Source organism: Archocentrus centrarchus, chromosome 21 (genome assembly GCF_007364275.1).
Source record: "Archocentrus centrarchus isolate MPI-CPG fArcCen1 chromosome 21, fArcCen1, whole genome shotgun sequence".
In the NCBI taxonomy this organism is placed as follows: domain Eukaryota; kingdom Metazoa; phylum Chordata; class Actinopteri; order Cichliformes; family Cichlidae; genus Archocentrus; species Archocentrus centrarchus.
Window position 1 is genome coordinate 20,193,620 of NC_044366.1, and position 144,179 is coordinate 20,337,798.

The following is a 144,179-nucleotide window of genomic DNA, read 5'->3' on the forward strand; positions in this document are numbered from 1 at the left end:
GAAGCACGAGAGAGGCAGAAGATTTACCAGTTCTGAAAGAAGAAGTGGAACATGCAGTACATGGTCTGAAACAGGGGAAGTCACCAGGGCCAGATAATATTCCAGCTGAACTTCTAAAGTATGGTGGAGAGGAGAGAGTCAGGATCCTCACTACAATATGTCAGAGGATTTGGGAGTCCAAAGAATGGTCAGAAAAATGGACCCAGCCCCTCATCATTCCACTGCCAAAGAAAGGTAATCTTCATCAATGCCAGAACTACAGGACAATAAGCCTCATTAGCCATCCAAGCAAGGTCATGCTCAGGGTAATCCTGCAGAGACGTATGAGTCACGCTGTGGGCATCCTGGCCGAAGAACAAGCTGGCTTTCGAGCTGGATGCAGTACAGTGGAACAGGTCTTCAACTGCAGACTGCTCATTGAAAAACACCTTGACCATCAAAAGGACCACAACTACCACAACTTCAGAGATTTCAAGAAAGCTTTTGATTGAGTCTGGCACAAAGACCTGTGAAAAGTCCTCCATGAATTCTCAATTGAGGAAGAGCTAGTCCAGGTGATCCAGATGCTATACCACAATGAAAACAGTGCTGTTCTACTCAATAGCCAAGTAGGAGAATTCTTCAAGACCACAGTAGGTGTCAGACAAGGCTTGCTATCTCCAGTGCTCTTCAATCTATACCTTGAGAACATCATGAGAGAGGCACTTGAGGGGGGCACCACACATCCATCTCCATCGTCCACTTTGCAACCTCCGCTTTGCAGATGACATTGACTTGATGGGAGGCAGCATCCAAGAACACCAGATGCTAACAGACAAACTGGTAGACAAAGCAGAAGCATGTGGAATGGAGATAAGCTCAGACAAAATCAAAGTAATGGTGAACAGCAACAACAACAGCAGTTACAGTGTTACAATGAATGGAAAACAGCTAGAAGAAGTTGAGGGATTCAAGTACCTCAGTTCCACTCTAACCAGAGATGGCAGTTGTGCTGCAGAGATAAAAATCAGGATCACAATCGCCACATCAGTCATGTCAGGCCTCGGGAAAATATGGCAAGGTAAAGAACTAAGCTTCAAGGCCAAACTCAAGCTCTATAAGTCTCTAGTCTTGTCCATCTTCCTGTATGGGTGTGAAAGCTGGACTCTGATAGTCAAGCTGGAGATGTGTATACAAGCATTCGAAATGAAGAGCTACCGCAGGCTCCTTGGCATCTTATTGATGGCCCATAAGACCAATGAGACTATCAAGGATAAGGATGAGGACAAGTCACCGCCTTAGCGGGACCCCCAAAACACCTGCTCTCAATGGTGAAAAGACGGAAGCTTCAGTGGTTTGCAAGACACATTGCAAGACTTGACTCCTTGTCCAAAACAATCCTCCAGGGAACAGTCGAAGAAGGAAGACAATGAGACTGATCACAAAATCGCTGGGCAATGATAAGGCTTGGACTGGTCTGGGTATGAACAGCCTGCTGTGTGAAGTCAGGGACAGGCCAAAGTGGAGAAAGACAGTAATGACAGCATCTGTCGTGACATAGACAGCTATATCAGCAACTCCATGCCTCCCTACACCAGCAATGTGGTTACGGGAATGAACAAAAGAACCTACATGCATACGAGCACATTTCATAAGACAGTTGTGCTGACTGTCTAATTTCCAACACTAGTAGCACAGTGCCAGAATTAATGTTATTTTCACTTGTGCTTTTCTTGATCCTGTGACCTCTCCTTTATGTCTATCATCAGGTCAAGAATCCAGAGTTCAAAACTTTAAACCTGCAAGAAAACACATCCCCATTAGTGCTAAATACAAATAACAGCTAATTCACTAAGAGTTAGACAGTGAACATGTTAAACATTTTATCTGCTAAAACAACAGCATGCAGGCACTGATGGCAGTTTAGTTTAGATTTCCTCACCTGAACCAGGCTCCCAGTAGTCGTGTATGACGTGGTGTCTGTGTGAATTCATTTGTGTCCTGTCAAATACACACCAAGACACACACATGCACGCACGCACGCACACACACACACACACACACACACACACACACACTGTAAACAGCACAAATGATCAAAGTTAGCCCTGAAACACCCTCCTGAATGAGAGGATAATGTGTCCTGGCAGAGGTAGGGATATAACATGGGGAGGAGAGAGAGACACTCAAAATGCCATCTGCACGAATTACGTAACGCCTCTCCTAGAATCTGAAAGTCTTCTCTGAAGCACTGCCTCCTTTCACCTCATCTCAGTGAATCTCTTTGCTTATACCCTCAACTCCACTCTACTCCCTCATGACTCCTGTCTTGCCTTTGATATTCCCTTTTCTCACAAGAAGAGGACACAGCCTGACAGAGTTGCCTTCTGTTCCCAGTCTGAACCAAAAGCTTTCTCCCTCTCCCTTTCTCCCCCCCCCCCCCCCCCCCCCCCCCCCCCCCCAACCACCACCCCGCCACACTCTCTCACAGTCTTGTTTGTCAGCACCAGAGGGAGCTATTGTCACCCAAAATGACAGAGACCCACAGCAGTCATCCCGTTACCCGTTACCATAGAAGTGAAGTGCTGCCCAGCTTGTCATTGTAACACCAATCTGAAAATCCAAGACTTTGAAACTGTCAAGTACTTTCTCTCCTTTCACTTGTTGATTTGAGATCTCTTGGTGCTAAGAGCTTTATGTGCAAGTTTTTTGTCTGTATATATGAGAGAACGGAGGAAAAATGTCTACAAAGTTGGAAGACATGAAGGCAGAGGCTTATAGTCTCTCGAGCTGTTTTCACACATGCACTGCAGTGCTGAACTTTTCTACCCAATGGATGTGTGTGAGAGAATGCCAGAGATTCTGTTGGAAAGGACATTAAAGGTATTTAACCTGTCAGCTCCCCACTCCATTGTGAGCATAGTGAAGGTAATAGTTCTGTGTATTTACGCTGAGTTATTTTTCTATGTCATGCCTCCAGCACACACCACCCAGTCAGCACCCTCACCTAAACCAAACTGGTGGACTTCCAATGGTGAGAATGTATCTGAAGCTGAGTATCTCATGTTGTGTGCTACATAAGAAACAGGGTTAGGAATTTGGAAAATGACCTCTTTCACCCCCAGCATAGTCTGATGTTCACGTGTGAAAATGGCTTATGGGTCTGAGGGTGTGATGTCACTTCAGGCTGTACATTTGTCTTCTAAAACAGCATTTAGGAAAGTACTAGCAAACTGAGCATGAGTGACAGGTCTCTTCACGCAAGCACACGGAGTATTACCTCATTTATCCAGCCCCACCACAACACACTGATATGTGGGCACACAAACTATATACAACTCTCTAAACTGTTAAGAGCTGTCTGCTTTTTCTTGTTGAGGCCTGATTATTATCCCTGGAGACTGTGCCGGCTGGTAGAAGGAGCTGGAGAGTCCAAAATAAAAACAGCTTAAATGGTGCAATATGAAGTAATAGCCTGTTCTGCTCCCTGTCAAGGGAGCTCTCAACAAACCCAGAACTCACTTTTTTCCCTTTCATAGCTGTACTCTTGCATACTGGAACTGCATGAATGAATATCCCAAAACTGCTTTATCTGCGTGCCGCCTGTTATTACAGTGTAACTTACCAGCATGTGTCTGTCATGTTTGTAGGCGTGCCTGTTTACATGTATGTGCATGTGCTGTCAGTGAAACCTCTAATTATGCTAGAAATAGCTGAGCCTCCCCTGACAGTAGATATAACAATATAAAAAAAAAATGAATAAAAAAGAAATAGATCCAGCAAATTCTAATGTAATTATAACTGCAGCACGAAGCATTGATTTATGTGTCAAAATGAACTCAAGTTTGCTTCTTCTTTTTCTTGGCTTATTTTTTTAATATTTATTTATTTTTGTTGTTGCTTCTTTTCTTGTGCCATTGGTGCATGAATAAAACAAGGAATCTTAACTGACTCTTGATAGAGCATTTTTGTTCTTTATCACTCCATCTCGCCTACTCTCTATAGACCACTTCACTAAATCAGACATTTCCATCCCACTGACAAACAAGAAATAGATTTGCTTTTATGTGTAACCTACTCTCCAGCGCTGATAAAATGGTAACACTTGCCCTGTCGTTGCATCTTTATAGGACTGGAGGTTTTTTTTTTTTCCTCTGGTGCAAGCCTTGCAGTCACTCATGGTTGTTATTGTGACTATCAGCTTTCATGCTACAAAATACACTCCTCAAAAATGGAAAAAAAATGTTAACAGACGCGCGATCATCACAGTAGTTACATTTCAGAGCTATCAGTCTCACCAGTTAGGAAGCATAAACCACTGTGAATCAATTTCACCTGCTTTGATGCAAATGAAAGTGGCACTAGAGAAGCAGCAACAACAAGACACCCACCAAAAAGCAAATGGTTTTGCAGGTGGTAACCACAGACTGTTGTTCTCTTCTTACCCTTCCTGGATGATTTTTCTCTTGTTCTGCTTTTTGTTTCATTTTTTTTTTTTTTTTTTCACTACTGATAGCATGAGACAGTAACTGCAGTTCATTCAGGTTCCACAGGTGGAGCAGGATGGCACATCCAAACCTGCCGTCACAAGACAGTTCGCTGTGTCTCCCGGCACAGTCTTACGAGTGTGGAGGGCATCCCAGGATATGTGCCATTACACAAGGAGAGCGGAGCAAGGTTGCGGAAGGATGTCAGGCCAGCAGCGGGACTGGTATCTGCTGCTTTATGTGAGGAAGAACAGGAGGAGCACTGCCAGATCCAAAAAAATGACCTCCAGCGGGTTGCTCGTGTAGAGATACCATGGCATCTCCAGATTTTTTTCCTCATCTATCACATGTGTTCAGTGTGAACCTGCTCTCACCTGTGAAGAGAATAAGGTGCCAATGGCAGGCCTGCCAGTTCCAGTGGTCTCCGGCAACTGCCAGTCGAGCTGGACAGTGCTGGACTGTGAGCACAGAAAGGACGTTTGGACATCATGCCACCGTCATGCAATCTGTTTGTGACAGCTTGGTCAGGCACATGCACCAAAAGCAGGAGAAATGGATTCATGGTTCTTATGCTGCCTAACTGGATAGAGTGATACCCCTGAAGGCTTTTGTTAGAAAGACGTAACAGAGACTATTCAAGTCGAAATAAGTTATGACTTGAGGTGTCATCTACAGAAAAACATTTTAATTTAAGGTAAGGTTATAGATAGCAAAAAAACAAAAAAAAAACAAATGCATCACCTGTGTTAAATTTGTTTCACCTGTCATCAATTATCTAATCACTCACCATATACCGTATATAGTCTCAGTATACATGCATGGTCCCTCATTTCTCCTTGTCACCTGCCAGCTCATTAGTCCGATGAATAAAGATTTTTAGCCAGTTTCCCACTTTTTTTTTCATAGTTCTGATTTTCCTTGTGTCTTTTCATTTCCTTGTCTTCCTAGAGTAGTTCTCCTGGTGTCTGACCTTTTTGGACATTGCATTTTGCCTGCTTCTTGCTGGAACAGTTTGGCTTACTGACTGCCTGATTTGGATTTAGGATTTTACTCTGCTTCCTGATGTCCTATATTTGGGTCTTCTTCTCTATGGATTGTGACATCTTCAGAACATAGAAAACAATATAAAGCACCTTTAGATGACATAAATAAAATTGAACTGAGTAGAAAAGTATGTAAGAAGATCAGTGAAATACAAAGAGGCAGTTAAACTCTTAGCAAAACCCAAATATTTAGCAAAAGCCAAAATAATGACACACAGTTGGATTCTGACTGAAGCGACTGAATGAGAACTCCTCAGTGAGAAAATGGGAAAGCAGCTAAGCTGGTTCAACACTGTCTGTTTGCAGTTTATCTGATTTCAATACTGACAACAGTGTTACAGAGAAAAGGGCTCTTAGCTATAAGGGATGAGAGCAGAGAAAAATGTCAGCTGCTTCCAAAACATTCGTTTACTGGTATCTCAGAGCAGGGCAACGAATACAGCTATCAGGGAAACCTATCAGCAGCGGCCTTCCAAGCTGCTAATCAGCCAATACATCACCCTGTGGCACTCAGGCTTTGCTCATGGCCGGTGTCCAACAGGGTCTCACATCCAAAATGTTTCCCTGAAAGGTAGCAAGGGGAGAAATGTCATGGTCAGTTTGACTTCAACTACATGCTCTTGCTACAAATTTTGTTAGAGGAATGAGAATGAGATTGACACCTGTTTTGCTGTTAGTTGCTAAGAAAATCTGGCTGAGGACCCTGTAGCGTTTGTCACCTTCCACCAAACGTTATATGTGAGGCCTGTCTGGTTTTTGTTTGTTTGTTTGTTTGCTTATTTCTATTTTACCTAATAATTTTTTTTTATTTCCCCCTTATTTTTCATCCCAAACCCTGTTTTCTCCCTCTTAAGGCATGTATAATTATTTTTTTCTTTTACCATTATGTACACCTACATCAAGCTGAAACTCACACCTAAGAGATGCAGGCACTGTAAAAGATAAGCATGAGAGCCACCTGAAACTTAAAAAAAAAAAAAAAAAAGAAAGAAAGAAACTTTCAGTTGCCTTTGCTGCTTAGAACCCACTCTATTCCAGCCTTGGTGGATTATTGTATTTACTTGTGTATCCAAATTATGCAGCGAAGACTGAGATGACACAAATCAGCTCAAAGCTCAAATCACGGAGATCCATCAAGTAAACAGGGCCAATCTGATTGTATTTACTTTTTTCTTTACTTTAGTTTCGAACATTTGAGTAGCTGTGCATTGCCATCAGGACATCAACACCCCTGCTGGAGTGGGACAACTGTGTGCTCAGAGGCGCAATTTTTTTTTTTTTTTTTTTTGTCCTCTTCACTGGCATGTTGAACATCTGACGATTCTCCTGCACTGTCTCGCAATTTATTTACGCCATAATGGCAGTTTTGACGGCTGCCTTGCCTGTGACTAAGATGGCCGTGCCAGTAAGCTGATGTCTTCATTAGCAGTGGTTTAGATGCATTACCCCCCCCCCCCCCCTCCTCCCAAGTCACCAGAAATGATGCTCCGCTGCGCCCATCAGCTCCCATCAGCCTTTCTCTCCATGTGAGGCACTCCCCCAACTGCTGTAGCACTAACTCATGTTGCTAATTAGCTGACAAACAGTGTGCAGTTCCATGGAGGGGCTGGCATCTTACCACACATATTTGTATACATCAGCAACCACATGCGAATATTCAAAATGGGCACTTACTTCTAAAACACACTCTATGCAGAGTCACTTTTGCATTGCCATAATAGGTAACATACATTTACATAAATGCAAATATTTTTACTTATATGTTTGTTTGTGTACCCCTGCTGCAGTGATTAAAGGTTATTCCTCAAAAACTATATATGCTGTAGCATATTGTTCTTTGATATTCAGTGTGTGCACTTGATCATCTCTTCTGAGATGGAGAATCTCATTACCATCCCCCATTTTAAATCACCCTGTGGCTACTATGGTAACCCACTCCTTGAGAATATTAAGAGTAAATGTGAAAAAAAAAAATCTAAAAGTAAATTAACCAGATATGAGTGACATTCATCTCTATATTATCTAATCTACAATTCCTGTGACATTTGTTTATACCTTGGCCTGCTGGTCAAATAAATGGAGAAAAAAAAAACCCTGATATCTTTTAATGTTTCTCCAACCGTCTCTTTCGCTTGCACTCACGTTCTGAGCTGCAGGTTGATGTGACAATGAGGCAGGCAGGCCTGTCAAACATCATAAAGGTCTAAAAGAGCAGCACAGTAGGGCTTCAGGGCAGAGAGATGATCTGGTCCAAGTCCACATGTAGGTATATCATATTTCCCCAGTTTATAGCACAGGGAGATTCAAAGTCATAATGGAGCTAACAAAAGGTCCCATGATACTTGTACTACTTGTATGCAATATACTCATTTATTATGAGCTAGTTTCTGGCTAATTATGTGCTATCTTAATTTGGAAAGCAACTCAAAATGAGTTTGTGTGGCGGTGTTTATGTATTGACTTACCATGCTTAATAGGAGGTGAGAATGAGCTGTCATACTTTGTCATGAGTACATTTGTAGGTCTATATTTTCTCTCTTTATCGTGATCACAATCCATGCTGATTCACACCGGGCTGGAGGCTGGCAGTACAGGGAAAGTTTGCATCAGTTTGCATTTCTAGCCAAACTGCAATTAGGAATGTAAATGCAACTGATTTTCTTTTTCACTGCTAATTGAAAACATTTCTGTTTGGGATATGGCCAAGAGTGTAGCAGCTTGACAGTTTAGCCCATAGAGAGCATTTCAGCAGCAGTTGCTACTCTGTCTCATTTAGTGCACGTTTCTAAACCAAGTTTTATTCTTTAGAGATCAATATCACCAAGGACACCTGTCCTGAACAAGCTACACAACAATAAATGTTGTCATCCTTTAGTCTTTCTTTTCTCCTAATTAGAATTCGATATGTGAATATGCTGACTATTTAGGTATTTACAGCTTACATAAGAGGGTTTTTTATTTTACTCCAAATCCTCAGAGGAATAAAAGGAATTTTAGAAAAATACAAAGGAATGAATATAAGCAATTTCAACAAAAAGCTGGACCCTTAAAGGGATAAAATACACTGAATGCTGCTCAGAAATGCTGCTAACAAAACAACTTCAAACTTGAAGTGAACAAACCAAGCTAGCAAAATCTTACATGTTGGTGGATCACATCATCACACAGCAATGAAGTAAACAACAAGGCTGTAGGTACGCTGCTGTATTTTAAGACTCCATTTTCAGGCAATCCTTTTGCCAAACCTGAAAGAAGTGGGGCAGCAGATACTCAAAGACACTGACAAATATGTTAATGCAAGTTACCTGAATTACTGACAAAATAAAATGTCACCTGACATTTTATTAGGCACACCTTGGTAGTACTGAGCTCGACCCCCTTTTACCTTCAGAACTCCCTTCGTTCTTTGTGGCATTGATTCAACAAAGCGCTGGAAACATTCCTCACAGATTTTGGTCCATATTGACACAATAGCATTATGCAATTGCAACACATTTGTGGGCTGCACATCCATGATGCAAACCTCCCATTTCACCACATCCCAAAGGTGCTCTATTGGATTGAGATCTGGTTGCTGTGGAGGTCATTTGAGGACAAATGTCATGTTCAAGAAACCAGTTTGAGATGATTGGAGCTTTGTGGCATGGTACATCATGTGGGTACACTGTGGTCATAAAGGGATGGACATGGTCAGTAACAATCCTCAGGTAGGCTGTGGCATTTAAATGATGTTCAGTTGGTACTAAGGGACCCAATGTGTGCCAAGAAAACATCCCCCACACCATTACACCACCAGCAGCAGCCTGATACGAGGCAGGATGGAGCCGTGCCTTCATGCTTTCATGTTCTTTACACCAGTTTCTGACCCTATCATCTGAATGTTGCAGCAGAATTTGAGACTCATCGGACGAGGCAATGTCTTTCCAATCTTCTATTGTCCAGTGTTGGTGAGCCTGTGTGAACAATAGCTTCAGTTTCCAGTTCCAGGAGTGGGACCTGGTGTGGTCTACTGCTGCTGAAGCCCATTTGCTTCAAGGTTGGACAGGTTTTGCATTCAGAGAAGCTCTTCTGCATGCCTTGGTTTTAATGAGTTGTTATTTAAGCCACTGGTGCCTTCCCATTAACTCAAAGCAGTATGTACATCCTCTTCCATCAACAAGGTATATTTGTCCAGAGAACCATTCTCTGTAAACCCTACACATGGTTTTGTGGGAAAATCCCTGTAGATCAGCACTTTCTGAAATAGTCTGAGCAGCCCATCTCGCACCAATCATATGTTCCATTTGAACATCAGCAGGTCGTCTTGACCACGTCTACTGCAAAGAAAATCACCCTAAATATGAGAATCATGTGGGATAAACACACACCTGAAGTTTTGTGTTGTTGACTTTAGTGAGAGTGTATGAATATAATCACATTTTTATTTTACTTTGCCGCTGTGGCTATCGTTGATAACCTGTGTACAGTGGAAATAGCCAGATCTTCCACAGACACAGCTAACATAAACAGCTTACGCCTGGCAAATCTCAAACAGGAGATACGGCCCCATAGCGCGTTTGTCACGCTTAGCCTCGCTTTTCTGGGTGGAAGTATTAAACCGACAAAGCTCATCTGAGTTTAAATCCTTGTTTAACACCAAATGCTGTGGTTTAAATGAAGCATCTGCAGTACATTAGGGTTGTATTTGTGCTGAACAAAGTGCCACACAATGATTATGATATACAGTATCATAACCTAGTGTGAACATTAGATTCTTCAAAACCATAATGCCAATAGTCTTTAAACAACACGCTGAGGGCTGAAATACAGGTTTTACCGTAAGAGAACTTAGAAGCCTTTCATCCTGAGCATCTCTCTGCCACAGCAGGCCCATTAGGCGTCATGATGCAGTGTGCAGTAATTGGTATTTCTGTTGGTAAGCAGCTTCCTTATCCCAGAGCTGTGCCTCATGCTGTGCTGGAGACAGCCTGATATCAGAGCTGCAGAGAACAGATGATTGAACCTTTACAGTGAGCAACATATCACTCTGATAAACACCTTCCAGGTTTTTTTTTTTTTTTTTTTTGTTAAAGAGAGACTCCAATACTTTACTAACAAAATTCAATCATTTTATTGGTTTGTTTTCTCTCCACATCCTGCAATGGGATCCTCCTCAAAAGATAACGGCTGTTGGATATTATGAGCACGGTTAATAAAATGACCCTAACAAAGCTAAAGGGAAGTTTATAAATTCATTTTTTTAATGCTCCATGTTATCAAAATTGGCCGCTCAGGTTAGACAAATGGCACAAGGGTGGTTGCCCCTTTGATGTGGTAATATGCTGTTTTGATTTCTGTGTGTCAAGCATGTTTTAAATGGCGAGAGGCATTCCCAACAGCTACTACTTCAAAATCAATTAAAACCCTTTTGCTAACAGCCCTGCCTGGTTCAAAAGGAGGGGAAACTAATTCTCTCACTCTTCTCTCTCTCTCTGCCTCTTTCTCACAAACACACTCGGTCATTTGAAAAATGTAGACCAAGAAGAGAAGAGATGTGGAGTCCCCAGGGTCCCCTCGGCGGCAACATCACTTTTCCTTCATGTGTGTAGTTTGCTTACAGTAAAGCATGCATGTATGAGACATGAGCTGATATATAGCCCTACTCCTTATTTGTATTTATTTATTTATTTTTTATTTTTTTGCAGTTTTCACCAATGTTAAGAGCCTTTTTCTAAGTTTGTTGTTGCCACAGGGATCAAAGTCAATTTACGGTCATTAGCTCAGACAAAAGCTGAAAGGGTAAGGGGATTTTAGGCTTAATCCACCGTTGATTGTTACAGCTAATGCTGATCACTTGTGCAATCCAAGCCAAATCTTTTCAATGACAATCTGATTAATTACTCCTCTGAACTTCCTCTACCATTTACAAGTCCTTGAACTAATATCCCCTGGAACATTTAATATGCTTATACTATTATCATGCTTTCCTTCTGCTGATTTAAAATCATATTTGCTAATAAAATCCTTACCTATAATTACCTTTAACTAAGATAAACTGTCATTATCTTCTTTGAGATCAAACATTCAGTGCAAAAGGCTAACAAATCGAGTTGCAAACAGAAAATGTCAAGGCGTGCAAAATGTTTTATGTTTATGCTTCATCGGATTAAGGGTCCCTGTTACACAAGTGCTTACAGTAAGAAGGCTCTGAATATTTAGGTGTGTTTGGACAAGATCAGATTTTGAGCACAGTCAACACATACTTGTATGAGCCTGTATGTAGCCATGCATGACTGTTTGTAGGTCTGCACATGACGGTTCCAAGTTCATATTTTACACCCTTTCTCTCCCTGGAGAACAGTATTTCACCGGGAGCAAAAATACAACACTGTGTGAATCTGTTTATGGTTGTGGAGGGACATGAAAAGCACATATGAACGTGACTAATCGATGCTGGAACGATGAAAAAGGAGAGCAGGCTGATAGCATGAGATAATGCTTGTTTTTCATAGCTGATGTACGCGTATCCCTAAAACGTCTATGCACCATGAGTTTCTTTGTCACTGTCCACGCAGATAAATATGCAAGTGTGTTTGTTTAAGAGAATGAAGTGCATGACTCAGCCTGAGGTAGGCAGGCAGCTCATGTTTCTTCTGCTTGGCAGGCAGCACAGATAAGATCGAACTGACCTGACCATTTAAGAAGCCCTGGGCTTTACCTCTGCTAAACAACAAACACAACAGACTCAGAAATCCTTATCTTAAAATGCTTAACTCCCATGTGACTGGTTTGATTAAGTATCGGTTCACAGATTCCATTGAACTCAACCAGATAGATAGATAGATGTTTCAAGGAGTGAGACAGTGGCACTGTCATCAGTGTACCAACTTGGGTTTCACCATTGGTGATGATGTCACAATGCTTTCTGGCTAACACAACCATCCCTGTTCATGATCCTGCAATTTTTTGTTTTAAGTTCAAGGAAACTCAGACAGAAACTGGGCCTGAATCCATTACTGGAAGCTGGTTTCCCCTGAAAAACCAACTTGGTTAATGCTGCCTATCTGAGCCCAGGGAACTCTTTCAAGAGAGTTTTTGAATCTACAAGAGCTTCACTTACAAGTTAAAGAATGGCTAATAAACTAAAAGCTGTTTGAATTTTTAACCTTCTACATGCACTTTATTGTTTGTAGTTTGTACAGAACATTTTTTTTAAATAAATAGTTCCTCTTTTGTTTGCTTGTTTGTTTGTTTGTTTGTTTGTATAAATATTATAATGACTGAATATTATTTGGCTTATCTGGATGATACAAGAATGACATAGACATGCTGCTCAAATCAAGTTTGAACCTGCTGGCTGGAGGCTGGGTGGCGTATATAGAGACGTCAATTGGTGACTCAAAATTGCCTGTAGGTGCTGGAGGTTGTGTGTTTGTATGTGTCAGCTCTGTTACAGCTGACACATAACCTCTGCAGTTTGTATTCTGTGTCTTTGTCTCTTACCTTTTGTCCGCTGAGTTGATGTGTGGATAATTGATGCAACTTTAGTAGCTCAGTGATAAACACGCTGTCACCTTAATAGCTTGACAATTTAAGGCAGTATTTGATGCTGCTGTCATCTTTGCATGCTAAACATCAAGCTACAGGCAACAGGCAGTTTGCTTTGCTTAATATATCAACCACAAGCAGGGAGAAACAGCTCAGCAAAAGTTCACTAATTAGCTAGCGCATTATGGCTTGTTTGCTTTAAGGACTAAATCATGTGTTACTTAGTCTGCTCAGCATGCTATTAGGATGATTTTTTTTTTTTTTTACCTTTCAGACAGAGTCAGGCTTTTTTTTTTTTTTTAACTTATTCAGTGTTTATGCCAAGTTAAGCTAACTCCCTGCAGGCATTAGTCTTCTTGATTTCAGAAGACATGTTTGCTCAAGAGGAACCTGCAGGGCTGCCAAAAAGAGCCAAAGCTAAAGTACCAGAAAGCTGCAATTCCTCAATTGTGCACTTGAGGCTGACAACAATCCCTATCCAATGTCATTTTACTGTAAAACACAAACTTTACAGCAGAAGTAAACATGACTTTTCTGTGGTGTTGGAGCATTTTAATACAATCATTGAACACTGAAATAACAGCCCACCTAAAAAGTCTACTTTAGTTTTGGGAAGTATTTATACTAAGCACTAATTAGCAGGTATCTGTGTCTGAGCCATGCTCCTCTCTAAAAAGCTTGCTATTGTTGGTTTTTATAAATTGAGCCACCTCAGGCTTAAAACATTCATTGTTGACAAGGTTTATAGCTAGGGCTGGATTAGGTGGCCTTGAACCACCCTTTAATTATGCTGCTATAGGCCCAGGTTGATGGGGGACCTCCCATGAAGCACTAAACACTTCTCTTCCTCTTTTCCACTCCCCAGTCATTATATGCTACCATTGCATGCTATTCAATTTTGCCTTCTATCTCTCACACAGTTTGTGTTTTGATGCGTTCATTGTCAGTTGCATTAGGCTACAGTCACACAAGGGAAAACAATAGTTGGAGAGTGCAGTGCAACTCCGTATGTGATCACCTTGCCACCAAAAGTGGTCGCCCAGAGGTTGAGGGTGCTGCATGCTCAACCTTTGGGTGACCAACTACTTGCGATCAGTCCCAGACAACAAAAAATTAAATGCAATCGCTCTCCAACCACCAGGTTTTTCCTGATCACACTGAAGTTTCTGGTCTATTTTTGCTTTAGTGTGACTGAGGCCTTTAATGGCTGTTTCTCTCTGGGCACGGTTATGCCAGGGAAGTTCTTCCTCCACACCATGTTCCCAGTTTGATTGGGGTTCCCTCTTTAGTATTGCCTTTAATTTACAACATGCACTCACACTATATAAATCAAAAATAAAACTGAAAATTAGTTGAACTGAAATTAATTCAGTTGAATTAAACTGAATCACTGCTAATCAAAACACGGTCACTTAAGGCACCTAAAAAAAAAAAAGCATGGCAGTGGGCAAAATGTTAAAACTGATGCTTCAGAACAGAATTTCACAAAACAATGGGTTCTCTTCCCAGTGGCTATAAGCATCTTTTAAATGCAGGGTGTTTGATTGCCAGCCTCTTTTAGTACTTTGATGGACTGACAATTTGACTGGAAATCCAACACACAGGAAAAAGAAGAGATCACAATGAATGCTAGGATTGATTGCATTTCCCTTATGATACAGACAAGTATTAAACAGGTGGTTAAATAAGGATACTGACCTGAAAGCATGCTGTTTGAGACAGAAGTAATCGCCATTTCACACTCACCAATTATGTGCCAGCTTGCTATGACATAATTAGCACTTAATGTCCCTGCTGTCAAATTAACCCCTCTTTTCTTACTCTAAACCACCTTCATGCGCAGGCCATTTATTTGACACAGGATTATTTGAAACCATTTTGACCAATTTACCAATGAAACTGCTGCCAAAGGTTGGCGACATTAGTCTAATGCCTAACATTGTTCCATACAGATAATCACACAGAATTCCCATACCTATACCAAAGTGTTCCGCCAATTAATCCTGATTGCTGCAATTTTCTTGTGATATTTTTAAGAATTATTTTCTCCTGTTCATCTGTTTAAATATGCACTCTAAAAACCTGTCAAAACAGTCAACAGGACAGCAAAAATAGTGGTTTAGAGGGCCAGCAGTACACTACCCTGAAGGTAGAAGCACTTCTCTGATAAACATGTAGTACTCCTATAATTATTGCTGGAACATGTGTTTGCACCCAAAAGTAAAACTGTGTCAAATGTGCTCAGCACTTAGTAGGTTATGTGGTTGAGTTGTGTCAGGCAAAAATTGGAGTGAGACACATTCAGATATTCTTAGAAATCAAGAATCTGACTTCATAAATTCAACTGCTACTTCCCTAACAACTCAGAAGAATAACCTGCAGTGTATATGCTAAAAACATATTGCTCAGTTTGTATTGAAATTAGGTAGTAAAACACACAATGAACAGTGAAGGTAAAGGATACAAGTGAATAGAACTCTCGGGATGATGCACGTTGTCTATAAAAATTAATAGCATTTTACATGGAGTGCTGCTCCTTTGTTACCAGCTTGGATAATGATGTGATTCAGTAATCTGGTGCTGTATTAACTCTGCCTCCAAAAGCCTTTATTGCCCACATACTTTCTCTTCCAGCCATGAGTCATGTCAGTTTCACATGGGTGTGCGGTGTGAATGAGTTACCTTGCTCTGCAAAGCAAATGCTCCAGTAAATGTGACCATGACGAGCAAATAATGTTTTGTAGCCTGGAGTTGATAGATAGCATCTGCTTTGTTGCTGTTTTCCAACAGCAAAGAGGACACGTCTGTACCTGCGAGGGATGATGATGATGATGAAACGCGTGTGTTGTTGTGTAATGTCGTTGGTGTTTTGGGGCATAAAGTCGAATGATTTTCCCGAGCTCACCTTGATGCTCCTGCCTCCGTGAGCTATTCCCCGAGAATATCTCGCCTGTGTGTGTGTGTGTGTGTGTGTGTGTGTGTGTGTGTGTGTGTGTGTGTGTGTGTGTGTGTGTGTGAGAGACGGGCATGAACCCATGAATAATGCATGACATTCATCTGTGTTTGCATGTTGGGCAACACCCACATAATCAAGAAGAGAAAGAAAGACAAAGACAGACAGACGGAGAGAAGAGGAGAGATGAATGCAACACAAATGCATGGAGCCTACTAAAATTACTTTTAATGAAGATCCGGGAAAATGAGTTCTGCTGCCTGCATTGAAGAATGAGTGTACACAGCTGTCCTTCATTGAGACGCAGGAGAATTTTTTATTTATTTATTTATTTTTTTTATATATCCACACTGCTGCCAGAAACTACCATAATTGTATTTGACTTGTTCTGCTGCTGACAATGTGTGTATGTGAACACCTGGTGTAACACTGTGTAATTTTACCTACAGTAAGTCTAGCCAGGCTGGGAGAAAGCATCTACTGTTGCTTCGGTGTCCAAGGATTTGTTTGCTTCGTTCAAAAGCAAGAATCAAGATTTAATCATTTGCAATTAACTATATATATATAGGATATGTTTTGTACCCACCTGTCAGTTAATGGTAATGGAAATTACATGTGGTTTTTGCTGCAGTGCCAGCTATGCAATAATTTGAAAACAAAGGGGATTTAAAGAAACATATACTTGTGTAGTTAGAACCACCTGCAAAGGTAAAGAGTGGATGGTTTCACTTTATTATAGTAATTACTACAAAACCCGCGTGCCTCTGTGAACCTGTGTTCACCCAAGCATGCATGTACCAAAATGAACACGCATTCAGACACACATATAAGCACCAGTATATATAATTATTGAGCAATCATGGCAATCAAATCAAGTGTAAAGAAGTAAAGACATAAAGTGCCACAACTAGATTGCAGCAAGGGAGAGAAATCAACCAAGACAGCTGAGGGATGGAGAAGGAGACACACACAGAAGACCAAAAAAATTGGAAGCTTGACAGTCATTTCATATTAATACTCTACATTAAGAGACCTTATGATGAATAATTCAGCTGCTGGAAAATGTAGTGATTTGTGCTCCTGGCAGGCTAATGCAATGTAAAATGAAGCCCTGTGAATGAGTCTATAAATGCATACAGAATAAGTTTGATGAGTATGGTGTATGAGACAGTATGTTTACAGACCTTAGCTTGATATATATGAAAAAACAAAGATGTGCATTACATTTGGTTTACAATGCAAAGGTAAAATTACATATTTAACCGCACCAGTCACTGTGCAGTATAATAACAGGTTATCTGACAAAGCAGTATGTAATCTTTCAAGCTGATGTGAAGTGTGGCATGAGAAATTGGGTATTACTTTGACTGCGCAGTGACTCAGCTCACATTAAATCCCACATGGAAGAGTGGCACTTGAATATAACTGTTTGGACCAAGCTAGAGAGTTTAACCTCCTTTACTCTCTTGAACCTGGGAGCCAGATATTACAAAATATGTTTGTTTATTTTTTTTTTTTTTGTTTCTTTTTGCCAATGAAATGTTAGCGAACACTCTGTTTATCTTTCCCTCCATCTGAACCCATCTGGATTATTTCCCCATTCCCCTTCTGCCTTGCTCGTTGTCTCTGCCTCACTCCTCTCAGGGAAGCCTCTCAAAATAATTATGAGTAGAAGTAGCTTCTAAAGTTTTCTGCACATGCTTTCTGACTCCATCAGCACTTTTTCTACTCCTTCCCATTTGTGTCAAAGTTCATTTAAGTAACCGTACTCTGTGTATCCTCTGCGTACCCCATATTACAGTCAGGATTCATCAGCCAGTTGGTGGGTGCACATCTAGTCTGGGACTCTTCTTTTAAAATGTAAGTTTATTATCTCAAAAAGCAGCTTTCTCCTCTAATTTAAAGCGACACCAGCATCTGCATTCATGCATTTCCGTTAAAAGCATCTAAATGTTTGTCCGCATGTGTGTGAGTGAACTGCCTCTATATGCTATCCTCTGTGTAACACTGACGCATTCTTATGATGCAGTGGGAAAATGCACAGAGAAACTTAATAAATCATTCATATACTTTTGAGACGTAGTATGAAAATGTGAGTATGATGAAATAAGCGTACAGAAATCTTTGTCCACACTGTGCCTCTCAGTTATCCAACGTAACCTTGCTGACACCAGCTCAATGGATAGCGCCACAGGGTACAGAAATATTAAGTCTATAAAAATAATAATAAGTGGGCCTGTACAAGTGTCAAATGGTCCACAACAACTGAAGGGTACTAACAGAAAAGCTGTTTCTATCAAGGCATCTATATGGACACATAATGCAGACTTTTCTGTTTCCATGGAGACCTATTGTGATCCCTAGCACACACTATACTCAATATGCCCCCAAAGCTTTTTTTCCTTCTCTAAGCATGTGGGGATAGTTGTGAAAATGGGTGTAATTGGGTCAAAGGTGAGTTCATCTTTGGTGCTAACTTAATGCAGGGCTGAAACAATGTTATTCTGGCTTTTAGCTGCCTGCCTCTGCACAATGTGGCCTCACTTGGCCGTGCAGTAAGGGCTCTGCGGAGAACTGAGCTAATTTTAAGTGTGGAGCAAAATGTAGACCAGGAGTAACACACATGCCCTACCTAACCAGTTCTGTTTGCATGTGCATTAAGTCAGCAGCACTGGACCTGGATAGACCTTTGGAAAAGCTGAAGCTGTAGCCCACAAGCTTCGTAGCAGAGTCTAATCCCATTCGCACTTACATTTTCTTGGCAGGAGTGTCTGCTAAAGCCTTTGTTTGCTCTATAAGCATTCTAAAAGATGTCTCTTTTTTTTCCTGTTAATACCATGACACAATCTAGACAGAAGGAGAGACAAACAGATCTATTCTTCCCATTAAACCCTCGCCTTTAAGATGTCATTTTGCGGTTTATTGACGCACTGTGTTCTGTAAACATCTCTCCCTGTTGTTCAGGGCCCACACCCCTGTCACCGGTTGTTCATGGAGTTTTATCTGAGCTCAGATCCAACTGCAAAGCAAAGGGAGACGAGAATTGTTTTTACTGCTTCCAAAAAAAGAGGATTTCATGTTGCATTCAGGCGGTTCGGAACTTGCAATTCCCAGCTGATGAAGAAAATACCAGATGGGTCCATTGCAATTGCTTTTTGTATGCACATGCAAAGGCCTGCTCATTTATTTATGTGCTACACGGGGGAGCTTCGAGTTTTACTAAGTTAGAGCTTTTCTGGATTTTCAATTCAATTTTTTTCACAAAGCAGCTCTCACTTCACAGCCTCGCACCAAAGCAGTTTTATTTCACTTGTGCTATTTTCTGTTTCCCCGCAAACTCCCAATCACCCTGTCTATTTTGAGATCCTGCTAATAACGCAGCCGAGTCACGAAAATCAATAAATCTCTGCTTATGTCAAAGCGATGCGTGGTTTAGCTTCTTATAATGGAATTTGCAAGTTGCAACCTCTGAAAGGTGAACCGCGTGTTTGTTCTGATATTCTTCTGCAGTTCCCAAACAGAGTGGCACCTCATTATGCTGATTGCCAGTTGTGCGTAAGGCAGGTGGTTTAGGGAAAAACGAGGGGGGGGAATATAAAATCTGTCTATAACACGCAGACTGATGTGTAAATTATACATGAGAAGGCGACATTTGTTAGCTGCAGAAAATAAACACCATCAAAGAAAGGCCTGATATATATATATATTTAAAGAGATTATCATGCATTTAATATGCAGTAAACAGAGATTCTGTGTTAACATTTCGTGTCTCCTTCAAAAAGTGGTTGAACTCTACCCCGCAAATAAAAAGCGTTGAAAATTGGTAGCTTAAGAGGCTTAATTGCACTCCACTTCGGTTAACCTATTCAATCTATCAACGGCCTGCCCTAGAATTTTAATAAACAAATGCAAATGGGTCCTCTCCCACGGCAGCAGCAGCCGGACCCACACGGCCGGGGCGTGGTCTGGGGTGGAGCTGTGGTAGCACGCTTCCAAGTTTTCAAACTGCCAAAGTGCTTGGCCAAGCAGGAAACAAGGAAATAACCTTGGGAGAGGTAACGCGTCGGGTCGTTTCTTTCTGGGGATAAATTTCACTATTTGTTAGACAGACTGTAATTTAGCAGCTATAAATAATCTTGTCAAGATTTAGACACGCAGTCTCTCAAATTAGGACACAATGGCCACGTGAATTAGTAATATAACTGCAAATCAAGTGTTTTGAGTCAAAGTATTAATTGCTCAGTCTGATCTGTGTTGTCGGAGCACAAAGCCTTGTCTGCTTCATCTGGAGCGCCCGCCCATTGGGTTTTCTGCGGAGCGATAGTGGAGAGATTGAATACAGGTCTACGGGATTTTACCGTGGAAAAAAAAAAGAAAAAGCCAGAGCCTGCCTGGGCTGCTCGCTCGTGATCTTGCGCTCACATCTGTGAAGGAGAAGAAAATTATCCAGGACTTATTGCAGTCTGACTCCAAACCGCCAGCACTTCCAGGTCCCCTGTCTTCGGTCGGTTATCCAGATACGCAGAAGTCACGCTGGACTTTTGGTTTTTACTGAGGAGGCTGCGAGTGTGAATCGCCTCCGCAGTCTCGGATGCGTAGTGAACCGGTGCTGGGAGTGAGTGGGTTGGGTCGCCTAGGCGGCTGGCATACGCACACTTCGTCGTCAGCGATAAAACAGATAGGTGAGGGTGAAGGCGAGAGGAAACGACACCCGAGGGTTTTTAAACAGGAGGACATTGGAGAGGTGGGTCGCACATTTGGAAAGCCGCCGGACTCACCGGCTGTGGATTTGACTCTCAAGGCAACCTCGGGCAGCTTTTTTTTTTTTTTTTTTTTTTTTTTTTTTTTGTCTCTAGGGTTTTGCAGACCTCCTTATTTTCTGATTCAGGACCAGCAGCTGACCACACTGCCAGACTGCACCGGCTCCTCATCTAAAGGGGGGATATTGAAAGTGTATCAGCGGAGCAACACACAATGGCAACCGGTGCGCTCCTTCTAGTCTGTGCGCTGCTTGGTAAGTCATCTGAAGAAAAAAAAAAAAAAAAGCTTTCAGGTCTCGTTTGTTTTCTGAATTTTTCCTCCGTGCGCAGATTTCCGAGGTAAAATCAGCGTCACGGCACACCTGTATGAGACATGTGAGTCAAACGGCTTAGCAGGCAGAGGAACTGGGCTACTAGTCATTCTGAGTCAGGTGGAAGTGGACTACATCGGTTAAATCACTGCAATAATAACAGATTCCCGTGAACAGCTGTGTGTGTGTGTGTGTGTGTGTGTGTGTGTGTGTGTGTGTGTGTGTGTGTGTGTGTGTGGTGAACTAGGTTAATGTGATATTTGGTCTTTAGTTACAGACTAAGCCTATACAGTCTGATCTCCTGTGTTAAAGGGATTGATCATATAGGCAACAAGCTGTTGTTCACAATTAAGCCACACGCATTCGTATCAATACATCCTGTATAGACGCACACATTATAGACACACCTGGATCTCACACATACATCGTGTAAATGTGTTATTGAGTACCTGCTTTGCTGTACAGTAAGTCATCATCATCAACACATTTGTCACTTATCTGTAATTTATGAGGCCGCAGAGGCAAATGCAAGTTTAGGCACATTGATTACACACTATCTCACACACTCACACGCAGTAATACAAACATTCATGCAGGCATCATTGCTGACACACAAGTATACATTTCATCCTGCCTGTGAACTGTCCCAAACAAACACCAGATGGCTTTTCTGTTCCTGGACTGGGTGGCCTGTCAGCGCTGCTGGGGGACAGAGGTGGGGGGGGCGGGAGTGGAAGTCGGCCTGCTGGAGGCCCCCACTTGGCCAAGAGGATTACCAGCTTGTGCCTTGCTTCTCATCCCCTTTCAGCACGTAGTGAGTCACTTTCACTGGGATGAGCGCTCTGCACAGGTTTTCCCAGTGCAAATGCGAGATGTACTGGCCTTCACGTGGTCACAGTACAGATCAGATCAGATCTGTGGTAAAGCAGGATAAGCGGGGTTTCCATTTTACATAATCATGAATCAATTTGGAAGCTCTTTGAGGTGGTGAAGAACCTTTTGGGTGCAGGGAAGGAGACTGTGTTAAATGCAATGACTGTGTGGATCGTGGGCTGAAATAACACTGATACTAATGCTGTTATTGCCAACATTATCAGTAATGTTAACCTGACAATTGGCAACAGAGAAATCTCCAGAACTGTAAAATCATAGACTCAGTAAATCAGCTGGAAGCAATTTGTTAACAAAAGTGCAAATTCTCTGCTCTGGCTCTTTAAATGTGAGTCTTTTCAGACTGTTCTGATTGTTCTGTAAACAATGTCTGTGGGATTAGACTGCTATTCAAACAAAAGAAGGCATGTCATTAGTCTTTCGGTAACTTGTGATTGGTATTTTTCACTGTTAGCTGACATTATAAATCAATCCCCCAGGAGAAGACAAAAAAAATATTGGGGTAGCGGCCAACTGACAAGTAAAGTTCAATTAATCCAAAATAGAGCTAGTAATTCAAGTCAGCATGGCGGCATCATCGACTCTTTTTCTTACATGAATTGTCTTTGTTCATCATTGTTTCAAATTATATGCCTGCCCTGCACTTTGAGAGCCACCGGTACCATAACTTTACGGCAACGGATATTGAAAACAGCCTTTAAGTCTACTTGGAGGATAAAAATCATTAAGGTGGTAATACTGGTATTGCTGTATTAATAATGCATCACTAGAGTCTGCCCTGCCAAAAACTTTCATATTTGTTTATCTGTCATCTAGTTGCATACACAAGCAGCTGCGGTAGGTTAAAGGTACTTGTCTGTCGGTGTGTGATCAGCTGTATGATTCATCCGCAGCGTGTCAGCAAGCACATGTTTGCACTTAGTTTTTGTGTGTGTGTGTGTGTGTGTGTGTGTGTGTGTGTGTGTGTGTGTGTGTGTGTGTGTGTGTGTGTGTGTTGTAGAGGAACATAATAAAGGTGGGTGACAGCTGTGATAGATGGAGGCCGTATCAGTCATTATTAAAGACAGAGGTGCCACTTAAACAATTTTTTTTTTTTTTTGGCAGGCAAATCTTATATTGAACTTAGTTATGCTGCTGAGTTTGCAACCAGGTGTGTGTGTGTGTGTGTGTGTGTGTGTGTGTTTATTTGTGGCACCAGGGTATATGATATAAAGCTTATAAAAGGAGTCGCCTGAAGGAACGAATATTTATTAGCTTTACAAACAGAATGTCTTCCTTCTCTCCTACAGAGAGTGAGAAAGATGTCATGCTTTTGGTGTGGGGTAAGAGTGTGTGCTTTGTGCGGGCGTTCTTCTGTTTGTGTGAGTATGTATACTGTTTGTATGACTATGAAATGTGTAGCCAACTTGGTATGCAAGATGTCCCAGTTTATGTAACTACATTGAAAGTGTAATATGTGTGAGGCCGGCTAGTTTAACTGTGAAATGCATCAGTGGTTTCCATTTGGTAGGATGACAGAAGAGCGGCCAATGGATGCCCAGGTTCTGACGAGCTGCCCTTGGTCCTGTTTATCAGCTTGTCTAAGAGCAGCTTCAGACTGTTCAGAGCAAACTCCTGAAGCCTACGTATGTCTCACATTTTATATCTATATATATTTACAGACTATCTCTTCCATCTTGCATAACAAGATCTATTTTTATCATGTTCACATGATGTGTAAACATGGTATTTATAAATTTACACAAGCCTGCATTAGAAGGTTGGTTACAGGGATGGGAGTGAAACATTCTTCTTTTTTTTAATGTGTAGTATTTATAATATAGCTACATAACATAGAATTAGGTCTTAATTTTCAGCATATCAGGCAATACAAGGTCCATACCAATGATTTCTGTTGTAGCTCATTGCAACAAACTATGAATAAGTGGCTCTATGGTGTAGTGGTTTATACATTGGCCTAGCATGCATGTATGTATGTATGCATAATTCGAATCTACATGCTGCGCCCTTGTAAGGGAGCAGCTGAACGTAGCTTGCTACAAACCGTGAAACACATAACCCTGCTGTAGCGTCACCGTTTTATAACTTTGGTATTTTTCCATCTTTTTCTTCCTTTTTTTTTTTTCCCCAAAAGACATCGGCATGCTAAACATGTCTTGTCTGCATTCATTTTTAAACACTGTGAAGTAATTTTTCAGGTCTGACTACAGTAAAACTTCCTTACTGCACAATAATAATGGAGCTTCACTCAACACTCACTTCCCTTCACTATTAGGATCGTAGGGAAAATAAATTCAATCCTTTGGGAAAAAGGTCAGCAGAAATATAAAGTTTTACTCGAGAAAGTAAAACTTTCAAAACTGATGGTATGATGTTAGTGTGTGGCGGCTGTTTTCCTTTTTTTTTTTTTTTTTTTCTTTGAGCCATCTCTCTTTTTCTTGGGAGAATTTTGATGCTACTTTTGATCACTCGTTTCAAGTCATTAGAGAAACTGAAACCATAGCCTGTTATCCGGGCTCATTACAGTGCTATTGATTGAAAAGAAAAAAGTTTTAAGTACTTGTTGTAACACCATGAAACTTTGTGCTTATCAGCTGACTCTTTATAAAGCTGGCCCTCTATAAGTGGCCCAATCACAGAACACAAAGGTACTTATAAGCTCATTTTCAGTTTAGGCGTGTCTGATGTGTATAATATATATTCTTTTTTTTTCTCAGAGCTGTTTTACAGTAATAGAAGGGCAGTACTGAAAGCCTTTCAAGTGTAGATTTGATTGTCCATATGGCGCCGTGACAATTGTCGCAAATGCTTGAAAGTAGTTATACTTTGATCTCATTTTTCATTTGAGACAAGCTCATTACAATGTTTGCATTTCTTAATGTGAGCAAACTGTATAATTAACAGAGAAAGAAATTAGAAATCTTGCATATGAAATTGACTCATCAAGACAATTGCGCATAACTGCTATGAGTGATATTATGATACAGGTTTAAAGGGGACCCATTATGTTCTTTTCCAGAATACAAGAGGAGCTTTGAATTATTCACAGTTCAAAATCATCTTTATTTATTGTACGCTTGGCCTTGATGCAGGCCTTCAGTTCGTCCGCTGTGGAATAAGTCATTTTATCTCCACTGTCTTCAAAGTGACCCTCCCTTTAAGCCAACTTTATTCTGATTGGCTGCCTTTTGCAAAAAGAGGGTTTCAACAACAGAAACAGTACTGTGCCAAAGTCTTGAGCCACCATTCATTTCTCTATATTTTGCTGCCAAGCAGCCAGACTTGCTTTTAAATTTTTAAGGTGGTCTAGAGTAATAGTTCTCCAGGTTTTCTGAAGGTCTTTCAGGGCAAAAAGAAAAAAAACATTTGGATATTCTTTTTTTTTTTTTTTTTTGTTTAAATTAAAGTATTCTTGCAGAAATTATTTTGTTACATACAAACCATTTGCCAGATACTCGTTCATCCACTAATATTATCGCTTACCATGAAAAACTGACATATTTGAAAGTAATTCTTTACCATATAACTATATTTTAATTACACATATTTGCAAATCCTGTCTCATTAATCATGAATGAATTACATATAATCTGAATTATGACCCAACCCTACACACATGTCAGTTATTTCGCATTATAAGGGCCACAGTAATGTGACTGATACCGACTCGGGCATTTCAAACTTTGTTGGAATTCAAAGTTTGCCGTGGCACTCCCTGATGCCCACCCCGCCTCTCCTCTGTCCCAAATAAGAATAACAGCTGAAAGCTCCCACCCGAAAATTGCACACATTGCAGTTTGCGTGTGGTCAAGCCAGTACGTCCTCTTGCTGAGCACCTTGAGTCAGCTGTTACAGCATGGGGGGGGTGCGTTTCATGTGTGTTTAAGCCTCAGCTGACACAGGAGAAAGTGTGTTGTCTAGACACTGAGGCAGAATGCAATAACTCACCGGCTAGCTGTTTGTATAGCTGATCTATGCTTATGGTATGGGAATTTCAGTGGAGTCCCAAGATTTGTTCCTCATTATTTTTTTTTCCTGCTATTGTCACCAGAGTCAGAGGACCTATTTCTCTCTGTTAGGGGGAATACAAGCTTGTGCAGCTGTCTGATTTCAGCGCTGTTTGCTTCCCTTGTTGTTTTCTGTGCCTGCTGCATTCTGTAGTTGCACACACGCTTGTTTGCATCATAAACACCAGACCCATCTCTTTGTGTATACCCATGACAGGATGCCTTTTGTGCTATTGTTTTTTCATATCATAACATTGTTGACTTGACTGGGGGGGGGACAAACAACCAAAGCAGAAACAAGACTGACAGCTTGGCTATCATCCACCAACTGTCTGATAAGTTCCCAGTAAATATTCATTAAAGTTGGGATGTATAACGAAAACACAAGCCATTTGTTGGTCAGCCTCATGACTGAGATGTCTCATTAGTCATGGATCAATAGAACTACATGAGATGTGTTTCTGATTGTGTCAGTATGGAAAATCTTTTGTGTTTGTGGAACTTCCTGTGTCATGTGTATACCTAAAAAGAAAAGTTAAATACTGGCTGGTGTATGTGTGTGTCCTCGAGGCAAGTAATTGTCCTGTAATAGAGACTCCACAGTCTGCTACAGACTCTCATACCTAATTGCTGCCGCAAGTTTTAGTACAAGATCACTGTTGTCTGTTAACATTCTTCCTCCTCTCTCTGCAGCATCTCAGTGGTGGAAAGTTGCAATTAAAGTAACTTTTCCTTTAATGGAACATGTAGAAGTCATCAGGAAGCTGACTAAACTTTAGCACTTCCTCACAATACATATAAAACAAAAGCTCACTATATGTAAAGCCCCCTCCTCCCCCTCCCATGACCCACATCTGAGTTGTCTCTCCGGTCCACATGGGGAGATAAGTGACTGAAGAGAACCAAAGTTCTTGTGGGAGACGTCCTGCCTGCCACAGTGAATGAGGAAGTGTGGCTGGAGCTGGAGACACAGCAGAGGCAGCGTCTGCTTTGTGTCTGATCTTAACTCTGCTGCGGTATCTCCGGTAAACTGTCAGGCCTTTCCCCACATCAGAAGTCTCTCCCACATTCTCATAGCCAGACCTGCTCATTTCTTCACACCTCAGATCCAATCTCGTGTTTTGTGATAACATCCCAGCAACAACCCTTTTAGCCATCAGTCTCTAAACTGTTTAAGTGTTTTTTTTTTTTTGTTTTTTTTCTTTCTGGGATGATTTGCATGCATGCATCTCTGCTGCTCCTCATTCACACACTTAAAAGGTACTCTAGCTACCTCCCCCTCTTCCTCCTCCTCCATTGAATAGCCCCTGACCTCCCTCCCCCACTCTATTCTAAACAAAACTGTGCCCAGCCCACCTCTTCTTCAAAGAGCGCTAATTAGAAACTGCCCTCAAGTCTGATCTAAACCAGATATTTATCTTTGGAGTTTCTGGGGAAGGTACTATGTTTAACAATCACATTTACTTGGGCCTGTTTACTGCCCTATCCTCGCTGAGTTAAAAGACCAATGAACCCCCCTCTTCACTCTGGGGGTTTTGTCAACTCCTCCCGTCTTGCGATTCTGTGCTAGGAGTCATGATGACTGGTTAACAAGAGGATTCCACTTCACTCCTCCACACACACACATACACACACACACACACACACACACAAAAGCACCCACATTGCTCTGAGTTGCTGTCCTTCCATGCTGCTACACTCCCCTGCTCCCTGCTTGATCCTCCACCCGAGCAGATCCCACGCGGGTGGGATGCACACCAGGCGCTGTTACTATGGCGACCGCTCCCCATGCACACCCCCAGTCCTCATCGTCTGACACACACTCATGTCTGTGCGCACATTCAGAGATGCACGTGCACATAGATAAATGTCTGTGTGAGCGTTTCTTTGCCTTCAAGATTCCTCTTGCGTAATAATGAAGAGCGCTTGACTCACTTTGCCGCTCTGTGCTGTTACTGCACTTGCTTTTACACATAAAACCAAAGAGGCGCATGTGTGTGTGTGTTTGTGTGTCTAATTGCTTATGCATAAATGCATGAATTTACAAGCGCATGTCTTTCATTGCCTGAGAGGCAAAATGACTGACAATGGCAGAAAAAAGTCTGTTTGAAGTAGAGTAATTAATAGTTAATTAGTTTTCTTTCCAATCTGCAGCTTAATGCACAAACGTGGGAACTGATAGCAAGTTGCCAGTCATACAAAAACTAACCAATGTACATAAAGTAGACACAGCTGTCAGGCATAATTGTACACAAGTACAAGATGGATAATGACCAGAGATAGCTGAGTGTTTTTAATAGCTCCATTTTCTGTTACAACAATTAACGCAAACATTTGACTTTCTATAACGGTTAGTCACGATAGAATATATTGTGTACAGCTTTATTTTATTATTATTTTTCCTTTTAGTCTTATCTGTGGGTATAAAGCTTTGTTTGGCTGTAGGTTTGAGACCACAATGCTTTGTCATTCAGACAGGGTGGGGGATGTGTATGTGTGTGTGTTTGGGAGGAGGGAATCAGGTTGGTTATGACTGGGGGGTTGGGGAAGAGGAGGTTAGTGTGGTAGCAGGTGTCCACATAGAGTTAATGCATTTTGGGTGGGGTGTAGATGGAGGCACTTAGTGTACTGGAGGTGTGTATGTATGTGTAGCTATAAATGGACCAGACAGACTTCCTCAGTTCCCTGTCCAGACACCTTTTGTCTTCCTCACAGTGATAAACAGTAGTTGGAATTATGGCTATATTTGCTATGGAAAACTTGTCATTTTCAGTTATTAATTTAGACACTTCCATGTGGCAGAGCCAGTCCTGCTTCAAGTCCTGTTCATCAATATACTCTGACTGTAGCCATCTGCTACACTGTAGATGTTTACCACACTTTGAGTAATTCAAACTCCATAATTCAGGAGTTACACATTTCCAGGAGATAATTTCAAACAGTTGAAATGAGCCTCTTATATTAATGTAATTTCTAGCTACATATTTTTATTATTGGACTCATGAATCATGTGAAGCTACTTTACTAGAGTTAGAATAAAACATTTATATGTATCCCATTCTGGGTCTTGCTGCAGCCCCTCAGTACATCCACTGCTTAAAATAAGTCTTTTTATTTACTTTCACCCTCCCTTTAAGTTAACCATCTTCTGATTGGCTTCCCCTCATAAACAAAAGATTTGAACAGCATGTCAGTGGGGCTTCTGCCAGTGCTTGAGGTGACCAAGTTAAGAATATCACTCTCTGTGACATCATACAGAGCCAAGAGTAAAAACAAATGAGGCAAACTGAGCTTTTAGAGTGGTCTGATCACTGGGCTTTTGGCTCACAGGGATCACTTATGCATATGCTGGTGTCAGTAATTGATACTTTGGCCATATTAAATTCTGTCTCCTTCAATGATGAAACATTACAGTGTTTTTAGATCATGCTATAGTATTAACAGTCAAATTTTCAGCTCTTTCTTTTGTGACATGTAAACTAAAATCATGGTACAAAGAGACTGTTTAGCAGTTCACTGGTACTTTTAAAACAATACTCTGGCAGGGAGAGTCTTAATGTGAGCAGCCACAATTGTAAAGGTATATGACAGAAATTAAGGAAACGCATAATGGATTCCTTTCAATATTTTATTGTAGCCTTGGATGGAGAGTGGAAGCGGGTGCATTAATAGCAGCCTCAATTTCTGATGGTCTCTCTCTGTTTTAATCACTATGCACCGTTGGCCTTCGCACACACGTTTAAGGTTTTAATTAAATTTATGTGTCAAGGTACTGCTCTAGCTGCGTATGTCGCAGGAGTGACCATATGCTGATTATCCATTTTGTATGATCTCTCTGCATGAAACAATAAAACTTAAAAGCTTTTTTCCGACGTGGTCCAACAAGAAGGCGAAGCAGCTGAGGGTGTAGGAGGGAGGATGAAGAGGCAGCTGTTCTGCAAAGAAGGATAGATTATGATCTGCTCTGAGCTGTTGACACTACTGATGAATACTGCCAGCACCGGAAATGGAGAGGAGAAAATATGAATCAGCCCACACACTGAAAAATTACATTTCAGCTAAGCAGGCATATCCCTAATGCTTGGTTACATTTATAGTGTGGTGGCCACTCGCACTTGGAGTATTCAGTAACATATTGATGCAGAAGTAGGAATTAGCCTTGAAACCCCCCCCCCAACTGCTTCCATCCTGGTCTCACCAGCTGTTACGAGCAACAGGACAGGTGGGGTCATGACCGTTACAGCCCAGGAGGCCCATAAATTAGAACTAGTTAGCATAGTGAGAACCGAGAACAGCATGACCCAGGTGTGATTCAAAGCAGGAGTCCTAGTTCAGACTGAAATTTGAGATTTGGATTTGGGTCACAGAAATGGAGAATATGACTTGATTCATTTGAATGGAGTAAGACTTGAGTTAACTGTATAAAAATCTAATGTTGTCTTTGATTCTGAAGACTAGACTGATAAAGCAGCTGGTCGTCTTAGCAATGAAGAGTTTGTAGACTTAAAAAGTAGGCAACCCTCACATAGTTCATTGGTAACAAATCTATCTTTAAACTAAATGTAACAATAATAATGTCAGGTGTGGAAATCACTGTGAGGTTAACTGCCAAATATTTAAGAAAGCTAGTGTTTGCTGTAACACAACTTTCTGGAAAACTGCAGCTTGATCTTGTTTTCTGACATTCTGATCTGAGGGATGTACATTGCTTATTTGTGAGCTTTAAAATTACTTGCTGGTTGATGTTGTTGCAGCTGGACGGTCAGACTAAGCTGACCGGCTGCTGCCTGCAAACTTATGCTTACCACATTTACTTCAGGTCTCCTAAAAGGGCAGGAAAGCAAATAAGTGTTCATCCACACACAGACACACATTGTAATTTCACAGAATGTCAAACAACTTCTCTGAAAATTGGCTCTGTCTCGGTTGTGTTTAAAAAAAAAAAAAAAAAAATGCTAAGGCCAGAACTAAACAAGACTAAACGATATTCGCCTGTGAAGTCTTTGTCTGATCCTCTTCTTGCCCTCTGGCTTTGTTTGCTTCAGTTTAACACCTCCTCCCCTCAGTGAATTTGTTCCTGTGCGTGTAACTGTTTTTTTTTCTTCTTTTTTTTTTCAAATCTTGTAATCATTTCCCATTTACTACTAACATCACCTATGTCTCTTTACCCGACACATACAAAGACAAGATGGTGATGTACAGTTGAACTGCGATTATACTCACCCTGTGAACATTGTGTACTCTGTTGTTCTTGCCGTGATTCGAAGTGTGTGGGTGTAATGGGCAGTTGTTGTAAATGTTTGTCAGCTGTTAAAGTGACCAGCTGGCCTATCTAACTGACCTCTCATGGAACGTACAACACTTGCTCTTTCTTTCTTTCTTTTTCTTTTTTTTTTAAATGCCATTTCTCCCTGGCATTCACACACCTGTTTAGCTGACAGAGCCTTGAGGGGGGAAAACCTTCAGTTTTTCTCTTAAGTACAGAAGAAAAGACCCTCCTTTTTCTGTCATTAAAAATCCCACTTAATAAATGAGGCTGTCAATATTAAAGATTCTGAAGCTGAAACAAGAGTCAGGGGTTGTTAATAACAGCCCTGCTGCAGCATTTTCTACAATCTGACACACATGATGATTATCACTGCAGGAAGGACACGGCTGGCAAGAGGTGTAAGAGGATGAGGCCTGAATTGCAATATTTGATTCTGTCTAGAGCCTCTCCAATACGGTGAGAAAGCTATAGGAAAGAGTCTGGTATTGTCATCAATCTATTACTCAATTTACATTAGGATGATTACATAGCGCCTTGTGAAAAGCCTGACAAGCCGAATATTAAATTTCTTCTGCAGAGGCAACATGAAGATTTTTAGTCTGTTAAATCACAATCTTTTGCACAGGCACTCTCACATAAGATGCATTACAAAAACACAATTCCTGCTTTTGCAGCGCACAGTATGATTAAGCATGTAAAGGTTTATTTTGTTAGACAGTTTTTGGAAAGAGACAGAGTTTGTATTGTAACGTGATCATACCGTCACTGACTGTTAATGCACCCCCTTACCAAAAAAAAAAAAAATCTCTCTTCATTGATCTTCTTTCCTTCTGTTTTGCCTCATCTTGGAATCTCTCTGTATCTTTGGCACTCCTCATGTCTCTGGTAATGATGTTAACGGGGTCAAATGCTTTCAGGGGCCTAGAGGGAGAAAGACAGAGTGATTTTGGAGAATGGTTAATGAGTGCAACGAAGAGTGGACAGGAAAATATTCTTCATCTCTCTTTGGTCTTTATTTCTATGCGTAACACAAATGGAAGCGCATAATTCAGCGGCATGCTTATACACTCGCTGGTCACTTTGATAGGTACACCTCTTCAGCTGCACAATAACACAAATATCTAGGTAGCCAATCGGATGGCAGCATTTAGGCAATGTATTTAAGCACATAGATGTGATCAAGGGGACCTGCTGAAGTTTAATCTGCGCATCAGAAAGGGGATTTAAGTAACCTCGAACGTAGCGTGGTATCAGATGGGCTGGACTGAGTATTTCAGAAACTGCTGATCTGATGCGATTTCCTGCATCTCTAGGGTTTACAGAGAATGGTCTGGAAAAAGAGAAAATCTCAAGCTGCTCATTTGAAATTTTCCCTCCTCTCCTGGGGCAGTTTTCTGGGTGAAAATGCCTTGTTGAGGCCAGAGTAGGATGGCCAGAATGCTTCAAGCAGATAGGAAGGCAAAAGTAACTCATCCACTTGTTAAAACCAAGGTATGCAGAAGAGCATCTTTGAACACACAATATGATGAACCTTGACACAGACGGGCTACAGCAGCAGAAGACCACACTGGGTGCAACTCCTGTCAGCTAAGAACAGGAAACAAGGCTACAATTTGCATGGGCTCACCAATATTGGACAATAGAAAACTGGAAAACATCTACTGCAACATTTGAATGGTAGGGTCAGAATTTGGCATCAACAACATGAAATCATTGATCCATCCTACCTTGTATCAACAGTTGAGGCTGCTGCTGGTGGTGCAATGGTGTGGGGCAAGTGCCACAGCCCATCTGAGTATTGTTGCTGAGCATGTCCATCGCTTTATGACCACAGTGTACCCATCTTCTGATGGCTGCTTCTAGCAGGATAATGTTCCAGGTCACAAAGCTCAAATCATCTCATGAATATCACAGTGAGTTCATTGTACTCAAATGGCCTCCACAGTCACCAGATCTCAATCCAATTGAGCACCTTTGGGATCTGATGGAATTGGAGAGTCAAATCATGGATGTGCAGCCAACAAATCTGCAGCAACTGTGTGATGCTATCATGTTAATATGGACCAAAATCTTTGAGGAATGTTTCCAGCACCTTATTGAATCTCTGCCATGAAGAATTAAGGCAGTTCTGAAGGCAATAAGCATTAAAGCCCAAGGTGTACCTGATAATAAAGTCTGTATTCAAATATCTCTGTGCATTTTGTAATGTTCTGCAACCTGGAGGCAGCTCTTTCTTACTTGTTTCCTCTTTTTCTTCTTTGCCCCCTGTGTAATCCTTTGCTCTCGTTATTGCTACCTTTCTCTGGTGGATAATTTTGAGCGTTTATGTATAGCATGTAGCATGTTTGTATGTTTAATATGTTTTCAGATTTTGTTGAGTAATTTGACTGCCCTCTCTATTCTGTTTTCCTCAATAGTTTTTTTTTTCCTTTTTTGCTAAAAAGCTTTAAGATTAACGATTGCTGTTCATTTATACTATTAGGCGCTGGCAAAACCTCAAACATGGGCTATAATCAAAGTTTAAGATTCAAAGCAGTGTGTGCTAAACTAAAATAAACACGCAGCTTATTTAGGTTTATGCACTGGGTATCTCTGTAATATTAAATATTCATGGCAAAATTGCAACTGTATTAGTCAATATTTCATGATTGCTTGGTGGTGGAGATTACCAAATGATTGGAGGTGAAATAAACAGAAGTTAACCAGCTTGCTGTGAAGAAAAAGCAGGAACTCACAGGGCGGAAACAGCAGTCAGTGGGGGGAAGCTAATCAGACAACTGAGAAGTTAAAGTGACATTATTAAAATTGAATAATAATTACATGTACACTCACTGACACCACAGTGCAGCGAAGGGGGACAAAAATTGCTTTTTGCCTTTTTGGGGGGCTGTTTTAATGCTCCTTTGATTACAAAGTGATTGTGAAATATCATAGGTGATTGTCTTACAATACAGTATTACAGAATTGCTGTATTGTGATGCCATTGATATCACAGCCAACCTATCATAACCATGTTGTTATACGTGTTTCCCATCTCTACTGCAGAACAACAACAAAAAATTCTTACATGTGCTTCAAATTATTAAATTAAATTGTTCCTAAATTAATTTTAGTCTTTGAAGCTATGGCAGCATTGTGGTACAGTATTTAGCAGTGTTGGCTCACAGCACAAATGTTCTGGGTTTGGGTCTACTGGTCAGCTGGGGCCTTTCTGTGGACTTTGCATGTTCTCCCTGTGCCTGTGTGCGTTCTCTCTGAGTAATTCGGCTTCCTCCCACAGTCCAAAGACATGCATGTTAGGTTAAGAGGTGACGATTCTAAATTGGCCGTAGGTGCAAATGTGAGCGTGAAGGCTCGTCTTTCTGTGTTTGTTGGCCCTGCAGTGGATCAGCAGCCTGTCCAGGGTGTATTCTGCCTTACAGACAGTGACAGCTAGGCAACCATGTGACCCAGAATTGGATAAGCGGTTAAGAAAATGGACTGATGGATGTTTGGAGCTGTGATCACCTTTTTTCACTACTTTAAATAAACCTCTGAAATAAACCCCAAACAACAAAACAAAAAAACACCACAGAAATATGAAAACTTCTAATGTGAAACACCCATGGCTGTTGTTCCAGCTTTGAATTTTTGATAGTACCTACTCATTCAGAATAAGATGACTTAATAAAATTTGTTTAAAAGGAGACAAATCTACTATTATTTATTAGAGCCGCATATTATGATTTATTACATGATTTGACAGTTTTTTTGCCTCCTTTCCTAAATGTTAATTAAATTTATGTACTAATGGATTAAATTATGTGCTAAACATAAAAAAATGTTTCTATCGTTCTCAAATGCTCCTCAATCATTCAGTATGACAGTATCTACATTTGCACTTAGGTGATATGATGTATTACAAAAGCAAGGTTGAAGCCTCACCTTCAGCCCATCGTTAGGTTGCTTCAACTTTTGTAAGAGGGGTGTGTGTGTGTGTGTGTGTGTTAACATACAGTACGATCTTTATATATACATATGGGTATGAGTTGATGGACAGCTCTGTTCTCTGCATTAGCATGTGTTCACACTGCTGTGAATGTCCTCCATATTACTTACACCCTAGAGTGTTTTTTATTATACACCTTTCAAGGTGTATAATTATCATGTGTCATAGAAGAGTGATGATGTGAGGTGTAGGTATGAATGAATGTGAGTGGCCTTGCTGCTGTTTCCGCTGAGAATAAGACACTGGCCACGAATGATTGGATTAGTGTTTAACCCCCCCTTCCTCTTAGCTTAATCCTCTTTGCAGCTTTGTGTGTGTGTGTGTGTGTGTGTGTGTGTGTGTGTGTGTGTGTGTGTGTGTGTGTGTGTGTGTGTGTGTGTGTGTGTGTGTGGAATCATTTGCTATATGCTCCAACCGATCAACAGCAAGGTCAGCTTGCTTGTGGTCATTCTCCATCATCTGACATGGGATGCATGCTTCCTGCTTGCACCGAAGTTGTGTGGGAAGCAACTGGCAGCTGCAATGAGGGATGAGACACAGGAGAGGAACGCCAGAGAGAGCTAGGGTAGGAGAAAGAGAGGGGTATCAAAGCAAGACATCTGCGGTTTGTAGAGATGGAGAGGAGTTTTAATAATAGAATATCTGAGGCCTTGTTGAACAAATATGGGCACAAGGCAGCGCAGCCAGAGGTGAAAAAGTGGGGGGTGGGGTTACGGGCTCAGGATTACTGTGGAAGGGTGGTGGAATAGAGCGATCAGTCGAAGGTCTGGAGGGTTTGGTTTGTCATTGTCATCCTTTCTAAACAGCCTGCAGAGCGATGGGCACTTTGAAGTTTCACAGAGCTGCTTAAATCCTGCTTGAAAAGATGCAGAGAAGCGTGAGGCACAGAAAAGAGACAGGAATATCCAGAGAAAGAGAGACTGCAGGAGCAGGACGAAGGGGAGGATTGATGATTGGTGAAACATGGAGGAAGGGAGTGAGAGTAATCAGAAATGAGGAGAGGCTTGTTTCATGAGGATGACAGGAGACAGGCAAGTGGAGGAAAGCTCTTAGTGCACCAACACAGTATGAGTAGTATGGTTTTGAATGTATGAGTAATATGTTTCTAGCATTTCTAGATGAGAAGCTGCAATGTGGGGAGCAGTGATGCAGCAGTACAGAGTTGGATGTGGGTAGACCGGGTGCCGCCAGATTAGCACACTGACATCACAGCAAAGAAAGATTGGGGAACAAAGGTCTGAGTCATTATTGCTCGCTCCTTCTCTTACCTACTGCATTCCACGCTGTGGTCAGCCAGATTTTGTTAGCTCTTTTTTATTGCAGGCCTTCTGTCTGGTTTTAAGTCTAGAGTGCTCGCTCTTTGTGGAAGGATTTTTATTTTTAAGTGAATGCCAGTTGCCAAATTTTTAGGTTATGTCCCCTATATTAATTGCAGTCTGGTACAGCAATATGTACAGTTCCAAAGAGATGTGCAAAGCTGGCAGATTAGTTTGAAGAAAAAAAAAAGAGGATGCAGATTGCATACAAATTGACAAACATGCAAGTTTATCAACAAAAATATATTAAATAATAAATGAAAACATGTTGAATTCCCAATCTGAGTGCTGTGCACAGTTTATTAATCCATTCCCGTGGATCCTCATCTAATTATTTTTCTTCTACCACATGACCCCCGGGGGGGTTCCACAGAAAACCAGGGCTAAATATTTTCCTAAGTGCCTATTTTTTTATTCCATTCCATTTCCATGTGCAAACAAAAGATGACTTGCTTAAAAGGCTAGTGTGTTATCGATTTACATTTGTAAATAAAGCATTGTTGACGTGTGTTAATATTATTATGGCCCCACACATTGCTACAGAAGTACAGAAGTATTAAGAATGCAATTGGAACACTTGTTTGTCATTTCAAACCACGTATAGTTTTCCTTTAATATTCATACAGGAGTGTAGCAGGGCTTGCTGATTTTACAGGGAGCTAAAATGAGATTCCAGTTTTTCATGTTGTTTCTACAGTAATACAATAATATCACAACATAATTTGTGCTGCCTGAACACATTTAACATTCTTTGCCTTTTGTTTTCTTTAAGGAAAAGGTCAATAAATCTAAAGTCGCTGCTTTCATGATTATGAAGGCATACAGTTTCTATCCTTGCCATAAGGAATGACTATTTTAATCAGTTTTCACTTCAGTCTAACTGATTTCATGGAGTATTAAAGTGAGAAACTCACTACAATAGATTTGTAAAAATTGTTCAATTGTGGAATGTGCTCAGGAATCTCAGGAACCATGGAAAATGAAATGGCACACATGAGCTCCTCACACAGACAGAGATGCTGGCCCAGACTCTCGTGAATGTATTCTCATACAACAAAAATCACTGACTCTTCCTCTCGTTCCCGTACGTTTTGCAGACTTAGCGAGCACAAAGTGTCTTGTTTTTCTACAAGATCGACCTTTTTATCGCAAGGCGCACACAGAGGCTCACTTGGATAGGCAAACATGGGTGTTAATGAACGCGCGCGAACAGTGAATGAAAGGACGGGTGTAGTAGAAGTGTGAGAGAAAGTTACTATGGTAAGAGAGGATGTTAAAGTTAAAAAGCTGTTCTGGTGAATTATTAATGCTGAGCATTGTGCCTACAGACACAGCTTCTTACAGACTTTCGTTCTTACACACACACATGCGCGCACACACAAAAACACAGCTGCAATCCCCAGTTGCTTGTGCAGACAGGAAACCGCGTACTTGTCACTCTGTCTGGATTTGGGGGTATGTGTAAATGCTCTGTTGTCTCTGGCCCCAATGAGAGGGATGTTTGTAGTTGTTCCCTGAATGGTGACTGTTCAGTGTGTGTGTGTGTGTGTGTGTGTGTGTGTGTGTGCGCGCGTGCATGTATAAGGAGTAAAGGCAAGCTTCACATATGCTATATGCCTAAATATAGGCTACAAAGAGTAATGATAATCAGTCTTGACAAGGGCTTGGTTTACTCGCAGTTTGTTGCTGTCCTCGGTGCATCGGTGATGGTTTAGTTCACTAATTATTTTTGTTTTAAATGAGAACAGTGTATAGCCAGCGGGAAAGATGTTTTAAAGCTACCTTCTTAGCAAATGTCACACTGGTAGATTAAAAAAAAATAACAGTATGAACAATGTTGGTGCTGAATAAATCCGTATTTTGATTTGACTGGTAGGAGTTTTGACCGCTGACAGTGCCATGTTAATGTGTGTGATTAAACTGCACCTTGTGACATTTAATTAATGTCAATGAAAATGTTCATGAATTAAACTAATGATATATATATATATATATATATATATATATATATATTCTGCAGCCTATAATATGCTTAATTGCTCACAGATAGTTTAAAGACCACAGAGTTTCTTTTAAATATTTCTATGCTGAGCCTTCCTGCTGCCACCCTTTATACCAAAATGTTATCCATAATAAAGACAGCAAATAAGCCCAGCTGATTTTTGCATTTTTTGGCCACAGCGGCTTTTAACATCAGTGAAGGGAGACAAAAAATGGGGGAAAGATACAGTGAAAGACACGCGGGCAAATTGGCGACAGGCTGGGACTCGAACCCGCGCTGCCCGCACCGCAATGCAGCATATGTATGTGGTCACCGGCTTCACCACTAAGCCACCCGGGCACCCAAGCCCAGCTGATATATTAGTTTGATTCCTAACGCTTTATCAGTTCACGCCTTTACTTATGATGTGGACTAAAGATTAAGGGTGCATGAGGCAAACCAGTGTTTATTATCCATTTCAACCACAGCTGTAGTCTGTACAGCTTGACAGACTTAATATGCCCTACAGGCTTGCATTTTACCAGCTCATGCTGACCTCTGTCCTGACTCCCAGATGGCTGCCTCTCACCACAGTATAGTACAGCTGCAGTGCTGTCCTTGTGGAGAAGGGTTAACATGTGAGTGTGTGTGATTTGCAGTGAGTGTGATTAGATGATAGCTGTTAGTAACCTGTTTGAGTGTGTGCACCCCTCAACCTTGGTAAGCCTCCCATGAATGCTTAGTTGCACATGTCACACTGTTTCTGTATTTCCTGGGAGATGTGGGGGCATAAACTCTGCTAATGCTAAATATTTAAACTGCAGTTTTGTAATCCGTGTTCTCTCTTTCCTCTCTCCCTGCCTTCACCCTGTCCACTTTTTTTTTTTTTCTCTCTCTCTTTCTCCCACCCCTGTCTTTAGCCAGTGCTGCTGTGGCGCAGAGAGTGGTAATTGTGGAAAGTGGACCGCTCATACGGACTGAAGGCTCACATGTGACCATCTGGTGCAACGTGACAGGCTACAAAGAGGGGACAGAGCAGAACTTCGAGTGGTCCATGTACCTCCCTTCAGCGCCCGACCGGGAGATTCGCATTGTGAGCACATCCACGAAAAACTATGCCTATGCTGTGTATTCCCAGAGGGTGAATAGTGGGGAAATCTTTGTGGAGAAGCTGAGCAGTGACTCAGCGTTGCTGCACATCACCAAGGTGCAGGCCAAGGACCAAGGTCTGTTTGAGTGTTACACACCCAACACAGACGGGCGATACCTGGGATCCTACAGTGCACGCACCAACCTCACTGGTGAGTCTCCTAAGAGTGCACACGTACACACAGAAACATGTTTATATACGCGCACGCACACTCAAACTCAGAGATATTAAAACTGTGTATAGCTGAGCATGAGCATGCAGCTAATGTGACATCTGTGATACACACACAGAAACATAATTGGAAGATTTTATAGTGAATTAGCATTCAGCTTAGGCAGAGGAGGTTTGCTGTGCACCTTTCAAACAGAGGTTCATTACCACTAATCTAACCTTTGCAGCAGTGCAGTTTATGTACTACTTCACAGATAAACAGTACTGTGAATAAGTGTTCTCATTCCTCTTTTTTTTTTTTTTTTAATATTTAGCTTGAAAAAATGGGAACTAGGTGCAGTGATTTATTGAGACGTAATACAGAATAGAAGAAAAAAAACAAAACAATTTGTACAATTCTAACAAGCTTGAAAGACTACCTTTACTCTTCAAAACAGCCTTAACTCTGAGGCAGCTTTCTTATAATTTCTTTAAGTAGTCTTCAGATATAGTTCTCCAGGCTTCTTGAAGGACATTCAACTCTTGTTTAGCTGTTGGCTGCCTTTTGTTCCATTCTCTGACAAGATGACCCCACACAGCTTCACACAGATCCCCAACACCACCTTTTTTATCTGTAAAAAGGTGCTACTGGAACTTTAATTTCTCTGACAGAATCTTTCTAAAGGGATTTATAAAGTTTAATCTCTCTAATCTAATTTGGTTGAAATGATGCCCCAAACCCTGACGGAGCCTCCACCGTGTTTTACTAATGGATGTAGACACTCACTGTTAGACCTCTCACCTGACCACCTCTGTACATACTGATGATGATTTGAACCAAAAATTTCATCACTCCATCAGACCTGTTGCAACTGACTTTCAGTCCAGTTCTTGTGTAATGTGGCTTACCTCAGCCTTTTTCTTCTTATTTTCCTTACTTAAGAAGGCTTCTTGACAGCCACCCTTCCACTGAGACCATTTCTGATGAGGCTTCAGTGAACAGTAGATTAATCAGCTGAAGAGTCAGATGCATCTCTCAGGTCCCATGTCAGGTCTTTGATGGATTATTTTTTTCCTTAAGGTCTTTCAGATTCTGTTCATCTGCTGTAGGCAGATCTATGGGCTGCCACTTCTTCTTTTTGAAAAATCTGAGGAAACTCAGATTATTTTTATAAGGACACATGCACGCTATGCTGATATTCCGGGTTTTGAGCTAATAGCTATTTGATAATCATCCTATTGGTACAAAAATGCTATTTGATGCCTGTCAAATTGTATGGCATTTTGAGTAGATTCAACAAAATAAATGGGAGTAAATTGTGTGTTTTGTCACAAGTTGGTTCTTTGCTAAGTTGTTTATGTGCAAACACAACACTGGTTCATTCCCTGATTAGGTGACTGAATGATTATTATGCTTGAATGATTCATAGGTCAGTCTTGAGTGGCTTAACAACAACAACAAAAAAATACTCTGAAAATGGTCAGGTACAAAGACGGGACTGAAAATGAATGGACATTAGCTCCTTTTTTCAAAGAGAAACTTTGAAAGACCTTCAGAAATGATGCTCGAGTTCACTTTAAAAAATTTACAAGGAAGTTTGTCTCTTTGTTCAAACAAAGAATCAGAATGGGGGAAAACATGATTTGCATAACATTGGTGCCAGACAGGTTGGTCTAAGTGTTTCACAAACTGCTGATCTGCTGGAAATTTCCCGCACAATCATCTCTAGGATTTACAGAGAATCCAAAAAAGAGAAAATATCCAGTGAGCAGAAGTTCTCTGGGGTGAAAAGTGCCTTGTTGATCCTAGAACTCAGAGGAGAATGGCCAGGCTGTTTTGAGCTGATCTGAACCATTCATTACAACCAAGGTATGCATAAGAGCATGAATGCACAACATGCCAGACCTTGAAACAGATGGGCTACAGCAGCAGAAGACCACAGCAGTTGCCACTCCTGTCGGCTAAGAGCAGGAAACTGATGCTACAGTTCACACAGGCTCCCCAAAAGTGGGCAACAGAAGATTGGAAAAACATTTCCTCATCTGATGAGTCTGCTGTGACATTCAGATGGTAAGTTTGACTCCTTGGAAGCAAAATATAAAGAAATGTGGAGTGACTCAAGACTTTTGCACAATACTGCATGTGGTGTTCCCATCAATTTTAAGGACAGACTTGCGTGCTAGCAGGAACTTGACCACTTTCATTTTTAAAAATTTTTTTTTTCCAAATTGGCTAAAAAATGGAATACTAACCATTTGGTGTAATTCATATAATAGTTTGATTGACAGTTAGGACAATCATAATTGTAAAAATGAAAGACTAGGAAAGTATCTGTGCACACTTTGGAAAGAGTTTCACCTCCACTACATTGTCACATAATCCCACCTGTTTTGAATGGGGAAAACCCAGACACATCCACACCACCCAACTGTATATTGCCGTGGGCTCTTTTAGTGTACTGGCAGGAAGTGACTGTTGCAGTCAGTGGTTTCCCCTCTTCCACTCCTTATGTTCCAGAGTCATACACAGATCTACCCAAAAGGCAGTACTGAAGACACAGCTGTCACTCCATTCCCTCCATAACTTCATGCCTTTATTTCTCTCATGACTGACCTTCCTTTTAAGGTCAAAGCTTAAAGCAGATTCCAATGGGATGAAAGCACAGTATCACTGTGAGCTGGCAAATACAAATACAAAGTATTTGCATACTTTGAGTCACCACCGCAACGAAATTGTGTGCCTAGAAGATCAATATTTTTTGTTGTTGTTTTTTTTTTGTTTTGTTTTTTCCACCAAATAAGAGTTATTATTAGGACTTTAGTAGTTGTATTTTCTAGCATGAGCAGTATGATCTGAATGTGGGGCAGGGCTCTTTTGCAGGGCACTGTGAAACAGCAGTGCTGATAGCGCACAGTATTTATAGATCAGTTTGTGAGAGAGCGCTAGACAGAGTATGTGAACGGAGGTGTTGAGGGACTGTTATCTGAGCCTCTTTCTGTGTCTCTAACCTCTTAACCCAGTTTCTAGGGTCAGGGGTACACAGCAGGGTCTCCACATTTTTTTTTTTATCCCCCCCCCCTCCTCTGCTGTGCATTTGAGTCCGTCTGTGATCCCCTGGCAGCTGCTTGCCTCCCTGGACCGCTGTGAACAAACAATACCTTGTTCTCCCTCCTCTTACCCTCCTATTCCTCTTCTCTAGCACATTCTTCTGGCTTTCATACTGTCACGTGTCTGTTTCTATTCATTATCAGCCCCGGCCCCTTTCTCTAATTTGCTCTCCCTCTGATGTATTAAAAACTCCTTTGCTGATGCTGCCTTTGAGGAATTGTGTTTCAAGGGTAGTGTCAAAGGACAATCGTAAGCAGGGAGTATTCTAAAAGACATATGGGCATGTAGGAAATGAGATAGAAGGGCACACAGAAGGGATATGTCTGTGTGAGTGTCTGCTAGTGGGGTGGCTGGGTTAATTGTAGGGGGAAAGGGCTGCACAGTGATCTGTGCCCTGAGTACTGCATTAAGTCTGACTCAAGGTGATATGTTTCAGTCACTGTCATCCTTCTGTACAAAGAAAAGGGAATGGAAACTTAATACCTGCTGCCTAAGGAGAAGCAAAGTTTCAGTCATGAACCTGGACACCATTCTGCACAATTATGTGACTTTTGTTTAGACACACCAAACCTGTGTTTTGTTGACTACTTGAAATGTTATAGCTGCCTCTTTTTTTCTCCTTAGGGGAGTGAGTAGACACAAAGTTTGACTTTTATGTCCTCTATGATACTAAAGTCATTAATCAACTGAAAAGGTTTCTCTGCTTGGTCCCAGAGGACCAATATTTCACCTGTTCAAAAGATAATTAGTCACCACAGCACAAATTCTACATTATGTCCACTAAATCACGGAGTGGCTCCAAAACAGTAAGGAGAAAAGGTTAGATTTGACATTTTATAATTTTCTTCAAGATATTTGGATTGGGAAGGGCAGGATGGTTTCCAGTGTCGCGAGGCAAGCTGTTGACGCAACACCAAACACACATGTTTAGCAGCTTAAAATTTAAATTCAAGGAGCACATAGATGCTAAAGCAGAGGTTAACGTCCCTGGGGAGATGTGGAAGCCAAAACAGAGCATTGAACATTGGAGTTTAATTCATCCAGTGACAAGAAATGTAGCTTAATGTAAATATTCATGTTGGTTGAATGTGTAAATTAGAAAACATCTGCTAACAAATTTGTATTATCACCAGGTTTCTGTGGAAAGAAATTGGAGTGTGGGGGGGGTTCATATGGATGACTTCATCGGAATTTGCTTGTCAAATGGCAAAGTCACTACAGACTCACAAAACATCTTTTGGGCTATAAGTTTAGAATTATATGCTAATTGTAACATTTTATGCAAATGCAGTAGGACAAATTGATATATATTTTTTTTATCCTAAAGGTCAAAGGTCAGCTCGGTCCGGTTCTAAACAAGCTCGTGATCCAACCTTGATCCAACCAAGCTCAGGTCTGCTTTGCATTCTAGGTTGTGGCAGAGTTCCACAAACGCACACAGAGTACACAAACTGTAGCAGCTGGTCGTAAAATGAATGTAGATTCTCCATGTTGTCCACTAGTCCGGAAAACAACACCTTCTTCCTGTATTTACTTTTTGTTGCTCCCACCACAGCACATTTGTTCTCTTGAAGTTCACTTTGGGTGGTGAAAAGAAACCAAACCATGGGGGGAAAAGCTAAAGTTTACAAATTCATCAGCTGATTTGAACCAGAGTAAATGAATTATAGGTGTGAAAACGAGCTAAAAACTTAACTGGCCTTTATTAAAGAGTATAACATATGAGCGGAGGGGGATTGTGATCACGTTTCACATTTGTTTATATACTGACCTGGTGACGCTCATCTTAGGTACCCAACTTGAAACTGTGTGGATAGTGTAGATTTTTTGCGCTGCGGGGTTGAAAATATTTGTGCAGTAGGGTTTCCCCCAGACTTTTAGAACGATGTTAGCGAAATCAAATTTAGTAGTTCAAATATTCAATATTGGAAATATTTTCACCCTCTACATATGTCTGTTCTAATAAAGCGTGTTGTAGCATAATTTTATGGCCTTTTGAAAAATGTATAAATTCATAAAGGTTCTTCAAAACAACACGCTTCTGTGTTTTTACTCTAGCCTGGCCTTTAGTGTTAAACTTAAGTACATCCAGAGATTTAAGGGTTTATTGCTGGAGCTTAATCACAGCTGTCTGCATGCACTTCAGTTGCTACAGCTTCTCACACATTTTGTTACCTCAACAAGGTATCCATATCATACATGGGTTCCTTACAGGGAACGGGCCTGGCCTGTGATGAGAAAATGAGTTTTACTCAGACCTGAGTTTCTCTCATCAGTTAAACGGGAGCGCTGGGCGTGCTGTTGTATCTTGAATGCTCGACTGCTTCTTTGAACCTTCAGCTTTCAGCGGGCAGTTCTGATGTGAAGTGTGGAAAACAACGATGAAAACTGCTACTTGACTATTTGACACTGGGATAATTATGATTCACATTGCCTTACTAGATTAGCAAACTGGGTCGAGTGAACCACAATTTGCTACAGTCATCATAATGAAGGGTGTATGTCTCATAAATGCACCCCCCCACACACACACACACACACACAAATCATGTGGTTTTACTGTAATAGTTGTATTTGTTGTTGTTTATGCTCCACTGTCATTTGCAAGTATTACATAAGGCGTGCATTTAACCTGAGTGATGTGAAGCTTTTTAAAGTCAAAGATGACTTGACGAAGCTCAGTCTGTTGCACTTGGATGTATGCTTTTGTGTGTATGTGTTTTGGTTTTTTTTCTTTTCTTCCTCTATGCACGTGTGTGTGTGTGTGTGCATGTGCCTGTTTGACTCCCTCCTACACATCAGATTGCAGAAGAAAAGGACAACAGCCTGACATGGCCGTCACGGTTGTCCTTATCCTACGCACCAGCCTGTGTGTGAGCTTGTCCAACAGCTAGCAGAACAACAAGCCCTTGCTGAGACACGCTGATCTCCATATACCCTCACTGCCATAGAACACATAAGAGTCATTGTGCTGGCACATATACAGATTCTACCCTCCATGTTTGGCAGCAGTCATCTAGGACTGTAGTAACAGAGTAAAAAAGATGGATAATCAAAGCCATGGTACATTTATGAACAAATGCCTTCCTGTTATTCGCTGCCTCTGAATGAGAGAAAAGAAGAAAATGTCCATCTTGAGATGTGACATCAGAAAAACACGTTTGGCAGGAAGCAGTTTGGGGAAGAGAAAGATGTGTGGTATAAAAAAGCAAAGATGGGGAAAGAGCAGGATAGGGACAGAAGCGGGCAGTACTGGAAATAGGTAGTGGAGCAATACTGAAAGAGTGTGTGACCAATAAATGACGAGCTCTTCGTCTCACTCCAGTGTGATTGGTTACACCTCCTCGAGGCATTACCCACAATACAACTGGCGCTATAGGGGTGCGTTTTTAAATAGTCTCTGCCTGATGTGACTCCCGAGGTTAATGCAGTTACCAACCGCATGGCAACTTCTAAATGCAATTAGCCAGCACAAATTGAGGCATCTGAGAAGGAAAGAGGAAGAAGTAAAAGACTAGAGCTGAGACCTAGGAGATTCCCATTATTCACATACTGCTGGGCAAAAAAACAAATTCAGAACAAACTGCAGCAGAGTACCACATTTTTCCAGTCACACTTCATTTTGGTCATTTTTACGGTCCATATTTCATTCATTTAATTTCAATAATTTTTTTCTGCTGTGCTCATATTCTATTCTCTAGCATAGACATGAGCCTTATTAAACATACTAATTAAACCAAAACTAACTAAAATACTAACTGCAACTAATGTTTTAAAGCAAAATTAATGACAATACAAAGGACGCGAACAAACAAACTGTAAAAAGACTGAACATTGCAGGAGCATCTTATATTTTTTTCTACTTTGAGCTTCATCAAAACTATTTTTAGCGTGGTACAAAGCACAGATGAATGTTACACTCACCATAATTAATCTGGTAGCCTGTTTCTATTTACCATAATTCTCTCTACACCAAGCGGCCACAATAAACAGCTCATCTGTCGCAGCGTGGACTTCAAGAGACCTCTGAAGATGCCCTGTGATCGCAGACACCATGGCAGTGGCAGCAGATGGTCCCGTTCTGATGCGTGTGCACCATTGTAAGCATTGTAGCAGTGGACATCGGTCAGCACAGTTACTCTGATCAGTCTTTCGCTCATTAAGTGTCATTTCCAGCAGGCTCTGTGTGCTCTGCAACCTTTCTCTTACAGCCACGTTTTTCATGTAGTAGCTCTTCTGTGGCACCCTGTGCTACTAAGTCATGGTCACCAATTTACTGGTTCCTTCTTTGGACTATTTTTTTGGTAGGTGCTAACCCAAGTTACCAAAACCTGCTGTTTGGAGATGCTTTGACATACTTGTCTAGCCACAACCAGCCAAATGTCCCTCACAGTCCTCCTTCAGAAACTGTTAACTTGCTGCCTGAGGTTTCCTAAACCTTGACAAGTACAAGTACGAGATAATTAATAATTAGTGAGCACTGATCTAACAGTTCAAATAATGAAAGTATGCAATTATTTTTGGTTTAGAGATAAAAACCCAAACATGTCAGTTCCAGTGGATGGAGAGTCTGGAGGGGGTTGCTTCTTCCATCTTGTTAACCTACTGTTAGTTAAAAAATGTTCTTGTGTTGTAAAATGATGCCTAACCAAAGTCAGAATGCAGCTATCTTTTCGGTCTATGTGTTTTTGTATGTGTGTAACCTTCGTGTGTAAGTTTTTGTGAAGAGGGCAAAGAGGAGTGTGGATTTTTCTAAGCATAGCTGAGACTGTGCACTGCTCAACGTACATACGCAGCAAGAGTGGCGGGATCATGCCTCTGCTGAGCTCAGCATTGCGAGAGTGTGTGTGTCTGATTTGTGCGTCTCCCCTGCCTTTCTCTTCACAAGGGACTTGATGCTGCCAAGCTGCACTCCTCTGCTTCACTTAATGGAATAGACAGAACAGGAAAATGTCATCTCACTATCTTTTGCAGACCTATTTTCCATGCCGTCCCCCCATCTGACTCTTGCTTGCTCCATCAATCCACAGAGTCAATTCCTATTCTAGACTCTAGCAACACCCCCACCCCCCCATGTTTGTCATGCAGGTATATGGTTTTGTCAATACAGCTGTTCGCTGAGCTTTATCACAGGAGAAAGCTGTAAGGGTGATTGAAGTGCAAGATTGTGGAGGAAATCCGTGATTGAATAAAGACTGATGAGGAAAAATGAGAGGAAGATATGCAGATAGGAATTTTTTTTTTTTTTTTCCCTTTTTAAGGGAAGACATAAGGATGAAGCTCTGCTGAAAATAAAAAAAGACAACTAAGATGTTGACTGCTTGGGGAAACTGCAAGTAAGGGAACGAGAGTGTAGATGAATAGACAGGGGAAGCTGTATCTCTGTCTCTCTTGGTATTGATCGGGAGCACAGGCCCGTATGTGACTGAAGCTTTTTATCTCTTTTGTCTCTCCTTGCAGTGACACCTAAATCTCTTTGCTTCCCCTCACGTCGGCCTTAACACGTCTCTGTTTCTTTTCATAATTAGATTTCCTTTTCTGACATTTGTGCGTGTGTGCACATAGAGACTTCCTGTCTTTGTGTGAGTGAACCATCGCAGTATTCCTTACGGCATTCGGCATTCCTTTTGACATTGCCATCGTGACTTCAGATGGCTTTTTTTGAGAGTTAAATTTGGTTTTCAGGGTTAAAGGTATAGTTAGGTTTAGGAAAGTGCAAAGGCTGTCAGAGAGTTGGGGTGTGGCTAAAAAAATCAAGAGTAAGGACCTAGTCAATGTGTTATCACTAAGTGCCCTCACAAATACACGTGTGCGTATGCATGCACAAACTGGCTCTAAGCCGTGGACTAGGCAGGACTCCAGATGGAAAGAGATTTTATCACTATGTCTGGCTTGCCATTTTCTTGCACATCTCATCCACTTTAGCAGACGGGGTTTCCTGCTCGATAACATTACTGCCGCTCTTACCCACCATACGCAGACACATTTATATATGCACGCTGGATACACAAACACAGCCACAGTCACACACTGTAGTGAGCTGTCAGTCAGGACAGATGTCGCACCCATAATTGAGTCTGAGAGGGATGGTGCTGTAGTGCTCCCATTGGAGCACACACTTTCCTCTGAACATCACTGAAGAGGGCTTTAACAACCCAGTGGATCACTGTGTTAGACAATACAACTGCTGAATAGAACATGTAGCACTGAATATAATCGTGCTGAACAGGATACCTTGATTCTCTGTAGTCCTGTAAGACAGGTTGTACAGTATTGTATGTACATGTACAAACTGTGTAGTGGGTAGATAGAAATGTATTCCAAAATGGTATTTTTTCCACCAACCTATGGCTCTTTAAAACTGCCAGTTTAACTGGCTTTAGAGAAGCAGCTACATTTTAATTTTAGCTTCAGACTTTTCGCAAAGGGTCAAGATCACACGTCTTTCTGATTCTAGGTACCACTCCAAGTCTTGCCAACTGTATGCCTTGTGATTGACTTTGAAACACTAAACAGACACGTTCAGCTAGAAGGTAATTTAGATATTGGACAAATTCATTGCATACATTGCCAAAATCAAAGAAGACCAAACTAATGAGGTTAAAAATATTAACAGGTCCAACATTTTAGACTCGGATCCAAGTGGATCGAGCACTGGAAACTGACTTCCATGAAATGGTATGGTCTAAGTGAATGTGATTAACAACCCTGACCCAAAATAGTATTTGACAAACAAACAAGGAGATAATAACAATTTAAAAAAAGGAAAAACATATCCGTTTTTCTGTAGTCAGTTTGCACTTGAAGCAGCATTTTTATATGGAGATCATTATGATAGCTGGGCTCTGTTCACACCACTCTACCCTATTACAGTGAGTAAGATTTGGACCAAATCAGGTCCTGGATCTTGTAGGGGACTTGCTGTACCTGTGAAAACTACTAAAGTGTATGATGAGCCAGCTATTGCTGTTACAAAGCTGAAAACCATCAATCCCTACAGACACACTTTGAGACATTCAATGCCTTGCAAATTTTGACTGTTAGGCTTACAAAAATATTAATGTCATTGATGCTCTGCACTTAGCTCATTGGCCATGCTGCTGAGTTTGGCAAATGAAAGAGGATTTCATGTGTCAACAAATTAGAAAACTTCAAACTGCATGTTTGTATGCAGTGAAATGCATGCGCACATGTGCGCATTAAGGCGGATGTGTGTATTAATGTTTATGTAATGGGCTGAAGATACTCCACCGTTCCTCTGGTTGATTTGATTAGCTTAGCTAAGCGCTAACCCTCAGGGGCCTGCTGCCTCCTCTGTGAGATTAACGGAGCACAGCCACCGTTTGAATATGAATTCACCATGAATATGGATGTGAATGAATTTGCTAACGAGTGGTTGCATTCATGTTGTTAAAATGTGTTGGTAAAGAGTGGAACTTCTAGTGTAATATCCTCGAGCAGTCACACGGTTCGGAGTGCTTTTTCTCCATTGTTTGAAGTTGGCGGTTGTTTTGAAGCCTCATCTGAGAATAAAGGGGGGCTTTTCCCACTTCAGTATCAGATAAATCCTTTTAATAGGGACATGCACCACCATTGGAATGTATTTACACTTTGTTTTTATGTACAAGAGCATGCACAAATACTGTTTTTCATGGCACTTAAATTAAAAATGCAAAGACTTAATGTCTTTACAGTGACGTATCCTGTGTGTGCAGTAGTAGAATACTGGCATTGTTGAGTTACTCTTTACTCCACCCATACAAATTTATTTTTCGTTCAATGCCAGCTAGTGTTGTGTTGCCAGCTAGTCAGTTGTGCTGCACAAATGGCAGCACAACTGACTACGGGAAAAAACACTTAAAAACTGCACTTCATTTGACTGTGCCTGCAGACTGATGGGTCATACACAGTATCAAGCATGAGAAAGAAAGACCAAGCAAGTTAAGCAGCTATAGATTATGTTCAGTATCAACTTAATCACATGGCTCTAGCTTGAATATTATCTGCATACAGCAAGTTGACAGGGATTGTGCAGCACTTTAAGTTTTCATGGGTAAGCCAGTTGTTTATAATGCTGCATGGTTTTAGCAGTCCTTGTTGACAGGCATGTGCAAAGAAAGGCACAAGGGGGTGGGGACTCTACTGATACCGGTTTAAAGATTAGCATCACACCCACCTCATTAGCATGCTAATCGCAGCCTCATTATTTGCAATGGGAAACAGATTTAGTTAAAATGTCCGATGTAATGGATTTGAGTGTAGGATGAATGCCAGGGGCTATTTTTTAAGTGCTGGTGTAGAAGTGAAAAATAAAAGTAGAGAAGCCCGGGAGGCTAAACTCAATTTGGTGAAGCGGCACAGAGGCAAGCAAGCTGATTGGCTTCAAATTCCAACTCAGGGACAGACCACTATCTGAAATCTGCTGTACAGATTCTAACAATGCACACACTTACACACACACTTGCAAGTATCTAAAAGCTTTTGTAAGTACTGACTAATGCTTCACACACAAACAGACAGAGGCATGGCCGGTTCCTCCCTCTCAGTCGACTGCAGAGCAGACGACGAACATATGCTGCCACCTGTGCCCCGGTGCCAGGGTGACCACCTTGGGATGTGTGCGGAAAGAAGTGGGTGTGAGTGTGTGGGTGTGTTGCATGTGAGAGAGAGGGGCAGGACTGGCATATGCCTAATTTCCCTCAGTGCTGGCAGCTCATACAGACAGTTGCTCCCTCATCTGCTGCCCTGCTGGATGGGTGCCTGGTGATTGAGCACTGCCCACCTCCCTTTGTCACTCATCTCTCCTTCAGTGACACTATTTCTCAAATGGTAACACAACACATACACAGATGCTAAGACTTTGCACCACTAGTACACCCTACCTCTCTTTCACTTGATTTTAAGACCTTGTCATTGCATATTTATGCACAAAGCAAAGCCTTTAGATGACTATTTCTGGACTTGTATGCCAGTATATGCTTTTTAAGGGAGGATGTGTATGGAACTGGCCAAAAAACAAGGCTTTGTAGTCTGATTAAAACGCACTGATATCTTTTGCGAGGCTTATACATGCACATACACACACTAAAAAACAGAAATGGTCAGATGGCTGGGGCTATAACTGGTTCTGTCCTCAGGGAAGTCTTTAATTGGTCACAGTGCTTTACCATCTGGGGCTGGAGTGACGATGAAGGAAAATGGTGGGAGCTCCTGTAAGGCAGAAGTAGAAAAGACAGCAAGTGCAGGACAGGGATGGGGTCTATTAGTTTTAATACTTCCACCTTCAGTAATATTGCAATCATAACATACTTGAAAGCTGCTTGTAGTGTGCAAGAGGAAAAGGTGCATGAATAATAGTACATGTTGTATTCCTCTGCCCAGGTGCACTCGTGTGTGCCTGTAGGTGGAGTATTGCATGGCAGCATCTGTGTGTTTGTGTGTAGAAGCGGTCTTGACTCTGGGATGTTTTTTTTTTTTTTTTTTCCTCACTGTTATTGGCAGTCAAAGCAAAAGCCTGCACATGTGCTAACAACCTTCAGGACAGTAGCAATGGATAAAAACTAACAAACCCTCGCTGGGGTGGTGTGTGTTTACATTTCTCTCCGAGTGCAGAGTGTTTGCTGTAATTCGTGTTATTCGAATACACGGGCAGATGGAAGATATTAAAGGAAACGTATGACAGATGGAAAGACAGATAAAGTTGGTCTTTAGCTGATGAAGAAGAGAAACATAGAGAGGGGGGGGGAGGCTGATACCGAATCTGGGAGGGGTGGGGTAGAAGGAATATTTCATGTGTTTAGGCATGATGAGTAAATCTTTGATGCTCTAAAGGATTTCAGTCAACGATAGCTTTGCACACAGCTCTTCTCAAACGCTCTTAGGAAGATTTGTCTTTCATACTCCCACCTCTCTTCAGACTACCCCTCCTCTCACGCCTTGCCTTTTAATCTCTTGCTTACTTTCCATCTTCCCAACTCACTCACTCACTCAGGCTCATTTCCTGGCTGGTCCTCAGTAAGAGGTAGTGTCATATTTGTGCATATGTATGCGCTCGTGTGCCCGTGCACGTTTCTGCGCATCTTAGTTAGTCTTAAATCCTCCTCTTCTGCCTTTGTGTAAACACCGTTTCATATTTGAAAGCTTCGCTCACCACGGATCCCTTTCTTATCGCAAAATTCAGCCTTTTAACTCTACGTCACCATTCTCTTGCTACAATAACAAAGCCCACTCCTTCACTCACTGCCCGTCTTTCTTTTCTTCTCCCACTTTCTCCTTTTGTTACTCCCCTCCCTCTATACCCATGCTCTATAGCTTAAAAAAAAAAAACTGAACAAATTCACATAAAGCTCATGAAAGCAAACTAGTGAAAAAACGCTGGCAGATTTATACCAGGAAAATTTTGAAGAAAGAACTTAAATGAGTAGAGAGAGAAAATGAATGCAGATGAGTCCACACAGGAGCCCGCATGGTACAATTAAGCAGTTAACATTAATTCATGCTCTGTGACACATATAATAATGCCGAGCGTGCCTTGTTGGTTCTGAGGAAAAGATCTAAGTGACTTTGAAAGAAGGCTGACTGTTGGGTTGGGGTGTAGCAATCCTAGACTGCTTGGATGTTTTGGGCCACCGTTTCAGTTCATTTATTTAAAAAAAAAAAAAAAAGAAAGAAAGAAAGGAAAAAGAAATTAAAAAATCTTTTTTACCCCAGGCATAATCACTTAATCATTCCTTGATTGTAAATTTAGCTTCATAATTCTGATGTATTTCTAGTTCACTCTTTATCTGAAAATACTTTTAACTGGGCATTAATGATGCGTTCCTTTCATAGACGGTATAAAACATGGATGTAGCTTCCAGGTTGGAGCAATTAAGCCAAAAAGGAAGTGCCTTAAAGCTGCATTCTTACTGAAGGACACCAGGTGGCAAAATCTGTGATTCTGGTGCTATAGAGGTCTATGGGAAAACCTCTTTCTGCCTTGACCTCTGTAAAATCTTTCTTGCTAAGTTTTTGGGCTCACTCACTCATTTTGGGTCATATTGAATACAAACTGAAGCCAGTTTAGTCATTCCTGGACATACTGTGTTTCAAAATGGAGGTTAATATACATTCATATTCTAAATGCTAAATGGCAAAGGCGGGACCTGGTTGGCTGTCTGCATGTGCCTTATTAGCGTGCCACAAATACACACCAGCAGGGGCAGAGGTGCAGGGAGAGGGTTATCACAACACTGGCTGACTGCACCTCACACAAGACCGTGGACGCTTGCATTACAAATTATTGGTATCAGAACCCCTGTTGTTGTAGCACAGATGGCAGGAGATTCATTTTGCTATTAACCTACATGTTCAAAATTTTTATGCTGATAAGCATTATGTCCGTTAGTGCTGTGTGTGATTCAGTGACCCATCACCGCTGAGTCACCGCTCTGGAGGAAATGTTTGGGCACACAGAGGGGAATACCTCAGTCACTTATCCTCATCTGTGTGTGTCAGAGAGCAGCTGTTCCCTCAGGCTTGACTATCTGTGTATTTAGGTGAGTTTGTAAGAGAGGGACAGAGTCAGAGAGAGACTGCCCATCTTATGATGTGCCTGTTCCTCCACCTTTAGGTATAATGAGCTGTAATAGCCGCGGGGGCTTAGCTCTGTTTTTCCTTCTTCAACTCTTCCACACAGTGTCATACTGAGAGGATGCCACTCATTAACTAGTTCAAGATACACATAATAAAAAAAATGCAACTGATTAACACATTTTTACACCACATATTAAAGTGGGATCAAGATGTCTTCCTGTTTTCTAAGATGAGCATGAAAAAGATGAGCTGGAGAAGAAAGTTGGCTGGAAAAAAACCCCAAAAAAACAACAACAAAAAAACCAGAAAATAAGTGATAATTAGGTGCTGACAAGCAACTTGTCTAACAAAAAGGAACTCACCAGATAGTGTGGTGGGAAGTGTGTGTGTGTGTGTGGGGTGGGGGGTGGGGGGGTAGATGGAAGGTGGCGGTGCGTAGATGGGGGAAAAGCTTGAGTGGGGAGAAAATTGTGGAGAAAAATGGGACAGAGCCTGAACACGAATGACAGAAAGAGACAGAAAAGAACGCTTGAGAGACCCCTTTATTAAACAAAGAGCCCTTTTTCCCCCTTCAGTCACTGTGACCTCTGTGCTACAGCACAGGACACACATCTGCACTTAAACACCCACCCAGAGTGATGTTCCAGTGGCAGGAGAGCGCCGACTTCTCGCTGAAAATCTCATAACAGCATCTGTAAGATCTCTCATATCCTCTTACCCCTCTCAGCTCAGCCCCACACCACCACACCCACCCCCAGATTTCTATTTCATCTCTCTTCACATTTTTAGAAGATTGGATTTGGTGTGATATAATAGCACAGTGTGGAGGCCTCTTTGATCGGTCAAGATAGTGTCAGATATTCAACTCATAGTGCCTGATTTGAAAATCACATTATTGACTATTTTGTTGTCTGCTTTAACAGTGTTTCCAAATGAGGTGGTTTACAGTACATGGTTGCAATTTGTCAGCTGTGATCTTGATAATAAACAATAAACAATTGTTAATGCTTTCATTATAATATATGAATTACATTAATTCTGCGCACTCAGCTCAGGACATGTAATGCATTCATCTGCAGAGGACAGAACTGTAGTTTGCAGAGGTTTGATGCCTTTTTAAAAAAAAAAACAGTTGTTTGATTATTCAAAGAAATTCTGTGCATGCTTATGAGCTAAGAAATTATGCTGATACACTGATTATGTAGCAGTAAACAATTTGAAAAACAGATTGGCTAAAATATTCATTTTATTTAAATAACAAATTTAGTCATTATTTTCTGGCTTTAGCTGCATCAACCATTTGATTTACAAACTGAGAGCTGTGGCTAGTTATCAATCCATCCAATAATGAGAACTATCCAGTAAGTTGGACCACTTCGTGGTGGGTGTTGGACTCTGCCAGAGCTGTCCTTTGTCACCTATTCTGTCTGTAATTTTTATCAACTGAATTTCGATAAAATTTCGATTTTGCAGTTGAGTGCGAAGCAGTTCAGATGGGACTGAGCACCTCCATGTCTGAGGCCATGGTCCTCAGGCAGAAAAGGGTGCAGTACCCACTAAGGGTTGGAAGTAAGTTGCTTTACCTCAGGTGGAGGAGTTTTAAGTATCTCGGGATTTTAAGTATCTTGAGTGAGGGAAGAGAGGGAGTGGAAGACTGACAGATGGATCAGTGCGGCATCTGCAGTGGTGAGGATTCTGTACAGACTGTGGTGGTGAAGCGGGAGCGAAAAGGGAAAGCAAAGCTGCCAAGTTACAGGTCGATCTACGTTCCTAACTTCACCTAAGGTCATGAGCTATGGGTAGTGACTGAAAGAATGAGATCAGAGATACACGCAGCAGAAATGAGTTTCCTCCGAAGGGTGTCTCAGCTCAGTCATTCGAGAGAGATTCAGAGTGGAGTCGCTATTCCTCCGCATCCAAAAGAGCTGGTTGAGGTAGTCTGGGCATCCAGGACACATCCTGGGTGGGGTTCTTCAGGCATGTCCTACCGGGAGTAGGCCCCAGGGCAGATCCAAGACACACTGGAGAGATTACGTCTCAGCTGGCTTTGGAACACCCAGGTGTCCCCCAGAAGAGCTGGAGGAGTTGGCCAGGGAGAGGGAGGTTTGAGTGTTTCTGCTTAGACTGCTACCCCTATGACCTAGACCCAGATAAGTGGCAGAAGATGGATGGATGGATACTTATTCAACAAAGTACACCAAAATCTAACATCTACTCAGTGTGGTGAGTGGCTAAGTATTACAGAATTTTTTTTTTTTTTTTTTACAATATTTTAAATGGATAAAAGCGTTCAGATTTTTTTTTTATGCTTTAGTAAGAGTAAAACATAATATTTAAAGATTTTTGAAAGAATTCTGACAGTAAAGAAGTTTACTGTGTAATAGGTATTGCTGACATGCTTTTAACATCCAGACAGCACTGAGGGTTTTATTATAGTCATGCTACTGTGACTGCTTATCTATATTATCACCTAGAGAAAAATCCCTTTTTAAAAAAATTTTATTTATTTATTTTTTTTATTTAAAGAGAAGCTCCAAAATTCAGGAGCCTGTGAGAGCAGCAGATGAGCCGGTCGGTCACAGCTGTCACAGGACACTAAAGCCTTTCTGTAAGTCTTTAAATCTTATTAAGGTAGAAATAATTTCCAAAATGACCACCAGCACACTTAGTAGATGACCCAAATGACTTCTTTTTTTTAAATAATGATTTAGTAGATTTAGAGAAAAGGTAACACTTTTTCAGTGGGAGACAACTGGAGTCAACATCAAGCGGCTAGGCATTGCACTTCCACTTTGGCTTCAGCTTCAAGCCAGGGGAGTTGGAGCTTGAGCACACCCCTAATCCCTGCTTCTAACCCTTACATCTGGAATCCACTTTTATTAATCTGTTTGCTTGAATTTGTGTTTAAAGATGGTGTGAAGGAGTACTGAAAAGCTTTAAAACAGATCTTTTTGGACTAAATGTTACTGGGTTTGTTGTTTAAAATTCACTTTTAGAGGAATGTTGTTGGTTTTAGCAAAGTAAATTTTTGTTAAGGAATCCAGAAGCAGTGTTGCAGCAGTAGTATAGTTCTGCAGAGTCTCGGCAACCCCCCCTTAAATTTTCTGTACAATCTTTGCTGATGGATGTCACTAAGTCATCACATGACCCGAAAGCCAAAAACAGACCTCACTAACCACAAAACAGGGGGAAAAAAATGGTCATAGATTGACAGGAAAACATTTTATTAACAAACCATTGATCAAAAGTACTGTTCAACATACAAATGCAATATAGAATAGATTAAGTATGCAAAAATAATATTTGCACAATTCTCCTTAAAAACTCAAAAGAAAATAAAACAGAAACATTTTTTTTCCTAGGCCTGTATTGCATAACACATGAATATGCAAAAACACAGAAAATAGAAGGGGCAGAAGGAGTTGTGTTTCATATCTAAGATTCAATTAGGTACAGGGCTCATCTGATCATAAGCTTATGTTGTATTATGGATATACCCCCTGCTGAGGACCCAGATCCCAAAATGACAGCCTTCGACTCCTGTCAACCCCCCACCCCCCCCCCGCTCCACCCCCCACCCCCGACCTCCCTCGGATAAAGAGGGCTCTTGTGTGTCTCTTTTCCCAGTCTTCAAGTCCTGATCCTGACTCTGCCCTTTCTTCCTCGTTTTGCTCTGCATCCTGTCCTTACTATCAGTGCAGGCTCTTGGGAATGCTGCGTAGGCCTGAGTTCATCAGAGTTTGCTTTACCGGCTGCGCACAGTGTTTCATGAACTTGCTTGATTCTGTAGTCTCCTGAGAGAGTGCTAGCTCTGTGCGTCGTTTGCCAGATTTGTTCATCTGTACTTGAATTTAGGGTAGTGACAAGTACACTATTTAAATATAGGCTACAAGCAGAATAATAATAATACATTTATCTTGTTTTTATTTTGTTTGTTTTTTTTTTCGGGGGTTTTGCGTCTTTTGCTGGAATAAGTAAGCATTGATGTTGATCCGTGTGGTGGGATGCATCAAGCGTTGTCCCTTTTTTGTCTTTGCTCTTTTACCACTTATCCTCTTTGTCTTCATCTTCACTATCTTTCCTTCTCCTCCCACTTTACCCTCCAATCTATTCTCTCCCATTTTCTTAGTTGAACCTCTTCATCCCTCATTCTGACTCATCAGCAGCTCTACAGAAAAGAACAAAGGAGTGGAGGATGTCAATGGGCAGGATGTTGGGTAATAAGAATATGAAAGACAGGTGTAGGCACAGCTTCTGTATTTATCTCTCTTTCTCCAACTTCCTGACCCAGTACGCCTGCTTGTGTTGCAGGCATCCCGGGTCAGTAAGTGACGTCTGTTCAGCAATGAGGCTGGACTCGTATGAAGTAGAGCGGAGGCTCGCCCACTTGCTTTGTTTTCCTCTCAGCAGTACTCTTAGTTTCAGAGCATAATTAACAATAATTACCCTACTGGCTTTGCCAAATGGCCGTTTGCTTTGCAGGAACACACACACACGCGCGCGCGCGCTCTCACTCTTAAAGCTTTCACCCACTAGAAAGTGGTAACCACTTTAGCTGTGTCTAAAAAAAAAAACTGTAGTGGTTGATGTACAGTATAGAGCCAAATGTATGTATGACCACACTTTGCTTTTTTTGTTTTTGTTTTTTAGGTTGGGTGTTTTTTTTGGGTTTTTTTGGTTGTTTTTTTTTTTGGATGTTTGTTTGTTTAGCTTTGTGTTTGAATCAGTTTTAGCTTGGCTGCAGTCACGCTAGGGAAAATAGTGGTTGGCGATGGACCAAAATTATTGCAATCAACTTGTGATCTCTCTGCCTTTGAAAATGTTGCTTTGAAGATGGGGACCAGATCTGAGGCCACTTGTAGTCAGTTGCTGTCTCCAAACTGGCTTTGGGGCATCAAAATGGCAATAAGATGAAGTCGGTCTGCTATCAGTTTTCAATTGAATGTGGTCAAGTTGGCAATTACATGCAATCTGTTTGCAATAATATTGCAATTAACTGTGATAAATTGCAAATTTCTTGCCGGCTACATCAGACGTGCAGTGCCAGGTTGGACACTGCCCCAGCAGATTGCGCAGAATCCACTGGTTGGAGGCGACCCACTGTCAGATGGGGCAAATGTAAAATGTATACATTTTATAAAAAAACAAAAAACAAAGATGCAGTTAGTTCATATCACCAGTGGCTCAAAAATGTCTGCACAGTAATGTACCAACAAAATAAAACAGTATGAAAGCTCAGTTAGAAAGCCTTGCTATGAGGGCATCTCTGAAGAAATGTTGCATGCACAGTTTTTTTTGGCTTTGCAACTGAGGGTGCAGCTGCTGTGATCGGCCAACGTAGAGAAGCAGCCACAGTGAAAAGATCAATCTTAACCTGACCGTCATTCACTGTATCATACACAATAAGATTATGGGGATCATGATGCTATAAAACGCGTTACAGAACAAACAAAAAATGTGCTGCGCTGCAGGAAATCAGTAAAAAAAAAAAAACAACAAACTTCAGTGCAAACTGTTTTTTTCTTTCTTTCTTTTCTTTTTCTTCATGTATGTGAAATCTACTGTAGAGTAATACTTATTCTTTCTTTAAAAATGACAGTACTTACTACTGTTGTATTTTGACATTTCATATTAAATATTGAAGGTAAATGGCACAGCTGGTCAAATAGCAGTAAGTGTCTGAAGAGGAAAGTGACACTGGGAATATTACACAGATTAACTAACCCCAACATAGTTTAGCATTCAGAGACTAATACACTAACACAGTCCATTTAATAGATTCATTTTAAAGACCTGTGTAATAGCGTCTATCGAAGTAAAAGACAAAGAGACGTGAGATGTGTCTTGTCGGGTTCTCCTCCTCCTCCCTCCCTTCGATGATCCATTGAATTCAGTTCAGTTCTGCTGTGTTTCAGTAAAATATCAGTATTACTGCACAGCAGAAATATGTGGGGCTCGACCCTGAGTGAGAAGGGAGTAAAGAGTAAAAGAACAGGACAGCACTCTCAGCCTTGAGCCATCCAACCAATGCCAATTACTCACTATAACCTCTCTCCCCCCTCAAATTCCAAGTAACACAGACTCCTAGCAGCAACTATCACAAACATCAAGCACAAAATTAGACATACTTTTTGGTGTTAAATTAAGTGCAATTTACAGTAAACTGCCTGTCACAAACTTTAGCAACTCACGTTTGTGTGTTTTGATTACTTGATCGAGCAGACCAGTTATGGTCGTCGGCACAGACTGACTCTGGCTGATTACAGCATGTTGGCAGTCTGTCTGCATTTATAAATTAGACGGTGATTATCTGCTCGAGAGTGATTGCAGTTAATCCGAATCAGCCCAAGTCGGACCGAGACAGTTTGCCTCCCAGCAGGCGACCTGTGCAATCGCCTTGCAACCAAAAGTTCAATGCAGGTTGCTGTCCTATTTTTAAGTGTGACTGAGCCCTTAAGGAAACTCATACAGGACTGTGTTACAGGATGCATTCATACTTCAAGTTTTTGGAAATAGTTTAGAGAGGGCTACTCATGACAAGTGGAACCCAAAAGGATGGAGAAGAACTTCACTGGTTTAAGGGCTGATTCAGTCTCTTCCAACACCTCGGAAATTAATGGTAATAACAATAGTAAGCCAGGCCTTATCACCTGATGTCACTAATGTAATGCTGAATGGAAACTGTTCATTACAGTCTGATCTCCCAGCTCCACTGGAGCCATTGGGATTAGGGGCACAACACTGATGATGATGAGAGTGGGACAAGTACTGCCTTTTTAACTCCCCACCCAGATTTTATCATGCAGGCATGTTTCTGTAACTTTTAGGACTCTTTAACATGCCTTGTAGAATAGCTGAAGCTCTCAGATAATTGCACCCATGATTTAAGAATGATGTCTTTGTGTGTGCATGCAGGGGTTGTTTTATTTGCTGAAAAGAAAACAGACATGTTTTTTTTGTTGTTTTTTTTTTTTTTTTTTTTTTTTGAGGATTGAAGAGGACTGAAGATTTTGATTTTGCTGAGTGGTTGGATTTTTACAACCCGCTGTAAACACAAACACTGCTATTTGATTTGCTGTTGCTTCTTTTTCTTTACTGCTTCTTAACTTCCAAATCCATCCCAAAATATAAGGATCACCCTTCATAAATTATCATCTATTTCTCCATGTATCATCTTTGTGAAATCCCTTTCCCCATGGTGTTGTGTCCCCATGTCACCCCCACTTCTGTCTCTGTGTGACTGGACTTAAAAGGCTAGCTTGGGGCATGACAACCATCACTCACATCAGAGGGCTGAAAGAGTAGGAAAAGATCTGGAATGGAGGGAGATGAAAGCAAAATTGCAGATGAGGTAGAGCAGGAAGAGCGTAGTTTTAAAGATTTATTGAGGATTGACAGCTTCTCTGTCACTCAAAGAAAGAAGACTAACACATGCACACCATCCACACATGAAAACCTTCATCCCAAAATGTAAGATTACCTGATTCACTGGTAAAAAAAAAATGGAAATCCAGTCTAAATGTTTACAGATTGGGGGGTAAATTATCTGAAATCCTTCATAAACTACTGAAATTTATTCATCCTATGATAATAAAGACTGATTTGCAGGGAACACATGCAGAGTTTTTTTTGTTTTTTTTGTTTTTTTGCAGCAAAGAACTGGCTGAAAGTGACTCCTGATGTTTTGATGTTAAAAATGAAGTGTCTCATCAATGTCAGCCTTCCATCCAGAGAAATTTTAAAGAGTTTATTCATATCGGAAATGATATTTGCGTATTTATAATATTTATATTTAAAATTCAAATTTCAGTGGCTGCATGTTTTTGTGTTTGTTTTGAATCCCATTTGAGGAACAGCTCGAGTCACTTTCTTAATATCAAGCCACTCCTGAATCAGTGATAACATTGGAAACATCTTTCCTCAGCTCAGTGGTCAAAAGTCCTCTTTTTTTCCTCTCTCTCTCTTTCTTTTTAGATGAAAGTAAATTTTGCATTTCTTTTAGAAATCAAGGTCCTAGAGTCTGGAAGAAGAGTGGAGAGGAATGGTATCCAAGCTGTTTGAAGTTCAGTATGAGGTTTCGACAGTCTGTGATGATTTGGGGTGCCATGTCATCTGCAGGTGTCAGTGGTGGTTGGTCCGCTGTATTTTATCAAGTCCAAAGTCAATCCAGCTGTCTGCCAGGAGATTTTTAGAGCACTTCATGCTTCAAACTTTATGGCGATGGCAATTTCCTTTTCCAGCAGGGCATAGCACCTCCCCACAGTGCCAGAACTACTACCAAATTTTTTGTTGACCGTGTTGGCCAACCCGCTTGCCTGACCTGAAGCCCATGTGACTCTGTGGCGCATTGCCAAAAGGACGATGAGAAACACCTAACACAAAAAAATACAGACGAAGGCTGCGGCTTTGATGCAGTAATTTGTGGTAAAACATCCCCTACCAAGTACTGAGTGTATAAATGATGGGAGTGGGCGATGTAGCCTCAAAATTATATCACGATATTATTTATTTGTGATAGTGATATTTATGATGATATATTAAAAAAAAAGTACTGAACAGGGTTTTATTGGTGCTGGCGGCAGCATTTTATAATGCAAACAAAATGATGAGCATCAGTCAGCGTTCTTTTCTAACGACCTACTTAGAATGACACACTACCTAATACGAAGGTGCCGCCAGCAGCAGCGTTAGTCTTCAGGAGCCTGCACAATATATCACATAACAAAACTGAGAAGTATTTTTTTTTTTTTTTACCAGGGACGTTGTATCTTGGGTCAGACTTTTTAACTAGTTGCCTGAAGCCCTCTTTTTCCATCTACCGTTTGCTCTTCCTGTCAGCTATAGAGTGCTCCAGAAATACTCAGTTGAGTCATTTGTTTACTTTTGGATCGCACATCACCCGCTGCTAGTATCTTTTTCTGAAGCGCCCTCATAGCCTGCTTGTACTCAACAGTGTTTTTTTTTTTTTTTTTGCCTCAAGTTTGTTGTTTCCACCTTCAGCAAGAACAGTTTTCTTGCATATTTTGCAGAGTATTATGATTTGCTGGAGGTTGTTGAAGTCAGCAGGTGCTAAATCCTTGTGGCTCTCGTTCTCAGACATGTCCGGGCTTGAGTCGTTGCTGTGCGTGCTAGGAAAGTTTGATATCACGAGATGAAAGTTTTTTGGATTATTTTTTAGATTTTTCTATTAAGTGGAGATAGACAGGAAATGAGGGGGAAGGATGCGGGGGAAGACACGCAGGCAAATCGGCGACAGGCTGGGGCTCAAACCTGCGCCACCTGCACCGCAATGCGGTATATGCATGTGGTTGCCTGCTCCACCATTGAGCCACCTGGGCACCCAAGATTACATAAAAATTTATGCTGGCATGGTCGTGGATGGTATGATATGGCACAGCCCTAATAAATAAACTTTCTTTCAGAACTTGGACATTTTTATTATGTAAATTAATTTTTGATTGATCTTAGGAAATATTCTGATAATTTGAAATACTGGATTTCTGATTTTCAGCTGCCTTATCAAAAATAAGGGGGAAAAGCTGAAATTATTTCACTTATATGTAATGTATATAGAATATATGAAAGTTTGCCTTTCTGAAATAAATTATGCAGAAAAAAACAAATTTTTGGAGATACAGTAGTGTATTTGTATGTATTTATGTGTAAGTATTTTATTTTATTTTTTTTTAGATATATGATAAATACTTTATTTATCCCAAAGGTTGGGATACTACTATGTTACAGCACTCAAAACATGGAAAAACAATTTAATAAAATGAAGACAATATCACAGAACCAAACACTTAAACTGCAGTCCCTGTGCTCATTGTGATGAAAACACTTTAGCTGGTTCAAAAGTGTGCGTATGGATGTTTTTATAACAGCTTACACAGCAACTGAGGGCTTTAACTTCAGAAGTGAAAAGAAGTCAATATTTTTCTTCAATAAAACAAGTTATTTGCCCAAGCATGACTGGGCTTTGGCTCTACTTCTAAATTCTGTTTCTGAGAATGGTTTACTTTAAGAAAAATAGAGAATAAAGAATCCTCAGATTGTCTTTGAAGGCTCTTGTATATTTGCAATTAAGCAGAACAGGTAAAATAAGTTGCAGAAATGACAAACACGTGTGGTGTGCGTGCATGCGTGTGTGTGTGTGTGGTGTGTACCAGAGAATGCCGTCTCATGCTGTTCCTAATCCTTTGCAGATTGAGGTCAGTGGTACTATTGGATGATCTTGGTGTGTTTACAACTTCCGCCCGACTGCTGGAAAGGCTGAGATTGGCTGGTGTTATCTGATTGGTTCTGTCCTCCCGACATATCCGGCATAGGACTCTGATTGGCTCAGAGGCCTTGAGATGAGGTCAAAAATATCAAATATGTCCATAAGAAATGGGCCAACCGACAGGAGGAAGCAGCTAGCTGCTTCACAGTCCATTGGTGTGTCTTCAGAGGGAATGCGAGTGAGTTTCAGAATTGTGTCGGTGGGTGCGGTTGTTATAGTAACTAATGACTGTTCTCACAGGCCCTCAGCACCATGTGGGAGGTTGCTATGGCAATGCCAGGTTGTAGCGTAGGTGTGTTGTATGTGAGGTTGCTGTTCACTCATTGTTGACAGGAGTGTCAGAGTGAGTTGACTTTGGAACAGCTAGATTTTGAAGTGCAGAACTGGACTTTTGGACTTTCTGTGTAATGCAAACACCACAGAGCGCAAGAGATATTAGGCTATTATTAGGAGAGTAACTCGCACTGGACTCAAAGGGCAATATAGTTAAAATCCCTACAGCATTGCTGCATAAAGATATTTATCTTTGTTACATGGCAACTGTAGACCCATGTTCAAATTTTGGAACATAATTATGGGGGGAAAAAAAATGCTCCTAGCTCTAAATTTTAAAGTCACCTACTAAATTAATCTTTGAGAATCATTCATTTAAACAACACAATTTTTAGAGTCTCATAAGATCATATCGCAGTAATTGTGCTGAAGTTCAACATAATATTTAACAATTATTTCCTGGCAGTTACCACCATTACCGCTAATTGCTCTGTTTCCAAATCTGTTACAAATAAAGTATTTGAATATAAACACTATTACTGGCTCAGTAAGATTCCCATGCCAGTCATTTTATCATGCAACAAACAAACAAATAGATCAGCAGGATAGCTTTATTGCTGCCCACGGCTCCCATTTGCATCCCTTGCTGCAAGACGGTTTTTCAAGCACTCGATATGACCTCTAGTGCACTTCCAAATTGCCTTGAGTCAGACCTTGTCAGTATTTTGTAAGAACGCCACAAACTAATGCAGAACCTGTTTATTCTCGTCTGGAGTTTTTATATAGCTTTACTTATTCCATTTCAGGAGGCAGCATCTTATCAGCGTACCACTGAGTTTGTGGCCCACCTGATTACTCACCTTAGTTTTGTGCCATTTTTGTTTTATTGTTTTCTTTCTCTTTGAGTGCCTTGTTAAATGTCACATAACCAGATATCAAGTCTCTCTCAACATCCTATACATGTTTTATGCACTTATGTCCCTCTGATGTCTCTTTGTTTTTACCATAGGCTTAAAAACAAATGACAGACACCGATAGTGGCCTCTACTTCTACATTCAAAATAATGCAAGAATAAAGCTTTATTTTTCTTTTTCCTGGTGAGACACAGCAAGTTACTTAGGAGAGGCAGCCTCAAACTTGCTGAATTGTAATCTTCACAGTGACATTCCCTTAGGAGTGCCAATAGCCAAACACAATGCACTTCAATTTTCTGGCTTTTAAGAAGTGGTCACAGTCCCTGCATGGCAATGCATAAAAGTCTCTGTGCAAATTGTTTGCCTAATTAAATTTTGGCCAGTAACCTTTTTTTCTAGCCTGATCCCCACAACACCCACCCACCCCGTTGACCTTATTGCCTTTTGGTGTTTTTGCTTGTCTATAATGCATTCAGTTTTGGAAGCTTAGATCCAGTGCTGCCTCTCTGTTTCAGTCCTCACACACATACATAAAGTATTGCTCTGGTATCCAGCTAAAAATACCTCTTTAGCTATTTCAGGTTCCTTTTTAAAGCTATACATGTTTATTTCTGTCAGTGTGTAGAGTCACTCCATCTTGCTTTCTGAAATCATCACATCTTGATGCATCTTCGGTTTCCTTGCACTTCACTGTACCTCCCTCTCTGATCTCCACTGTTCTCAACCATCTGGCTTGGATGACATCCTTTTATTCTCAGTTGTATTGTAGATACAAGGGGCTGTGCTGAATTTATTACAGTAAATTTATCTCGCTGTTTTGTATATTTAGTGTGTGTGATCCAAATGTTCCAAAAGTTGAGTGAGATGCAGTGTTGCTGTAAGACATTGTATTATGTTTTCTGTAGCCAGCCATATGGGATAAAATCAGTCTGAAAGAAGTGCCAGAGGGGTCTCTGGAGGAATCTGGCTGTGTGAGATGGAGAAAACACCATCACCACACAGTGACATGTGAAAGTCATATATGGAAAAGGAAATGGAGGGCAGTCACCTCAGAGGAAAAAATAAAAAGCAGGGCTGCATTTACACCTTTCCTCACACCACATCAGATTAATAGCTAACAGTGAAGTGCCCTTTTATTTTCACATCTATAATAGCTGAATAAAGCAAATGACTATTTCAGTGTTGCTGCTTTTCCTTATTAAAAAGCATTGCATTGTTTAAGGTCTTTTTTTTTTTTTTCTTTTAAGAGAGGTATAGGGTTCATATGTCTTTTAAGGAAGCAGATGCTTTTCTAAAATTTAGTACACTGACTCTAAGTAATAATCCTCTCTGTTCTTCTACGGTTTATTTTTGCAGTTATAGCTGACTCCTTGACGGTAACAGCTCCGGCCCAGACTCTGTCCAAAGTGGAAGGCGATACGTTACAACTTACCTGTGAGGTGTCTCGGACCACAGTGCAGCACACTCACCTGTCAGTTGGCTGGTACCTGCGATCCCCAGAGGACCCAGTCGCCGCACCCCAGGAGTTGGTCACATTGTCAAGAGACTTTGTTTTGCGCTCTGGGGGGCCATATCGGCAGAGGATGGCAGCGGGGGACCTCAGGCTGGATAAAACCAGCGCCACATCCTACAGGCTGACCATTCACAAGCTGCAGCCAGTCGACCAGGGACTGCTGTACTGCCAGGCTGCTGAGTGGATTCAGGACCCAGATGGAAGCTGGTTTGCCATGACCCGCAAGCAGAGCGACAAGACTCAGCTCCGTATTCAGCCCACTGGTGAGTGAATTGTAAATGAACTGCACCCCCCACACACACACACATACACACACACCTACCTTTGCATATACAGTGCTTTACAATTAAACTGTCATTCAGCATTCATTCAGCTCTGTCACTGAGCCATTTGTGGGTGGATGAAGCTGCCATTCAAGGTGCTCACCATCTTTTTTTATGTCCTGCTATAAGATAGTTAGAAATATGGATATAAGGAACTCTGGTTTGAACCACCAACCTTTGTAACTGATGTGAAACCCTTTGCCCCTTTCTGGCACCCCAGCGCGTGGCTGGAGGGAGAGTATTCTGTGGGAAAGAAGAGAAGGGGTGGTAGGGAGGGTAAAGACGTTGGTTGGTGCAGGTCCCCTCTGTCCTTTTGACTGGCACACACTCATGCATGTGGGCCGGGTTCCACTGATTGCTGATCAGTATCTCCAGCTAAGCTCATTAGCTTTCTAAAAAGGGCTTAACTAAACCTCCACAGATTCCCTACTTTTGTATTTGTGTCTGTTTGACGGGCAACATTACAAGCACATCCAAGAAAAATGTAACCAGCTCCAACTAGCATGGGTGTTTGACACGGGAGACCTATGGCTTCCACATAAGCAGCTTCCCCAGCAACATGTGGCCCATGGCAGGCTGTTTTTTTTTTTTCCAGCTACTTCCTGCCAGCAGTCTGTCCAGTGTTGTGTTAGTGGATTGTTAAGAGACACAGAATGCTTTTTTGTTTTGTTTTTTAATGCCATTACCAAATGTAAAGGAAGAGACTTACAGAAAGAAGTAAGGGAATTTCCATCTCAAGGAGGAAGAGCGGGGGTAGCAGTAACAAGGTTTGCGTGATATGCAAGTGCGTGGGAGAAACAAATAATGTGTTGAGTGGGCTCATATAATTATTTAATAGGCAACCAACCTCTAGACCAGAAGCACCAGAAAGGCCGCTTTATGTCTCCTCACGTGCACTTATAGCTTCTCACCCGACTCAGCCCCATAACATCCGCTGTCCTGTGTTCCACATACATAAATCCCTTTGTATGCTTCCAAGAAAGGCACAAAGAAATTGGTAATAAACTCCTTTGACATTAGCTCAATTACCAAGAAAGCATGCAGTGGCGAGTATCTCATGCCAGTAAATCACTTCAAAGTGGAATCATTTTGCCTTTCTCCATTAAGCATCAGATCCGTTCTGGACCAATGTGACTTGATGGTGCCCCAGATAGTGCTGCGTGGATGAGAAAGAGAGTGAGAACTCATATGTAAAGCAGGTTTGTCAGATGAGTTTTTGCTACTTCAGGGAGGAGACAAAAGGCACACAGAGCTCATCTCTAAACACCCTTTGTCACTCTCTGTCTTCCCTATAATCTATAATGGATGGAGGAATTGTTGCATGACAAAGAGAATGAAGCAGTTGTGCTGCATTGTGGAGCTGTGGATGTAACTGCTCAAACTTCAGTATATGTGTAAATTCATTTTGGTTTTCTTTTCACACGCTTACTACACGTTGAAGGAGCCACTTGCATGCCTTGAGGCTAAACTGGTGAATTTGATGTTCCACCTGTCCAAGTGCATATTTGATGGAGAGCCAGGGAAATTTAGAAAAGAGAGGGAGCAGCTTCTCCATTAGACTCCTATTATAAAAGATGGAGTGGATCTCAAGACAGCCCCATCACTAGCTAATCACCCACTGCTGGCATCAGGGAGATGAGCAACAGACAGAATCCTAATGTACCTTTCACGCTCTCTCTCTCTCTCTCTTTTCCCACTATATCTCTCTTTCTTTGTCTTTTCACTCCTCTTCCCTTGTTCCGTCCTCTCATTGTTCTGCAAACATGGCTCATCGCTGCCCCCACCCCCATCTTCCTCACTTTTGCTGCTTTTGCTTAGCACTTTTTTTTTTTTAATTACATCTCAACATGAGCATGTGTTGGATCTATGAGGCCATGGTCTAACAAATCTATACTATATCAAATTTAAAATAATCCTAATGATGCAACATCATGCTGAGAATTCTGTGGTGGTGTTTTTTTTAAATAAATATTTAATAATATATGTGCCTGCAAAACATGGCAAAAGGCAAATTTATTGACATTCATGTTTCGTGTGTGTAAACAACATAGTCTTACCTCTCCTCATAATCATCATCATCTTTCTGTAACTGGTTCTATACCAGGGGCAGCCTTTGACCTTTTCCATACGAGTGTGTTTGTCAGAAATCCTGTTTTAAGTCTTTGTAATTACTGATGGGGGCTGCTGCCGCCTCACTGAGATGTTTAGCAGCTGTCTCTCATACATACAGAACTCATCTGAAAATTAATATAGAAAATGGACACAAGTGCAACGGCACACGCACAAAAAACAAACATGATTTGGCCAAGTAGGGGCGCTACCAGTGTTTGTTCTGCTCTGTTCTGGAATGCGCAGGAAAAGGAGTGTGCGACTGTTTCATTTAATTAGGCGTGTGTGTGTGCGTGTGCGTGTGTGTGTTTGAAAAAATGGAGAGGAGAGAGCAGAGCTGTCTGAGAAACCGTGGTGGTCCACTGAGTGACCTCAGCCTTCTCTAATTTATATTCTCTTTCACTCTGCACTAACTGATGCTATTTTATTGCCCCATCGTATTCCTGGATGCTTCAGACCTTACCTCTGCCATCCAGTCCTCAGTCTTCTTAACTGCATTCTCTTGAGGAATGCAGGTTCAGCTTACCAAGAAAATGGATATTAAGAAAATGAAGCAGCATTATGCATTTCAGTTTTGTGCTCCTTTATTTTAAATCTCTATGCATTTACTAGTCTTTAATCTTGCTGTTTCATCTGGTTTCCTTTTGTTCAGACCGGGACTTCAGCATCCAGGTGAGCACGGAGCGACGGTCCTTCACGGCCGGTGAGCCGCTGGAGCTTCGCTGCACCATTGAGGCGCAGAATGTCCCCGAGCGTTTCTTCTCGGTGTCGTGGGTCTTCAGCAGCTCACCGGTGGCCGTGGTGGGCCCCAGTGCCGTGCCTATCCTGGGCCCTGATTATGTTGCCCGGGAGGCCGCCGGTCAAATGACCGTGCGCAAAGAGAGTGACAACGTGCACCTGCTCAAGCTGCAGCACTTGCAACCTGACGATGCTGGGAAATACATCTGCCGCGTAACAGAGCGGGAGAGGACGCCCACGGGAGACTTCATCGACCGCAGCAAGAGGTCCCGCAATGTCCAGATCACAGTCCAGACACTCAGTGAGTAATAATCTGTTCATGACAGCCAGTGGTGCAGCTGTTCTGTCCTTAGTTTTCAGTTCCACTAAGAAAGATGAGTTTTTGATAATGTCTGTTTTATCTTCACTTAGGCCATATGTAATATCTGCTGCGTTTCTCTGTCTCCCCCCTCTGTTCTTATAAGACTTGCCTATAAAAGATAGCTGCAGAGCTTCTATTGTTAGCTGTGAGTAAGAGGGAATGGGATGTATTTTCTGTTTGAGTGGATTGCTAAGGATTGGTAATGCAGCATTATGGTCCTTCCCATTTCCTTGGCTTAGTGGGGGTAGGGGTGGGGGTAACACTATAGTAGGATAATGGAGAGCAGAAGAGTCCAGAGTGAAGGAGCCTGAGCTAACAGCCATGAAATGAAAGTGTGGAGAAAGAAAAGAGGCAGAGAATGGCATCTAGCTCTCCAGGGCCCTCTAAGTGGCTCCCTAGGCTAAATTAATGTGTTCTGCTGGGGCAGACCTCTTCAGCTGGGTTAAGCAGGGCTGGCCAGTGGAGTGATGTCAGGCTTGCTGCTGATTGATACAAATATACAGTTAAACCCTTAAAACCTTGTTCCCGAATCTCTTCTCATGGTTTTTTTTCCCCACATAGCCACAGCATCTGGGTCATATTATGCATTCCCTCGTCTCTCAGTGCTACCATGCCTCTGAGGACTAGAACAGTGCATGGAGCCAGCCAACTGCTACCGGCATAATAAAACATAATGGCCACAAAGTAGTATCTCTGCTCAAGCAGCCGATGCTACCTTATTCTGGCCGCTCTGCAGCCCCTGTTAAATCACCCCAAAACAATGGCCTCGAGCCTGCGGCAGTCTCTGGGGAATATCTCTGTATGGAAGGTTTGTTTTTCCAACAAAAGGCCCTAATGCCCTATAAAGGATGTTTATAGGGTTTACACAAGATAATGGCCATGGTTATTGGAGGAGAACTTTCGTGAAACACAGCAGTAGTGTTCAGAAAGCATGTGTGTCATGCGCAGACTGTCCTTATGCCTTCTTTGTCCTACGTTTGGTCATAGACACACAATTTTAAGATGTGCTTTATCACTCTAATTGGTGGAATTGGGGGGAGTTAGTAATGGGTTGCGGCAGGGGTTTATAGTTGATGATTCAGCAGCGTACAGAGGTTGCAGCAAACTTCAAACTCGGGTAAACAGTCGTGACAAATGAATTTTGATGGATGGAGCTCACCTTTACGATGAGAAGGAGAGCGAGAGCTCACTCGCCAGACTGCACCTCCATCATAAAGATGGACAGGTGAAAAAGTAGGGAGAGGGAGTTGGGGCTGTTTTGGTAGTGGAGTTCTGTTCAGTAAAATGCAGGAGTCTGTGGTTAAAAACTGAAAAAATAAAATAACAGGAAAAGGAAATTTGACTAGAAACCTTAGACACTTTTTAAGGGAAGCTAGGCAGATCTATCTATGTGTATATGGATGCAATCTATTCTTAGCAGTGGAGAAAAAAACTGAAGCTTTTAGAATAAAAGACAGAAGAGGATGAAGCATTTTCTCTTTTTTTTTCATGTGAGTTTGATAGAAATAAGAATTGAATTTATTTCATATTCACAGAGGGCTCATGCTTATTAGGAGGGCCGATGAGCTGAGAGGGAAGCAGCAGAGCTTGGCCTAAGGGAAGGCAAAAAAAAAGAAGTGAGAATTCTTAAGCCACACCCCCAAGAGACAGCAACACTAGCTCCGCAGAGGGGAGGAGAGCTTATGGGTCAACCAGAGCTCCATGATGTTTGATGGATGCTGAAGTGATGTGAGTCTAGATAAAGCAGAAAAACAGAGCAGAGGAGTCAGTAAAGACTTTTATCCTTCTCCTCTGAAGTGCCACTGAGCCCTGTGATCTGAATCTTCTTTCCTGTGCGTATTGAGCACTCAGTGAACAAGCTTCTCAAGGTTCAGGAAGAGAATCTCAACCCACACATACACAAACTCACCTCTGTGTCTTCTGTGGCTGTCACTGTGATGTGCCTGGGGCCAGTTACAAAACTCCAGTATCTTACCCTCACACGCACGCTTCCATACACACTCATATAAGCATGCAAGCAGACACACACAGCACTTGTGCAGTGTTATACTCCAGGGAAACGGCTCAGCAGTTTGCGTTATTGCCCATGGCCACCCCTACTTTCTGTTTGACACAGAAAGCATTATTTTTGTTGTCTCTTGGATTAAGTTTGCGAGAGTTGAGATTTTGGATAAGTTCTTGGGTGCTAAAATCTGTATCAAATATAATATCTATTTTTTGTGTGGGTGTGTGTGTGGTGTGGTGTGTGTGTGGTGTGTGTGTGTGTGTGTGTGTGTGTGTGTGTGTGCGTGTGCGTGCGTGGGTGTGTTGTTTGTATATTTAATTTTAAATTGATAACGTGGACATTTTGCCCTAATCTACACTTACACAATTCATTTCAATCATCTAATTTCTATGAGTGTGGTGACTCTGCTGGTGGGGTCCTAGCTCTGCCTTGATGTGTGTTTTATTAGCAGCTGATATTTTAACAAGTTTGAGAACTAAACATAAATTATACAGTTTTTTCATACAAAGAAAAGCATAGCAAATAAAACTACAGGCTGTTATAGTCGCTGTGGTTACAACTTTGGTCCCAGGGCAAAAAAACAAAAAAACTGGCACAGGTGTGGCAACACAGTATGACCAGTTTCAGCCTTTTTTTTCCCCAGTATGGAACTGGTGCTAGATTTGGAACCGGCACTGCATTGGTGGAAAAGGGGTGAAAGTTCTTTTAAAAAAAGCTCTCTTTTACACAAGTGTAGACATCATAGTAATGGGCATAAAACTGCTTCTAAAGTTTAGAGTTTACTTTGTGTGCAGGGGAGTGAAATGGAAGAAGTTTGTGACCGTAAGGACTTTTGCCCAGTACTGATCACTAGTCCAACTGAACAAGAGAGGCCATAGTTTAGAAGGCTAAACAAGAACTACCAGAAGGATGGCAATCTCAGCAGTGCTCCATCATTTTAGGCCTTTAGGATAGAGCATCAATGTGAAACTCAAGATATTATCTCACAGACTGCATACCATTGCCTTGAGTTTATCAGAACTGGCCTGTTGGTATATAGCATGCACACCACTGATACTACAAATTAGAGTATATTGGCAGGGCTGTTACATTGGCCGTTCACAGCTGGGAAGAGCATGAGCAATTAATCCACGACCTGTTCTGATGATAAAACAAGATTATTTTGAAACTGCATTACATATTATCTTAGTCAGAACTCATTTGTTATGTGTAGTTATTTATTGGGCTGATTGCACTGGCAAATTGGCACGTCAAAGGCTACAAGTGCCAGCCACCTCTCGCACCTCTTGATTGACATACGCATCAGTCTCATGATCATCCAGTCACTTCCAGTCAAATTTAAGCTAGCCCCTTTTTATTTAAAAAAAAAAAACAGGAGGCACAGTATCTGATCACTAACATAAACATGAAAGGGTAAACCTTTTTGTCTTGTGTGGACAGCTGATGTGGCCATAATTAAAGAATATAACATAAAATGACACAATGAACCAAAACACCAGGACAAGCAGAAGGATTTGGACAAAGAGCAGAATCTTCAGAAGGCAGAAGAGATGAAAAGCAATCTGGTGTCACGACAGACTGTGTTCACAAAAGCAAAATCTCAAAGAGAGGCTGCTGTTAAAGCCAGTTTTATTGTGGCAGAAGAAATTGCAAAATCAGCCCGGGCCATTTACCAAGAGAGTGTTTCTGAAGCAATGCATGGTTAATGTGTGCGGCATTATGTGTCCAGACAAAAATCCAGCATTTTTAAAATACCATTTTATACAAATATTTTTAAATACCACATGCATAATCAAAAATACTATTGCTGATTGGTGGCAACATCATGTGCACAATCTACAAAACAGCAGATGGAAAAGGGAAAAGACTTCCCTGCATATTCCCTTGTGGATGAGAGCAGCAACACAACTGATACTGACTGATGAAGCTACCAACTAGGGTTTAATATTTTTCCCGAAAATGACATGAATCAAATCCCGGGAAATGACGAGCCATTCCCGGGAATCCCGGGAAAAAGTTTATTTATTTTTTATTTTAATTAGGCCTTCTGTAGCCTGTGTCGGCCTTAACCTATTCTGATATTGTAGAGGTAGCTTTCCAGCTATGTCCTGTTATGCCCAGTAGGGGGCAACGTCGGCTTGATTAATGCAATAAAACCTACATCTCGACATTCGAGTGCTCGAGCTATGCGGTGTTGTATCGTTCCTCAACACCCTTAACAAATATAATTCGAATATTCCTCCATTGTACATGGAATTATAACAAGCTATTTTACAACTGCTGGTGCAAAACAATACGGTTCATCTCCACAGCACTGATAAAGGCTCAGCCACGCTGTCGTGGCGACATCTGTTGCGCTATATCTCCACCAGTGGAACGCTGTAATAGTCATTGAAAAGTTAACTACCGTACTACACTATAATATGGCATAACACAGGGCCTTGAGTAATGCACCACGACTTGGTCATTGCCATTCTGGCAACAACAAATTTACAACACCGTGTCTGAGGGTTAAAGTAGGTAGGTTCGCTGTGAATCGTCTTTGAAAAACTGGCAAATCCTTATAGCCTAAAAAATATACATTTACTCAACTCCATTTTAAAAGCGAAATAGTTAAAGCAATCTATTTCATGATCATTTCTTCACCCATTAGGCCCGTATCCTAATTCATGATTGTTAGTAAGCGGCTGCAAACGAGGAAAAGAAACACTCGAAGTTAAACAGATATTTCTTATTGTTCAGGGCAGGCATATTTTATAGGCTATATAATGCAATATAACAATATATAATAATATAAAATTTATAATACAAAATACCTTAGGCTAAACACATTGCCTACGATTTCAACAAATTAAAGAGGAAAAAGTACAACTGTGTAATACCTCTATTAAACGCTTGAGATGAAGGCTGAAGCCTTAAACGGAGGCTGAACCTGCCTGAAATGAAGAGTAATGCTTTTCGCATTAAACGAACCCTTCTCTCAATATTTCCTTAAATTTAACATTCTGAAGCTTTCTTTTCTTTCTGAAAGTCAATCGACGCGCGCGACTTTTTCCCGGTTTCCCGTCTAACGTTTCCCGGGAAACGGGAAATGGTTCTGATCGCATTTCCCGGGAATCCCGGATCCCGGGATTAAACCCTACTACCAACTGATGAAGCTGTCAGTCTTCATCCGTGAAGCTGAATCCAGAGGAACTATTGGAAATTAAATCAGTGCATGCCATAAGCATGGGAAAAGACATATTTGAAGAAGTTTAATCTAAATGTGTAACTTAAATGAAGCTGCATTCGGAGAATGGCAGAGGACCGGCGACAGATGGAGCGCCTTTGATGTGCGGTGACAAGAGTGGCTTAGTGGGCAGGACAGGAACTGCACTGGTGAACTTTATCCCTACAAAAAGGAACATGTAATAAGGCCAGTAACACAGATATGTAACTGTTTAAGAACCAAAAGTTTAAATTGCTGTTTGAGTCTTTTTAGGAGGAGATCAGCTCTGGATATGAAGCTGTGTCCAGTCACACAGAGGTTTCAAATGGCTAGGTGGGGTGGGGGGGTCGTGTGATGATTAAACATTGTAGGCTGCAGTGAGTGCTTTTAAAGCCAAGCTGGCCCTGTGGGAGATGCAGATGTTACGAGGAAACCCGAGTCACTTGCTTCCAATCAATGATGGAGCAGATCTGTACCGCTGTGTCGCCCAGTGCACATTTTTGCTGGAAAAAAACTGAGCATACATGGCACCAAATTCACACAGTGATTTTTCTGACTTTGGAGGCCAGAAAATTAAGTTTTGAACTTCTCAGAAAACCATTTGCAGTTGACGGTGAAAGAGCACCTACAAACTCCAGTGTAGTGACACACTCAAGCACACGCAAGCTGCTCCAGTGCTTCGCATGTTTGGCAGCACATACCTGTTTTAGCAGCTTCTCTTCCTTTGTGATGAAGATTAACAAACTGCCACACAGGAGTCTTCTCACTGGTGCACGCCCTCACTCTATCCTGAGAATTTCCACAGCTCAGAACCTGAAACCAAACGCTAAACTTGCAGTCAGAAAAAGATACCAAGCATCCGGCTCAGAATGATGCTTGACTGTATATGCTTCCTTTTTTTGTATTTTTCAACAGATTGATCATTAAAATATTCTTGTTTTGTTTGATGGTGTTAATAAAAGAGTAATTTTAGATTTTCAACTTTTGGGGGGGTGGGTTTGATTGCCTGTGATAAAATGATTTTTGTTGGAAATGACTCAGTTAAAAAAAAAAATGCTTATTGAGAAGAAGACATAAAAGATTAACACCACTGATGTCGTCTTGGTTTTTAATTTGACTTCTCATTTGTTTTGAATGAGCGCTTACTTGGAGTTTGCTAAACTGACTCAGAGAAGAGCATTTTTATTGGTTTGATGTGAAAATTATATCCACCCACTATATATATAGATAGATATAGATAGATAGATAGATAGATAGATAGAGATAGATAGGGAGAGAGGGAGATATTGAGAGATAGTGGTAGGGATAGATACAGATTTTATTTATTTATTTTAAAGTGAATATTTTCTCAGTCAACTTCCCCTCTTGTCTCATGGTCAGTTCCCTATCTCTGTGTTTTCTCTTCCCATTCAGAGAGCAACATCACAGTATTGTTGTCCAGTAACTCCTCGGTGGTCCTAGAGGGGGACGTGATCCAGCTGACCTGCACAGTCCAGGCTACCACAGGCCCCCTGTCTGTTGTCTGGCACTGGACAGACAGCAAAACAACTTCACTGACTAAGGAAGTGGCTTCCGTGGATCGGGATGGCACAATATGGCACAGTCCCAGCTACAGAGAGCGTTCCAGTTATGGGGAAATACGTGTGGAGAAGGTGCGAACTGACACATTCTCTCTTTCCATCCACAATGCCTTACCTGGGGATGGCGGCCAGTACCACTGCACAGCAAGCGAGTGGCTTCATACCGGCTCTGAACCGGATCTAAACTGGGAGAAGATTGGGGAGAAATCGGATACCAAGGTGGTCAATGTCACAACTGTCGGTAAGCAGTGCCATCCTATTCTGATCTGTATTCTAATATCTTCAAGTCAGTGAGGCGTGTAAATGCCCTGACAATTCCAGTGTGTTTGTACACAGGCGCATATGGTTTGTGATTTGCTAAAGACAGACGAATGGCTTAGGAAAAACATGGAGTCCACATGCTATAATAAACCATGTTTTATTCATGCACTGCTTAGGGGCAAGAGCCATTATGACACACATACTCTCACACCACCTGCCTCATGTCAGGAGCAGTGCTTCCATGACACCTGTGATAGACACACACAACACACACACACACACAACACACACACACACACACACACACACACCCTTGGATTAGCCAGAATTATTAGAATGGGAATGCAGTGGAAATGTGTTTCACAGTCTGTGGGTCTCCTCTGTCATTGCTGACTTAAGCTCAACATCCTCAGTACGGGCAGAGGAAGCCACTGGAGCAGAGCAGTCGGCCACTGGCAGGGCAGGAGCATTGGCTGCAACACACACACAGACACAACTAACGGATTAGCTCCTTGCAACAGCAGACAGTGGTGCTGCAGAGAGGAGATGCCAGTTTTTAAGTGGCCATTTGTTAAGTTTGCGCAACAACAGAGACATTTGTTTGAGGAACAAGGGACGCATTATGCAAATCTGGGAAAAAGAAGTCTAAAGATGCTCATCTTTCTTTGGTTACACTTCTTGACAACCCTCTTCTCCATGCTTGTTGATCAAAAGCCTTTCTAAATATGCATTATAGTTTGATGGTCAGTATGTGTGTGTTTTGTCTCATTTGTTTTGGTCTCACTTAAGCTTCCAAATGCATTTTTATTGGACCTATACCTACCGTGTAAATGGATCATTTGTTTTAATTATAGCTTTATTCTTTCTTTAAAAAAAAAACAAAACTGTGCTTTAATTTCTGAGCTTGAATTAGGCCTTATTCCAACAGTAGCATTTTTCAATTTAGATGAGGAATATACCAATATTATTTGATGTGTAGGAGTGTTCAGTGGACAATCTGGACGGCACATTCAAAATTTGCATCTAAAGTGGGGCTTGCCCCACACAGCCTTTGACAACAACAACAAAAGCAGGAATCACTTGTGCATGGGAAAAATAAATGTTAAATGGACAGGTTCTCATATATGGAGCTTTTCTACTCTACCTGAGCACTCAAAGCGCTTTATATAACATGTCTCATTCACCCATTCATACACACATTCATACAATTGTTTTTCTAAGTGCTTTTTACCTAACATTCACACATTCACATCTGGAGCAACTTGGGGTTCAGTATCTTGCCCAAGGATACTTTGGCATGCAGACTAGAGCAGCAGGGATCAAACCACCTCATGTTTGTGCGTGTAAAAATAGTCACTGACAATATGGAAGGTGTAATTCAGTATGGCTACTGTGCCCATGCTGTATTGTATATCATCCTCCTTCACAATTCCCTTTGCTTCCTGATAAGATCCGCTGAGAATAGCAAGTGGATATCCTCTGGGACCTCTGTATATCTGTTGCCACAGTGAAGACAGGGGTTCTCAGTAGAGACCTTATTTTCAGCTGACTGGCCTTAGGGGCCCTCATGGTGTTTCAGGTGGCACACACTCCAAAAGACAATGGAGGGTAGATATTCACATACACTATCTTCCAAGCAATCACACTTTGTACGGTAATGGAAACAAACACAATGTTTATTCACACAGAAACACACAGGGTTATATGGGAAAAAATGGATCAGCATGAAATCCTCTTTTCTGTCACTGAGGCAGACAGACTGTGAGGGGAAAATGGAAGAGGGTTGCCAGGCGATGAGAGATAGAGTGAGAGGGGAGAGTTATTGTCTGTTAGAGAATTATGGCCCCAGGCGGCTGTCCCAGCTGTAGCCAAGTCTGGACAGAAAGCCATTGATTACATCCTGAAGGACACTGAGGATGATGACTGTCAGAGGACAAGAGAGGGTGAGGGACAGAGAGAAAGCAACGGGGCTGTTGACAAGAACATAATGGAGAATGCACAGAGTCTCAAGGAAATGAATTATCTGATCTGCCAAAAGTCAGACTTCATCAGCACGTCTTCATTACACCTCACATTTCTTTTTTTTTCTTTTTTTTTGAAATCTGTGTATGGCCATCTTTCTCATTTTCAATTGCAATCATTCACATTCAATGAGTGCCCTGAAATAGGTGCAGCAGGGCCAGGTTATTAAAGGGCCAGAGATTTTTTTGGTGTTTTTGTTTCACCCCTGTCTTATCGCTCTTCTTCTCTTCTCTGATTGCTCTGTTTTCCAGTGTAGGTGTATTTTGGCAATAATATAAGGAGTTGGGAGATTGTTCCTAGCTTAATGAGGATAGTTTAGACTTGGCAAGCAGTTGAGCGTAGATCGAACATCGGCGCTTAGAGGAAATCTCTCCCCTGGGTTTTCTTTGTTGCATCACTGTTAATTTTGAAGCTCTCTCTCGCAGTCAAGCACACAAATTCACACTCACACACACAGCTGTCTTTTGACACTTGGCCCATAATGATGTTGGAGAATATTTGAGGAGATTATGAAATGCTTTACCTGTGCACTTTAGATAAATATGGTCTCTTCCAGCAGTGGACATTCTTCCTCTAAGTAGCTTTGCTTAAAAGGAAAAACTCATTCCAGAAAGAGATTACTGAGCTCTAAACTTTATTATTTAAAGAGTTATCATTAGTCAAATAAAAAGCCTGTTTGAAATTGTGCCATCCTAAAGTTCTTTCCCTCTTCTTCTGTCATCTAGAGTCCTCATTCTCTGTGTCGGCCTCATCGCGGACACCATCCATAACGTTCGGTGACTCCTTTGATCTCCTGTGTCTGGTCAAGCCTCGCCATAACCCTCGTGTCCCCATTTCTGTCACTTGGCACTTCAAGCCGGCTGGAATGGAAATGGATGGTGAAGCTGAGGGAGAGTTCAGCGACCTGGTGACTTTCACCCGTGAAGGCACGCTGCAGTGGGGGGAGCAACTGCTGGGGTTGGGCACCCGCACCACTGTGGACCGGTCCCACTCCCACACCAATTTCTGGCTGTCTGTGACCCGGGCAGGGCGCCGTGAGGCGGGCAAATATCGGTGCACCGCGGTCCTGTGGAGGAGGAACTACGACAACAGCTGGAGCAGAGTAGCCAATCGCACTTCCAACCCTCTTGGCATCAGTGTCCTACAGCCAGGTAAAGCTGCAAGGCTGTGTCGCCAGGCCGACACACACCTAATTGGGATGGACACAGACCAGCACACAAACAGGGATAAACACAGATTCAGACATACACACACACAACACACACACATACTCTCACTTCTCTTCTTCTCTCTCTCTCTCTCTCTCTCTCTCTCTCTCTCATACAGTTTCAAATAGAGTGAATACACGTGAGCTTAGAGGATTTCTACCTGCTCTAATTGCTCTTAGTTTCTGGTTTAGCCACTAATTGGAGTTTCTGTGGATGTCCTTGTGTGTGTATGAGTGAGTGTGCAGGGCAGGGTGGAGCCTCCTAATGGAGCACAGTGAATGGATTCTAAATATCCCACAGGAAGAGAAAACTGAGTGAAGGAGGCAGGAGAGAGGGTAACAAAGGACAGAGACGGAGAGAGTGAGAGAGAGAGTGCCATAAAGAGAGTGAGCGGTCTGTCCTTGAACCCTTTTCCTCAGTGGAGGCATTAAACTGTCTACACCACCCTTGTTGGCCTTCTGTGCTTCACAGGCACACGCATATGCATGCTCAAACCCCATTCAGACACAGCCCAATTAGTGAGAGAATGCAAACAAAATAACACACAGAGAAGCACAAATTCACATTGGCCCAATTTAGCCCAGTCTGGTGTGCCTTATCAGTATGATACTTCATTTATTCAGGTAAATTTACCTCCAGAAAAAGCTCATCCTGCTGATAAAATAACCCAGTGCTTTTGTAGGATTTAAAGCAGTCCAACTAAGCGTTGTTGTACCTGCTGTACAACAGGGGATCAGATTTGTTGGATTTAGCGGGAAGAATGTCAGCGAGATGTGTGGGTGGGATGACAAGTAGGCTTTCAACTTGTTGAAATAATATCAGCAATCACTGAAGTGAAGTACAAAGATTTGGTCTGCAGTGTTATATATGTTACCATGAACAATGTGTGCCTACAGGCACCTGTTCAGGTAAGCATAAGTGAGATGCAGTATTGAGCTCAGAGGCGCTTTGTGATGCTCAGCAAATGAACCAGATTGTGTAGTCACGTGTATAGCATGGGTAGTCTTTGATTTCATGCTGCTGTTGATTCAGATACTGTTGCAGAAAGTCACACTGCAGCAGATGAAACTTTCTTAGCAAAACATCTTTCGGTGGCAGTCCATCTGATTGTTTTGACTAAATATGTCCATGTCCAGTAGAATTTCGGCGAAATCATATTTTCATCAGTACGTGTTCAGTACAATACACTGACGCGGCCTTCTCAGTTAAGATGACCCAACTGAATATCAGCTCACATCCCCGTTACTAAACTTATCTCACACTCACTGTCCTCAGTGAAATACACACATGCATCACAAAATATATGAGAAAGGAATGTGAGCAGTGAATTTCATTTTATTATGTAAAATACAGCAGTATGCAATATAAACGTTATGTTAAACAGACAAACAGAAGCACCGCAGAGCAGAGACGGCGCTTTACTTGTGTGAGTCTGCTCTGACCTTAGCCGCTCATGCAGAACGCACAGCATCTCCGGCCCCTTCAGAAGTTATTTGGAAATCGACTTATCATCCGGAATGCTCATTTACCTCCTGCCCTTTTGCAGTTTACTTTGTTTATCCATAACCAGAAAAATGTAAAGCACACAAACACACAGAGACAGGCATTTCATAGCAATCAGGGTCCTCCTCCTTCCACTCTCTTTTCCAGCAGAGAGTAAGACAAAGTGATCGGTTAGCTTGGTAATGCCATTTGTTACCATGACGATGTGATCAGATGCCGTCTGCAATCCAATCAGTGACCGTAGCGGCGCAATCGTTCTGTGTGTGAGGGCGCGATCTCACAGGGGAGGGCGAGCGAGTGATTCCTTTATCTCATTGGTTGCCAAAGCTCTTCCCAATCGTGGTCATCCTGTGTTCATCTCTGCTGCCTCCTGTGGATTTTTTTTTTTTTCTTTTTTGCATTTCTTTTTTTGGTTGGGTTGTCAGACCTTCATTTAGACAGATGATTCATTTGTCAAAATGGAGGATGTCTCTTTCTGCCACGCGCCTCTCCTCCCCATCTGTTTTTCCTCACTGTTTTCCTAAATGTTAACCACTCCTGGCTAAATGAGCGGCTGGCATTACTGTTCCTCTCCCACAGAAGTGGGATAAAGGAGAGTTTGTGTAATGAGGTGTGAACAAACACAGCATCTGACCAGATACATAATTGAGACTTTAAACCATGCTTCCAGAGGTACTTTTTTCAATATGTATGAGCTGCTTTGCCAGCATTGTGTGCACATATATACTTCATATGGGCAGGAGCACCACGCGGCTTGTGAAAGCTTTCATGTGAATGCACCAAATAGCCACAATATTAATACCGGGTTAAGTATTAACATTGATCAGCTTGTTAAAATGCAACGTTCTGTTAGGAAACCTTGAGTCCTGGCCTTCACGTGAAAGCTGCTTTGACGTGTACCACCACATAAAAATCATTGCCGACCTGCACAGTATTAGGCGCATTATTTAATATTGTAGCTAACCAATGTATAAAGAAGCACAACAGCCAAACTGCTTCTCTCAGCTTTCTGATGGTCGATTAAACCCCATCTTTAATTCAGAAGAAGGTACATGTGTGCCAAACATAAGCAGGTTTGTATATGTGGAATGATGCTCTTCATTTAAAATATTGCTGAACTTCAAAAGCGGGGAGTGAAAATTTGCTTGCCCTTGATCAACAGAAGAAATAAAAATGCTGGAAGTCGATAAAGCTGCGCTGAAACCCTCTGAGAAGCAGTCAGCTGGTCAGCGTAATATATCATCAAACTAGTGGGGGTGCCTGTGGCCCAGTCCAGGCCTACTGTCCTTTTTTCAGATTTCATTAACAGTACAATGCCTGTCCCATGGTCATATCAGAGGAGTTCACCACCATATCTGCACACACATGCAGTTATTCTGTTCATTGTGCAAAGGAACCTTGTGCAGCAGTTTGTCTTGAAAAGCCTACATGAAGAAACCATTGTACACACAGGAGCACAACCATCATCATCCTACACAAATGTGCAGTGTGTGTGTGTGTGTGTGTGTATACACACACACACACACACAGGGGTGGGGGGGGCTCCCACAGCAAAAGTGTAATTATCTTATGATGGAACATGATTCTATAAAGCCCCCACAGCAGAGGATATTCACCAACAAACAGAAATAACATAAACACGGTAGCTATACAGCTTCACATACAGTGGTAGTAATATTAGATTTCACCTGATTGAGTTTTCTCTTTGTATCTTTCTGAAACGCAATAATGGCAAACACATGTTCAGCATGGCAGATCACCGGGGAAGCCTCAGTCCTCTCTAACATAATCAACACAATCTAATATCATCTACTCATAATTCAACTACACACACACTCATACGCGGAAAACACAAAGCTAATTATGTTGAATCTCCCTAATGGAACCAGAATTTAGATTAATGATAATTGGGGAGATCAATAATTTTTTCTATCATTCAAGTGTGTGCGTATGCACATCTGTGCACATGTGTCTGTATGAGAGCGAGATATTAAGGCCGCCTGGTTATTGGCTGAGTTAGAATGATGATGGTGATGATGGGGTGGGGTGTCCCCACTTAGAGTTTCTCCTCATCTAATCTCCCACACATTTCCCTGGCTACCTTTCGCTCACACGATCAAACATTGCAGTGCACGAATGGATTCCCTTTTCTTTTCTTTTTTGCTTGTTCCCAGCCTCCTTTCTTGTTTTGCTCCCTCGTGGTTGTGCTTTGAGATAGATACTGTCTTGTCCTGCCTTGTGGGCCAAGCAATTGGAGATGCTGCATGCTCTCTTCTTTCATGCCACTGAAGTAGTTTCCTCCCAGGCTTTATTGATAATGCTAGCTTCGCTGCAGTTATTGGAGATTGCTACTATCAGGGAATAGATGGGAGTGGACTGTCTTGGGGCCCGGCCTTCCGCACCTCATGTCCTCCTTTCTTGCTGCCGCTTCAAGTCCATCTTTCTATATTTTGTTCTCCCCATAAATCTCTGTCTTCTTTCCCCTTCACTCTCACTTAGCTGCGTGTTTCCTGCAAACGCCCCCAGCTTCTCTCTAACTCTTGTGATTTTCAATATTTTATAATTCCCTTCTTCCCTCCTCCTCATAATTCTCTCCATTATGTTTATGTTTTTTCCCCTTCAGATAGCTTCTTCGCCAATTGTTAGTATTTCCTGTATAATAAGGATATGGAAGCTCTGCTTGTTTGCACACAATAGTGGCTTTATCATTTCCGGGTGACAAGGTTGTAAATCTTTTTGTACCCTATTTTTGCCTGAATGGATGTAGTTTGGGATTGCCACAAGCTCACCTGAGGCAGGCCTGTGTGTACAGAGGCTCTGCATGCGTGTCTGCAACACATCACCTGCCTCATCTATGTGAAATGTGTTCTTTGCATATGCAAATGTTCACGGCGGTCACAGCCCGTTGGTCTGCACACACGCACATAAATGCACAGGGTCATAATGTGCGATAAATTAAGAGGACTTTGAGGGGTGCAGTGAAACAGAAATAATTTCATAAAAGGTTTTTGATTAATAACGTCTGTAGAGGCTAAGCCAATGCTTTAAGCCAATGAGGCGCTACAACGGGCTAACCTAATTGACGCGCTGATCACGTGCCTGATGAATCAAAGTCTGAGTCATACTTGCCATTGAACACTTCGTCCATTATTTGATCCACAATCATCAGTGTCCATTATACTTGCACATATTCTAGAAACACTTGAAATATCAACACCCATAATTCTCCAAGGTCCTTGCATCTTCAGCGGTCAAAACTGTTTTTCCCTTCCGGGTGGAACACCTGACCAAACCAAAAAAAACCCTTACCATATATAGTCAGGCCCACCAATTACCCTGTGATGCGTGATACCCAGTAAATACATATTCTGCTCCTACACCACCCGGCCCTAATTGTTATGGCCGACTGACATAACAATTCAATAATAACAAAAGGAGCCCAATGCGAAATTTCAAACACCCAAAGGCAAGCAAATCAGTTTACACCTCATGTATCAAACAAAGTTTAGAAATAGGTCTCTCAACAATATTGCTCTTAGTCTGCAACCCTAACAGAACGCACCAAACCCTTTTTGTCAGGAAAAACCTCCAGCACTTTTAGCAAGAGGCCAGGAACCACGTGGGGCTGAAGATCCATGATGACGACAACATCTCCAACTATCAAACTCCGTTTCTTTGATTCCACTTCTGTCTCTCTTGTAACAATGGTAAGTATTCCTGACCCCACCGTTTCCAGAATAGATCTGACATATACTGAAACTTGTCTCAGCGACGTTTCCAATACATGTCGAGGGTTCAAAAAGCCCAGGTGGTAAGGCAGGTTTTCCCTTTAACAGCAGAAGATGGTTTGGTTGAGAGGCTCCAAGTCATTTGGATCGTCAGACAAGCTTGGTGATTGGACGGTCATTCAAAATGGCTTCTACTTCACACATAACAGTATGGAGTCCATCGTCATCTAGCATTTGCTGATGCAAAACTGAATTAAGGATGCGCTTTACCAGGCGTATCATACGTTCCCAAACTCCACCATGATGGGATCCCGCTGGCGGATTGAAACTCCATTCCACTCCATTTGAGATGAGAGCTCCTTGAATCTGCTCATGATCAACGAAGCAAGAGCTTCTCCTCAGTTTCTCTTTCAGCTCCAACAAAATTGGTTCCATTGTCTGACCTGATATGATAACTTGACCTCTCCTGCTAATAAATCGACGTATAGCATTGATGCAAGCATCTGTCCCAAGTGATTCGCCACCATCCAAATGAACTGCTCTACATGCCATACAGGTAAATATCACTCCATACCGTTTGCTAGTTGTTCTGCCTTTCTTGACTTCTATAGGTCCAAAATAATCCACTCCAACGTTTGTAAACGGAGGCAAGTCTGGAATGATTCTCTCCTTTGGAAGATCTGCCATTTTTTGCTCCATTGCTCTCCCATTATAGCGTCTGCAAAAGCTGCATTCAGATATGACTTTCCTCACAGCTGCATTGCATTGGGTAATCCAATACCTCTTCCTGAGAGCTGAGAGAGTATGGTTTCTTCCACTGTGTCCTAGTGACTGATGGATATGCTTGAGGATAAGCCTAGAGATATGCTGATCCTTAGATAGGATGAGAGGGTGTTTTTCCTCCAGTGGCATCGCTCCTTTGCTTAATCTCCCACCAACTCTTAACATCCCATCTTCCAAAATTGGATCCAGCCTGTAGATGGAACTTTGCCTGCCTTACCGTTCCCTTATTAGATAGAGAAGAAATTTCATCCCCAAATCTTGCTGCTGACAATAGCATATGATGACCAACTCAGCTTCCAACAAATCTTGAGTGTTAGGGTTTTAACCTTTGATGTTACTGTGGCCTTTTGTACTACCCTTGCCCAGCTTGTGGATGAGAATCTTTCAAACCCCTTCTTGACGACTGAGCTGTAACAAAAGTCCTTTAAGCCTGAGAAACCAAGCTACTGACACCTTGAGTTTCCTCCATCTGAGAAGTAAGTCATGAGTTGGTCAGTGGCATTGAGGGAATCGATAGCAGTGGAATTAACCCAGGCCTCCTGTTGATCTCTGGATCATCAGAGTCCACCTTACCAACAAAATCTTCCGGCCACTCTTCCTCAGCCCTCCAAAGAAAACTGGGGCCCTTGACCCAACTGTGGTTCTTAAGAAAGTCAGGTACTTTCATCCCCCTGGATGCAGCATCAGCTGGGTTGTCTTTAGAGCCAATGTGCTTCCATGGAAGGGTTTGAAATCTCTCTTATAGTGGAGATTCTATTTGCCACAAATGTGTAAAAACGCTTGTCCTCATTATTAATATATTTCAAAACCGCTGTACTGTCTGTCCAAAACACAGATTCATCCAGCTGCATTTCAAGCTCTGCTCTAAGCATCACGTCCACTCTGGCTGCCAGGACTGCAGCTGTTAGTTCTAATCGTGGAATCGTTACAGATTTTAGTGGTGTGACCCTGGCTTTTCCTAAAAGGAAAGCAACATGAACATGGTCTTTGCAGTCCCTCAGTCTGATGTAAGTACAGCCCCATAGCCATCCTTACTGGCGTCGGCAAAATGATGTAATTGGCTGTGTTTTGAGGCCACCAAAACCCTTAGGCTTTATGCATCTTTCCACCTTAAAAAATGCTAATACTTGATTTCTTCCAACCACCTTTCCCACTGTTTCAGGATATCCGCTGGCAAGGCATCATCCCATCCACAGCCCCTCCTGCACAGCTCTTGTTGCATCATCTTGGCAGGCAAAGTAACTGGTGACAGAAAACCCAAAGGATCATACACTGAACTAGTTGTGGACAACATTCCACGTCTGGTTAGAGACTGCTGTTTCACCTCCATCTTGAATCTGAAAGAGTCTGACTCGACACACCAAAGCAGACCTAACGCCCTCTCAACTGGAAGATTATCTCGATCCAGATCAGCTCCTTTAAATCCTTTGCCCATTGATCCTCTGCGATTGACTGCAACACTGATCGACTGTTACTTATCCATTTTTCCAAAAAGAATCCACCTCTTTTACAAAGAACAATGAGTTCCCTTATCATCTGGATAGCCTCTTTGTCTGATCCCAAGCTCATCAAACAGTCATCAACATAAAAGTTTCGTTTGACAGCGTGAACAGTCTCATGAGAAAATTCACCTCTGTTGTCATCAGCAGTTTTCCTGAGCGCAAAGCTAGCACAACTAGGAGACGAAACTGCTCCAAACAAGTGAACAGTCATTCTATAGTCTTTGAGCTCTTGGTGGAAGTCTCCTTCTGGCCACCACAGAAAGCGCAGGAAGTCTCTATCTACTTCTGCAACCTTCACTTGGTGGAACATAGCCTGTATATCACCCATAAATGCAACAGGCTCCTGTCTGAATCGAGTGAGCACTCCAAGCAGGGAACTGGTGAGATTTGGCCCTTGCAATAATTCACCGTTCAATGATGTTCCTTGATATGTGGCACCACAATCAAACACCACTCGTAATGCACCCTTTCTGGGATGATGGACACCATGGTGAGGAATGTACCATACCTTTCCGCTTCTACCTTGCAACTGCTGCTCAGGCACTTGCTCAGCATAACCTTTATCCACGACCCTCTTTGAGACAACTTGAATATTCCTTATGAAATTGTGAGTCACTTATAAATTTCCTCCTTAATCCAAGTATCCTTTGCTTGGCCACTGTAAAGCTGTTTGGCAAGATAACATCTGGTCTTTTAAAGGGCAACTTCAGGCAATACCTGTTATCCTGTAGAGTTGCAGAAGACTCCATGACTTCCAAAAATCTGATGTCCTCTCTCGATATTTCCCTCTCCTCTGAGGTCCTTTCATTAAAGTCATGGTTATACTGACTGTTCACATAGATTCCAGTTTAGACACAGATATTTTATTTACCACAACAGAAGAATGGTCCACATCACAAGTGCCATTGTTTCCATTCAAAGGGCCATTGATGACCCAGCCCAACACTGTTCTTATAGCGTATGGGCCATCTCCAGAGCTGTTGACGACTCCCAAGGTTCCAATATCCTAGGAGCATTGATTCCAATCAACAAGTCAACATTGGCATTTATGGTAGGGATATGAACCTTTGACAAATAAGGCCACCTTTCCATATCTGCGGTAGAGACAATATCATCTGAAGTGACTGGCATCTGTTTCTGTGTGAGAACTTCTGGCAACGGATAAAAATTGTTTCCATCCAGCCCTGACACCTCAATCCCAAACAAGGAGTATGCTGGAACAATCTTTTCCTGCCCCATTGTTTTTAAAGAAACTGAGTCCTTTTTCCTGAAATATTCAATCTCTGCATGAGATGTTCTGAACAGAATGTAGCCGTGCTACCAGGGTCCAGAAATGCATACGTCTGCATGACCTCACTTCCCTTGGTGGACTTGACCTGTACCGGAATAATGGAGAGAGCACCACGATTCCTTCCGGCCCCTATATGCCCACATGCCTGAGGAAGAGTTGATGGTTTAACTCCAGTTGGCTTATTTGTTTGTTCTGATTCAACATTTGTCCTTGGAATATGAAGCACAGTGGGATGTTGTTGATTACACACTTCACAGATCAACCGTTTATTACACTCCCTGCTTATGTGTCCAGTGCATAAACATCCAAAACAGATTCCTTTCTCTTTTAAGAAACGAATCTTCTCTCTGTGTTTCTTACCTTTAAACAGCTGGCATTTCTCCAAAAGGTGAGCACATGAACAACAATAACAATGCAGACTCTGTTTCTGTAGACTACTTGTCATAGATTTATCTTCAGAGGAATCTATCGATGTTACTGTAGTAGCAAAACTACGTTCTGTACCTCTGGTCCTTGTTTGTAATTTAAACTTGCTAGAAGGTCTTGAACCAGCTATGTTTGTGGTACATGTGCCTCAATATCCCCAAAAATTGGGTCAGATAGAATCCTCACATGCTTTTCCAAAAATACAACCACATCAGTGAAATGAGCTCTCTGGTTATAGGTTTCCATAATGTCATGAGCAACAGCTCTCCATCGTTCTCGGAGTTTATATGGTAGCTTGGAAATCACCATTTTCATATTGCCTGGCATATCCAACTCCTGCATATAATGAAGCTCCTCCATTGCATTACAACATCCACGCAAGAATAAAGCATAAGCTTGCAGAGCTTTAACATCCTCAGACTTAACTGACGGCCAGGCTAGAGCTTTGTCTATATATGCAGTAGATAACTTGTATTCATTCCCAAAATGCTCTTGAAGAAGATCTTTTGCCACAATGTAGCCACGTTCAGGAGCCATATGCTGGCAGCTGCGCACCAACTCTTTGGGCTGTCCTCTTGTGAACTGTTCCAAATAGTACAAACAGTCAGCTTTACTAGCTTTATCCTCCACTCCTTGTTCAAATGCCTTAATAAAAGCTTTATATTGGAATGGATCCCCTTCAAACACAGGAATGTCGCGTGCTGGCAGAGACAATAAACGCTGTTGGTGCACAAGGGCAGCAGTTATTTCATTTTGCTTATGCATAATGATGGCAATGTCTTCAGGTAGAGCCTGATCAGTTCTTTGCTGATTTTTCTGTTGTCTATTACTTTGATTTATCCAAGCAGTTGTTGCAGCAGGCTGTGAACCCTGTGCCATTTCCCAATGCCTTTGATCCTGTGTGTCAGAATGCTGCTTTGTCACTGAAATTTTCCTTACAGGTTGCTTTGGCCGCACATCCACTGGTTGCAATTTGGTTTGTGTTAGTGGCATGTCCTTTTGCTGTGGTACTTTGCAAGCTACTGGCTTGTATTCCTTTGCCATGGGATCAAGAGTGTTGCTTGATGCCAGTTTCTTATTTTCCCTTTCAAAATAAAAGCTCATGCCATGTGTAGACGCTAGAGAGAAACATTGTTCATCCGAAGCCTGAAAAACTGCCAACTTAGCAGTAGATGCTGCTAGCTCAGTTTCCAAAATGAGCTGCTCCTTTTTCCTCTTTATCAGATGTTCCTGTTCCTCCAATGCATGGCGTTCCTTTAGAGCTGACATTCGAGCAACAAGTGCAGCTCTTTCTGCTGCGGCTTTAATTTGTGCAGAGGAAACTGTGCTTGACCTATTACTGGTGACACTTTTGTTGGAATGTTTACCGATATTGGAAACACTGTCATTAGGATTGATATCTTCAACCCCACCTTGATCACCATAATCATCAAGATTCAAATTACCAGCACCTTCGGTTTCAAACACAGGAATTTGTTTAGATTTGACCCACTCTTTCGCATTTTCAATAAATTCATCATTGAACATCATTTTTGCTTTAAACCATGTTTCATGTTTTTCTTTTTCTTCATGCGGCAATAAAATCATCATTGAATCATGCATACACCTTGTTTCATCACATAAATCAATTAAACCATCAAGAGACCTTTGTACCTCTAAAAACATCCCGCTTTGCATTAAACCTTGTACTGTTTTCCTTAAATTACTAGCTTTATTTAGCTTTGCCTTCCTACCAGCTTGCAATCTGTCTAACCTATCAGCAACTGCTTTAGCAGAAAGTTTGACCACCCGCTTGCCCGTTTGTGTGCCACTACAGCTGGCCACAGAGTCCGAGATGCCAGCGGCAGCTGGCGCACCAGCACCAGACGGACTGTCCGCCTTTGCTGCACAATCTTCCATATTTACAAGTTCGACAGTCGACATAGCAAATCAGTCAGTACAAAGTTAACTGTTCGTCCACTTCAGCAACCAATGCATTGGAATTACGCTATTACGTGTGCACACGTTTATTTTTAAATGGCCATTAATACCGATGGTAGCGCTACACATACCAGTTGAGGTCAACGTTGTTCAAATCCAGCGAAGAGATGGTCCGCTTTGTCGCCATCGCTGCTGATCCACTCCGACAGCTGCTCCAACAGCAACAATCCTCTCCGACGGCGCCTCCGGCAGCTGAGGCCGATCAGCTGATGTGCCGCTCCCAAACACACAGCCTCCTTTCCGCACCCACGCTGTCGCTGAATCCATCAAACACGAAACTCGTATCCAACTCCAATAATCCACTTGTTCGCTGAACTTGTAGAACAGTTTTTGACTTAGATTGTAGAGGCTAAGCCAATGCTTTAAGCCACTGAGGCGCTACACACGGGCTAACCTAATTGACGCGCTGATCACGGTGCCTGATGAATCAAAGTCTGAGTCATACTTGCCAGTTGAACACTTCGTCCATTTATTTTGATCCACAATCATCAGTGGCCATTATACTTGCACATATTTCTAGAAACACTTGAAATATCAACACCCATAATTCTCCAAGGTCCTTGCATCTTCAGCGGTCAAAAACTGTTTTTCCCTTCCGGGTGGAACACCTGACCAAACCAAAAAAAACCCTTACCATATATAGTCAGGCCCACCAATTACCCTGTGATGCGTGATACCCAGTAAATACATATTCTGCTCCTACAACGTCTGTTTCAGACATTCAAGGTCAGGTTCCCCTCCGTTCGCGTCGTCTCCTTTCTCACAAGAGCAAATCCCCACATTCTCTCTCTTGTACTCACACAGGCACATTTTTCTGTCAAACCCAATCCAATCTCGGGCTCATTTCCTTGTTCGGCCCAATCTGCCGACACAATGAGATTCCCTGTGTTGTGTCTCTCCATCTCTCATAAGCACCCGTGTGTATATGTATGTGTGTATGCGAGTGTGTGTGTGTCCTGCTGCTGCTGTAATTGAAGTCGTAACTCAGAGCTAGATACAGTGCTGCTGCTCCCCATGTAAATCAGTGGCTAATAGTAGGAGCGAGCCGAAAACGACCCTGCAGCGCTGCATCCTGAATACACACACGGTCTCACCCTCCTCCATCCTGCACTAACAGAATGACCACTGTTTCGTGGTTTAATGTGCGTAATGTTTTTTATGCTTATTGGCAGACCCCTTTCAAACACACACATGAAGATATATAGCCCAGTCTGATATATTTTGGGCTTTCCCCTTTGTGCAAAGTTCTTTTGTGCCATTAATATCCCAGAGTTGCCCTGACCCCAAGAGGATGCGCACCTCTTGTGCATCCTGTTCCTGCTATCCAGTCTGCTCCCAACAGTCAGTCTTTCAGACAGGCAGGCAGGAAGTAGGAAATGCATTCAGTTTGTCATTGTGTTTTACCACTAGCAAAGAATATAAATTACATGGGTTTGTGTGCCCTGGATATAGATGTGTTCAAGGCTGCCCTTATGTGCAAAAATCCCAATAAGAGGCCCAGTCTTAATGAAATTATTCAGGGGGAGTTGTGGAGTAGAGATGAGAAGTGGTAATATCCCTTTGACACAATGGGATCATAGATACATCACAGTCATTAGCATAGAAATCAGCCTCCTAGTTCAGAAGAGAAGCCACTTGTCAGTTGGGTGAAGCCTGTCCCTCATTGTTTCCGACTAGCAGGCCACTCTGATCGATGCCCCCTCTGACAAAGGTCCAGACAGGCTGACGTGTGCAGCGCTTTATGTTGTACGTAAAGTGGCAGAGGTTAGCAAGTAGCATCAGGCCAAAGCAAGCTGTCCTGCAGGGGATTGGGGTGTATCTAAAGCCTTCAGTCCTGACATGCATGGTGTCCTGGCTGTGGATAAGCCCCGGGCTGTGCTAAGGCTAATGCTAAAGGCGGCGCAGGCAGCCATTAAGACTATAAGTCCTCTGGAGTAGGGCTGAAGAGGCTGCCTGCTGCTTTTCAAAATCCCCCCAGGAGCATGTTCTCACTTTCTGTCTTTTACATCTCTCTCATCTTTTCCAGGCTCTCTTCCTCCCTCTGCACCCTCACTTTCACTTGTCTTGTGAATATCTGTTCAGCCGTTGATTTATCCCTTAACTTTCCTATTTTTCTCTCATCCTGTCTTCTTCTTTTTTTTTTTTTTTTAAATCTCATCCCTCTACGTGTTTGCCTTTTTTGCTTTTATTCATTCCTCTTGTGTGTGGCTCTTTCTCCCCGTCTCTTGCCTACTTTTTCTTCCTTTAAAGTGGAGGCATTACATTGTGGCCCAGTAGAAAGGTTGGCAGCTCTGTGGTCATTAAGTAATCATTAGACTATATTTAAAAAGAGTCAAAATCTTAGGCAGAGAGCCAGCAGCACCTCTGCTGTTCATACTTCATTTAGTGTAGACCTCATTAAAATGAATGTATCTACAGGTTAGTCGGTTGAATATTCATGCAAGCATCAGGTGAAAAGAGTGACAGAGATCACAGTTGTGCAGAAGACAGGAAAGAGGTGAAGACTGATCAGTACAAAGACTGCGATGAAGGGACAGGATGAGAGGCTTGAGTTAGACATTTTAACCCGAAAGCCTTTCCTGTGTTAAAATGCAGCAGCAGCGGCACAAAACAAAAATGGAAAATGAACAGAATTTTCTCCCTTGACAAAGAAAAAAGAATTACTTTATTCTTTGATTTACCATCTTTAGCTGTATTCTCCTCTTCTGAGTGCTCGGCTGGGCAGTTTTGTAGCCCCTTTGAAGTTATCCTAAAATTTTGTTACGAGCGTGTGCTTGTGTGAGCTGTGGTTGGTATGCTCTGATGTGCCACAGTAGCATCCTTAGCTGTACACTTCTCCTCCCCCTGGACTCAAACTTGTTTTCATCTGCTATGCTTCATAAACAACAATTGTGTGGTGCTGCTGTTGGGATTGGGGTGCACTTTGCAATCTTTTTTTTTTTTTGTGTGTATCAAAACTGGGCTGCTGTTTGTAGCCTATGTACTTGCCTCCACTGATGACTAAATGGAATAAAGACAGCTTTGTCTCAACCCTGCACTTTCCTGTAGCTATTAAACCAGACAATATCTGCACACATGGAAAAGGGATGAGATGAGGGTTCAGTGAGCCAATTAGTTACTATACTGTGTGGATTTGTGTGTACTATAATGAGTGTACATGCCCAGCAAACTGCTGAAACACGGCATTTCCAGTAGAGCCGAAACAGTTGTGGAGTGAGTCGTGCTCCGTCTCTCATTATGGCTCCATTTCATCAAGTCAAATTTGTTTCAGGCATTCTGTGGAGTAAGAATTAGACTTTTGATTAAGCGTTGTTCAATCATGGCAGCAGATGTAAGCTTTTAACTGAGTTGTGTATTTTTTTTTTTTTTTTTTTTTTTTTACTGGAGGATGAGCTTAGCGATGTCCTTAAATATATCTTGGCCACCCCTTGTTGATCATGAAGACGGGGTTGCCCTGGAAACCACAGAGGCAGGTGAACAGTGTGAGATGCTGTCAACGTTAATGCTCAAGGTTAAATGAAAAATAGTGATGTTTATTTCATGAGTTCAAAGTAGAGGATTTAAGAGCCGGTACATAAATACATGCATTTTTGTTCACACTCGACTAACAACTTGACTGGCACGTGAACTAATGCGGAGCAGTGAGAACAAATGTTTCCAATTACGGATTTGTCTTACTTTGTGGGTGAACCCTTGAGGCTTATTAAAGAAACACTGTAGCAAAAAACGTGTGATGACAGTTAAAAAAGGTATTGACAGCCTTGCTGACACACAAGAATACAGAACTACTCTTGCTGTTTAGGGAATGCACATGGATGATAAGCATCCTTGTTAACAATCAGCGCTTGAGCTGGCTCCCTGTGCTGGTTTTCTTCCCACAGCATAATGAATCTTCACCCATCAGTGCTGCATATACAAAGGCGCTGCATACTGTACGTACATCATACCGAATTTTTAGCTTGTCTGCTGCTTGCGTCAGCAGATGCACTGATGGTAGGATGGCTATAGTGTAGCTGACAGGAGGAACCTCACTCTCTGTGGGAATGGACACGTGTCAGGATGTGACAGGCTGATCTGTGAAGTCGCTTTCACAGCAAGAGGATTCTGCAGGGAGCGGAGACTTTTAAGTTGTTTTGGCATATGAAAAGCTGCATTTCTTTTCCCTTAATTTTTCTTTCTCTTTTTTGCTCATTGTTCCTTGATTTTTCTTTTTTTTTGTCTATCTTTTTTTTTTGTCCCTTTAGTGTATGCTTGAGTGAGTAATAACTTGTAATAGCTCATGATGCTACCTAATATCTCTCAAATAATTAGCCTATTTTAGATTTGAAACGGTATATCTGTAAACACTGATGTACGAAAACAGGCTTTCAGCCCCCAGTTTTTCTCCTGGCTGCCGATTCAAACTTCAAAATGGAAATGGCAGAGAATCGCTTTGTCCTGTGCCAATCCAATCCTGCATGGTTCCACTTCAGGAGGTTCGGAAGTAATTCTCCTGAAAGAAAAAAAAAAAAAAAAAGGATTGCCAGGATTCCACAGGGCTCTACAGCTATTCCGGATAGGGACATTGTCAGGCTTCCTCCCAAGTCTAGTGGGTACAGAGGCAATGATGATGACTAATTTAAGATGCTAGCTTTTCTCTTGCACAACAGGGTGGTCTGACAGTGCCTTATAGCCATGCATCTTTTGAATGCAACCAAACATACGCTTGCTGAATGTATGCTGCAGCTATGAAATATCACAAACAGCTCTCATTTTAGCATGCCTGCCAATCTGTGGATAAGGATGAGCTTTTCTAGGCAGATGGCGATGACCCTAGGCAGTCAATCAGTCAGTCAGTCATACAAAGCCTAGCGTGAGCTATGAGGGGGCATGAAATTTGGGACGTAGAAGGTTGTTTTACAAAGTAGGCACATAAAAAGGAAATGGGGAGTTTTAAATGGGGTCAGATATAGTTCAGGTGATCAAATAGAAAATAAAATGTACATAAAAACTTATTAAAAACATCTAATTAATACAAATACACTGTATATTGCAGATCAAATTTGTTTTCTGTTTTACAGTATTTTTGCAGATATGCCCGACTCTCACATTACACCACCAAAATTTTCTTTGCTGTCTTAATTTATAAGACAGAAACAAATTTTTTCTATCCTGAAAAAACAAACTGTACTCACATCTCAGTATTTTTTACAAAAAAGAATTGGAAATGGTCTGATGCAGAATAAGTGAAAAAGAATATGGATCTCATCCAGCAGTTCGTGCCAGCTTTAGGCACTCAACAGTTTTTGATATTCAGTGGAACAGATGCGTTGCGGCCAATGCCAAAAGTACATTTGATACTGTACGGTACCATTTGTGACCCCATGCCTAACTTGAATAAGTGTCAGGGGGGTTTTTTGTTGTTGTTTTTTTTGTTTAACCCTTATGCTGTTAATTGTTAAAAAAAACAAAGTGTCTTGAGGACTTAGGTAGAGTGCACAAGCAGAGGCAGTTTTTAAAAATAGGTATTGATTGCCATTTGTGCATCCAGAAATCACCCATGTTCTTTAGATAATGGCTGATATCCAAAGATATGTGTTTTACTCATTCTGGTGGGAAGAAGAAGAAAGATGGCATTTTGTGAAGATGCATGTCTATAGCTGATATCAAGGAAGAAAATATGTTTCCCTAAACATGAGTTTTACCAGTGAAATTGTTGTTGTTCAGATAAGATGAGTAAAATTAGTGATAGAGATGGACGCTCTCAGTTCAACTGGAAAAAAAAAAAATATTGGAAAAAACACACTACAAATGCAAAGTTATGCAGACCTGTTTGGCTTAATTCATGCATGTTTGATTGCTAGTGAATAACCCAGTTGTTATGATTGTAGAAGACAAATCTCCACTGCATTATAAGAAGTAATTTAGTGTCTCATGTAAATCAGAGCAGCTCTTACGTCAGAGCAAACACCAGCGGAACAGAGAATCGTGAGGTGCAGATTCGATTTTGTTTTGTGCACTTTGTGTTTTCATACATTTTGTGTCAAGGATGTAGGTGTCTGCACACATTTGTGTGTTTTCCACATGCTTTGTGCTCAACTAATCCTCCCCCCCCCAAGCATTTGACAGTGGGACTCTGGTCGCGGTCACACCTGATGTACCTGCAGCTAATCCTATCCCACAACCGATGTCACTGTAACCAATCCTGTCACAGCACTCAGGGCAGCCTCGGTTCCTTCCTGACATCTCAGTCACACCTCGCTGTCGTCTCCTTCCTCTCCTATCTGCTCTCTTCTCTCCTTGCTCGACTTTATAAATGAATTCCAACTTCGTTTACTTTCTGGCAGACTGACAAGACCCCCCTACACCACTTTTGTTTTATATCTTACTTAATAACATAGCCCTACTTTGCAGTCCACCCCACTACAATTCACCCTTGTCTCCTCTCCTGTTCTGCATCTTATCATACATTTTTACTTTGATACCGGCAGACCTCCCATCCCTGCAGTTTTGGTTTGCTTGACATTTCCTTCTCTTTTCTGTTCCCTTCTTTCTCTCTTTCTTCATCAACTGCTGCACCCACCCACGCATCACTATCTTTTCCTGCCCTGTTGCCACCAGAAATAAACCTAGCAACGTGTCTTCTGTCACAAAACAGAAATTGCATTGTGTACCTGCCACCAGCGCTCACATTTTCCTATACCCATAGAAATGACTGTCTGCTCTTTCTCTTTTACTCCTGAACCCCATCTCCCTTAATTCCTTGCAGAGAGTAAGCTTAAAGTGCAAAAGAACAACCAGTCTCAGGTGTATCTGGAAGAAAGCCGTGTCAGGATCAATTGCTCCATCACCTCCCAGACCAGCCAGGACTCCCAGCATGCCGTGATGTGGTACGTGAGACGTGCAAAGGGGTCAGACGCCGACGAGCTCCTGCTGAGGATCGAACGCTCCGGGGCCTTCGAATATGGCGCCTACGCAGATGAGGAGCGACTGAAACGGCGTGTGCAGGCTGAGAGGTTGTCACCCCGTCTTTATGTGCTGACACTGAACAGGGCTGAAAGCAGTGATTCTGGGACATACTACTGCTTGGTGGAGGAGTGGCTGAGTGACCCAGATGGAGCCTGGTATCGACTCTCCCGGGACTCCTCAGGGTTCACGCAGGTTCTGGTCAGAAAACCAGGTGAGCCAGCAGTGTTATTCCCTTTAACAAAATCCATGTTTTTTTCCCAGTGCACTGAAGTAGCAGCTGCCACTTTAGCCCTACATTTTGTGATCCTTTAAACCACTTAACCATTGTTAACTCAATCCTTCCTCCAACTTGCTTTGCCCCCATACTTTTCCTCCCTCTGCGACATGCTGTGTCTCACTCCGATGACCTTACACCTGCCCCAGCCAGAGCTCAGGTGGTAAAAGATGGATTGAAGTCATGCCAGCTGATGGAAAACCCTAATCCTCTTGTCCAGAATTCAAAAACTTCAGCTTAAAGCTATGATGTTCCAACTGCCACCCACACTCTGACATCCCACCTCATGACAGTTATTTTAGGAACACTCCAACTCATATCTTTTTCTCTCCCTAACTGAATTTTCCCTTTTCTCATTTACCTAAACCCTCCTGCCCTTCTTATACAAAGAAACTCATTGTCCCCCTAAATGCAAACAATAACTGAACAATCCTGCTGAAGGTGACTTTTCAGGCATTATGAAAGCAACGTTCATCTGCCAGGTGTGCTGTTTACAGTGCAGATTTCATATCATTGATTAGGCATCTGTCCAACTAGAATGTGAGGATGAAAACATCTGGTCATAAGCCCATAGGGCAAAAAAGAATGCTTACAGTAGAAAGCTTGTAAGTTGAAACTGGTTCACCAGTTCAGAGCTGAGGCGCTCATGCAAATTTAAATATTTTGGAATATGTGCATCATATAGAAGGTTTGTTCGGGGGAACTAACTCATCCCTTTCTGCTTCAGAGAGTTCACACAATATAGCTGGAAACTCATCGTGCTACATGGATTGCAACTTTTATTATTCATGACCCTATAGATTTTAACTTTTATGGACATTTAAAGCTCTTCATAAGCTAAATATAAAATGCGGTATAAGCTTCATAGATATTTATTAAGGTGTTAAAACATTCACCTAGGAAGTCATCCAGAAATCTGCCTGTTGAGAAGAAAGATGAGGGGAGACGTGTGCCAGAACTCTCCTTTTTTCCCCCTGCTTTCCTGCTGTGCTTTCTGCTTCTCATTATGCTTTAACAAGGAGACCGTTCCAAACTGTGTGTGAGAGGAGTCCAGGCATGCCAAGTCTGTACTGTCACTTTTTTAAAAAACTGCAGAGGAACTGGGTCATAGTACCACCCCTGAAGGACTGTAGTATACCCATACACCAGACACAGTTGCCTTGGGGTAGCATCCAAGCCCACTGGGGAGCTGAAAGACTAGTGATAGCTGTGGGCAGCGCACTGAGATTTTTTTTTTTTTTTTTCCCTTTTGTTTGTGTATTTTGGAAGTTTAGTGTTCCATTTGCAGAATCGTTTACTGTTTTGTAGTGTTAATTTCTTTGAATTTGTTCAAATTAGAGCAGTGACTGGCATTTATTTTGATTAATTTAAAAGCATCTCTTTGTGGTTTTATCAATACAACACTGAAATATGTCTGACACAATTTCCAAAATGCCAAATTGACGGCAAAAAAAACCAAAAAACAGAAAAAGGAAATCTTCCTTTTGTGTGTGGGTAAGGATATTAATTTATTTCTATTCTGAATATAGTATCTTCAGAATAACAGCATGTTAACCTACTAATTGACTGTTTTGACTGCTTTGTTTGTATTTGAACTTGAGCTAAGCTGAAATTATTAGAAATTTCTTGGAGAGCATTGAGAAATTTTGGACACTTTAATATTTTTACACTCTTTTTGCCTCAATGTCGCCTTTTCTGTTTATGTCTTGGACATCTGCAGAGCGTCGACTGCAGGTCGAAGAATTGGAGTCAAACGTTACCGTGGAAGAGTCCGGTCCAATCCGACTGGGCTGCAGCATTCCTTCGCAGTCGTCCCCAAACTCCCGCTTCTCCGTGTCCTGGTATGTCGAGCGCTCTGAAGATGGCGACGATGAGGATCAGCTGGGGCAAGAAGAAGAAGAGGAGCGGGACTGTGTGTTCTCCATCGGCCACGATGCAGTTTTTGGAAATGGAAACTGCAGCCCCAGAGAGGAAGCTGGGCCAAATTCTCGCTTGCAGTTTGAGAGGATGACCTCTGATCAGTACAGCCTGACGATTCAAGGAGCCCGGCCGACAGACGCGGGCCGATACTACTGCCACGTAGAGGAGTGGCTACTCAATCCCCGCAACGCATGGTACCGCCTGGCCACCAACAATTCTGGGTACACTATTGTCAATGTATTGCAACAAGGTAAGCTCTTTGTAGACTGAATTATTCTTTGATCTTTTGTGACACTGAAGTCTATACAAAACTACATTTGTATCACTGGCTGCCTTCTAACAGTATACTGGTAATATTTAACCAGTTAGCTATTTGGACACCCAGGCTTCTAAAATGTATTGTCACACTGCCTAGTCCTAATATGTGTTTTAATGCAGGCAAATAGATATTAATATTAGGTCAATTTTGCAGCTTTCTATCTTGTGTGATCTGGCTTTCCCCAGTTGCAATTAACAAGTTAAAATGGGAGCCAGAGATGGCCACTTGCTGTTTAGCATCAAAGTTGAGTTATTTATAGTGTCAAAAACTATGCTGTTATTTAAAGCAGTAAAAGTCAAGGCTCAATAAATAAGAGATCATTGAGAACTGCAAAAAGTACAGGCTGTAAGAGAACTTCATTCTGTACTTCTCAGCTATGTTTATTAACCCTGTGAGGTCTGACTCGTGTTTTCCTGTTTGCTGGGTCACCTGGTTTTATTGGGTAAACATGCTTGTGTAATCTCAGTTCTAACATGCACAATCCGGTCACATGCATCTTTTATTCAGTAAAATGTGGATTGAATATGTGTGTTGAAGGAGTGCATGTCGGTGTAAATCTTTGACTATAAACACAAAAGAGAAAAAAATTTTAATGAACCAAAAAAAAAAAAAAAGAAAAAAATTGAAAGAATAAGTTTTTGCATCTGTAAACAAATAACATTTGTTTATTTTCTGCCAACAGTGTCCACCGTCCAGTCAGTGGTGTGCTCCAACAGCTCCCTCTTCTACTTTGTCTTTTTTTATCCCTTCCCCATCTTTGGCATCCTGCTCATTGCCCTGCTGCTAGTGCGCTACAAGAGCCGCAACAACAGCAAGAGCCAAGAAGGCAAGAATGGCGCCCCCCTCCTGTGGATTAAAGAACCTCACCTCAGTTACTCTCCCACCTGTCTAGACCCGCCAGCGCTCAGTCTGCACCCCGGCTCGGTCGACTAAGCAAGGGTCCTCCCCGACTGCCTTGCGCGAATCGTGGATTCAGCCTACACTATGCCAGGGAGCAGATCTGGACTCCACCTTCAGACCTTACTGTCGTTCACTGCTGTGTTGAATTAGTCAATCAGTTGATCAGTTTGAAAATTCACACCCTGGTGGCTGTCTGTTTTATGTTGACAACAGTGTGTGTGGATGAGTATGTGTGTGTGTGTGTGTGGTGTGTAAGGACTATTAACTGTGAGCGTGCAAACTGAGGGCAAGGAAATATCTCGAGGCCCGCTCATTTTTTATTTTTTTTTTTGTGAAACTTCATTTCATAGTTGCATTTTTATTACTCTGAATATTTGTCTATTTTTTGAAAGAGTGGGGGGGGGGGGGGGGGGGGGGGACTGTGCTCATGAGATCACCGGGCCAATCTAGGAAGAACATTTTAAGAGAAGGAACTCTATAATCAACTCCGGCATTAAGAGTATGCCAAAAAAAAAAAAAGTCTCCGCACTGATCCAGGAGCAGCTACAGCCTTGCCCACTATGCTGGTTGCCATAGTGATGCTCTGCGCCCACTGACTTCATAGCTGCCGACTTGGTTGCCAGGCTGCATAGAGACAAAGGCTAGGACACACAAGTCTGTGTCCTAAGTGAGGATGTGTGTGTGTGTGTGTGTGTGTTGGCCCACCTGCCTTCACAATGAATTTAGCTTGGCAGACAGAAACAGGTCCTGGTGTGCCACTTAAACACTGCCAGACACTCTGGCCTTACCAAGAGACTGTCCCACTCTTCTCCCAGAAAAGAAACTGCAAGAGAAAGAGTGGGAGATGGGAAATTACGGAAAATAAATGAACAGCTCCCTCCTGCTGAGGATATATGTACTTTAACACAAGTAATTTCTTTTCAGTGCCAAGTCCTCCTCATTTCCTCAACAGCTACTCTTTGAAATTTTAAAGAAGGGCGGGGGAAAGAGAGAGAGAGCCGAGTGGTTCAGAGGGAGATTGTAAATATGTCTTCTTACCTCCTGCTGTGGATTTATGGGCCTTCTTGGCAAAAAAAAAAAAAAAAAAAAATTGTGTTGAATCAGTTGAATTGTCCTGGTTAAATTCCACAGTCTTGATTTCCTGACTGAAATTGAATTCTTGCACATTTCTTTGAGTTTCCCCATATGATATAAAAGATATTAGTTATAGTTTTAAAGGATTTGTGAAGAGCCACACTGAAGATTAATGCGTAGATGTATGATAAACCACTGAAAACATTATCTGCACAAGAGAAGACCAACTTAGGACAAATGTTTGACTTTTGCGGTTATTTTAAAAGGGTTTTTTTTTCTATTTATTGTTTTATACTATTTTGCATAGCTTTGTAAGATTTTCTTTTTGCTTTGGATTTCAAAAGGAAAAAAAAAAAACTGTGCTGCTTGTGTTGCCAGGCAACTGCACCAAGCACATATGTCAATAGCCTGTGTGTTGACAGTGTGGTAGAAGTAGAAATGCTAGATTTGTCCTGCGCATTGCAGCCTGTAGCATTTCATACCAGGTTGTCAAGTTCGGTCAGTGTCAAAACACTGTATATCTATAACTATAATGGAATTTACTGTGGCTTTAAATGTACAATAGTTGACCAGGCAAGTCACAAAAATGGATTCATGTAAACGCTTTTTTTTTTTTTTTTTTTCTCTTTCTTTTTTTCATTTGCTTGAGTCGCATTTATTTAGTGAAATGTGATGTAACACCTTAGGTAGGATGTTTGGTCAAAGACAGCTGAACTGTTTAAAATGTCTTCTAATCACGGACTCTGGCTGCAGGCGTCCGCCTCGGCTCTCCTGACGCAAAGCAGAAGGATCGAAAACCTCTGTCGCCTTCTCTGGAGTGCCAGGGGAGGTGTGATATCCTCTATCCAACATGGGCCTAACCCCCATTCACTGCCAGACTGGACATGAGAACTCTTGAGAAACGTGACATTATTGTCGTCTCAGTCGTGTCAACATGTATATTGCATGACAATATTGCAGGAGGAAATTTGATGTTTTGTAAACTTTGAACTCTGAGCATTGTGTTTGTGTGACAGAGCCAAGCCCAACCTTCCTCCGCTACCCCCCACCCCCACCCCTACAAACTTCCTGAGCCAAGAGTCGACACGAAGCCCAATCTCCCTCATCATTTACAATATCTGACTGCCAATTCTACTTGCCCTTTGAGCCTGTGAAGTAGACCATTTCAAGAATGGGTGTTGTGAAGACTGTGTTTGATATTATTGCTCCTACTTGTATTTTTAATGCTTTGCTTTTATGCGGCATTTCATTAAACATATATTTATGTCCAGAAAAAAAAAAAAAAAAGAAGCCAAAAGTATTGTGTTACCAATACTGACACAAGCCACTCAACTTCCTTTTTTTTTCCACATAATCCGTTTCAAGTAGGCCATACCATTTCAAGTTGAGCGGGGCTGGGAGTTGGAAATGTGACGCATGCGCAGCAAATACAGCTACAACTAAACTGATCAGTGTCATAAAAGAACCTGGAGCATCAGCTAGCTGTCCATCCATTATTACGCAGGTGCTAACAAGATTGGATAAGATTGGGCGATTCATTTTTCAATCCCAGCTGGGTGCAGGGTGCTTGGGGGGCATACAGAGGAACAAGAGAAGCGGTACCAGCTCAAAGGTCAACAATATAATGAGGCAACATTTTGACATTTTCATTGAGCAAATTCTACGTGCACAAAACTGGCATATGGCTGATACAGGGTGTATACAATGAATGATGGACATTTCTGATAAACAAACAACAATCAAATGTGTAAAGGTTTATTTTGTTTGCATTATGATTTCTTGATGGTCCTAATTTATAAGTATTCTCACACATGATGTTGCCTAACAAAGACCTCGGTGGTCAAAATATTGCCTTATTATCTGTGTGTTTATGGCTACATTTCTTTAAAGGAAAAAGAAAATCTCACAACAGCAAAGAAATCCATGAAATAAATAACCGAACTGTTTATTGATGTGGTTGCGGACAGAAATGGTTTCCAGTTCTTATGGACTTGGTGTTTTCATCGGCGCTAAATAGAAAGCTCTGATGCACAAGACAGGGGGAAAAAAAAAAAAGAATCTACATGAACTCATTTGTTGGTTGAGTGATTGCCTTTTATGAATCTTAGACATTTCCAGGGATGCAGGACGGGTACATGGTGCCCGCCGAACAGCTGCTTCAGCTTTAATGTGTAAATCCCACAATCCGAGACTTAATTCATGCAAAATTAATTGTATCTTTCTAGACTTTAGCCAGGAAGTGGAGGATGCGGTTGTGGTTTTTCATGTCACGTTGCTCACTATCATCAATAGCGCTGTACAGTCTCTAGTGTTTCGGTAATAATAATAATAATAATACCACCCATAGCTGCTTCCCAAGATTTCTCCACACATTCTGACAGTCTTGTAGCTGTGTTTTGAGGGCTGCATGTTCTGGCTGTGTGCTGGCTCCAGATTTAGGTGTAAAACAGTGTGTGTTGATGTGTTCAGTTGAACCAGTGATGCTTTATTTTCACTGATGTATTTTTGTATGACCATGGTTAATTTATTTTTCCTTATGTTATTCTATCGAATAGTTACCATTGTGACCATTAAAGAGACACTTAGCTATTGTCAGTTTATTGCAATAAAATACATTGATCGCATCTTTCTGTTTTGCTTCTAACCATATGCATTTTGCAGTGTTTGGCAACATGTCATTAAACCAGTTATAGATCAGTTTTTCTCACAACAACCTGATTTACTGAACTGCTGTCTGCACCTTTCCAGAGCATCTAGTTTTGTTTTAAATGTGAGGTTGTAGGAGGCCTGGTCTCTTTTAGTTGGTGTAAGATTTTGAACTTCACCAGCCAAGAATTACTTTACTCTGCATGTCCTGTGTGTGTGTTTTTATTCATTTGAGTTTGGGAGTTAAAGGAGTTTAATTGGCATGTTCAAGTATTTAGGTTGGTCCATAAGTTTGTGGACACTTTTTTTTTTGTACACTACCATGGTAGATTTTAAATCAATCAATTTGTGAATAAAGTGCAGACTTTCAGTTTTAATTTAAGAGATTAATCACAAGTATTGTGTTAGGAATTACAGCCATTTCTTTTACACAGTCCTGGGCAATTGACTGAAAAGCAGTTTCATGGCCAGCTGAGTCCTTTTCCTTCATTTTTATATGAAAAATTAAGCAGATAAAAGTTCTTGAAGCTTTAGGTGTGGCCAAATCAGCAATGTGGTGCATTCTTAAAGAGAATGAATCCACTGGACAGCTCAGCAACACCAAAAGGCCTGAAAAACCACAGGAGTCAACTGAAGGGCATGATGACAGCAACTGAAGGCAGAGCATCATAAGGAGGAAACAGCATTTGGTATTCTAGACTTCAGGCTTTCATTGACTGCAATTTTCATCCAAATTTTGAAAACAAGCCTTATATTTAAAATTATGGTAGTTTAACCAATATATTTTGAGCCTCTGGAAACGGGGAGATGTATAAAAATGGCTGTAATTGCTAAACTCTTTGTTAAACCCCTTGAATTAAAGCTGAAAGTCTGCACTTCAAGCACAGCTTAAGTTTTTGAATTAAAATCCATTGTGGTGGTGCACAGAGGCAAAATTACAAAAATGGTCTCATTGTCCAAAAACATTTGAATCTAACTGTAAATTATGCTTAAAGACCCTCCTGCAAATTAACCAGCAACTTTAAAAAAGGCTCTTCTGTAATCACGTCTCATCATTCAGCAGCTGGACTTGCTCATTCTTCTTCTATTGTTCCTTCAAACACAACAGCAGTAAACTATCTTCCATCGGGCCGTGCCATTTTTGTTCTTCTCTCTTACTTATTTCTCACAAATTCATATTACCCATCATAATGCACAGCAGTATCTGATGATGCCAAGAATAAATGCTGCCATACTTTCTATAAATCATGGTGACACAAAAGGAAACGGGGGGGGGGGGGGGGGGGGGGGGGGATTGTGGTTTGGTTTTTATTTGGTTTTGTGAGTCATGCAGGTTCCCTGCAAGTGTTTCTGGTTGATTCAACTTGCCTGAAAGAGAGGACACAGTTAAAGATCTGTTGATGCAGATAGCTAGCATACAGTTAACATATTGTTGATGTTTTTGTCAGCAAGCTGTCACAACTTCACAGGATGCAAAAACACCAATTCTTGAGCACCATTTCCCTGTCCCAGTTCCTTCAAGATTTTTTGTTGTCTGTCTCCACTTTCTCAAGCATACCCCCTATGAGGAAAGATGTGTTTTGCATACAAGTTACCAATAATCACAAATCCATAGTTCTTGCAGAGAATGTAGACACCTTAAGGGCACATTTGGGCAGACAGTACTTAACGATCCAGAGCGGCAGGGCAGTAGTCAGGCAAATATATTATGATTTATTACCAATAAGAGAGAAAGTGCTGGAGAGAATGTAAAGAAAGGACATTTTCTCTCCTGCTTACACTATGATGAGCTTGGATGCACAACAACAAGGACAAGGACAAAAATGTTCGAAGACAGATACAGATCATGTGTGGATTTCAGCGGGGAATATTCGCTTGTGTACAAAAACATGTTAGCTTAATCACAGAGCTTAGTATCTGCTACAGACAGGTTGTTCTCTTCTTAGAGATGAGACATAAGGGAGGCAGTGCTACAAAATTAACACCCTGTAGTGGGTGATTGGGAGATGAGGACTGTGTACAGCTTGTTGCACTTACTGTTGTATGATACCACATTGCTTTGTGTAGCATGACTCACTCTGTGATGTAAGGGTGAATCACAAAGAGCGAGCAAGAAATGTTGATCTACATACAGTAACACATCGCAAGATGATACATTAGTATCTAGATGATTGACAGGAGGTAGTAAAAGTAGAAGAACAGATGTGCCACCTGCACTTGTGAAAACTGCACTGTAATTTGCCATTGATGCCTCAGCAGCAGTCTTTAATCCGTGATCTGTGTAAAGCTGCTTGAGAAAAGAATCAATAGTTGTATTCAAGACATGTTAGTGAAGGTTGTCCATTTGGGTGGGGGGTGTCAAGAGATTATCATGGACACTTGCAGGCAAATAATGTAATGCAGCTTTAAAAACAAAAACAAAAAAAAACCCCAAGACACCTACAGCACTGAGAAACTAACAACAAAACCCCTGATGGTCCCACATCATTCATTATAGATATAAACATCCAAACACACACACACACACTGAAATATTCTCATCTTATTCATAATTGATAGACACAAAATGAGTGTACTTCCACTGATTCCGCTAAGATGAAGTAAACTGATGCTATGGTTGCTGCAACATTCGCTTGGGACCCCAGCATTTAGTCTCTCAATTCTCAGAGGAAGCCTAGAGATTCAGATGCAGACCTAATTAAGATGAACATTTAATACCTGATGGATGGAATGGCCGTATAAAACATTAGATTTTTGGATTTTAAAAAAAAAGAGAAAGCAGTCTTGTCTTGAATCCACTTAATATTTTGAGCTTTTCAAAGCACACAGGATTTTTGACTATCAAAGGGTGTGTTTACCAAGGGTATTTTAACATAAAGCCCTAGTGAGCGGGAACAGCAGGAGGTAAGGTAGCTCTGAGAAAGTCTGGCCTACAGCCACACTAGGCATTCTGGGATGGTAACATACAATAAAAATATTAGGTAAAGCTTTACTATATACACATTTTGTGTATCATTTTAGCATTTACATCAGAGAAGGCACCTAACACAAGCACACTGAGGTTGGTGGGAGCATGTATGGCACAAATCTGATCAGCTTTAAAATCATTTTGTTTTAAATAAAAACTGTGTCAGACAGAGGAGGCTGCTAAATAGAGGCAGAGGAGGTTTCTCCTCCTCTGTGTTCTAGAAGCATGAAATAGATCAAAACATAAGAGCAATTGCTTGAAATAAACTATTACCAAATTTCAGTACCATTTATAGAATATTTTTTCTCCTCCTCAGAATTAATCCATTCAAATTTTGATTAAAATGTTTCAACTCCTGCAGGGAAAGCAAGAGGGGAAAATACCGTGTGCATGTATGCAAGTGTGTGTGCACACTATGTATTTATATAAAAAAAAATTTTTAAAAAACTCTTAATCGTTGGTGTTTTCAGTCCTATTGCCACAGGGGTATAAAATCAAACACCTAGCCATGCAGTCCGCCTTTACAAACATTTGTAAAAGAATGGGTTTCTATAAAGATCTCACTGAATTTGACTGTGGTACTGTAATAGGATGCCAGCATAGCAACAAGTTCTATTCTCCTAGATATTGACTGTTAAGTGGTATTATTGCAAAGCAGGAATATTTAGGAAGCGGCAGACATAACATTGAAAAGCACACTGAGGGGTGTAGTGTGTAAAAGTCGTTAACACTCTGGTTACTCAATAACTGCAGCGCACCAAACCACCTATTACATTACCATCAGCACAAAAGCTGCATGGAGTTTTGTGGCCTGAGTTTCCATGGATGAGCAGCTCCTGTAGGTGTAATAGTGTGTGTATGTAAGGAGAGGGGAAATCGTTAAGGGGAATCTTGTATCAGTTTATTGCACGGCAAGACGAAAGACCTCCCTAACCAATCAACAGCCAGAATACATTATTGACATGGCACCATGTTAATGATTCTCTCTACTGTAGTCTCTCTGAGTGCAATGAATGTTTGTAAAGACAGAGAAGCAAAAGAAATGTAGAAATATATGGTGATAATATGCAAACTACACTCAAATTTTAAAACTACATTTTGTGTAGGCCTGTTCCTCCAGAGTCCAACATTTCTTTTTTTTCAGATTGCTTTCATTAGCTAGCTACCAGTTCTCAATTACAAACATGGCCTGGCATGTATTAACCAGCTGAGCACTTAGCTTATTGTAGCAGCACTGAAGGACTTCTTGCATAACCTGAGTGCTATGTCAGAGTTCTGGACTGAAAGGCTTCTGTCACCAGGGGTGGGCAGTTAATTTTCCCAAGTGGCCACATGAGAAACTGGCACTGGGTCCCACCCTACCACAGACTGTTTGGCCTCTGTTACGTCACCTATTTTGAACCCTGAAACTGAGTGTTTTCACCCTGCACAACATGTATAAACTGGTTGTGATGAGCAAGCGGAAAATCTGACTGAATAAGAGAGGGACACTGTAAGCTCATGGGGTATTTGAAAACATGAACTCATTAGGAAAATACTTACTGAGCCTGTAGATCAAGTTAGCCAACTAAGCAGAGGAGTTGCCTCCTACTGGCCATTAGGAAAAATGCAGCTTCAAGGTTTCACTTTACAGAGTGACAAGCTATGTGCCTCCATCTTTTGTATACAGAGTGAGGCACACCACTTATTCCCATCCAGAGCCCAAAATAAAATAATAAATCTGAAATAGTAATTTTTTTTTTCCTATTTAATTTTTTGATGAATGTTAAAATGTAGAAATACAGTGAGTTGCCAGCTAGTGTAAAATAACATGACAAGTTGGTTTCCCTCCCGTTCTCCCCAATTTTCACCAGTCCCCACTGATGTCAACATCACGGTAGTGCTGGAGCGAAAATCAGGGAAGCTGTCACTTAGGGCTTCAGGGTTCAATCTCTGGGGTCTAATTATAATATTTTATGGCAATCTATCTGGTAGTAGCCTGAGACCAGGCAGCTAAGACTAGACACAGCACATGTGGTTATATATAAAAAAAGAGCTATATGCAAGCTAATTGTCACCTTCCAGAAAATGCATTATTTCACACATCAGTAGGCCCTGTGGTAAACAGGAGCTGAGAGACGACAAGGGCAAACCATCCCCCCACCACCACTCCAATAATTCAGATGCTCAGATGCTTATCCATTATACATTTACAGTATGTTCTGTAAAGCAGCCCACCTTGCTGTGAGCCATGGCAAAAAAAAAAAAAAATCTTTTGTAAATTTATCTTGTTTTTAATTGTTAATATGATGATGCACATTCAATCAGATGAGGCCTTTATTCATAAGTAAAGTTGGTAAACAGCAAGCTAATCAGTGATGTGCATCTTGTTCTCCTGTGGGATGCCAAGTAATTATGAATGAGCAGGAGCAGGCAAAGCGAGTTCACTAATGTGCCTTTAGTGCTGAAGAAGAGGATAAGAAGCAGAAAGATATAATTCTACTATACAATAATCCCAGAAAAAGAGGAAAGGGTGAGGTGGCAAAGATGGTGCAGCAGGGAATAGATGGAACAAAATAAGTAGCAGCCGAAAGAGTAGGAGAGGAAAATACAGAGGAGACGTAAAAAACATATTCCCCCGTGACAAGCAAGCTACTTCAAACAGTGTCTTTGGATGAGCCAGCTGAATATTTGACAGTATGTAGTATCTTGTTTTTCATCTCTCATGATCATGCATATGGTAGGAGATCCCGGTGTCAGAATGTCTGAAACCCTGGGGTAAAATTTCCTGATGTAGATGTAGATACTCAAAACAGGCATAAAGCAGAACCCTGCTGCGGTGACATGTTTCTGTAAGTGAGTAGCCCCTGCAGTCTATCAAGACAGGTTCTGGAGCAACATGCTGTTTGCTGATCTGACCACCTTCACTGTTTGGCTGTACACCCCGTGGTACTCTGTTGAAGTCTGCAAACACCTCTGCCAGGCATTGAGACATTCAGTCCTCTGAAGATCAAAAGCTCCACATGATGGCTGTCTGATTCTTTTTTTTTTTTTTTTTTTTTTTAGTGTAAAATCGTTTTGTGGACTTTCAACACCTGCTCGCTCTCGCTATCAGCCTTTCCCAGTGTGTGGTGTGTACGTGTGTCAATTGTTTTATTTTACACAAGGCCAGTGGCATGCTGTGAAAAGCAAAGGCACTTTACATGTGACCAGGGAAAAAAAGCCAACGGCTGATTGATCTCTGTCCATTCTTCTCTGTGCCCTAGTCGCTCCCCATCTATTATGGCTTTTAACCACAAACAACAGTACCTCTGGATGTTGTTGTCATGGCACCAGAGAAGGAAGTTTCTCATGACAGATTTTGATCTAAAAGTTAGGGGCCAGTATGTGAGGTATGCGCGCGTGCCACTTTGTGAGAATCCTCCCTGTGAACCAGCTCTTTCATTGTTTCCATTGCTGCCGCCTCCATTTCTCTCTCTGCTTTTATAACTTCACAACAAATCAACAAATTGTGTGTAGATAGCACAAGACAATCTGGAGAGCGAAACAACAACTGTCAATTAACCGAAAATGACGCTGTGACATGGCTTAAGTAGTGTGGAGCATGTGTAGATGTTGACAACTCACTCACATTGAATTGTCTCTCATTTCGAGGCGGCAGCGACACATGCATACAAAACGGCTGTCATCCTCTATTAGAACAGAAATCGGTCACAGGAGTTTCCCTCAATAACGTACAAACACACACATATGATACACAAACTGCCTTGTAAAAGGCTTGCACACTACAGGAACCTCTATATACACTCATGCAATGATCCTGTAAGCAAAGATGATGACATTATCAGCCGTTATCTGTGACGTTAAAATGAAAATACAGATTTTAGGCATCAATATTTCAGCAGCTCTGTGAATTGCCTCCAAGACATATGCTGCATTATTAAGAGTGAGCTGCTTGCAGTTTGAAGTATGTCATGGGTGATTCTCATTGACAGGAGGGATTCTTTCAGCAGATAAAGAGATGAGAGATACCACAGATATGTCTCTGATCTTTCTGGGTGTGCGGGAAAAGGGGTTCTGCATCCAAGTCTGACTCAACAAATGCATTGTTACATATTGATTCCTGGAAACATTCTGCTCATAAACTTGCATTTCTCATTGTTCAAACAAATCAGACACTGACACCACTACTACAGAAATCAATTGACAAACAACAGCCCCCTTTTTTTCAGCGTAATGATTGAAACTGACAGGGCAATAAAAGTCTTTGAAAAGCAGTCAAAGGTTAAAGCAATGTTGTTAGTACACACAGAGACAGAGAGCTCCCCTTTTCACAGCAATCATTCTGTGTCCAATTATCTGCTGAATTTGTAGCGTTGCTGTTCACACCAGTGAGCCTGAATGCATCATAGATTACAGCACCGAGTTTTTAATCTAGAGCTTTGTAAAATGTGTGTTCATGGTTACAAATGAATAAATATACCCCGGACTATTTAATCAAAAGGTTTTAGTCCAAACTCGCCATCTAGTGTAGGAATGAGGAAAAATCAGTGGAAGTCAGTCACGCAGCTTGGATCATGTACTCTCTATTTTCTCTGTGGAGGAGCCATTAATCTCCTTCACTTGAGTTAAAAGAGCTCAGGAAAATTTACCCAGTGACAAGCAGAAGTCTAACATGGAAAACCTGAGTGAGGATTAACCAAACAGACTTAATATCAAAAGTGATAGCGCAGACTGTCACAGTAAAATGTAAGATTTAATTGTCAACATGCAACACAAGGATTTAGGGCAAAAATTCAAATGTTGTAAATGCATGGCACTAACAAAAAAAGAAAATGGCAGAAATGACTGAATAAATTACTCAAGACTTTTTTTTTTTTTCTCCTTTTTTAGGTGAAGTGTTAAGGAATTCAGCCCAAGGAAACAAACTGCTCCGGTGCTACAGCACTGCATCCCACCTCATTTTGCCAGATGGCAGCGGGGTGAACAGGCTGTGGCTGCAGTGAATATTATCTTTGAGTATCCTTTGGGCTGCATGCAGATACTTTACTGTTATCACTGATGCTCACTGCTGGTGAAACTCAAAGCAGCTTGTGATGTTTCTCATTAAGATGCTTTCTAGTGCTCCTCTGTAAAAGTTAACAAGAACTTGACATGGAAATTTTTATCTTCTTAAGTTTTCTTAAGAAGTACAGTCATTCCTGTGCTTTCTTAACCAGGCTGATGCGTGCCAACAGTGACGGATTCTCCGTGATACTGAGTCCCAAGAACCAAAAACTGTTCACCTGCTGTTCATCAGCTCCACTGATGTAAAGTGGGGTATGAATTTAAGATTAGTGCTGCAAAATTAATGTTTAAGCAGCACCTTAATGTTCTGTCTCATTGAGGCAGTTGCGGTTTTATATCTAAAATATTTACTGTGTTTTAAATTATTAACATTTGTTTCTCTTTCATTTTATTCATTCAAACATGCATCCTTAAACTGTATTACTGCATTAAGACTGAATTTGCAGTAACCTGTAACATGGACTTCATCCTATTTGCCCAAACAGAGAGAAATGCCTCCTGGATGAAATTCAGTAATTCACTGTGTACTTCACATTTTGACTTGTTAAAGTGCCTTTAGAACTATCTTAACTCTTCATAGCACAGATTCAACAAGGTGCTGGAAACCTCTCTCAGAGATTTTGGTCCATATTTACATGATAGCATCACACATTTGCTGCAGATTAGTTGGCTGTACATGCATAATCTATCATCGCACCACGTGTATCAAAGGTGCTCTGTTGTACTGGGATCTGGTGACGGTGGTTAAATGATCAGTTGGTACTAAGGGGCCCAAAATGTTCAAGAAAATATCCCCCCACACCATTACACCACCAACAGCCTGAACCGTTGATACAAGGCAGGATGGATGCCTGCTTTCATGTTGCTTACAATGAATTCTGACCCTACCATCAAAATATTGCAACAGAAGTTGAGACACATCAGACCAGGTAATGCTTTTGGAATTTTCTGTTATCCAGCTTTGGTGAGCCCATGGTAATTGTAGCCTCACTTTGCTGTTCTTAGCAGACAGGAGGGGCACTCGGTGTGACCTTCTACTGCTGTAGTCCATCTGCTTCAAGGTTGAACATGTACCGTATGTTAACAGATGCTCTTCTGCATACCTTGGTTGTAACAAATGCTTGAGTTACAGTTGCCTTTGTATCAGAACAGCAGTCTGGCCATTCTCTTCTGACCTCTGGCATTAACAAAATATTTTCACTGAGAACTACTGCTCACTGGATTTTTTTGCCTGTGTGGGAAAATTCTAGATCAGCAAATTCTGAAATATTCAGACCAACCAGTCTAGCACCAACGACTCCACGTTCATCACGCAAATCACATTTCTTCACCATTCTGATTCTTGAACTTCAGCAGATTGTCCATGTCTACATGCCATGCTTGAGTTACTGCCATGCGATTGGCTAATTAGACATTTGTGTTAACATGCAGTTGAGCAGGTATACCTAATGAAGTGGCCAGTGAATGTATGAACAACATTTATGGTCAAACTGGAAAGAACACACACACACACACACACACACACACACACACACTTAAAACTTGAATCTGCAAACCCAAATTTTATGGTTTGATTTATCGAGTACAGTAAACAGCTTGTGATTTCAACAACACTGAACGAGTCAAAATTGTTTTTGGATCTATAAACCATGATTTCTGGGCCATTTTATTTCTGTGATTCATACTCAAAACACACAGTGCAAGTCAAAACAACACTCAGGAATGTTTACAGAGTTTATCAGAGTAGCATTAGCTCCAGTCCTGAAATTGCTGTTCCTATGCTGAGGTGAGACTCAGGAGAGAAGGAGACTGTGGCAGAAGAGGATGAAGTTCAGGTTTCTAGAGGCACCACACAGCTTCACTCCCATCAAAGTGATTTGGATTTGGCTGTCAACCCACACCACCACTGGAGCCCCTTGTTCAGACTGGGAACCCTCGACCTCTAACCCAAAAATGTCCATATTGATTCCTTTCGACTTGGCTGCTGTGGTGTGGTGCTGGGACAGGTAGGTAGAGGGTCGCTGTGAGGACCATAAATAGAACATCTCAGCGGTCCAGCGAGCGTTTCTGGATTGCTTCAGCTACCACGGTGCGCAGGAGGGCGATGACAGAACGAGGGTCATCACTGCCAATCACAGCACTGCCTGACACTATCATGTTAGCCCCCGCCTAGAGCAAATGTGAGCAAACACACAATGTAAGATAACCTAAAAATATATATATTTTTAGATGCTTATTTGAGTAGCTTGTCGTGTTTGTATCTTTTACCTCTGCACACTTGTGAATAGTGTCAGGACCGACCCCTCCGTCTACTTCAATGTCTAATGATGGGAATTGACTCCGCAGCCAACTTACCTGGGCCACATATACAGAGAAGAGAGCTCAAAAATATGTCAAATACAGTTTTCACAGATTAGTGGGGCAGTAAAGAAACACCATCATGTTAACAGTCTGCACAAATCCTCTAGTATGCCTTGAATCATTTTTGTAGGAGACGTGCTTTTTAATATTTGGTTTTTACACCATATTTTCACTCACACACAAGGTCCTCCACAAAATAGAACTAACAGTCATCTGAAAAGCATCCATATATGATCACTACAAAGACTCGGCAGCACTTATGCTATTCACATAAATCTGAGCCCACATATCATAAAAATAGCAAAAGATTGCATTACTTTTTTGGCAAGTCTGAAATACAGTATTTTGTATCAGCCTGCTGTGGGTTATGCTTGTGTTTACAGTCAAGGTGAAAGGAAAAGTACACCATCAGCTCTAAGGTTTTACATAATGGGACATAAGTTATCTGGTCCTCAGCAAGTCTTAAAATGATTTAAATACAACCTCAGGCACACATTCAGCAGCAATAACTTTAACTGTTTTCTGTATGACTTTGCCACTCAGTGTCTCAGGAATTTTAGCCCATTTTTCTTTACAACATTGCTTTAGTTCATTGAGGTTTTGCAGGCTTCAAAAGTCCACAGGTCATGTGACCACAAAACAAGCCTAAAATCATGATCCTTTCATCACCGTGCTGACAGTCGTGTGAGGTGTTTGTGCTGATATGCTGTGTTTAGTTTTCACTAAACATGGTGCTGTGCAGACATCTCCACACTGGCCTTGTCTGTGGTTCGTTCAGCTGCTCCTTTGCAAACCTAAGCCGTGCTGCCATGTTCTCTTCAGAGAGATGAGGCTTTCTTCCACCTCATTTCTTTCAAATAAGCCAAACTTGTTCCGTCTGTTTTTAATTGTACTGTTATGAACTTTAACATTTAAAATGCTAATTTGAGGCCTGTAGAGTCTGAAATGCAGCCCCTGGGCTTTCTGCAGTTTCTCTGAGAACTGCATGGTCTGATTTTGGGATAAATTTGCCGGGATGTCCAATCCTGGGAAGATTGGCCACGGTCCTGAAACTTTTCCACTTGTGAATAATCCTTCTCACCGTAGAATGATGGACTTCAAATTGTTTGGAAATGCCCTTATAACCCTTCCCAGATTGACGGTGCTTTTATAAGGTCACTGCTGATGTCTTTCCCCCTCGGCATCGTATTAGCACGCACCTTAATGCTCCGGACCAGCAAACTGACAAAACTGCAGGTGCTCAGACTTGCTGATGATCAATTAATCAAGTGCATTGGATTAGCAGCACCTGGCTGCTACTTACCCTCATATTTCCCATGGAAGCAATAAGAGTGCACTTAGGTTTTTCACAGAACTGCTTCTGGACTTTGGCTTCACATTTGTTAAATAAATAATGGCACAGTATGTCATGTTTTGTTGTTTGAGGTTGTATTTAAATACTTTTCCGACTTGCTACAATAATATTTATTATACATTATATAAATACAAAATATAAGTAAAATCTTAGAATTTAAAAGAGGGTATACTCTCTTTTTCCCCAGGACTACATGGAAAGCAAAATGTGCAGCTTTCAATACTATGAACATTTACTATGTGCTCTTCGGTTTACAATTTTAGGGGTAATGTAGAGAGAAAAGCACAGTGATTTTAATTACGCGCATTCCTCTAATTTTCTTTCTGAAACTCAACATCAAACAAAGTCTGCATGCACTCAACAAAAGGTTGGGTTTTCACCTTGTATGCCAAACTAATGGAGGCACACAAAGTAGTTTAGATGCATAATGAACAGTATACTCACAGAACTGTGCTTCTTAGTATGCGAGCTAAGTATGGTAAGTATTTAAGCGTAGTTTGTCCTGTTGTGGTTATGTGTAATGCTCCTTTTTGGTCACTTCTCCAGCTTTGTTTTGTCCTTACCTTGGGCATCATGTCATCCATAAACTTTTGTCCTCCAAAGCCAGGTTCAACAGTCATTACCAGAGCCATGTCAATGTGGTTAGCCCAGGGAGCCAGCTCTTCAACAGTAGTAGCAGGCTTAATGGCCAAACCCACCTATAACACAGGTGAGGGGTCACTTTAGCACTCACATGTTTGTATCAAATGCTCATTTTATATGTTCCTATCAATATCATCTGGTACCACCACAAATATGCATGTGTCTCTTTGTGAGACAGTCTTAATCTATAATCAGTGCATAGTTATGTGACTCTGCCTCTTCATTTAGTATCATTTGCTCACCTTCATGCCACTCTCTCTAATCTCCTTAATGAGGTTTCCAGGGTTGGTGGTGGTCTCTATGTGGAAAGTGTACTGGTTGGCTCCTGCTGCAGCCATAGGCTTGACCCACTGCTCAGGCCGAGACACCATCATGTGCATATCTGCAGCATTGACACTGTCACAATACTGTGCTCCACAACAATGCGTGTTTTATCATTAAGCTTTTTTGTTGTTGTTCTCTCACCAAAGAAAGGGTCTTGGCCTACTGACTTCCTCAAGCACTCCACCATGGGATGGCCAAATGTGATGTTGGGTACAAAGTGCCTTAAAGAGGAAACAAAGACATTTAAATTGCAACGGTTGTGCTCTTGCTTCATCTTGCATAAACAGTTCACACTGATGTCTTGCGTAAGTGCAGAGGAAGGTAAAAATGTCAAAACAACCAGAAAGACAAGGCAGTAAGACTTCAAAGACAGCATACAGTTTGGCACCCAGAAGTTATGAACCTCCCAGTTAAGCCAGTTGCACAAATATCGCCTCCCTCGGCTTAACTTTTGACAAGCTAGCTTAGCTTGTTGATGTTAGCAAACTTTGCCTCTCAAGTAGTGAGCATGTAATTGGACTGCTAGCCGCTAACACAACAAATAATCTACGTGCTAACAAACGGACCCGTCCATGACGTCCAGATGCAGGTAATCCGCCCCCGACTCCATCATTCTCACACACTCGCTGCCCAGACAGGACAGGTCGCTGCTAAGGATGGACGGACCGATCTTTGCACTGTAAGCCATGCTGGTAATGCTGTAGCTGTCTGAATGAAGCCTGGCCGCTAACACCAGGACAAGCTCGCAACAATTTAAAGGCAACTTCCGCTGATAACCTTCAGAATAAAATCCGATGGCGGGGCCCTAAACGTCTGCCATTTAGAAATTCAAGTCAGTAGTATATGCTATAAAAAAAAGCTAAATAAAAATGCGCCTGTCCTTTTAGACAGCTCTTTTTATATTTGTGATCATCTACCTATATTATAAATCACAGTTACTGCTTAAGCAAGTGTCGTGCAATTAAAAATTAATAAAAATATTAATATCATTGATATAAACTAATAGGATGTTTTTTTAACAGCTTAATTTTTAATTTCCTGTTTTGCTCTAAGTGTCAGTGGGTAGTTTGATAACTTTCTTACATGTGCGCTCACACTTCCGCCTTCATCCGCCTGTCCAAATGGGCACATAAGACAATGTGCCCATTTGGACACTAGATGGCGCACAGCTCATGATATTAAACACCTATATAGTATATGCGTTTATCTGTACGGTAGAGGGCTGAATAACAAACAATAGTTTAGAAAAAAAATACTAGAATGGTTATTTTCCCCATGTGTAATAACTAGGTGCAACAAATTCAATTTTTTTTCAAAAAACATTTTTAAATTCTGAAAAAGACTGATGGCAAATGCTTTTTCTGAGACATCTTAACAGATCATTATGCAAACACAAATTAGTAAATGAGCTGTTCTACTCATTTTGACCACTCAAAGCCCTTTCTTACTACAAGCCTTATTCACTTATTCACACACATTCATACAAGCGCTTTTTTCTACACCTCAGCGCTAAGATTCACACACACTGACATACACACATCAGGGGCAACTTGGGGTTCAGTATCTTGCCCAAGGATACTTCAACATGCAGACTAGGGGAGCCAAACCTCAAACCACCAACCTTCCATTTGGCAGATGACCCGCTCTGCCTCCTGATTTACAGGTGCCCCAGTCAGTTTGAGTAATTGGATACTAATGTAAAAAGGCCTAAAATCTGCAATTTGTAACCTTTCTGAATTCTAATTATTTAGCATGCTTTCTGCTCCCATTTTCTCTCTGCAATTGGCCATTGATTTATTTTTTAATCTCTCTCTCAGATTTCACAGATTTATTCTTATCAACCACCTCTTTCCATCTGTCTCCAAAAGGCTGCATATACGTTTGCATGACTCGATAGATAGAAGAACCCTTTCTGGGCTGGTGTGAAGAAAAAGAGGTTTAATTGATTCAAGAGGCTACCTTTCAAGCTGGTATTGTCTGCCAAAGACGTTTTATGACTCTATTCTTCACAAGATGGAAAACGTCTTGCAGAAATGTAACAAAATGAATGGAGAAATAAAAACAAAGTATGTAAGAGTCCTAAAAAATCCTTGAATCCCACAGAATCTGACACTAACTTTGAGCAAATAATGAAACACACGCAAAAAGAAAATATGCCAACAACATAGCCCCCTATAATATAGTTATATGTAACATCTTGTGGTCACATTCCTGATTAGTTAGCACAAGTTGGTATAGAAGCTTTTCAGTTAAGAAAATGAGTTATAATTAATCACAGTTCTATGATTTAACTTATAGCTCCCCTTTGTGTGATTTGTCAGTCACCTTTACCATCTTGGATACAGTCCCCTAAAATAGTTTGAATATTTTTCCAGATGATTGCATAAGCTGCTGTGATTTATAAAAAGCAGAAGGCTGAGATGAGCCTCTCTGCAGCACTCTGCAAGCCAGAGTGCTGCAAGAGCAGTGCTGTTATACCCAGATAGGCTAAGCAGAATCTGACATTTAGGAGTTCTGGCCACGTTTTTGCATTATTACAGCAATGATGGAAATACTAGAGGCATGGCTTATCCTGATTGACAAGCGGTCATGATACAAAAAGTTTTAAGTAGGGCTGAGGCAGAATAAGTTTGCGCCACAGAGAAGTGGGGGCCTCAAGAAACTGAGGACAGCATTACAAAAAAGAAGCTTTGGGGTTTGAAAACCATATAATGGGCTGGTGCAGTTGCTGAAAGGGCGTTTTATTGGTCGCCTCACAGCCCTTCATAGTTTTTCTCTGTGGAAAGTGTCTCTCTCTCTCTCGCTCTCAAGAGCAGGTCTGATGGGAGAGGTGATTCACTGCAGCTCATTAAGGGATTTTGAGAAAAATTTAAATTTAGGAGCGCTTGAAAAGTCTCTTTCTACTTGGGTCATGCACAAGGTCAAATCACTGCCGCCAAGCCCAGCTGATGAATTTGTGTTTTAGGTTCAAGAGGGAGTCATTCTGTTTCCTGCAGCTAACAAAAAAAGAACTTCTTTTTTTTACTTTTAATCAGCTTTTACACCACACATAATTTCAGCCAACCATAGGACTCTCTTCACTGAGGACACTCATGAAAGACACCTTTTTATGGATAAGAGGAGGAGGAACTGCTCAGAAATATGAAATGCACTATTTTTTTTTTACATATTCATAATAAATAAATAATTTGAATTAACCAGTTCTGTACCAGTAATGTAATGTCACGTATATTCACATGTCCATCAGTGTCTATGTACCACATACAAGAAATGCTTCAAAAGCAATGTGAGGAAATAATATTAATTTCCCAACACCTGCGGTGTTCATGTTTTCAGATGTTTCAGAAATTTTTAAAGATATATTGTAGTTGTTTACAAAGCATGTGAGTGAAGCCGTTAGCCATGTTTGTTTATCCCATGGAGACTGTATCTGCTCCACCAAAAAAACTGCAAAAAAAAAAATTTAAGCATTAAAAACAGAGAAAAGCAAAGAAAAGATATAAAGTCTTCAACTGCACCAAAGACTAAAACAGTTAAATGGGGATTATTAAACATTAGGTCTCTCTTTTCTAAGTCCCTGTTAGTAAATAATTTAATAATTCATCTACTTATTGGTTTATTCTGCCTTACACAGACCTGGTTACAGCAAGATGAATATGTTAGTTTAAATTAACCAACTAGAGTCACACTAACTGTCAGAATCCTCAACACACAGGCCGAGGAGGAGGAGTAGCAGCAGCAATCTTCCACTCCAGCTTATTAACCAACCAAAGACCCAGACAGAGTTTTAATTTATTTGAAAGCTTGACTCTTAAATCAGGAAATGGCAAGATCTTCATTTAGCCTGGAAAAAGAGTTTGTTGCTTTATTAAAAAAAAAAAAAAAAGCCCTCTGCAAAGCTGGGACATCTTACCATTCATTAGTGATTGAAGAAAATAAGAACAACCCCAGGTTTCTTTTCAGCACTGTAACCAGGCTGACAAAGAGTCAGAGCTCTGTTGAGCTAAGTATTTCTTTAACTTAGACTTAAAATAGACTTAAAACACGAGGTGCACAGCAGGAACAGCGGACATCAAAATAACAACTTGACAAGGAACAAACAAGAACACACTGGGTAATGAGGAGAGTGACATCAGGTGGGATCACAGCTGAACGTGATTTCAGAGACTAGACAAAGGGAACCAAACTAAACACTAAATACAGGGAACACAAGACTGTCACAATAAAACAGGAACTAACTAAACATGGTATACACAGACTGACACAGAGGAAACCTGAACATGAGCAAACCAGAAACCGAAACAAAACACACAGGGAAACACCGGGAAGTCAAACTAAACGCAAGACATGAGAACAACAACAGACATAGGAACAATGACAGAACAGGAGGGCATGGGAAATAACAAACATCCCATGATGCAATGAGCATTTCTTTTTCACTCACTTATTTTCACTTTTTGTGTTTAGACACCACCTGCATTTAATCATTAGTTGGTATTAATCTCTGGCTCTCTTCCACAATGTGTCTTTTGTCCCGTCTCTCTTCTCCCAACCAGCTGCAGCAGATGACTGCCCCTCCCTGAGCCTGGTTCTGCCAGAGCTTTCTTCCTGTTAAAAGGGAGTTTTTCCTTCCCACAATTGCCAAGTGCTTGCTCATAGAGGGTCGTCTGATTGTTCGGGTTTTCTCTGTATCATTGTAGGGTCTTTACTTTACAATATAATGCACCTTCAAGTGATTATTGCTGTGATCTGGCACTATATAAATTAAAATGAATTGAACTGAATATAATACTCATCTTAATTTGCACTGAAGTGAGAAGGTAGGCCTCTCTGTGGACTTAAAAGCAAGACTTCTTTCAGAGTCTTTTCGAATGACTGAAAATCTTCAAATGGGTGTCCATAGCCTCTTCTACAGTTTCTACTTTCTCATGGTGTGTGAAATACATGCTGTGATCTCAACGAGCTTGTAGATGAAAGTTCCTTTGTTACATGCATTCCTGCATCTCACTTGCCTGTGAAGACAGTTAAAAAATGCCTTTTTCACAGCACATCAGGACAATTAGGAGCTGGTGTGGATGAAAGCTGAAAACTAATCAATTCCATTCCCTGGTCTACTGAGTTAGTGTGTGTCCACAATATTTATAGTTGACATTTTTTTTTTGAAATTTCACAGTTGAACAGCTACAAGAATTAATGTTTATTTTTTTCCCAGTAAACTTGCCTCTCAGCAGCATTCACACAGTGTGTCAACACTTTTTCATCAAGTTGGCATGCGGCTTCACGGGCACCGACAATTAAAGTATGTCATTGGAGATTAGGACTTTGGTGTTGAGGTTGCCAATTAACAGGCACCCAGCAGTGTGCATTACCGAGCATGTCTGAACCTGTTAAAACAGCTTAACAGTCTTTTGAAGTGAATCATTTACCAGAATTAATTATATACAGTAGCAAATCAGTGGTAACCTCAGGTCATACCAAACATACTGGTAACACAACATAATGAAGAGAGCCAACAATTCCTCCTTCTCCTCCATCTCCTTCAGATGAGCAATATAATAACTGCTCATCTGAAGGAGAAGTGGCGTGTTCATAAAAGGAAGAAGTACTCTTCCAGACATTGCATGCACATACAATGTCTGGAAGAGTACTTAAAACACAGAGATTGTATGTGCATGCACTTTCAGCAGCACATATTTAGGATTATGAATAAGTTGGGTTTGTGACCCTTAACTCTCTACAATTAAGGGCAGGAACACAAATGGTGGACATGCTGCTCAATGTTTTATCTTTTTTCCCGTTCTGTTGTTGATCTTTAAAAACTTAGTGCAACTCCAAACCTTTTATGTATTATCTTGATTAAAACTTTCCTTCTTCATCTCGCTAGGAGTTGAACTCTAAACGCCTGAGCAAACAAACAGCAATAAGCATGCTTCTTGTGATCACAAGGACAGTGTGGAACATGTCTTTCTAGCCTCTCCCTTCCTTGGCTTTATGTCATTGTGGCCAGGGTTCATAAATGGAAAGGGAAGGGTGGGGTGGGTGCTGCCTCCCTCTGCTAGGTTAATGCTGCTGATCAACTTTTTTTTCCTTCTTTTGTGCATATGTCTTAAGAATAGACACTCTACAAGGATGCTTTCATTAGGTAAATAATTTACAGGAGGATATCCTTGACGATGGATCAGGAACAAGCACATCTGTATTCTGTGAGGCACTACAGGTTGATGGATTAATGATCTTGCTCAACAGATTTAACTATGCACTCAATGTGAATGCCATAGCCACTGTGGCCTCCAGATTTTAGCAGTTTAACTAGTGTTAACCATATAAAAACATAGATTTTGTAATCAAAAAAACTAAAGTTGTCTTTTTAATCTGTGTTGGCCTATGTTTGCATGACGTGGTTTGATTGCAGTGTATTGTGTATATGATGCAGTAGGTCACATAAAGTGTTTTTATATCAGTTATTTGCCCCTATAAATGTACATGTTATTTGACTGCATCTTCTGCTCCTCACATCACTGGAATTTTCAGCAACAGTTCTGTGCAGAAGTCTCCAGCCACCCCTCATTTTGCTAGGAAAATGGGAATTAGGTGCAGTAGATGCTCATTGCTGTACCTCCTTCCTGACTTCCTTTAAATATAATAATCACAGTTTCAACCAAAAATTTCAAATTTGGATTCATCACTCCATCAGACCTGCTGCCACTGATTTCCAGTCCAGTTCTTGTCTAATTTAGCATACCTCAACCTTTTCTCCCTGCATCCCTTCCTTAATAGTGGCATCTTGACAGCCACCCTTCCACTGTGCTGCCTTTGGCATTTTTCATAGATTCAGCTAACAAAATGGGAACAAATTACATGTTTTGTAATAGGCTGCTGTAACAAGGATTTAAAAATCAGTTCTTTGCTAAATTGTCTGTTATGTGTAGACACAACATGGGTTCATCCCTTGAGTTAGGTGCCTTTTTATGTTTGAATGATTCATAGGGCAGTGTTAAGTAGCTTTAAAAAAAAAAAAAAGCATTCCTCTGAAAATGGTCAGGTACAAGGACTGGACTGAAAATGAGTGAAAAAGCAAGGAAGTCTGGCTCCTTGGAAGAAAAATAACTGCATTATCCAGTATATGTCATGTTTTGTATTTTTTGACATGACCTCAGCATGTGTACCCTGACTACAGCACACTTTCTAGCACTAGTGGCCAACATAAAACAGTAATTGCCTGTGAAAAACCCCCTCTAGGGAGAAATAGTCATAATTTAATGGTTCATGCTGAACATGTCACTTCAAAAGGCCAGAAGTGGGAGCATATTTTTTTAAAATAATATCATGGGGTTATAAGAGAATGAAAACACATTTATTGAGAATATTTTTGGCCTTTTAATATCAGTAGCACACAGAGAGGTTAATCTGAACAAAGATCACCTCCTGACTTCATAAAAAAATGTAATCCACCTGATTTAATCTTTCATATTTGAAGCCTGGATGCAACCAAACACTGCCAAGTTTAATATTTTCCCTCAGTGTGTGCTTGTAGAGTGCAGAGGTTTGGTTTATGAAAACTGTAAATCCACTTGTAATAAAAATGCTTTCCGAGATCAGTCAGAGAGGGATTTTTATACATCCTATATATATGCATTCCCCTTTCCTTTAAAATGGTACATGATCCTGTGTCTGGTCTGCCAATGTTTCCTCCAGTTCTTCGTGCAGCAACTTGGTCTCCATCCATTTGCTGCCTAAACTGTGGTCCAATCTCTGTTGGAAAGAGATTAAATGTTTGTAGTGTTAACGGTGCAACGGGAACATCAGCTGCTGAGCACGACTCAACTGTGGAGAAAACGCTTTGGCACTGAGCTTCCATCTCCTTTGGAGAAAATAAACTTATCGTGAAAAATATTTGAGAACCATCACCGTCACATGATTTAAGTGGGAGGATGGATTCTAACCCCATCTGGTGTCTTTTACAGCTGCTGGACCCGCTGTGGAGCATGCTAAAGAGCCAAGTAGTTTTAACAAATTCTCCCCAAATCCTTTTTCCTCAACGAGGAGCAATTTAGGGATTTCAACTGCAGCACAGGGAAAGGTAAGTAAAGAGAAAGAATTTATACGCTGTTACGTGTGCATGTACAAGTTCAACCATATGCACTTGTTCACATCTCGAGCGGACACAGACGCTAACTCTCTGTGACATTTTCTCTTCCTGTCGTTCAGGTCAAATGCTCTCCTGACACGATTTTGACTTGGATGGCTCTCTGGGGAGGAGAGCAGTAAGTGAACCATGTCGAACTGCCTAAAACAATCATTTGTGAATTCTACTACTTTAGTGCTGAAAAAAAGTAAAAACATTTTAACCAAAACTGTATTCAAAATGTTCCAATAAAAACTAAAGTACTCATTGTGGTAATGGTAATTGTTATAAACTGATCTTTAAATAATTTGTAATATTTGGAAACAATTTATACATAAAAAAAAATTACACATAATAACAGTTCCCTCAGAACTATTGTGAATCAGACCGGGACCTAGAAATAAATACAATTACCTCAAAATATACCTGACATAAGTACAGTACAGTACTTGAATTAAAAAGTATTTAACCACTTTCACAGCCTGAAGTCTCTTAGGCCAGCTTTCTTGTGTTTTCTGTGTTTGGGATCACTGTCATGTTAAAAAATGGAGATGGCATGACATGACGGATCTAAATATGACCATACTTTTCTGCATTCCTAATTTCACCAATTTTGACAAGATCTCCAAAAACACTGGCTGCTGGCGATCCCCAAACCATGACAAAGCTGTAGGCATTCACTGTTGTAATCTCCTCTGTCTATATTGATGACAATTTGAACCAAAAATTTCACATTTGGATTAATTACTCCATCAGACCTGTTGCCTCTGATTTTCAGTCCAGTTCTTGTGTAATTTATCTCTTATAATATTAGTGTACTTTTTACTTATGACTCCTCTAACACAGATAATTTAATTTAATGTCTGATGTATCTAATGCTCATCCCCTTGAGTCACTGACACTAAATGCCAGGTTTCAAAGTAAAAAGTTCAAGGCTTTCCATCCAGATTTTCCACTGTTTATCAATCCTGTGTTTAGTCAGTTAATCTCACTAAGATCAATACTTCTTTTGTAGGAGAGACCACATTTAACAACCACACAGGGCAAATGTCAACAAAGAATAGACTGATCTTTTCTCAGATCCTTAGGTCTCAATATTTCATAGAGCAAACAAGTAAAAGAAATGATACCATACCACTGTCTCTCTCTTTACATTCAGCAGCGGGAAAGTCCAAAGTAATTACATGAAATGTAAGATAATAACCCTCCAAATACATTTCATCTACAATGATGCTTGTCAGTTTGACAATTTGGATTTATGAATCTTCAGCCTTGGCACCGAAACAGCCGAGCACCATTATCAGGGTAAATTACTTTACGTTCCATTAAAAAAAAGGGAGGACCATGTGAATGGCTCTATAGACTGACACACACACAGAGAGACATACATCCTGACAGAGTGTTGTCCCACTGTCCAATTAACCTCACACAGAGAATGGACGGAAGTGAGAGTAGGAGTGTGATGGGTTAGGACCCCCTGGAGGCACACAGACCTTTAAGAGCACTTCACTGACATTTCAACAATCCCCGTGTTTTCATTCAGCCTCTAGATATCCTTTCAGAGATTTTTTCCCCTTCTTTTATTCATTTTTTTCCTGCTGCTGGTTGGCAGCATAAAAGGCTAATATTGACTTTGCTGACGTGTCTTTGTTTGGCATGGGAACACTTGAGGTTTTGGCTGCTGCTTGCCTCTTTGAGTGGCTTACCAGAGGGGCCTGGCAGAAAGCCAGCATGTATAGCAGCTAATAACGGACTCTGCTGCACTGCTCTGCTCATCACATGAAAGAAAAGTGAGGAGAAAGAGACAGATATATTTGAACAGGACAGGCAACTGTAATTTGCATTAGTGTATATACTCAGCAGTGCAATAAAAGTGAATAATGTTGTGCATAGTGCTGCACATAAAAGCCAAATAATAATAATAAAAAAGGTTCTATATGTTTAAGAGCGTTTAACCTGGCCCCTGTTTGGCTTCCTGTAAGCTGCCCCCCGAGCAAACACTGGAGGACAGCTCCTTAGGCAAAAGTACTTTTGCTTTATCTACTTTTTTTTTTTTTTCCCAGGAAACATGCCATGACACTGAGAAAGCAGGAAAGATATGTATAAAGATTCAAGAACAAAGATCAGTAGGCATTATGCCAACAGGTTTCATGAGCAGTTCCATCAACAGAAAGGAAGGCACGAAAGGGAGCTCCACAAATCCACACCAGCCTTCACAAATATTTTTGTCACTGAAGCAGAAACTATCTGAGAGACAAACAGAAACACTGCCAGTTTTTGGAGAAGATCCACCCAGCAATGAAATTCAGCAATGTAACAAATCAAGCTTGTTTTTTTTTTAGGCTGTGACTGGGTGTTCCCTCACTGTGTTATATACTGTAAGGTCTACCACTGGAAAATGAAAGCTGTTCATTGGATTCATTAGAGTGGATTTTCCTTGAGTAAAATAACCAGTCCTGTGGGTAACTGTTTAATTCACTGTGTTATTCTAACTGATTTTTTTTTTTTTTATCACAGCAGCGTGAATCATTGCAATTGCCTTCCAAACCAATAAACTGCAAATTTTATGTAATAGATTTCATGCAGTAAACAAATGTCAAAAAAATGTCAATGGTTTTCAAATAAATGGTGCACTTTGGTTTTTTTGCAGAGCATTGAGATGATGGACACAATGGACCAACAAAGCACACTAATGACTGGCTGCGGTTTTCCTTTGATTTGGCTCCAGCTGAGCTGCTGCAGGTTATGAAGTTCATAAATATCAAGCTGCAGCCATGAGGCAGATAGCTGGTGGACATGAGGAAACAGCTAGCTCATCTTTGTCCAGAGGCAAAATCCAATCCACTGAGCAAAAGATGTCAAAAAATATTCTTTCAATCTATAATTCATGAGCTACTAAATATACAAAATGTGTGGAAAGGCCCTGCTTCAAAACAGAGAGCTGATTGGACATCTGAAAAAGCAACATGAAAGCGATTCAAAGGTTGCGCACCTGAGTCCCACAAGAGTTAATATTCATGCCTTAGGATATGTTGTAGCTTTGAAAACTCTGCGGTTCAATCCCCTCATCAAAGTTGCATGCTGAAGTGTCCTTTTGAAAAATAATGTGTATAAATCATGTGCTGTATGTGTATAAATCCTTTGAATGTTTAAAAAGTGCAATACACTGTAAATGTAGCCTATTTACCAAACAAGTGACTGCAACACAAAATTCAGCACTAATACTGCATTCAGTCCTCATCTGAACTTCGATGACTGGAAAATTCCTCATGTAATTAATTTGATCTAAACAAATAGTCATTTGTTTTGGGAAAATGTTTGTTTGCTCTCTTATGAGGATGGCGTGGCATTTTAATTCGCCTTCTTGTTGTATGTTAACATAATCCAAGATATGATAAGAGACCACACACGTTCTGTGGTGGTTTCCTAAAGACCTGTTGCCTGTAAACAAACAACATAGTTATTCAAAGTTAAGTCTTTACTGTTACTGCATTTGGCGTTCTTTGCTGTTCAATAACAAATAAGAACAAACTGTAACAGCAGAAATAACAACCACAAAGCTGCTTGGGACAACCTGAGTTTCTCTCGCTCCCTATCTGGAGTTGTCATGACAGTCAGAGTAAATTTTAGTTGTGCATTCCTGTGGTATTAAGGAACTCATGGATCCCTGGCAGGAATTTCCCGCAGCCTTCTCTTGTGTTTTTTCTGCCGTGTCCCTGCCCTGCCAGTGGAGGTGAAGGAAAGTTCAGCCACATAATATATGAAATCTGAAAGAGCATATTTAATTTTCATAGCCAGTGTTCGTCTTTCTTGATGCTTGAAACCAGGCATATGAACTGCCAAACTTGCAACTAACCTTTCACTTACGTAGGTGTGCATGTGTATGAAATGGTGTGTGTGTGCTGGGAGGGGAGGGGGGGCATGGGTTTTATGAAAGCAGAATATAGTGTTCAACAAAACCATAAAGAAACAGGATAACTGTTCTGTGGTACTGACCAACGGGAGTATCAGTTGACTTCCAAACAAAGGATAGGAGAAACCTGTGAATAACATTTTCATAAAACACCAGAAAAACAGGAGGTGATTCGTGTCACTGCCTTGGCAGCATCTCTGTATTCCATAGTGGATTTTTTTATTTATTTTTTTAACCAAAGATGAGCTCACCATCAGGGGCCAATTTTCAGTGTTCTGTCCTGAGCTGTCTTCGAGCTGTGTTCCCCAGATGATTTATGGGTAAATGTAGACTATAATCAATATCACCTTGACTCTGTGAGGATGTGTGAAATTTTCCGTGATGGGTTGACATTTCCAGAAATGGCAAAGATCAGGAAAATGGACACATGGGTGCAATGCTTGGCTTCCTTCTGCGTCATTCCTGAGATGAGGTGGTAGGCATCATATCCAGATGTTTTTGCAGATTAGAGTGGACACTGTGATGAAATCTTTCCTGTCATATGCAGGACAGCTGTAAACTACATGGAAAATGCTAATTAAATGATATCATACTCAATAAATATTTTCACTCTTCAAAGCCTTTCTAAAATAATAATGATTATGTATAATAAGATGTTGCTGCTGTGGAGTCATCAGCTAATGCTACTGCTTGTGGAGCCAGCAGCTCACTTTGATATTAAATGAGATGCTAGTTTTGGCTTAAAACAAAAATCTAACTACTTAGTTGACAAACTGAACAGCGCCTGACTCATCTGAGTTCCTTTTAGTGCAAACAAATGCTAAACAAGAATAAAGGGCAGCCACCTGTCAGCCAAACCTGTTACAGCCCTACTGCAACTAGCTGTCATCGAGCCCTTGAGGAAGACACTGGCTAACACCTAAAGCTGGTACCTGGGTGCTACATGGTGGCTGCTCCTCACACACTGTATGGAGAAAAGAATTGGGTCACACCTCGGATGTTTTCAGTCTATGAGCACAGGTGTATAAAATCCAGCACCTAGCCATGGAGTCTGCCTTTACAAAAGCATTCAAGCATGGTGCTGTGATAAAGTCAGCTCATTAAATTTCTCCTCTCCTAGATATTCCATGAGCAACTGTAAATGGGATTATTAAGTGAAAGTGTTTAGGGACCACAGCAACTCAGACATGAAGTGGCAGACAATGTAAAGTTACGGGCTGAGGCGCACACTGTGCAAACGTCAGCAACGCTCTGCTGACTGGATAAGTTCCAAACCTCCTCTGGCATTAACATCAGCACAAAAATTGTGTGCCAGGAGCTTCACGGTATGCATTTCCATGCTTCCGTAGGTGTAATGTGTACAGTAGGTGGCCCAGTACCTTTTGTGACTCTGGATGTTTTTTGTTTTGTTTTTTACAGGATCAAACAGAAAAATCCTTATCTTTACAACATGTGCAAAGGGACAAGTTGTTTACGGCAAAAAAGCTCTGGAAACTGAGCATTCACTACCTTTCAAGCACAGAAAATAGCTGTTAAACATGGACCCTCGATGAAGTCCAAAACAGAGCTGAATGTGTATTGGCACGTTCACTATATCAAGCGTATCACCTCCTGCAAATGTGAAATCTTATGTGAGGCCTTCCCATATGGGAGCAATGTTATGACTCTCTTTTTGGCTGCAGTGGTGTCTTTTCACTTCTTAAATGGTGACATTATCCTGCTCCAGAGGCTGATTCGGGTTATTTGCACACTTCTGCATCTGGTTTATAAGTCAGCTGTGCGTCCCAGCAGAGCCACCGCACTGTGACACTACTTTCATCACCACAGCATTCAGCATGTTTACAGCTGCAGTCGGCACTCTGGGCTCACGGAAGACAAGACATTAAAGAAATCACAGAACATGATGTAATCAGGCAAAAGTTTACAAGCTGCAAACTGTAACATTTATATGATTACTTCTTGTACGTCACAGCATTCAACGCTCCTGGTGCTCATTCCCCACATGGAAAAGAAATAGCAAAATACAAAATAATAATAATTACTTTCCCATTTATTCACAATATGAATGTTTTATTTGTAAGTCCTCACAGGACTCAGGCTAAATGTATCACAATGTGATTTACTAAACAGGGGCTCCTGTCACATTTTTCTCATACAACATTATGTTTACTTGATTCATACTTAAATTATTATAATCACGTTGCATGAGAAAAATGCAAAAGAGGTCACTTTCACATTAACCCAAAGACATTTTTTTTTCTATTTTTTCCATATGGTTTTGCTCAGAGGTTTGTGTTTTCATCAGGCAGCATGTGGCAGCTATGCCAAGACTCAACTGAGAGTGAAAAAAAAATCAGTGAAAGCTTATTTTATTTTTGGCACTCTGGCACCACAGGAGACACATCAGATATTTTACACCAAATGTGAAAGTCTCTTATTATCATGGAGATGACAGCAGAGACAGGACCCTGAAACTCAGTGGGGGGAGGTGAGAGCTGAATGTGACTTTCAGATTGTCAGATTTCACAGTTGTAGAGGACTGAGGATAACATGTGTTTTTTTTGACGATGGGCTAAAGAGGGGAAAAACTGGCTCTTCTCAGTCACCACTCCGGTGACTGAGAAGAGCCAGTTGATGAGCTGCCTAGCAAGGGATGGGTTATCATCCAAACTCTTATGCAAGTCTTCCAGAGAATTAATAAAAGGGAACTCTCCTGCTAAAATCTTTTATGACAATACTAGACACCTTATTAGATACACCTTGCTAGTACTAGTTTGCTCCCCCTCTTTCCTGCAGAACTGCCTTAATTATTTGTTTCAACAAGGTGCTGGTAATATTACTCAGCGGTCTTCCATATTTACATGAAAGCATCTCAGTTGCTGCAGATCCATGGTGAAAAACTCCACACTGTGATCATTAATGGCTGGACGTGGTCACCAACAATATTCAGGTAGGCTTTAAATGTTGCTCAGTTGGTGCTAAAGGGCCCAAAGTGTACCAAAGAAAATACCCCCCCACATCATTTCACCACCATCACCGGCCTGAGCCAGTGATACAAGGCAAGATGGATCCATGCTTGTTGCAGCAGAAACTGAAGCTCAATTGAGGCAACATCTTTCCAGTCTTCTATTATCCAGTTTTGGTGAGCTCACTCTGTAGCCTTAGTTTCCTGGTCTTAGATGACAGGAGTGGCACCCAGTGTGGTTTTCTGCTGCTGTGGCCCATCTGCTTCAAGGTTCAATGTGCTGTGCATTCAGAGATGCTCTTTCTTGATGTAACAAGTTGTTGTTTGAGTTACTGTTGCCTTCCTGTCAGCTCAAAACAGTCTGGCCATTCTCCTCTGATCTCTGGCATCAACGAGGCATTTTTGCTCAGAGAACTGCCGCTCACTGGGTATTTTCTCTTTTTCAGGCCAGTCTCTGTAAACCCTAGAGATGGTGGGAAAGTCCCAGCAGATCAGCAGTCTCTGAAATACCAGCCTGTCTGGCACCAACAACCATGTCACATTTAAAGTCACTTGAATCACCTTTCTTACTCATTCTGATGCTCAATTTGAACTTAGGCAGGTTGCCCTGACCGTGTCGACATACCTAAATGCATTGAGTTGCTGCATGAAATATTTACATTAATGAGCAGTTGTACCTAGCAAAGTGGCCGGTGAATGCATATATTGTCTCATTAACCACTCACCCTGCTATTTGAGAAGAACCAGGCCATGGGAACTTAGAAGGTCATTAGAAGTCAATTTGTGAATAAAAGAGAATGTTGTTGCGTGGAAGCACTCATCTGGGATTTGATAGAGTTATTCACTTCAACATCTTCAAGCCTACCTCAAACTTTACTGAGCCTGTTATTGTGAGAAAATGTAAACTGTGATGTCATGTGTTTTCACCTGCTACATGACATGCATGCACATATTTCCAAACAGGCACACATGGGTGCCTCCACCCTTACACCCTCAAATATGCAGACGCACATATGCTCAGATACATCTGTTAAACACACAAGTCCTGATAAATGAGTGTAGAATTTAAAAGAATGGGGCTAAGCCTTTGATATCCTTGTGTCTGTGTTTCCATTACCAGGCCACCTACTCAGCACTATTTAAACAGAGTGCTGCTAACATAATCCACATAGCGGGGAGAGGCAGGAGGAGGAAAGAGTCTGGAGAGAATGGGGTGAAAGTAATGGAAAAATGGATGAGGATTTAATTAAGAATACAGATTAAGGAGTGAAAATCATTACACGAGTGAGAGGAAAGAGAGGAAGGTGAACTATTTTTAAAACAGGGCACCTGTGCATGCCTGTAGGTGATCTGCGTTTTACGTTTGTTTGTATTTGGGCAACCCAGCTGGTGTGGGTCGGCTTAGCTGCTTGTGTGCCCCATCCACGGAGCCCCTCTGGGAGGGCCAAGTTGATGGATGATGCCTGGAAGCTCAGAAACTGCAGTGTGTTCACATAAATGCCGTCTGAGCAACTGCTCGACAGTTACAGGTGATGGATGCTTTCGAGTTTGCGTGCATGTGTAGATGAGTTTGGTTGTAAATGTTTATTGATGGCTGTTGTGCTTTAGGTGTTATTTAAACTTTACCGATTAGAAGGTGACAGGCATGTGAAGGAAAGCTATTTAATACTGTAGCAGACAGCAGTGAAACACACACCTACACAGCCTCCTCCCTTAAATGTGTTTGTTCAACCCCCCCCTCGTCTCCTATAGAGTTACAAACCATATACCAAGTGTAAGGCCAGAATGGAAAGCTCAGTTTGGGTTGCAGTCGTTAGTCGTGACATTTCAACCTCAGTGAAAATGTTCATCCATCAATCTACAGCATAGACAGGTATACATTTACATACCTTGTACATTGTTTGAAATGTATGGCACTTAGAAAGCCAAAATGTGATTCCCACACAAAAAAAAAAAAAAAATCTCTCTTTAGAATATTTCTGCATAAACCCCAATGAGACGGATGAGACTAAAACATGTCTAAAGCCTTCCAGCTCTGTGAGCTTTAGTTTAGATGAAACTAACTGCTGTTTTCTAAACCACAATATGTCTATTTTTTCACCATCTAACTATTAAGTGTCAGCACCAGTGTTAGAGACTTGGGGCAAAAAAACATCCAATAGGCCCACTGGGCTATTGGGTAAGGCATCAGGTTCTGGATGTGGGAATTTATGGGTCTGAGTCCCACCTACATTCTGCAAACATGATAATGCATGTTGATTTCCTGTGTGTGTGTGTGTGTGTGTGTGTGTGTGTGTGTGTGTGTGTGTGTGTGTGTGTGTGTGTGTGTGTGTGTTAAAACCTTTATTTTACCAGGTAAAATGTTTGAGAACAAGTTCTCATTTACAAGCATGACCTGGCCAAGAGGCCCCAATAGAATGAGGTCCATGACACATAGATACGCAAACATATAAACATACCAAAAATACAAATCCCAGATTAACATGGAGCAAGCATGGAAATCATGACAACTGGATAAAAAGCAGGAGCAAGAAGAAGAATAGCTGAGTTCACATTAAGGGGAGTGAGGGGAAACTAACGTGTGTGTGTGTGTGTGTGTGATTGTACACATGTATGAATATATGTATGAGAAAATGTCCGTTAGTGTGAGCAGGGGTAATCAGCAAGAGCAACAGTCAGCTATAATTTGTTCAAGTTTAGGCTTGAAAGTAGTAAGAGGTGTTAAAGTTGCAAGTTTGAGGGTGCTTTGTAAAGTGTTCTACGAATGTGTAGCAAATAAGTAAACAAAACAATAATAGAAAAGTACTGTAATGCAGAGGTAATGAAATATAGCTAAAAAAAAAAGAAAAATCTAGCCATTAATGTGCAATGTGCCTATGATCGGGTATTTCTAAATCATTTTAAGGTGTGGTCCACTTGCAGCCTAATTTTAAAACATTTTTGTAATAACCTTTAAGCATAAAAAAACCCCCTCATTCCTTCCTTTAGTGTGTAGAAGTTTAAAGTCATGCAGAAAACATTTAATAAACCACCCATTTTTAAACCTGATGACCTGATGCCTCAGACACTCGCAGAAAAATAAAATGTCTCAGTTTTTCCACATTACAAAGAATGAATCAAAGAAAGCATCATCACACATACGTATCTGGGCTTAGCCACACTCTAAGAAATAAACGTATAAACCTTGTCTGTAGGAAGGCTGTAAAACTGAATAAATCAGACCTCTGGCTCTGCTTAAATTAACAGTTCTGACTCTTTATTTATCCCCCCCCCTCCTTTCTAATTTTCACATTTTTCAAAGCTATCCCAGATCAGACCCTTGTGGGCCTGGTGTAGCCCCTGGGCCATGTGTTCCCTGGCCTAGATGATCTCTTTGAGTAATGATCCCAGCACTGGTTAGTATGATACATTTTCCAAGTACAGCTGAAGTTAAGGGGAAGGCCATTAGTTAGTCACATACTTGCAATTCGGCAACAGACATAAAGAGAAAAGAGAAAGAAGCTGAAAATTAAGCCTCATCCATATGAATTATAGTAATTTTCATCCTTGCATTGCCAGACATGAAACTGAGGGGCTTTCCACTAAAATGAGAACATCTGAAACTGAAAGGCTTCTTCCAGCTCATTCCCTCATTCCCTGTCATGTTTATGGCATGTTTGGCACCAAATCATGACTCTTTGTGTTATTAAAGTAGTGTAATTAGACAATAGAGCAAATGATCACACAGAAAGCTGCAGGGTTGTCTCTGCATGACTTCATGTTGAATACATCTTCATTGTGTACAACTCTACCAATGCCAGCTTTGCCTTATCTTTTAGCTGAACTTGAATTTGTTGAAGAGCTCTACTGTCAGTTTGGAAACATTATTACAAAATAAACTAGGTGAAAGGTTGCTGCTGTTTCTGCCTAGTGTACAGGGAATCACCCAGATTTTGCCACAGCTTCGTGGTCTTGGTGTCAGAGATGCTGCTCCTTTAGAGTTTCTCCTACAGCTCTCCCTTTCAAAGTCTTAGAACAGTACAATAGCTGCAGCTGTGACAACAATGGTGACTTGAATGAAATAAAACCAGCAACTGATACATAGGGTGACTCAAGAGCACTGCAGGGGTTTTATATTTTTTTTTATTTTTTTTTTTTTTTTTTTTTTAATGTTTAACATATCACATATGTTTAGCTTCTGAAACTCTCCTGTTTAGAACTGAATGCCAAGAGGGAAATACAATCCACTGCATGTTTTCATTCGGTCAATTGTGAAATTTGGCATCACACGGGGTGTGTCAACTCTCAGCCACTCTCACTCCCAGCCGGAAACTACAACTTCCTTTCCCATTCATCTCAGTCTAATTTTGTTTTATTTCACAGGAGCCATTTTACAAACTCATTTGTTAAGCTACATAAATGCATATTGAGCCCAGTGAAACCAAGCTTAGGATAACGTGCAGAGGAAGCGCTCCTTTTCAGACGGATTAAAGAAACAGCAGTCACTTATTGTAGGTATTGAGGTTATTATACTGGGACCAGCTGCAGCGACTGTCCACCACAATGAGACGCAGAAGTGTCACTGTCAGAATCTACTCTGGAAACAGTGAAAGGTAGCTGATTGTGTTTTTGCGGGTGAATACTCATTATGAATTCCTTCTTATCGCAGCAGGGTACACAACATAAATCACAGGTTGCTCGAGCTAGAGGGAACGTACAACCAAAACAACATAATGGAGGACGAGTTGAGTGAGTTCCAGGGAGGCAGTGGAAGTTTCACTCCTGAGGGGGCAGTAAGTGGGGTGTTATGGAGGATGACGAGTACCTCTCATTTCAGCCAAGACGCTCCAAGGTGGTTGTTGAATGACATACAGACATGCGTATTCACCTCAGGGTGTAAATTTTGTGTGTGTGTGTGTGTGTGTGTGTGTGTGTCTGTATGCGCATGTGTGTGTGTGTGTGTGTGTGGGTGATGGTTAGAGAAACTCCCTGTAAACTGATACCATGCAGAGTCTATCTGTCTTGCTATCCAGACAAGAAGAAAAAAGGGAGCAGATAGGGAATGAGATGGAGATGTTTTTCTTTCTTGTTGATGACAGACACACATAAACACATCATCAGTGACAGTACGTGCTGAATTAACATTCTCTACGAAATGACATATCCGATAGTTAACTGGTAAAAAACGGAGAAATAGCTGCAGCTTTGGAACTAACATTTCCAGGGAACAGTATCCCAGCAAATCTTTAAGAAAATGAGACATTGATAAAAACATACAGACCATGATTTCTAGAAGACTGCTGGCAGGACCTTTCATTCCAAGTCTTTGTACTTGTTGTGTTAAGTGAAGCACTGTCAACACCTTTCACAAAGCTTTTTTTTTTTTTTGCTTCAGCAATACTGCATACTCACCCCTTGACCCTGTAATGGAATGAGCAGGTATAGGGAATGAGCACATGCAGTTATTAATTCCTGCAATCATCTTCTTCCCCTCCTATGATTTTTGTAAAAGATGACCCACTTGGGAATATTGCTTTACATGGACTTTCTTTAAGAATTCAGGTGTTCTAATGACATTTAATAATTCCCAGACAAAACTCAAATAAGTTGAATAACATGTTTGGCAATATACACGCTGTGCACGGTGCATGCCGTGTAGTTTTGCAGTCTGTGGTGAATTGAGGTGGGGCGGGGGTGTTCAAATAATACATTTCACCTTGGGTTAGAATGCGGTAATGAGAATATCAGAACGCAGACTTACTGAATTGCTATTGTGTGCTGAATTAATGCGTGACTGGCAGCTGTAGTATTGGGGGATTTCCAAATTTTCACCATGATTCAGTTCTGTAAAGAAGACCTTACATAGACCTTAGTTTTATATACTTTGCAAAGCCAAAATAAGCTATTATTCTGATGAATGTGGCGTGACTTACAAAGCTGAAAGAAAGAAAGAGGAGGCAGCAGCAAGTTTATGAAGCTTATTAAACTGGGTTCTACTGCAGTGATGTTATGTGGGCTTGACTGTGACGCCCTGCTTTTGTCTGAAAAAAATAACAGGCGTGTTTATTCAGTGGAATGCCAGAGTCTGACCCCAGACAGGAACCAAAAGAGGACATTTGCCTGCTCAAACATCATCACAGACAAAACATCGCGCACAGCCAAAAGTTTGCAGTGTGTGTTTTGGGCGCTTCCGAGGGGCACACAAATCCTACTTTAGATTCTCACCACCTCTTTTTAATGCACCCTGTCAGCTGAGAAAAAGCTATGTCATCACATTCATTCTATCATTCCCTCTCGAGGACCAAAACAAGCATTCATTATCTGTAGTCAGTCTCAAAGTGTTGTTGGTAAGTCATTCATTATCCATCCAGGGAAAGGGGGTGATTTGACAGTGTGAAACACTATGATAAACATGTGCTCTAAAGCAGGATTTGTGAGCTTCAGGTGTAGCCCAAGTTCTTTGTTATGTCTTTTATTCCAAGCATATTACAACACAGCAGAAGCAGAAATCACTTAACATGATATGATAAGATGGCAGGTTATTTAAATAAACATTTCAGTACTTTCAAATAAAGCTATAATCACCCTTCTCTCCAAACATATTACTGGGTGCTTTTAAAATATATGAGAGAACTGTGTATAATATCACAGCAAAGTGCTTTGTATTGATGTGTGCGCTTCCATAAGCCAGAAAGCAGCTGCCTTCACTTCTCTGGCACATCTCTGAACTTTTATTATCTGCTCTGACGCGAGCGTGCCGCTGAGAAGATCGAGTGGAGGATGAACCCAAAGCTGCACATCAGGCTGAGCTCCTAAAGTTGACAGGAAAATGAACAAATTAGGTGAGGTCTAAACACCGGATCCATAGCTCGGGCACGAAGGGTGGTATAAATCAGCCCCACAAACATCAAGCCTTCACAGCCATGTGTGTTCTGCCTATACAATTACATTTGAGAATCTGGAAAAGATTAGAGCTTTCACACTAACAATAAGCCACAGGATGGTTTATGAGGGCTTGGAGTGGTAGGCAACAGGAGAGAACATCACATCCCATTATTCAAGGTTCATGTGTAGCTTATTTTGGAGTGCTTTAATCTGTGTCTAATCTATGTTTGGTCCATAAATTTAAGTTGCAGCCAAGAATTTGCTGAGCCCTCCATATCTGTACATTTTAAAGTTCATGAATCATTTTGTGAATCAAAGGGAACCAAACTTCAGGCATGCTCTTCAGGAGAACTCTTAAGCACCTTTCAGCTCATTGTTTTGGTATAACTGAATAACTTCTGCAAGCCTGTGTTACACCTAGCACCAGCCCAAACCTGGATAAATGGGGAGGGCTGAGTCCGGAAGGGCATCTAGTGTAATATCTAATCAAACAGGTGGATCATCAGGAAGAAGAAAAAAGGATAGTCAACACAAGCATTTCTTTCATAAGTCCTGGTTAACTCTGGATAAACCTGTTTAGAGTCCATTATAGCAGCGCTCAAAGATTCATTTCCTTTTTGTTTTGTTTTTTTTTGTTTTTTTGTTTTTTAGCTCCATAGAATAAAACAGCAATGATTAAACAGTTCATGGGTAGATACTAAGAACATTAAACGAGATTTTGCAAACTTTATGAAATGCTACCAGATGGTTTTGTGGTTGTTGTTGTTGCTTTTTCTTCTTTTCTGAAGCAGAAACTATCAGGAACGCTCACAGGTGCTGTTGCAGCGTCTTCATCTTTCCTCATCAAAGTAACACAAACTGTACCTTTTGTTATCGCTCAGTTTCTTTTGATGTATTCCAGCCCACACTATTTTTGTGTTATCAGAAGAGGTTATATAAACTGTGAGTTTGTAAATCAACATGTGGTGGCGCTTGATCCAAAATCACATTCAGTGTTCTTTTTACTTACCATCTGTCCAACATCTGGGTATAGCACTTGCCCTTTCCTGACAGTAGTGAAGTCATGACGTGCTAAACTGAACCCCCCACCTTCAAAATTTCTTTCTATTCGCACTGAAAACTCCCTCCGAGCAACAGCAGCTGCTTTTTTTTTTTTACCCATTCTGCTTCATTAATAATTCAAGACCCCTTTTCACTGTTTAGTCCTCATGTAAAATTCCTGCCACACTGAAGCGAGCAAGCACAGACCTGACTGAGATATGGACCCTCTTTAAATACCTGGAAATGCTCCAGAAATAATGTGACTCTTACAGTAACAGCGCAAGCTTTGTGTGTTTGTGTGAATACAATGTGCAAAATATGTGTTGTCGGCACATTTTGTGAAGTGTCTCCTGTAGAAAAAAAAACTTTAAAAAGACGTTTAAATGCTCTAAATTACTCCCCAGCTCTGCACCTCCCCTCTGTTTCATAATTCATTAATGTTATCTCTTTTCAGCTTGCTATAAAGCAAAACAAAAAAAACTCCCCTAATGGTGTTCATTTCTGCCCCATTACCTAGGTTTATTAAATCAAGCTAAAACAGATAACCCCCATTAAGACCGTGCTGTAACTCATACATGACCCTGCTGTAAGAAAAGCAAGGAGTGAACAGAATATTGGCTTTCTGTAGCTCATAAATTTTGTTGTAAATCTTTCCTTTTGGTGTAGACAAGCACACAAATCTGCAGTGCTGTAAGTGTTTTAGTGATAACAACAAACTGCAAACACTTTATCATGTAAATGAAGCACTAACAGGGGAATCTTTTAACATTTTACAGTATTTGGGTTTGTGTAGAGCACTGTCTCAGTATATCTGACACATGTAGTTAAAGGAAGCACAGCACAAGTGCAGTCCAAGTAAAATATAGGCCACTCTGCTGCAGAGCACCAAGAGTTACATTTATATATTTACTATTACTTTATTCACTCTAAGCACCCCACCCCTGACTGCAAGAAATCAAGAAGGAAACGTAATTCTGATGGATTACATTTTCTATCAGTGTAACGAGGAAACTAGCTTAAGTAGTTTCCTCAGTAAATCAGTGAGATGTCAAAAGACATCAGAGACTTTTTTTTCCCCACCAAATATCCACTCCAATGTAAAGTAATCTAAACTTTCTTGTGGTTACACTTACAGCACTCTTTAAGAATGATTATGGTGTAGCTTTATATGGAAAAATCTTGCACTGATTGGGACAACATGTTCAACTATATTGAACCAAAACCGCAACGTTTCCCTGACTTTAAACGTCATGCTTTTGTTGCTTAAAAGCTAACCACAAACAGAAGTGTGGGTATCCCTCCACAAAACCTCTTCTGCACCAATACAGTGCATAAATAGGGCAACCCATAAATTAAAAAAAAAAATCCTTATAGCAAACTCCAGTCAGCAATTACATTGGTCACTGGGGTGGTTTGAGGAACTGGTCTGAAATATATACAGTGCATTTTAGAGCTTCATCTGGAATTGCACATGCTGCACTTTACTATGCAAACATTCATCTTCCATGTGCATGGCAAACAAGCAATACAAGGGATGTTTATAGCCTCTGAATGAGGTCTGCAAGGTCCCCAGATTCATTGTGTAGCAGTTATTTTGTGTTGATCTAGAAAAGGGGTTGGGTTTTAAAGTAGAACTGTTACATTTAAGTTTTTAACCATATATCAAAAGAAAGTTCCGCGCGCAGGGGGGGGGGGGGTCTAGAACAAACAGCAATGGGTGACTGTGGGTGAAAGGCCAGTTGCACCCCTGGGTAGATTGCAGAGGAACAGATAGCCATTCATGCGCATATCCACAACTACGGGCAACTGAGAATTAACGTGCAAACATGCAACATGTTATAACATGGATTCTTTTGGACCGTGAGGAAACTAAAGGATCCTAAGAAAGCTTACACAGGCACAGGGAGAATATGCAAACTCCATGCAGAAAGTCACCAACTACCAACTGTCTAGCAGCAGCAGTTTAAAACCTGTAAAACTTGTCAAACA

At 41.3% G+C, this 144,179-nt stretch overlaps 2 protein-coding genes across 3 annotated transcripts; one reads left to right on the top strand and one right to left on the bottom strand.

Moving 5' to 3' along the window:
* Nucleotides 1-20,487: 20,487 nt before the first annotated feature.
* Nucleotides 20,488-106,565, top strand: igsf3 (immunoglobulin superfamily, member 3). Its single transcript, XM_030758683.1, has 11 exons — nucleotides 20,488-20,733; nucleotides 20,846-21,003; nucleotides 39,433-39,813; nucleotides 67,322-67,741; nucleotides 70,563-70,949; nucleotides 77,636-78,043; nucleotides 80,811-81,236; nucleotides 99,255-99,665; nucleotides 101,449-101,898; nucleotides 102,650-102,972; nucleotides 104,991-106,565. The coding sequence occupies exons 2-10, from the start codon at nucleotides 20,964-20,966 to the stop codon at nucleotides 102,898-102,900; spliced, it is 3,174 nt and encodes a 1,057-aa protein (XP_030614543.1). The 5' UTR covers nucleotides 20,488-20,733; nucleotides 20,846-20,963; the 3' UTR covers nucleotides 102,901-102,972; nucleotides 104,991-106,565.
* A 9,578-nt stretch (nucleotides 106,566-116,143) lies between these two features.
* On the bottom strand, nucleotides 116,144-119,970 carry rpe (ribulose-5-phosphate-3-epimerase). 2 transcript variants are annotated; one of them, XR_004021684.1, is made up of 7 exons: nucleotides 119,849-119,970; nucleotides 119,424-119,503; nucleotides 119,201-119,340; nucleotides 118,880-119,014; nucleotides 116,870-116,956; nucleotides 116,571-116,770; nucleotides 116,144-116,377 (listed from the first exon to the last, which is right to left on the bottom strand). XR_004021684.1 is itself a non-coding variant. In XM_030757992.1 (6 exons), exons 1-6 carry the CDS (start codon nucleotides 119,968-119,970, stop codon nucleotides 116,648-116,650), a joined length of 687 nt encoding a protein of 228 aa, XP_030613852.1. In that variant the 3' UTR covers nucleotides 116,250-116,647. The 2 variants fall into 2 exon arrangements, 1 of the variants encoding a protein (XP_030613852.1); XM_030757992.1 differs by having other exon boundaries at nucleotides 116,250-116,770.
* Nucleotides 119,971-144,179: the final 24,209 nt, after the last annotated feature.

Excerpts from the sequence above, each read along its gene's own strand:
- rpe (XM_030757992.1), bottom strand. The coding sequence starts at position 119,970 with ATGGCTTACAGTGCAAAGATCGGTCCGTCCATCCTTAGCAGCGACCTG. Across the intron at positions 119,341-119,423 it reads AGGCCAAGACCCTTTCTTTG|ATATGCACATGATGGTGTCT; the intron begins GTGAGAGAACAA and ends TCAATGCTGCAG. Across the intron at positions 116,957-118,879 it reads TGGATGACATGATGCCCAAG|GTAAGTTGGCTGCGGAGTCA; the intron begins GTAAGGACAAAA and ends TATGTGGCCCAG.
- igsf3 (XM_030758683.1), top strand. The coding sequence starts at position 20,964 with ATGGCAACCGGTGCGCTCCTTCTAGTCTGTGCGCTGCTTG. Across the intron at positions 39,814-67,321 it reads TGCACGCACCAACCTCACTG|TTATAGCTGACTCCTTGACG; the intron begins GTGAGTCTCCTA and ends TTATTTTTGCAG. Across the intron at positions 99,666-101,448 it reads GGTTCTGGTCAGAAAACCAG|AGCGTCGACTGCAGGTCGAA; the intron begins GTGAGCCAGCAG and ends GGACATCTGCAG.